Source organism: Rosa chinensis, chromosome 3 (assembly GCF_002994745.2).
Source record: "Rosa chinensis cultivar Old Blush chromosome 3, RchiOBHm-V2, whole genome shotgun sequence".
Classification (NCBI taxonomy): domain Eukaryota; kingdom Viridiplantae; phylum Streptophyta; class Magnoliopsida; order Rosales; family Rosaceae; genus Rosa; species Rosa chinensis.
Genome location: NC_037090.1, coordinates 21508383 through 21645000, shown reverse-complemented (window position 1 = coordinate 21645000; position 136618 = coordinate 21508383). Strand labels below are relative to the sequence as shown.

The window sequence follows — 136618 nt, the reverse complement described above, 5'->3', positions numbered from 1 at the left end:
ATCATGAATCAACCATCATTATACAATAAATCAAATTTTTTTTGCTAATAAGATATTATGATACTAAGATCTTCCAAGTAACACTAATTTTTAGCAGTAAATATGGTTTTGCTCTCCACATTGTTAGCTAGGTAAAAAGGTACCGGACCTAATTCAACATTGTGAAGAGAATGCCAATACAATAACTAGTTGGTTATTTAGAGTAGTAGTTATAGTTACTGAACTTAAATTTATAGATGGTAAAAAGTTGATATGTATATAAAAATGAAATGCATAAACCATAGTTGGGGCTGCAAAACCAGAGAGTAAAAAGTTGCATATGAACTAACAGTAGCAAAGAGCAAGCTATCCTTATCTCAACACATTTAATTCCTTTCAACTAGAAGCAATGATAAAATTGTCAGCACAAATACTTCAATAATGTGTATTGGAGCATGAATTACCCAAATAATTTGGTAGAAAATAACAAAAACTAATGTACCAGTCCACAACATTGCTTCATAAAAATAAAAGCTAATAAACAAGAGTAACTAGAAGCATCAAAACCAATCAACCCTCAATAAAAAAACACAAACCCTTGCTGAAACCCACCCCCACCCCCATAAACGACCACTCCTTATCTCTGAAACCCCCCTCAACTCATATTTGTATAATTTTCCTATGGCAAAATCTTTCGTATTCTATCATAATAGAGTAGAACAAATCATGTCTATAATCATAAGGCTATCATAATTAGGCTGTTGTAAAATTATATAGTTGCTCAATGGATTCAAAAGAACTCGAATGAACACTGAACTCACATTTTTCTCACATGTCTTTATTGCCAATCAAGTGTAAAATTTTCTCCAAAGATGGGTCTAAAGTTGCTTGTTCTACTTTGATTGAACTTCAGAGCATCACATTAGAGAGATAGAATGACTATGCTAGAAAAGTTTAGATGGAAAAAAAAAAAGGGAATTGAAAAGAGTTTTGAAGTCCTCTGTGCCTGTGGAAAAATAAGGGTTTAGGATTTGGAAATGATTGAATTGCCAAATAGAAAAAGAAAAAAGAAAAAAAGAAAAAAACTTAATTGCAAGAGAGGGTAATTAGGGTATTTTGTAAAAAAAATTGACCTAGTAAAAGATCGTTAAATAACTAGTTTTATTGAAAATTGTTAAAACTTGATGGCAGGGATATGAGCATAATTTTTTTTTTTTGAATAACGGGATTTAGAACTCAGTCAAGTTGGGAGACCGATAGCTCATGTTATTATTTAATAAATTTTGTCGCATCCCTCAAGAGAGAGGGGGGGGGGGGGTTGACATAATTCCTATTTTTTATTTTTTTTTATGAAGGGACATCATATTTATACCTCAAGCGATTATAGAAGCATTACAGTTATCCTCGTAAATGACATCTTGTAGAAAGTAGGAGCATTACAACACTTCTTCTCTTAAATATAATATAAATTTATATTACAAAGAAATACTTGTTGTAAAATTTATAATATTGAAAATCGAAATACCAAATTAGATAGAAATGATTAAAAATAAAAAAAATTTGATTGGTAATTAGGGGCTCAATTTTGATATTGAAAATTTTAGTTTTGAAGTCGATAATGCATATAACGGATTTGAATCGACTGAATAAGAGCTCTAATATAGTCCAACGGGTTGAAGAGAAGTCTCTTTCTTCTCGATTCTTGATTGATGGTAGAATCGATAAAAAATTTGTTTGTCTTCTATTATTTATTTTTTGAAAATATTTGTTTGTCTTTGATGAACTGTGATTTGTATTAATGAAAAATGGGTGAAGCAACTGTGATTTAAATTTATAGGTATGAATTCATACTTAGTGGCCTAACTGAGGAAAGCGTATATGATTTGGTGAACTCTTTGTCGAATCGTTATCTTTTGATTGATGAGCAACTACAGCTACGTAGAACAGATCTTTCCATCACATTAAGTCGTTAACAATAGGCTCGTCATTTAACATTAACAGTAGTATCAAAACATTACATGCATGATCCAATTGGCTTTGGACAAGATTCTAAAATTTTATGAGAAATACCGAATAATAGAGAAAAATGTTTGGATGATTTTGCATGGTTTCAAGGCGCTTTGAGAAAATAGAGTATCTCATTCAATTTTCTTTTATCGTCTTTTTGATATATAAATTTGCCCCTTCGATCGGCTTAATTAACTGTTTTTGTTTTCGATTTTCCACGCAGCACCCATAAATGGTCAGAGAATGCGCTGTCCCAGCAATCCGTCCTTCGGGAGAAATCCGTCCTTCGAAAGAAATCCATCTTTTGGGAGGTCAATATGGTGAAGTTTTCAACTATCTACCTTACAAGGGGCTTCTGAAAATTAACTATAGACTAAATTTGGGAATCATTTTTTTTTCTTTCCTTTTTCTGTTTTTTCCTCAACAAGCAGAAGCACCGGAGAAGGAGCCAAGAAGTCTTTATGAGGGTCTAAAACTGTGGTGTTGTAGCTCAGTCTCAGCTAAAGATCAGGTCGATAATCATGTGTCAAATTCAGCAGATGATGTTCCTATTGCTGCTGCTGCTGAACCAACATCGCCTGATCGGAGTCCGAGGAATCAAACAACAATGCGTAAACAAAATGTGAGTGATCCCATTGCAATTATAATAATGGATAAAGTTACAAACAAGCCTACATTTTGGCCCGACTGCTGTATCTATAAAGTCCCCGGGAGATTGTGCAAAGGTTACGAAGACTTCTACACACCTCGGGTGGTATCAGTTGGACCTTATCACTACTGCAATGGAGGAAGCTCGGAAGGAATGCAAGCCTATAAATTCATATACCTGGAGGCATTTTTCAGTCGGAACAACTTGAACTTGGACCACTGTCTTGGAGTTGTAAGAGAGCTAGAAGGAAAAGCCAGGAGTTATTATGTCGAGCCAGTCAAACTAAACAGTGATGAATTTGCTCTAATGTTGCTGGTGGATGGAAGTTTTCTTTTGGAGCTAATGCTTAGGCATTACTTTGTGGAAATTGTTGATGAATGTGATCGGATATATCGCAAGCCGAGAGTGATTCAGGATGTTTATCGCGACCTCTTGTTGATTGAGAACCAAATTCCCTTCTTTATTCTCGTGGCTTTGTATAAGGAATTGGATATGAAGACTTGGAGAGCCCAGCCATCTCTTGTGACGCTTACAAATGAGTTCTTCAGGTATTTGGTGGAAGTTGACAAGTTTCCTGGTCCAGAAAAAGTGAAGCATTTCGTTGATTTTATCCGATGGTACTACTTGCCCGAGTGTGACAGCGAGAGTGAAAAAGGGATTATCTTTGACGTTCCAAGTGTGACAGCAATGGACGAGGCTGGAGTTAAGTTTGAGAAAGTCACGAAATCGATCATATTGCTTGACATGGAATTCACTAATGGCTCTCTGCGAATTCCGCACTTCAAAGTAGATGATTGGAGTGAGACTCTCTTCAGGAATCTCATTGCGTTTGAGCAATGTCATGATCACAAAGTAAAGTACATCTCACAGTTTATGTGCCTTATGGGGTGTATGATCAGGACTCCAAAGGATGCAGATTTACTCATCGATCGCGAAATTATATCTACCACGCTAGGGACTAGTGAAGATATTTCGACCATATTCAACAAGATTAGCAAAGGTGTGACCTTGGATGGTTCATTTTATTACTTCACTCTCCTTAAAAATCTGAATAAATATTGCAGGAACCCATGGCACAGTTGGAAAGCAACTCTGAAGAGGGACTATTTCAACACTCCATGGAAACTGGTTTCTACAATTGCTGCATTTGTATTGCTTGTCCTCACTGTTATACAAACAGTGTGCTCCATCATATCCCTTTCTTAATTATGTCCAAAATTAGCTTTTAAATCTTTGTAAAAATTTTCAGAAATATATATGTCATGTTACTTTTTAAGAACTTATTCCAACATGAACTGGTTTTGCTGTACTGTTTGAGTTGCAACTGAACCATCACGACATTCATGTTTGTAAATGTCTAAACATATTGCATAAATATGCTCATATGATATATGTTGAGAGAAAATCTGCACACAGTGAGCTTAAACGTCACCCAACATAATTTCACTCATATTCATTTAGTGAATAGAGTTTTTATTATTTTGGGTTCGACCCATTCAAGACAGAATGTGTCTCTTAATTACAATCCCTTGTTACAGGGAAACACCCTTTGATTCCCTTGTTACAGGGATGTGTGTTTATTTGTTTTTGCGGCTGCACCCGGATTTGAATGGGTTGCCTACGTACCCTTGGAGAGGGATCAAGCCACTCGTAGTTCAAGAGTTCCAATGAGTGGATGACTCATTGGAGGGCTTTGATTTTGGAATGAGAGTAGTGTTTGGGACGAATTTGGTTGAAGTGAACCAGGGATTCGATTTTGTGTTTAGGACGCGGTTGCATCTAGATGAATTTGGTTCTAGATTGCCTACATACCCTTTGCGGGATCAAACCATATGTAGTTTCGACATTTGAGATTTAAATGGGTAGATGACCCATTTATTTTGGATTTGTGTTTGGGGAAGGGTTTAAAGCCCTTGCACTTGGTTTGGACTTTATTTGTGTGATTTGGAATGGATTTGATTTTTGAGGTGTTCGGAGAACTTGACTGGAGTCAGTGATTCATTTGAGACTAGCTGAATTTGACTGGTGGAGTCAGGGATTTTGTTTGGAGTTGCGGTTGCATCTAGTGGGTCGCTAGACTGCCTACATATCCTGTGAAGGGATCAAACCACTGTAGTTCATTCTATTTGGGATTTTTGGTTTTGTACCAATTTTTATTCAACGAGTGTGAGTTTTGAACTCGTCGAGAAAACATATTTTGGTGGACACCCGATTTTAGTAGAGCGTCCACTGATTTAAATTAGGCACCCGAATGTGCCGAGCTTCATAGCGGGCCTTGACATTTGATCTCTCAAGATAGGCTAATTCGGATACCCATAAGATTTGATTTTATATCTTCACCCATTTTGAACTGACTTCATGTCTTCGACAAAATTGAAACCGAAAGAGGCCAGACCGTGGAGTGATTCCCAGTATACAGACTTGATTTGTATATTTTGAAGGCTTTTGGTTTTTTGTTCAAACTACAGTAGCACCATGTTTCGACAATTATGCATATGATACTTTTTGACCAAGTATGTTGATCAATTTCCCACCGCCAAGCCTCGTGGCTGTCAGTTGGTCTTCCACTGTTTTTTTTAATCTTGCCATCATTTTCACTTTGTCTTTATACTGATCATGCTACGGCCCCAATCATTTGGTTAATCCTTGTCACATTTGTCTTCTAGTTGAGCATACATGGTCAGGTTTGAATGCTTTGTTTAGACAATTAATATGGCCTCCGCTGTGTTTTGTCTCCACCGTTTCAAAGCTGTAGCCCACCACTTTGACACATAATTTCAAAGCACTTGTCCTTCTCTTTATGTGCCTTCAAAGTCTTCTTCTCCAGAAACAATTGAATTCATTCACCCTTACAATGATTAATTGTTCTTATTTTCTGAAACGTACGTAGAACTTGCGAACATGAATTGAGTACTCAATTGGCTTCAGCTCGTTCTCATTTTGGCAAAGTCTCTGTATGTATTGCAGATGCAGGTGAAGGCAGGAACTTTGACAGCGTGGTTTCACCGTTGGGATTTGATGGACAAAGTGAGTCCAGATTTCTCACATAGAAGTGAAAGGCTTCTGCTTCACACCTTGGTCTCAGGTTTCTGATTTCTTTCCTCCTTGCTTGCAGGTTGTTGGAAATACTCCCAGAGAACATCAATGATAAATTCTTTCCTCCAGACACCAATTTTATGTTTTGTGTGGTTGATGTTCTAGCTGCTGTGTTCTTTGCGTGGCTTATTTTGCAACTGGTGCAAGGCCATTTGCTGGGCTGCGGTGGAAAGGAAAGGCAGGAGGCTTTCGGTTGGGACTGTTGCTGACTTTCAGGACAGATGACATGACATTCCACCGATTGGTCATACACTCGTGGATACACATGTATCATATACGAGATTGCGACCGTTCGGGGATCTCCACAACTCCATGGTGACACAGGTACAAGAGACGCTGCATTTATTCGTCAGGAAAGCACCATCATACGCAGGACGCACAGCGACTGTTGTGGGCAGCAGCTTGGCAATTCGATTATTGCTGATGTGGTAATTGCTTGGTGACCAGCAGGAGATTATGAGGACGGAAGCAACATAGATACTCCAGAGAGATTTTTGGCCTTGCTTCATGGATCTTAGCACTTGACAATGTCTGCACCATGAAAGGAAAAGTTCAGTAATTTCAGGTGATAATCATTATATACCTGTGACTTGTGGAGCTTCTTCTACTGAAATGTGGTCCTCCGTCCGTGGCTTCTCTTGGAAAGCTTTAAGGATGGAATGCTGTAGGACTCCGGTCTTGTGTGAACTCTTCTTTTTCGTTCTCCTCTCTCTTGTGTGCTTCCGTGCTGCTGGCTTTTGCTTTTTAATGTTGCAGAGCTTTCACTTCTTTTTTTTTGTTATGTTCTCTAGCCTCTTTCTCCTCCTTTTCTCATTGATGTGGTAGCTCCTTTTATAGGAAAGTAATGGATGAGGTGGAGCTGAGGATGACTCCAGTTTGAAATTGAAATGATTTGATATTCAAAACCAGTTTGACCGAGTTTGTAGGTGTTCGGCCAGCCCCACAAAGATGCTGGAATTTGAATTGATGATAGCTATCTTGGCTTTGGTCTCATCATAATTTGAAAAGTCCTACGAACTGTTGTGGACGTTAATTTGCATGCATGAGCCAAACAACTTTGAAATTTGAAAAACTGCATTATCTCTTCCAACTCTAACTGTGGTTGATCTCATCAGCTTCCTCTTTTTTTGGTTTGAACGTACTTGGCCTCTTCTTTTGTCTACACTTGCTTTTGGTTTGCTTTTGTTACTCTGTCTTGCAACTAATCTTGAAGTCATCATTTCATGCATAATTGATGCAACCTACTGCATTTGAATTCCCCAAGATAACATAATATTATCATAAGAAATAATGCAGCAAAGCCACCTCTCCAAAACTTAAACGTCATTGTCTTTTTTTTTTTTTTTTTTTGGTTTCAACAATATACCACTAAGGTCAGGCATTTGTATGCCCCGTTGAGAATCTTTTGCTCCCATATATAGACCGTTTAGCTTGTGTGGAACTGGGAGGGCTTTGCGGCATCTATGTCATTCTGTGGATGGTCTTTGACTCTGTGGGCTTTATAGTAGAAGGGTCGCAAGATGCGTTGCAGATCCTAGTTTCAAATCTATGACTTTTTTTTTTTTTTTGGATATGATATTCTTTTTTGTCAATGAAATGAGTAATCCATCCCTGACTGAGCTCAATGAGACTTGAACCGCTGAATCAATATGTCACAGTTCACCGACAAGTAAGTGAATTTACTAAGTAATGCTTTCTTCTAATGCATCGCTTGAAGTGACTCATTTTTTTAAAAAAATAGCAGAGGCACCAATCTAGCTAGGTGCCACGTTCATATTATTAATAGGAAAAGAGTACAATGGGGGGGACAAATTGCCTGAATCCCTAGAACCATTACACATATCCTCATAGAGAACGTCCCGAATAATAACAGGCGTCTCTTCTACCCAAAATTCATCAATACTATTCCAACTAGCAAGGTGTGCTAACTTATTGGCCACCCCATTTGCTTCACGAAAGACATGCCGAAATTGAAAGGACTTAAAAGAAGGGGTTGTGCCCGTTTGCCCATAAATTCATGGTATTTTGCCCAATCAATCCATCATCCCTGTATTTTGCCAATTTACACACTTTTTAGGGGAAAAGACTCATAAGGGTAGTCATTTCTAAAGTAGTGCCTAGTGTATCCTATGCTGACTTTTGGGTCCAAAATTCACTTTTTCTTAGAAAACCCTGTTCCAACTTCTGAGAAAAACAAAACTAGCCTTCAACATGCCCAAGTTTTTCACCTAACGGCTTCCTGTCTAACGGTTACTTTAACAGGCGGAATCACTGCTGCTTGTTTCTTTCCTAAGCTGAGGCAAATTTTTCTAAAAACCAGGAAATCTGAACTTAGAGATAGTATAAGATACTTGGCCAAACATGATTATGATAACAGAAACTAACTTGCATATTTAAAACTTGATGAAGTGGGTGAATCATACTGAAATTATTCATATAAACATAATTACAGGCTAAGAATTCAGAGCCTCATTCTCAGGTAAACAGCTAAGAAGCTGTTTAGCTATCCATAAGAATGATTACAGTACTTACTTGAGATAAAAGCACACTTCTTCAAAACTAGACAGGAAGGAAGAGCACACTGCTACTATGACTTTCTTTATTTCTGACTTCTAGAACTGATCTAGAAATTTTCGAATTTAGAACTGATATGGAAATTTTCAAATAATTTTCGACCTCCTCTCTAAGAGAAGCTAAAGCTCCTTATATAGGGAGCGGAACCCAAATTACAATTGAAATCAACAAAATGTACATGACGACTCCGTGATTTCCTGCTTTCCTGAGTGCTCCTGCTGGTGGAGGTCGGACGGGGAAAAGCAGATTCGTTTAGGTGAAATGTTTTTCACCTATCTTTTTGAAAAGCAAAATCATCTTTTGGAAAAGTCCAAAAGCACTTTCGGTGCTTTCTACACCTGCTGCTTCATATGTTCTCGTCTGTTTCTGAATTGTGACCAAGGACAAACGAGTCGTTATCTGCTTGGGCCATACGAGCAGTTGTTGCATTATCTTCGACATCTGTATCAACATACATCTTGTAGTGGTTGTCTTTTTCAAGTCTTTCCACCCACTGTAAGCATGCCAGTGTTGAATCTATCTCTTTTATGGTAAGAGATAGGAACAGGTCACTGCTAACTACGTCAGGATGATCGTAAGCGGTGATAATAGTTTTTTCTCCTGCTGCCAGGAAGGTATTGTTGATATCTTCTGAGATGATCTTCTTGATGTATTCTAGAGCCATGGCTTTCATCCATGGGATGCTTGAGTTCGGCTGGCCGTTGTAACCAACACAGGCAGGTTGCAGATATTTCCTTTGAATTATTCTCACATAATGATATGGAGAAATATACTCAACCTCAGCGTTTGCCTTCTGGATCCATTCTGGAGGAGTGGACCTGAATTTCAGACGAAGCATACAGTCATTTTTTCTAATGTTTTTGACTGTGTTGACAATGATAGGCAGCAAACCTTTAAGATCATCATTTGTTTTAGTCCACATATTATGGACAAAACCATTTTCAACAAGCCAAAGCTTGTGTTCTTGAGGATGTTCACTCTGAACATTGACTAAGTATCTTCCAACATAAGGTCCAGCAATAATGAAGAGGGTTGGAGGAATACAGTCTTCAGAATTATGACTTCCTATCAGACTATGGAATTCATGCCAGTCTGATTCATTGAGTGCCATGATAGGGACCCTAGCACTTTCTGGATCTTCGAGGAAGTGAATTTTTTCTTTTCTAACAGCACTCTGCTGTGTATGAAGTTCTTCAAACTGTGGCCTAGCATTTTCATAGAGTTCTTCAGCTAGTGCAAAGAGAGCTGGGAACATCAGACCATTGCTTCTTTCTTGAAAGGCAAATAAAAGATTATCCAGGATTGCCTTCTGGTGATAAGCTAATCTCCTGCCAGTTCTGAACACAGGAGCATAAAAGGTTCTTAATTCATAATTAAAAACATTTATAACTCCAACTATTTATAACTCCAGTTGGAGTTGGTCTGCTTTTTGGCAAAGCAACAGTCGTCAACGGTCTTGATGAGCCTTTACCGTCTGTCGTTTGAGACGGGCTAGCCAATCCTTTACCCTAGGATTAATCAGTTGCGGCTAAGCCTTTCGGTCTTAGCAGGAATCTTTTGAGGATTTTTTCTTTAGGCTCCTCATTAGTCTCATGTTCTTTCCCAGTTCTTCTGCTTCTGGGATTACGACCTTCGTCGTCATCTCTTTGGCTGAACATTGCTAGTTCTCTGGTTAAGGCGTCTGGAAGATAATTTTTGTTTCCTGTAATTAATTCAACAATATAATCATATTTGTTAAGAAACAATTGCCAGTTAGCTAATCTTCCTCTATCAGCAGCTTTATCAAGTTTAAAATTTTTGAAATTCTTTACTCTAGCACAATCGGTGCGGACAGTAAAGGGTTTTCCAAGAAAAGCTGGAGAATTTAAAATTGTTTTCTTGACAGCCAAAATTTCTTTTTCCCCTGTGGGATAATTCAGTTCTGCAGGGCTGAACTTGCCGCTACAAAATCTACAGATCTTTTCAATGTTAGTTCCAGGCGTTTTTGCCAGAACAACACCGAACCAATAATTATCACTCGCATTGTTTGGAGGATAATTTCATCATTTTCCTCTAGTTGCTGCAGAGGAGGGAGGTTCTTGCAGAGATTTTTTATCTGCTTCACAATTTTTTCATCATCTTATGTGAAGTTCCATTTTCTTTTGGAACTTGTTTTAGGAGATAACATTGCTGTTAACCCTGAGATTTTGGGAATGAAATCTCTCCCATAATTTATGACACCAAGGAATCTCTCTAGACTCTTAGCATCAGGAATTCTATCTGGGAATTTCCAGATCTTCTCAAGAATATGTGGTTGGAGTTTCATCACTCCATTCTTGATAGTTATTCCTAGGAAATCAACTTCATCAAGGATAAAGAAGATTTTCTTTTCTCCTAGGATAATTCAATGCTGAACTATCAGCTTTACAACCTCATGGAGGTGTTTCATGTGTTCTTCTCTGTTTTTGGAGAAGACCAGAATGTCATCTATATAGACGACGCAGAACTCCGCAACATGTTTGAAGATGTTGTCCATTTTTCTTTGGAAGATTGAGGGAGCTTGCTTTAGACCAAAAGGCATTACCAACCATTCGTAATGACCTTGTGGTGTTCCAAATGCAAGATGCATCTTGACTTGCCAAAAACCCGACTTTGCATCGAATTTTGAAAAGACTTTAGCTCCTCTGAGCTGGTTGATTAGTACTCTTACTTGAGCAATTTGATAACCGTCTTTGACAGTCTTCTTGTTGACATCTCTGTAGTCAATCACCATTCTAGCTTTTCCTCTGAGATTTTTTGCATGATTTCTCACGTAGAATGCTGGAGCATGATGAGGGCTAGTGGAAGGTTGAATTAATCTCTTGTTCAGGAGATCTTCAATATCTTTTCTGAATTCTTTTTGATCTTCCTCTTTGTACTGAGGAATGGCTTTGACATGACAGATGGCATTCATATCATGTAATCTCAATTCACAGACCACTGGGTCTTTTTCCCAAAACTTCTGAGGGTCTACATCGATATTCTGTTCGAGTAGTTTCTTGATTTTCTCAAGAGTGGGAATTTTCTGAGACTCAAGCTTATTCTGAAAGTGCTTGAGTTTATGCTCATGGATGAAACTAGTTTCTTCTTCTTCTTCTTCTTCTTCAGAAGATTCTTCAACAAGTAATTCTTCTTGTTGCTTGATTTGGAGTATGGGTTCAAATTTGGGTTTGTAGGGGGTAAGATCACCACTATTCTGGTGCGATCTCTGATACTGAGTAGTAAAACCAGGACCTACTACACTTTTTGCTTGTGTAAGTTGGTCTGCCCAGAATACCCGTTCTCCTTTTCTGAAGCCTATCGCTTCTTCATCTTGAATGAATCTCTATTGGAGAATAAAATCATTTCCCAACAAGAAATCTGATCCTTGGCCTTCAGATTGCCAAACATTATGGATGATAAATGTTCCTCCACCAATGGTGATATGAACATTTTTTGCTACTTTATTCATGGTGAGATGGCTTCCATCAAATGTAACACCAGTAGCCGTTCTTTTCTTTTCTTCTTTCCAGAGTTCTTCTGGAATTGCAAATCTCTTTGCAACAGTAAATCCTGATCCATTATCTACAAAGGCATGTAGATGATTTTTTTGTGATCAGGGAATTTTAGTCCAATCTCTATGTAGTTGCTGTATCTAATAGTAGAGACGACTTTCGATTGGTAAAGCTCATTTTCTTGAGCTTGTTCCTTTGGGATGAATGGTTTACATTCTTCTGGAACAATTTCTGGTGTTTCAACCAGTTCAATGTCTTCATCGATTTTTTCTTCACCGATGATTTCTTCCTTTATTTTTGAGGAAGATGGTTCCATAATTTCTTGGAATAGAGTTTCAACTTCTTTCGCCTTTTGCTCAGCGAAATATTCTTCATATTCTTGTTCAACCAATTGGCTGATAGTGCCATTCTTGGTTTTTCTTCTTGCTTCAGCTATGAAGCATTCTTTGTGATAAGTCTTTTTTGACTCTTCACAAAACATAGGGAGACCATTCTTTTCATGACATAGACAGTAGTCACAAATGAATGTACTAGGGTTCACCTGATAAGAAGACATTAAAGATTCTGTCTTGCTTTCTTCCCAGTTTTTGATTCTTAGAATATTCATCTGTCTTGATTCGAAGTACTCTACTTCAGAATCTGACTCATTTTCAGATGAATCTTCTTCTTCTTCAGACCAGGCAGAGTAAACTGACCTGTTGTCTTCTTCATCATCAGAATAGGCTATTTCGTAGCCTTTCATGTTTGCTATTTCTACTATCTGCTCATATTCTTCAAAGAGAGCTTTAGTAAATCTTTTACCCTTTTCCGGGCATTCATTGGCATAGTGCCCTTTGGATTTACATAACCAACATCTGCAAGCTTTCTTGCTTGGTTGTTTATGCTGATGAGTATTCTTCCTTTTCTTGAAGAATTTCTTTTTAGGATCTTCATCCTGCTGTTTCTTGTAATTGGAACTTTTCTTGAATTTCCAATCCTTTTTCTGATTACTCTTTTTGAATTTTTTAGAGTAATATTTTTCTTTCTTTTTCCTGTGGAATTTGGATTCATGACATCCCCAGTTGGTTGGCATATCCAGTATTCCATTACAGAAATTTTCAACTCCTTTGAGTTGTTTCTTGGCCATCTTAGCTCTAAGATTGGCTTTGCATTGCTCTTTTAGTAATTGCCGGATTCTGTCGGCAATTCCTCCAACTGAAAATCTTTCAATTGGTTTTTAAGCTATGCTTTCTCTCACAACTGTTCTCCATGGTTCAGGGAGTTTTCTGTGCAATAGATTAACTAGATCAGTATTCTCTAGTTCACCAATTGTATAGTAATATTCTTGAAATTCATTCAAGTATTCTTCAAAATATCTCATGTCACAGATTTTGAGAGCATAGATATTTGATTTGGCCGTTTCTTTAGCATTCTCACTCAGATTTGAGAGATCTCCACAGAACTGATCATACAGGGGTACTGCAAAATCATACGGAGATTTTGAAATTTTTATCTCTTCTAGCCAGTCTCTTCCTCTGGCAGTTTCTTTGAAAGACAGGTAATATTTTTTTGCTACTCCAGTAAGAGTAGTTTCATAGTACACCTGCAAATCTGGTGCTTCAAACTTTCCAAGGGTAAGTGCAGAAGCCATCATCAGGCTATCTACCCATTGGTCAATGGTTTTTCTTTTGTCTAGACTCTTGTCTAGAGTTAACCAGATGCCATAGTTCGTGATTGGAACTTTGGGCATATTGTCCTCTGGGACAAATCTTTGGGAATTTCTTTCCCCTTTTTTACCCGTGGGGGCTTTCTGAACTGGGAGTTTTAGTTTCCCTTTTTCTCTGCTAATGAAAGTTCTGGAGCTTTCTCCTTCTTCCATTTCAATATCTTGATACGGAAAGACTTTTCTCGTCTTTCTGATTTTGAAAATTTTCATTTCTTCCATTAGTTTTTCTAATCGATCAGGATTTTCGCAAGATTCTACTTCTTCATAGAGCCTTTCTGCTCTGAACATATTGACTGGTCTGTTTAGATCAGCTTCTAATTCTTCCTCAGATATTGGTTCTTCAACAGTGGGTTTTGTACCACTAACACTAGCTTCTCTAGTGCTATAGCTTCTTCTGAGAAGATTTTTGTTTATCCTGAGGTTTTCAGGACAGACATCACTTTTTCTGTGATTGTCAAAATTGAGACTGATTTCTCCAGTCTTTCTACTTTCATAGATTTTTGCTTTCACTCTTTCCGGTAGCTTTTTTGGACCTGATAATTTCCATTCAAGAGGAAAAGTCACTTCATTCCAAGTAACTTTATGTATATGTTGTGAATGGTTTTTCTGATTGGTGAGGAAACTAGTAGTAAGACCCGGAATATTTGTTATTCTGGTCTTGGGGGCTACCGTAGTGCTCATCAATTTATAGTATATTCTGTATACTATTGCGAGTTCTTGCATATCTTCTTTCATTGATATGCCATCTGTCTTGACTCTCAGTCGTAGACAGTGAGCTGCATCCATCAAGCTGGTTGTGAAATTTGGGAAGCAGTTGAAATATGCTACTTGATCGCATAGAGATGCTTCAAGAGTTTCCAACAGACTAGCTTGAAAATCTGTTAGTCTATTGTCTTGTAAGACACATAGAACTGAACAATTTATGCCTTCTCGAGCAAGCAGATTTATGCCTACTTGGACTGCTCCAATATGCATAAATTGATATTTTTTTGCTTGGGCTCTGGCAACTTCTGAAGGAGTGATCAGTAGAAGATCAGTCTCTCCTCCTGCAGTAGCGGGGGTTGTGATTTCCAGTAGTTTAAAATAATGGCTATCCATTAGATCAAACTTTCCCCTCTTGTAGATTTGTTTAAAATCTAATTTTGGAATTGAGGAGTTTTTTACCTCCTGTTCGATTTCGTTGAATTCAAATTCTTCAGCATTTAGGAGCTGTACTCCTTTCTTTTTTCCAAAGATGTTTATCATCTTGATATTTCTTTTTTCCGGGTTTTCATACCAGATACTAGTCTGACTAGTAGATGGTTCCAGAAAAATCATATTTGGAACATGATTTGTGTCTGTGGTTTAAATCCATTAGCTTTCTTTGTTTTTACTGTAGGCACTTTCTTGTCCTTCAGTATATTTTTCATAGAATCCAGCGTTTTTTGCTGTTCATTGATTTTTCTACTGACGACTGTCAGCTTTTCTTCTTCCGTTTTTGGAAGTTCCTTGATATAATCCAGTTTGTTTTCCAATCTTTCCAATTGGTGGATTATAGCAGGTAATTTTTCTAGATGAGTTTGACATCTAGATAATTCTAGTAACAGTCTCTGATATTTCTCATCAGAGGAATTTAATAGAGAATTTATTTTCTCTAATAGCAATTCTGACATTGTCCCCATTTAGGAGGGATTCCCCTTTGAGCAATTTTACAAGCTTTGATACCAGTGATTTGCTGATCTAACCAATGCTCAGGTAATCAAGAGGTTTTTGTTCCTCTTCAAGTATATATATAAGATTGTCAATATCTTCTTCTAATTTATAGATCCTAGCTTGGAGTCTATAAATAATATCCCAGTAGTTGGGAGTTTCTCTGTTAAGACTTTCTCTATAGTCTTTCAGTTTCTTCAATTTTTCTCTTTCTTTCTTCAATTCTTTGCTAGTGTTTTTACAAATAGCAATTAATTCAAGTCTGTCTACGATCGAAATTATGAATAGTAAAGTTTAACTGTTTACCGTCGAGTAGAGGATGCAATTTGCTGCAATTATATCTAGACAAATAACTTCAATATGGGCCCACCACGTTTCATTAAAAGAAAATAAAAGGAAACAAAATAATAGTAAAAGCAAGAGAGAGGGGTATTAATGGGATAAACATTAAGTGAAAAGAATAGTTAGGAGAAAAAAGAGAAAACTTTTGTGTGAGTGGGGTGAAAAATAAGTTGGTGGAGTGTATGAGGTTGTATTTGGTATTCTATGGATAAGTGGTCATTATCCCTTAAAAGAACTAGCGTATCTTTTACAATCCTCTACAATCCGGCCTATCTCTGACAAGTCCTCCTCCTCCCCATCAAGGGCATTTACAAGCATAGCACAATCTGACTGCCTCAATCTCATCCCAACCTTGAAGTGACTCATTTATGTGTAACAAATATATGAACTCTTTTGCTATAAAAGGAGAAAGAAAAGATAAAAAAAACCTTTGTTAGTAACTTTTCATATAAAACTTCATAAAAAAAAAAACTTTTCATATAAAACGCAATTGTACTTTGTACTTTCTAAGAAAATTACCAAGTTTCTTATACTTTTTTCTAAGAAAATTACCAAGTTTCTTATACTATTTTTTTGTTACAAAAAGTTTGAAGAGAAGAAGGCTATTTTGCACTTCCATGCCAGAACTGACCTACAATCTCAATCCCGAAAGATTGATGTGACGTGAGACATGTACTTGTCTCTACAAGTACGCTCATACCAATTGAATCAATTTAAGTTTCTTATACTTTTGATTATACATATTTTTATTTTTATTTTTATATGATTAGAGTATTAGACCACCAATGTTGTGTGGGACTAAAGTTAGAATGGGATTGGGTTCCACTATTCCTCCACCGTCACCTTCTTTATTTTCGACGAGGGACGAGAATGAATGAGTTGCGGAAGAAATTTGTTCACCACCACCACCACCAGAGATCAATCTCCCCTCTTTGATACAGCATTCCGCATTTTCTCTCAGGTCAAAGAATTTATATAGAAAATCATGGGGGTTCCTCAAGCAATGGAGGCCGTGGCAGCCAGAGCAGAGCTCATACGAGAGTCTCTCCAGAAGAGCCAGACCGTCACCGACAGCATGGTCTCCATTCTCGGCTCCTTCGACCACCGCCTCTCCGCCCTCGAAACCGCCATGCGTCCCACCCAGGTCACCTCTCTTTCTTACTCTGTTCCTTTGCTTTACAACAATGCCCTGTTTCAAGTTTGCGTTCAATCCTCAAATCTACGTGCATTGTTGATTTGAATTCGGGAAAATTTAGGGTTCTGATTCAATTCTGTGCATGGTAGATAAGAACGCATTCGCTTCGGAGGGCGCATGAGAACATTGACAAGACATTGAAGCGAGCAGAGGTTATACTGGAGCAATTTGACCATACACGCAAGGTTAGCTACCTCTGTTTTTCTCTGCATAACATTCAGGGCTCTGTTTTGTTTGGCATGTGAAGAATGTGATTGGTAAATGTGTTATTGGTTTAGGCAGAGGCTAAAATATTGAGAGGGCCACATGAGGACCTGGAAAGTTATTTGGAAGCAATTGATCAGTTGAGAAGCACCATCAACTTTTTCAAGATCAATAAGGCTCTCAAGAGTAGTGAAGGGGTCATTAATCATGCCAATAACTTGCTTAATAAGGCAATCTCAAAGCTTGAAGATGAGTTTAGACAGTTGCTTGCAAATTACAGGTTCGTTTTGTGCCACATTCAACTCCCTCTTGCATTGATACACCTCACTTGCAAGCAGCAGTGTTTCTCAAGTTCCAGTGTTTATTTCGATGGTAGCGAGTTATATTCGTGCTCTTCCCTTTTAGAGAGGAAGGCTGTCTGCGGTGTTTGATCTGTGACTTTGGTTCTTGCACAGAAACATAATTTGACAGTAATCTAATATTAAAAACTTCAATGTTGAACATTTTGTACTAGTAACTTGAATTATTGGGCACTACATCATTATCAAGCCAAAGAAAATAAGTATGGTATGTAACATTCTTTTACCATCTGTTGGTTGACAATTTTTTTTATCGTAATTTTTTTAATCATCTTTTCTTGTTGGTACTAATGATCCTTGAAATTCAGAAAATTTAAAAAATATATACATTTTTTTTTTCCACATTCAGGCTCACAGTCATTTTGCTCCACCTCATTACAAACCTCCATGATTTTTCTTGTTATACCCATGCATATTAGTCTTCATACTATGTAAATCCTAAGATATGGTATCAGGTTCAATAACAGATAACTCTGACATTTTAGCTCCTCAAGTAAATTTATCTCTTTTGTATTTCAGCAAGCCGGTGGAGCCTGATCGTCTGTTTGACTGTCTTCCTGACTCTCTGAGACCATCAGCAGATCCATCTGGGCAGAATGGTAATGGAAAGTCTGAGCAACAGCAGAGAAGGTTACAACCTGTTATTTACACACCACTAACTCTTATTCCCCCAAGGGTTCTGCCATTGCTGCATGATTTAGCCCAACAAATGGCTCTAGCTGGCCATCAACAACAGCTATTTAAGATCTACAGGTAATTTCTGTTCCTTTTGTTTTGTTGGGTTAACTTATGTTGCAGCATAGCAAATTAGATCTTTGTGATCTTTTCTTTCATATATCATTCGTCGTTTTCATACATCTATTAGGGACACTCGTGCTTCAGCTTTGGAGCAAAGTTTGAGGAAACTAGGTGTGGAAAGACTTAGTAAAGATGATGTCCAGAAAATGCAGTGGGAGGTTTTAGAGGCTAAGATTGGGAATTGGATACATTATATGCGGATAGCGGTAAGTACTGTGACTTTTTTAGCTCAATTGGTTGTAATTATGTTTCTTTGGGTTTATTTATGTTGTAGTTTTTAATTAATGCTACTGCTTTGAACAGGTGAAACTGCTGTTTTCTGGGGAAAAGAAAATATGTGATCAAATATTTGAAGGTGCTGAGTCACTCAGGGAACCATGTTTTGCTGAAGTCGCTGCAAACAGTGTTTCTGTGCTTCTTAGTTTCGGGGAGGCTATTGCCAGAAGCAAGAGGTCACCTGAAAAACTATTTGTTCTTTTAGACATGTATGAGATAATGCGAGAACTTCAGTCAGAGGTATGCAACTTTTTCGTTAAGAACTAGACCATGCAGGATTTACAAATTTGTTTGGAACACTCTATTTGTTTAACTAAATTTGTTAGGCCGGGTTGCTTGAAATATATCCTGTGAGATAATTTATAGAGATGTGAATCATGTTGGATATGGAAATACAGGCAATTATGTTTTTGAGTTTCTGAGGACACACGCACACAAGCATGCATGCACGCACACACACATACACACACTCGCAAAGGCAATTATGTTTTTGAGTTTCTGAAGATATGTAACTCCTGTTGCTAGCTTGATCCAGCAGCTCTTTCTGGTGAAAGCACTTTCTGAACTTGGAGAGATGATCTGAAGTTGCTCACATTTATGTATAATTCTGGGCAGAATATTCAATTTTACCAAATGCATGATTATTCTTCTTCCCAACCTTCAAGAATACCTTGAAATCATCAAGGAATGTATATGTATCCATTAAATTTTTGAAAAAAAAAATATGAAAATTAGAAAATAAAAAATAAAATGAAGCAGTTAGAAGGGAGGAGAAGGGGAAGTGATTGTGGAGAAAATAGGGGGAGCAATTATTATACTCTCTGACCATTTCGACTCATTATGTTTTGTTTCTTTCTTTTGGCCTCATTTCAGTGGGTTATTTGTAGTTTCCAAAAGTTTAATGAAAAAAGGGGTTTCGGTTTAGCATACGTAGATAAGATGGTCACTCGGGTAAACCAAGGCCAGAATGTAGAAAACTAAAAACACGGTGTCAAGTGTAATAGTGGCAAGGAGAAATGTAGATATATCTCTCAAGGGAACTAAGAACAAGATATAAGTTTGGCTGTAAGGAGTAATGGTGTCATAGTTTAGGGTTTAGTACTAGTAGAACAGAAAATAATTGATGGTTTAATGTTGGTTTAGTACTAGTAGAACAGAAAATAATTGATGGTTTAATAAAAAAATTCATAGATATAATTTTTCAGATTGAACTTCTTTTTGGAAGTAAACCTTCCATTGAAATGCGGGATGCTGCAGTGAGTTTGACAAAGCGCCTAGCTCAGACAGCGCAGGAAACCTTTGGTGATTTTGAAGAAGCGGTTGAAAAAGATGCCACAAAAACTGCTGTTCTTGATGGAACTGTCCATCCATTAACAAGCTATGTGATAAACTATGTGAAGTTCCTCTTTGAGTAAGTAGTCATTCCTGTGCATTCTTTCTGCCATAGGATTCCCTGTTTCATAAGCTTGAAACTGTGTATAACTTTCAGTTACTTTCGATGAATTACTTGGATTGTATGTCCAATTGTCTTCATGGTGACTGTTTATCTGGTAGCATTTAACTTCCATGTTCATGATTGCATTCATTTATATTAACTAAAACATATGTTGGCTGAATTATTACCTCCTCCAGTTTCAAATGTGTGGGCTTTGTTGACATTTACTGGCGTAATCGTACATCTGACAAATTTTCATTGTTCACAGTTATCAGTCTACACTGAAGCAACTTTTTCAAGAGTTTGATGAGGCTGAAGCTGATGCCCAATTAACAACTGTAACTACAAGGATTATGACGGCTCTTCAAAATAACCTGGATGGAAAATCTAAGCAGTATAAGGATCCTGCTTTGACTCAATTATTTCTCATGAACAACATTCACTACATAGTGAGATCTGTACGGAGGTTTGTTTCTTAATTATCTTGCTTTCCGAAAGATGATGATCCTGTTTGCATGCTAGTATGCCATTTGAAATAATTAAATACAACAGGTCAGAAGCAAAGGACTTGTTGGGGATGACTGGGTGCAGATACACCGAAGGATTGTGCAGCAGCATGCAAATCAGTATAAGAGGGTTTCTTGGGCAAAGGTGTTATTTCTTTAATCAAACTTTTTCTTCTGTCCTATACTTTTATAAGCTCCTGTCAACTGAATTCTCTTCTCCCTACTACTGGTAATAGAGTAAATGTGCTCAGTCCTGGTTTATGATTTCTATCCAAAGTTATTGTACATGGGCAGTTATATTCCCTGCTGGGAATTTTAGTGAAATCATTCATTCACAGATTCTCTGATACATTTTTTTTCTCTTTTTTGTCTCCAATGTGCAGATTCTGCAGTGTCTTACTGTCCAGGGCACAAATTCATCAGGTGGTGCTGCAGCTGAGAGTACACTTTCAAGAGCAACGGTGAAAGAGCGATTCAAGACCTTTAACATCCAATTTGAGGAGCTTCATCAAAGGCAATCACAGTGGACAATTCCTGACAGCGAATTGCGAGAGTCTTTAAGGCTGGCTGTAGCTGAAGTTCTTTTGCCTGCTTACAGATCATTCATCAAACGTTTCGGGCATGTTTCTTATATCTCAATTTTATTCTTTGAGTAAAAAGAAAGAAATAGTTTGTAATTTTTTTTTTCTGGCACTAATCTGGATGTGGTGTGTGTGGCAGACCGATGATTGACAATGGGAAAAACCCGGGGAAGTATATCAAGTTCAGTCCGGAGGCTATTGAGTCCATGCTGAATGAATTTTTTGAGAGTAAGACCTGGGGTGATCAAAACCGTAGATAGTCTGTTTTGAACACTAGGCGCTAACATCCAATTTGTTATTCTTTGTACAATGGTGTTAAATAATAGGTCACTTGTCACATGTAAAGCTTGCGTTATTCGTCAAAGTTCTTGTACTGTATACTCTTTCCAGCTACTGGACCAAAAAAAAGAAAAATAGAAAATTACACAGTAGCACCTGACCAAAAATATAAATACAAAAAACTCACATTCAAATAGTTTTATACAAATAAGGACACAAGCCCAAACCCAAAACCAAATAAAGCAAGCCTGGCTTCCTATTTTGATGAAAAATGACTAAAATGCACAGTTTTTATCACAATTTAGGCGCATGCCATTGACATAATCCCAAAACGCAAAAACTGAAATCCCAAAACCCAATTTGCAGTTCTACAAAGCAGTAGCACGACCAGCTCCATAACGCCTCAAATCATTCCGAACCCGACGCGTCTCCGAGCCCGGCCCGCTCCACGACGAAGGCTCCGATCAATACTCCCTCGCCGACGCCAAGTCGATTCTCAGCCCTATCATCAGCGCCGCCGTATTGGGAGTGGTGAAGATCACTGATCCCGCAGTCGATTGCATCCAAAAGCTAATCGTGCATGGCTACTTGCGCGGCGAAGCAAAGTTGCTAACGAAATTAATCAAGTCCGTTTGTAAATGCCACGATTTGGAGGACGATCAGATGGAGCTGTTGGTGCTGAAGACGTTGCTGTCAGCAGTGCCATCGATTTCGCTACGGCTTCACGGCGATTGCTTGCTTCAGATAGTGAGGACTTGCTATAATATCTATTTGGGGAGTAAGAATATATTGAATTAGACGACGGGCGAGCGGTCAGTCCTCTCTCTCTTTCGATTTCACCTGCATTGCCCCGTCGTTTACTTGCTTAGTGCTTCTTGTCCTGGTTTTTTATTTTGATTATTGCTTTTTGAGAGGTTTGTTAGTGTTTTGTGCTATGGGCTTGGCTATGTCGGATGTTAATTTTGATAAGGAGGTGTATTTGAATGTGCTTGCATTTTGCATCTGGTGACTAAGGAACTGTAGAATTAAGGGAAAGATAGATTCTTTTGGTTGAAATGTTGTTTGTGTATCTTTATAGCTTTGGTGATTTCGATTGGATGATGCTTTGGTGAAGTAGTTGCAGTTATATGATTATTGGGTTGTTAGTGTCTTTGACTGATGCAAATCAATTTCTTTAGAGATAGAATGAAGGAATGTTGTTTTCGTTGCATTGATTTCATGCAAGGAGTATTTTGGTTTATGGGGTTGCATTATTGTCTTTAGTAACAGATTATTGATCTTTTAGTTGATGAGAAGCTATACACATAGAGTGCTTCAGGGAAATCAGCTGTTGAATATTCAAAAACTTGACCCTTCAATGCCAATGTGTCTGTCATTGCATTTCGTGAAAAGTATGATGCATAACCACACCAATATGCTGCATTAATTTCTATCGGTGTATTTTTATTTTTATTTTTATTTTTTATGATTGTCAGTGTATTTATTGAAATTGTTTTAATATGTACATTGTAGATGCAAGACAAAACACGAGTACGAGGGCAGTAGCAGAACATGAGTATGAGAGCAGTAGCAGAACTAGACAAATATGACTGCAGTGAGTGCAGTAGCAGGATTAGGCGATGACGAGTGTAATAGCAAAACATGAGTACAAGTGAAGTAGCAGAACTGGACAAGTATGAGTGCAGTAGCTGGATTGGACAAGTACAGTAGCAGGATTAGGCGATGATGAGTGCAGTAGCAAAACACGAGTACAAGTACAGTAGCAGAACTGAACGAATATGAGTACAACGAGTGCAGTGCAGGATTGGATGATGACGAGTGCAGTAGCAGAACACGAGTAGTAGAACTGGACGAGTATGAGTGCAGCGAGTGCCGTAGCAGGATTAGGCGATGACGAGTACAGTAGCAGGATTAGGCGATGACGAGTGCAGTAGCAAAAAACTAGTACAAGTGCAGTAGCAGAATTGGACCAGTATGAGTGTAGTAGCAGGATTAGGAGATAAGATAAGAGTAGTAGGAGAGTGAGGTTTTGTAAAGTAACATAAAGGGATTATTCTCAAGGAAAAAAAAAAGTAACATAAACGGATTATTCTCAGAAGAAGAAAAAAAGTAACATAAACGGAATATTTTTAGGAAAAAAATAAATAACATAAATGGAATCCACACAAAAAAAGTAACATAAACGGATTATTCTCAAGAAAAAAAAGTAACATAAAAGGGATTATTCTAAAAAATAATAATAATAACATAAATGTTTTAGAGAAACTGAATTTGAGAGGAATTTGCTGTGTATTCTCATTGATAATAGGGGCCTCTTTATATAGAGGATTACAATGCATAGAATCTCAATCATACAAGGAAAGTAATTCTACATTGAATAGGATTCTAGATCCTTCTAATTAGATCCTATTACCACTAGGTCAAGTAAGCTAGAGTTTGGGCTAAACACAAATTAGGTTTTCCTTGAACACTCCCTCTTGTGTTGCCCAAACGCGGTGCTTCTCTCGTTGCCTCATTAAAAACCTTGCCGAGTAACAAAAACCCAGTGGGACAAAAATAACCTCGGTCGAAGGGGAAAACGAGCACAACACACCCTTCACGTTTTGAGGTGAACATGTAGACATCTCCCCCTGATGTCTGCGCCTCCCCCCTGATGACTACGATCATGGGAGTTCAGATAATTTCTGCAAGCCAATTCTTGCCACATGTTTCTCGAACGTGGATTTGGGCAATGACTTAGTAAACAAGTCTGCCTCACTGTCCTCAGATTAAATCTAGTTCACTTTGATCTAGAGGAGTGTCTGTTGTTGCTGATTATGCTTGGTGTTATCGCTTTTGATGTAGCCTTGCCTCATTCGTTCAAAACAAGTAGCATTATCCTAAATACTCGTAGGCTCATCTGTGGTAGACTTCAGACCACAATTGTTCGAACATGCGTAACTATGGATCCAATCCACATTCATTCATGAACCACTTCATGAAGAGCGATGATCTCTGCATTGTTCGAAGATATAGCGACTAGGGTCTATTCTGTCGACCTCCAAGATGTCACGGTCTTTTCCCATGGTGAACACTTAACAGGATTGGGAGTGACCATTGTGTGGGTTAGAGAGATACCCAACATCAGCAAAACCTTCCAAAACACATGTCGTTTTGGGATGGGGATAGAGAACGCAGGCCAGCGTTGGCGGCGTTTCTGGTGTGTGATGGGTCCGAATCCATCATCTCTCTATAGGGATAGAACAAGCCTATATCATTCATACATCTCAAGTATCGAAAGATATCTTTTACACCAATCCAATGGCGTCGCGTTGGCGCAGACCTATATCTAGCTAACAAGTTCACAACATATGAGATGTCCAGTCTTGTGCATTGGGATAAGTACAATAATGCGCCTATTGTACTAAGTAAGGCACTACTGCCTCTAGCACATCTTCGTCATCATCCTTTCGACGAAGAGGATCCTTTTCAGGATCAAGACTACGGACGATCATGGGGGTGCTTGAAGGCTTGACCTTGTCAAAATGCCTAAGCATCTATCGACACGATGCTCAAGTTCCAAACAGAGACATAATCGTGTTCTCCCAAAATCCTTCATCTCAAACTCGGATTTTAAGTGTTCAGCGGTTTCCCTTAACACTTTAAGGGCTTCTAATAAAGATCATGTCCAACATGAACCGCAATAGAATCCGAAACTTGTCATAGAAACGCGTGGGCATATCCCTTTCCAATCAAGTAGTCACTTTAGTGAGCGTTTCAACCTCTTTGTAAACGCGCTCCATAGTCTAGAGCCACTTGACTTGGGTAAATGAAGTTCGCCATGAACCTTCATGTATATTTCGTATCTAGATCCCTATAGAGATACGTAGTGACCATATTTGTAAGGTGCATGTTCAGTTATTCGGAAACTACCAAACTGACAGGGTAGTGGAGTGCAATGACATCCATTACGAGAGAATATGTCTCATCGTAGTCGATTCCAGGGAGTTTTGTGAGAAGCCTTGCGCCATAAGGCGAGATTACCATCTCTTTTTCTCACTACGCTTTCTAACGAAGACCCATTAGTTAACAGGTTTTATATTAGGAGATGTTGGCATCTCTAGCTCGAAAACCTTCATCTTCGTTAGAGAATCCATCTTAACCTGGATCGCATCTTTCCATTTAGGCCAAAAACTCTCTACGTTGGTATTCATTCATCAACGGAGCGTGGTTCGATATCATCGGACTCAACAAACTCATGCGCATGCGCAACTACATCATCATTATGATGGAGTTTCTATCCCACGTCTCATGTACACTAGTGTGAGTTTCATAGAGCTCTTTATTCTCAGGAATAGGTTATGACGTTAAGGCGTCCCCCAACGATAACCATAACCCGGAAGATTCTCATGAGGCGGATTTTGAGTCTTGATGATCAAAGGATTGGAATGTGCCAAAGTATCCTTCAAACCCACGGGCCTCCCACGCATCCTAGCTGGGGCCATGGCCTGTAACGCCAGAGTGCCACTCTCTTTGGCGTTGGCGCCATACCCACCTCCGTGTGCGGTGGCGCTACGTCCTCTGGTAGGGACGTCCTTCCTTGCAGGTTTGTTTGCAGCATATTTGTGTGATCTCGTCACTTTAACAGGGATCGAGATGAGACATAGTGGGGACAGGCCACGACAATTCCTGTCGTTCCTGTTGAACATCTGTGTTCTTATCTCCCCCTAACGATGGGAAGACTGTCTCATCAAAGTGACAACCCGCAAATTTAGCGGTAAAGAGATCGCCTTGCAAGGGCATTAAGTAGCGGACGATTGTTGGAGTCTCAAATCCAACGTAGTTGCCCATTCGTCTGTAAGGACCTATCATAGCGCGCTGTGGCGGCGCAGTGGGCACATAAATAGCTCACTCAAATGTGCGTAAGTACAAAATACGTGTACCCAGTCACTAGCTGTAACGCATAGGTACATTGAGTGGCGGTAGGTCGTGGACGAATTAGCATAGCTGCATGTGATATTGCATCACCCCAAGCGGATATAAGGAGGTTGGTGCGCATTACCAATGTCCGGACTACCATCGTAGTCGTTTCCGTGAGACCATTTGGGTGTGTACATGGGAATGTGATGTCCAACATCAAGCCCATTGCAATATCCATCGAAAGGCTTTCGATGTAAACTCTCTAGCATAGCCAAATCCAATTGACTAAATAGGATGATTCGGGGAGTGAGCCCGTTGTTGTATGATATGTGCTAGGAGTGTAGCATAAGCAGCATTACAAGTGGACAATGGCACAACACGTGACCAGTGTGTTTGCGTGTCAACCAACATCATGAGATATTTAAACGTCCGCAAGTTGGTTGAATCAATCCACAAAATCCCTACGGATTCTTTGTAAGAACAGAATGAGTAATGTCATATCCTTTGCATAGGACGGTCTCAGTCCTAATTTCCCTAAGGAACAGGCTTTAGTAAAACGAGCGAGAGGCTTTAGAAGCAACCAATGAGAATTTTGGTTAGGCATGAGTGTCTGAAACGCTATTTTGAAGCAAGTTGGTGATTGCAGCATCACCTAGGGCGCCATCACCATGATGGACGCCATCCATGGAGTCATGGATAGGGACTACGCCAGCCCTAGGCTGGTGGTGGACGGAGGCGGTGCCCTAGGTAGCAGCGTCGGTCACACTTAGTCTAGAAATCAACTTGTGATTCATGCTTCGTTTCGCTCGAAAGAAATGATGTCCATGTGAAGTCTTTTGTAGACGGATCATCATATCATGACTAGGATGATCTATCCTGTCGTGACAAAGCCAATATGTGTCTAAATCCAAGAGATCTTCTCTCATAACTTTATTGGATTTAATAGCTCGAATAGTGACATAAAGTCCACTAGAGAGACACATAAACTTCTCTAAGATGCGTCTTTGTTCGCAATCATTAGAGGTAATGCAAAGGAACTCATCTCCGTTCTCTACATGCATTTTCGCATGGAATTCGTTGGCTATTCATAGGGTACTATTTGCCCTAAGAGAGTAGAGAGTTTCTGTGACAACTGTAATCAAGGTGCCATTTGGTAAGTGGAACTTGGGCTATTCCATGTCCTTGAATTAATATTAATGGTCTAGCCATCGTAGTCACAAAGTCATATGCTCAGAATCAAAATTGAGTCATAATGAAAAGCACTCGAAATTTTATTCATAAGCCAACGGAGTACATCATTGTTTCCTTGATCAAAGAAAATCTAATCCAATAAAAAGTAATATGGCAATCGCCTACATCTCTTGGAAAATAAAGACTTAAACAGAATTGGCGATCTATTGATCCCAGCCAGATTTGTAGTCTTCAACCCTTCACTCTAGATCATCTTCTTGATCTTCTTGTTCCACATAGTGAGCTTCTCTTGCTTCACAATATGCTTTGTAGGCGGTGACAAGTTCTTCACGAGCTCTACAAATGTGTGCCTAATGATCAGACACTCCACATCGAGAACATACATCTCTTTGCTCGAACTCCATTGATTGAGGCGCTTTGAAAGCGTCATTTAGATGGCTCTTAGTGTTGGTGGCGCCACCAACATGGCCAGAGGCGTTTCCTCCCTCTCTCTTTCCACGTTTACCTTTTCGGTTCCGTGTTCGCCTATTTTGGCGGTTACCTTCCCAAGTAGAGCGATTATATGGATCAGAATGTCCAGAAGTATACCTAAGATTAGGGTTTCGCTCTTGGCGCCCTCTCTTAGAGGTGCGACTATAATTGGATTCCGGAATATGTTCTGTTTCCACGGATCTCGAATTATAGTTCTTCACAAGGATATTGTCATGCTTTTCAGCGACAGTCATAGCTCCAATGAGCTCATGAAACCTTGTGATTCGTCTTGCATTTACATTGATTCGATAGTTCTTAGCAACCATCAATGCAGAGACGGGGAAGGTAGAGAGAGTCTTCTCAATCAACATCGCATCTGTGATCTTTTTACCACAGAATTCCATAAAGGATTTAATGCGAAGTGCTTCCGAGTTATAGTCAAGAACTGACTTGAAATTACAGAAGCGGAGGCTATGCCATCTCACTTCTAGGTCAGGAAGCAAGGAGTCACGGACGTTGTCAAATCTTTCTTCGAGTGAGACCCACAGCCTTCTGGGGTCTTCTTCATTCATATACTCGTACTGGAGCGAATCATCCATATGACGAGTCATTAAGATGATGGCTTTTGCCTTATTTGCCTCTAAGGCTGCTCTATTTGCTTTCAAAGCTTGAGCTTGCTCAACAGTTAGCACGTCCTGGCTAGGCTCTAGAATCATATCCAGGATTCCATCAGCCTTGAGATGTTGGCGGATATCACGAACCCACCTGTGATATCCAGAGCCAATTGTTCTCAATGGAGCAAAGTCCAATTTGTTCAGGTTACTCATCCTGAAAGAGAACAAGAAATTAGGGTTAGTTTCGGAGCGAAATAGGCTACCACGAAAACATATGAAATTTCTGAGCGTAATCGCTTCCAAGAAATTAGGAATTTCCGAGCGTAGTCGCTTCCAAGAAATTCGATTCCAAGAGATATTGGATTAGATCGAAACAATGATGTAAGTGGTTGATCATAAATTCTCTACAAACTCTAAGTTTGGAGATCTCAACAAGCTCTAAACTTGGAGTGAGCACGAACCCCCACAGTTCGGCTTAATTTGGTCTCCCCTATAATGAAGAAAGGGGGGTAGAAGAAGGGAGGTTGCAAGTCCCCGAAAAAGAAGAGAAATTAAATTTAAAAACTCTAAAAAAACGGGAACGTTTAGTAAAAAATACCTCGAAATAGGTCGCCGGAAAATTTGATCGGAAAAAGTTTCCGGAAAATGGCCCGAAAAGTCGCCGGAAATGTGCTGGGAAGTCGCCGGAAAATGGCCGGAAAAGTCGCCGGAAAACTGCAGGAAAAGTCGCCGGAAAATAGTTGACCGGAGTTGACCGTTGACCGCTGATGTGGCAGTGTGGTCCCTATTGCTGTCGTGGCAGTGGGTCCCTGTTTGCTGACGTGGCAGTGGGTCCCCATTTGCTGACATTGCAGTGGGTCAGTGTGCTGACGTGGCAGTGCTGATGTGGCAGTGGAAGTGGGCCTGCGTCAGTGGGCCTCTACCATGGGCTTGGGCTTCTGGGCTTCCTTTCCCTTTTTTTTTTTCTTTTCTTTTCTGCCGGTTTTCTGCAGGATATTTAGTCGGCCGGTTCACGCACTTTTAGGCTGGTTTTCTCACTTTTTCTTCCGGTTCCAGTATCTTTGACTTGAGAGGCTTCTGCTACCAAAATTTGGTGGAAATCGGAGGTCCGGAAGATGGTGAACCGGTGGAATATTTGCCGCTGGTTGTATAGTGCTTCCGGTGGCCGGTTCGGTGGTTTTCCGGCCGGTTCTGGACTCCTGGGATAGAGTTCTTCAAGGTGTGAGGTGGAGGAAAGAAAGGCTTCAAGGTTTTGTATTCGGATTCAAGGTTTTTAGCTTCTTGAATCAGGGTTTGGCTATTTATTTCAGGGTTAGGGCTTCGTGCTGATAACGTGTTTTAGAGAAACTGAATTTGAGAGGAATTTGCTGTGTATTCTCATTGATAATAGGGGCCTCTTTATATAGAGGATTACAATGCATAGAATCTCAATCATACAAGGAAAGTAATTCTACATTGAATAGGATTCTAGATCCTTCTAATTAAATCCTATTACCACTAGGTCAAGTAACCTAGAGTTTGGGCTAAACACAAATTAGGTTTTCCTTGAACAATAAAGCGATTATTCTTAGAAAAAAAAGTAGTATAAAGGGATTTGAAGTCAAAAGAAGTAGCTAAGGGTAAAAAAATAAATTAACTGATGACATATGACAAGTGGATAGTAGATTGTCCTTGTTTGTAAAATTTAATCTTTATAAAGGGATTAGAAGTCATAAGAAATAGTTAAGGGTAAAAAAGTAAATTAACCCATGACATGTGGCAAGTGGAAAGGATATTGTCCTTATTTGTAAGATGTAGTCCTTATATGTTTAATTCAATCTTTAAATGATGCATTTGTTAAGTAATCTTTTGTCAATAACTTATGAGTTTTTCTATTAGAACCTCCAAATTTACTCACTTGACCTCTATGCTTTTTACACCTCTTATCAAATTTTCAAATACTAAATTTATTCACTAAACCTCACTAAACTTGCTCAAATAACCTCACTCATATAATTTACAAACAAATTATTATCTTTAAAATAAAAAATTTAGTCATTTCAATGATTTAATCACTCTATAAATCTTAACTACATATACATTTCTTAATCAAACATGAGTTTCAAAAATTAATGTCTAATCAATAAAAAAATGCCATGAACTATTTTTTTTTTCTTTCTATTTTAGCTGTGCAAAAAAAAAATGAAGAAATCATTTGTTTTTATTCTCAAATTTTTTTTTTAATGCTTATTTTTTTCTGTATTTTTTGTACCACATGATTAATTAATTATTTTTATTTTTTATTTTTTATTTTTGCAAATATAATGGATTGACTTAGATTTAGGTCATAAATCATAAGAGGATTTATTTTGTTTTCCCTCACCAATATCCGTTCAACATATATATCATACAGTTTTATGTCACATGATCTTAATCATATTTTTAATTCTTATTAAATATATATGAATGGTTTAATGAGTATGTAGTGAAATTGGAAAATGAAAATAGATAAAGAAAATAATAAGGAATACAATCTAATATTATTGAATTAGAAAGTCTACATAAAATAAATATAATTTTTTTGGGTATATTTATTGTCCTTAATAGTCATTTTATAGTAGGTTATATATGTAATTTAATAATTCATAATAGAATGAGGTCAATTGAGCAGATTTGAAGGTCCCAATAGAAACTCTCATAACTTATATGTAATTTGTTAAAAGAAAAAATCATTCCGGCTACCAAATGAGGGAAATTATGTGTGAAAAATTGGTTTTCATTTTTGCTGAGTGGCTTGAATAAGAAGCAGCTTAATTACAAAGAATCTTTCAATACAAAAAGAAAAGAAAAGGTTTTGTTTTTATGGAGGATAAAATTGGATATTTGGACATAAAACTAATAAAATTTGGGGTAAGGAGATAATCACAGTTTATTAAGTGGTATCAGTGTTTGAAGGCAATGGATACACTTTATTTACATTTAGTTAGTATCAGGTTGATTTTTAGGCCAGCTATCTAATCTATTTTGATTAGGGCTTCTATTCCTAATTTAATTAGGGCTCCTCTTCCTGGTTGGAGTAGGTTCACGCCCTTTTATATCTGATTATTGATTCTTCTATAAATACATCTGAGGAGATCCATCTAAAAGTTAAATAAAAAAATCTGAGGATATCTCCAGAAGTCAATAGAATCAATTTGTTCTCTCTTAATTCTTAATTAAATTATGCAAGACAGTTTCAGCTTCCGAGTAGGCAAGACCTTCGACTCTCTACCTGGTTCATGGTCCCTTGGAGATGAGAAAATCGATAGAAGGGAATGTAACAGGAACAATGAGAGCCCTGAACCCGAATCCGAGCTCCACCGATACCACACATATTCAACGGATGACTTCTGTAACGAGCTGGAGAATGGCCTCCTAGAATTTTTTGACGACAAGTTCTTAGTACAGGAAGAAGAACGTGGTTGGTTCGGTCAATCTTTCGAGTCTAAAGCCAACCCTAAGACTAAGCCAGATGATTATGAAGAGGAGCAGTGGGAAATTAAAACCTCTATTGGCTTAGACCTCACACTCGACTCCGAGGACGAGGAAGATGGATACGATAAATTGGCTGTTGGAATGGAAGACTCTGTAGATCGTCCTGATATGAATGAGTACGTAAACGACGACGATGAGACAGACAGTGATGAGGTTCCCAATTTGCTCAAGGGTTTCTCTGGAGACCCACTTGAAATTGGCATAAAATCGCTTTTGAAGAGGACGAGTATTGATGATCAATTAGTCTCATCTACAGTAGAAAAACGTGTTCGATTTCGAGACGAAGAGGAGCATGAAGGATCGAAAGATCGTTGGGCTGCAGCAGTTCCAGATTACATACGGAATCCATCAAGATATACACATTATATGTTTGATTCATCTAGTGACATGGATGACAAATCTAACGAGCAAGCCTATTTGAACTTCCGTATGCAATTTTCGAGATTGATGAAGTCAGATACTATGGAAGCCGAGGAAGTTGCTTGTATTGCTGTTTCAAAACCAGTCGCATTGGTACAAAGAAAGATATCAACTGATGCTAGTAAGGAACTTGCGCCTTGCAGAATCAGGCCAATTGCTTTTCCAGACACTGATGATTGTGAGATGGAGGAAGATGAACCGGTGACAGGATCAAGCAGTGGACCGGAAGAGCCGGCGTGCGGAGAACTATCCCCCGCCAATTTCGTACAAACACCAGCTTAGAGTTGGATGAGTAGTAATCTATTGGTACGTAGAATTTCACAATGCTAATTTCAACTTTAATTTAGTGTTTTTCGTGTTGAATAATGTATTCGCAAAACTAGGTGAGGCGTTTATAATCAGTTCGAATCCATGGCTTAAACTTTTAAGATTTGAATTCACGTTGTTTACAAGTTCGCAGATTTGGATAAAGAATTAAGTGAAGTACATCAACTTCGTTCAGGTATGTCAAGCATGCGCGTCAGCGCGTGTTTAGGAGGGAAAGAAATAAGGCGCCAATTTCAACTCTCTCCAGAGTTTTGGCATTACATTCCCTCTAATCTCCGTTCTTCCATCAAGAACAGTTTAAATATGAGTCTCTACTCTCTGTTAGGCAAATGTAAAGCGGTTTTAAGTTTTATTTTTATATTATATTATACTTTATGCCTAGGGAAGTTATTTAGAGATGAGGGTATGAAGCTGTCTAGCTACAAGAGTACAACTACCTACAGGAATACCTTTGCAGTGGAACGAAAACTCTGGGCCGGTTCCGTCCGGGTTTTCAAAAAAAAAAAATTAGAAATTTTTACGGACTCAGGCCGTAAAAATTTGGTGTTGAACCCGTTAGGCCTGAATGAGCGACCCCTTTATTCGGACTCCTTTTTTTGTTTTGTTTTGGGGATGAGTCCTTCTCTTTTCTTTAGGGCTGTAAGTAGGCTCGATACAGCTCGTGTTCGACTCGTATTCGGCTCGATTTTAGCTCGTTCGGCTCGTGTTCGTAAGATAAATGAGCCGAGCTTGAGCTCAATATTAAGCTCGGCCAAAAAACGAGCCGAGCTTGAGCAAGGATATATTCGGCTCGTCTAGCTCGTGAGTAGCTCGTATTTTCCATGAGTAGCTCGAGCTTGTTAAAACTCGGCTCGTTTGTTAAATCTCGACTAATGAAATTTATACTATAAAAATATAATTATTCTAATCTCAATTCTTCAATTCTTTTTATTACATTCATTTTCAATTGAAAGAGAATCTGAGTTGGCCCCATTCTTATTTAATTAGTTTAAGTGCAATTTTGAGTTGGATTCATCATTTTGAGTTTATTCTAGACAATAAAAGGGATTTGTATGATGGTCAGACATCAAATTTGGATTATTAATTTAAATTTTTTTCTATCTTTTTTATTTTTTAAATTTAAAGTCAAATGAGCCAAGCCGAGCCTATTCAAGCTCGAGCTCGTCCAATAAATCAAGCCGAGCCGAGCCTAGCTCGGGCCTAAGAAAAATATTCAAGCCGAGCCGAGCTTGAGCATGGAAAAAAAAAATCAAGCTTTAGCCCGGCTCGAGCTCGATAAAAAATAAATGAGCCGAACATGATCACCTTGGTATTCGCTCCGGCTCGGCTCATTTACACCCCTACTTTTCTTCACTTCTCAGAGACTCAGAAACTGTCTTTCATCCTCCGAAACCTCCATGGTGAGCTGTACCCCCAAGTACATCATCCCGCTCTTCTTGTCGAAGTTGTTCATACTCGCGGTGTTCCGATGCCGCAGTTTAGGGTTGCCTCGATCTGGGTCGAGTTCGGAATCCAAATCCAGATCCAGATTGAGAGACAAAGCAAGGTAACCTTTTTGCCAACTTAATTCAATCAGGTAATCTTTTTGTTATTTGCACTACTGTTTGGGTAGTATATCTAGAATAAAAAAAAATCAACTACTTTGCATGATCACATTGCAATTTCCAAAGTTTTTGATGGTCTTTAGGGATTACTAGAAAGTAAGCCCGCGCTTTGCTGCGGGAATCATTGTTATATGATAGTTAAAGTTGTAATACAATTGATCTTTTAATGTTACGTAGTAGGCGTGGTAGTATGTTTATGTTAAACCCAAAGAGCAAAAGTAGGTTTCACTCCAAAATCAGTGGCAACTGTAACTACAATCACAGATCATTAATTGTGTTGATGTACTCTTTTTCCTGCTTCCAATCTCTGTAGATCTTGTAGGAATTTTATGGTCATTGCAGAAGCTATCGAAAAATGTTGAAGCTGGTAACATATAGAAACATATAGAGAATTATTTGACTTGTTACCAAAAGTTTATATAGTGAGGTGCCAAAGTTGGAAATTAGAGAGACAATTACCTGAGTTGCTGAAGTGCACCATCCACTTATTTATCCACTAAAAAATGCTTTAGACTTGCTAATTCATAAGAAGCAACCAGCCATAGCCCTTGTAATCAAAACTCAAATACATTCACCTACTAAGAAGCAATCCAAAATATATGAAGTATAGAATAAAAAGACACATCTTGCAAAGTTGCAGAATTGCATAATAAATTTGTACCATGCAGAATGGCTTTCTCGACAGCTTTCTCAATCAACTGCAGCACCACAGAATCCAATTAGACTCGAACAGATTGCAGGAATGCAGTAAGTAAGATATCAAGAAAATTGATCCGTTATCTACTAATGTGCATGCGGAAGATAGTTACATCATTCCTACATGAGACTTACTACTCAAATCAAATCTTACTACCTATTAATTTTCATCAAATCATGATTATTTCAATATAAGCTATTAACTGCCTAGTATATACATGAAATCAAACCGAGTAAACAAACCAACTCACATGGTAATGCAACTCACATGTATGCAAACCCTTCTTAGCATATTCTGCAGCTAATCAACCTCCAAGCTCATCATGAATTGCAAAATCTGCACACCTTAACATTCAAATTTCGAAACTTTACGAAACACCTCCCAACAATACTTCATTCACAATACTACATCAGACCTAAACAGTGAGCATAATAAACAAAACCAATTATCATGATGTGCCTTGACCCCTTATCCTCTGCTGCTTCAGCTTCAATTTTAAAACTCATACTTCCTTCACATCTGAATTTGGCTCAAACACCATGAATAGGGTTTACATTATTTTTCTTTCAAACACCATGAAATATCTCTTGCAGTACATGATACATACTTCTCTACTCGATGATCGATTGATTATAAAAAGAAAGGAGAAAGACAATTACTATATGTTACTGTAATAGAACGTCCCTTCAGCTATGAATGAAATTCTATTCAACCCAGAACCCTTCAACTATGAATGAAATTCTATTCTAGACCTCAAAGCCAATGCTTCTTTTGGCTACTGACATATGTGTTATAAAGAATAAGCACCATTGCCAAAGATAGATCAAATCTATGGAGATGAGATTTTGAGATGGGAGTTGTTTAATTTTCTCTTGCCCATTTCCCATGTTAGTCAAAGTCATATATAATGACTCAAACTAATTAGGAGAAACAAAACCTATGAAGCCATCAAAACACGCAAGGCAATATTGGATCTTTATGGTCAACAGATGATCACACATATTCGGAAGTAGGAATCAAAGACAATTTTCAGCTAATCAATTAAACAAAAATTACTACAATCAAATAACACATCTACTCTATTTGTTTTCAAACCAATCTTCCCGTCATAAACTCAAACCACTCAAAACACAAAGCACTGAATACAAAACAAAAGGAAACAACATTGATTATAATAGCTACAAAACTGAAACAACAAAAATAAATAAATAACCAATTCAAGAAACTGATTGTGTTGTTGGTACCTAATTAAAATCCCACCAAGGTTGACGTCGATGGCAAAATTTGATCACACAGAACAGCGAAGATGAAGCTCGATTCGCCTATATACTGAAAGGATATAGCAGCTAGTGCAGGTCTTCTTCTTCCTCACAGCAAAAGACCCAATCAAAAACCCATAAAAATTCAAAACCGCCGACAATAAAAGACCCAATCAAAAGCCAAACCACACAAAAACTAACAAACGCAATAGCAGCAGAAAGGAGAAAACTTACGAACCTGCACCCACTCAAGCTACAAAGTCGATCTTATCAAAACAAAACCAGGCACCTTTCTCTCGCTTTCTGCTTAAACACGACAATCACTTTTTTTCTTTTTCTTCATTTTGTTTTTGGTCTAACCAGAACTCTTCTATCGCGCGGAAAAAAAAAAAAAAAAATCCCTGCAATGGCCAACTAATAAGCCCAAACACCGCCCTTTAGAAAAAGATAGATCTTCAATGGCAAATCGTAAATTACCGGAAAAAAGGGGCAAAACCGCCCTTGCAGTTAAATAGTGCTATGAACAGTGCTAGCTCTAGGGGCTTTAGTATATATATAATTGGATGGAGCCAATAATATTTTGGTAGTTGAGACTTGAGAACATGGTTTCTATCCTTGCGACAATCAAATAAAGTATTTTGCAATGGGCCAAGTTTATGTAAACTAATGCACATTTAACTGGGAGGAAGCTTTGTTCTTCTGATAAATCAAAATTAAGCCTTGCTGCATTCCCCCAGCAACTTTACATTTGTTTCAGTTTTGCTGATTTCCATGTACATGAAGGGCCTAAAACAAAATCTTATGACCATATTGATCCCTTTTGCAAATCACCGATGAGTGTAGAGTTTAGCCTTGGGGTTTTTGCTTGACGAAATTGAAGAAAATGAGGTCGTCTTAGATGACTAAGACGAACGCTTTGGGGCTGTAGGATTCGAGGTCGAGAGCAAAGCAAGCGAAGCTGTTCTGGGCGAGGAAGATCGGGGTGGCCAGCTAATGTTCAATTTTATTTTTATTTTTTAAATTTTTTAAGGCGTGCTTGGGCACGAAAACCGGAAAACTGGCCTACAAAATTTCAGTCCGAATTTTATGGATAACACGATTTGGGTTTGACCCAAAAAATTTGGGTTCGGTCCCAGGCCTAGCAATATACATACGGGCCCGGCCCGTATCTATAGATGGAGCAATTATCAATTTTTTTTAAAAAAAAGTTGTATAAGTATTTTGTTATTTATTGTGATACCCTTCAAATATTAAAAATATTTACACGTCTTTTCCTACTTGCTTTAGCTGTAATAGTGGGTACTCTCAATAATAGTGTTGAATAATTAAATAATTTAAAAATAAGTTAACATAAAAATATTCACATAATGAATAAAATACCAAATTTATCATATGTAAATTAAAAGTATGGGAGAGGTTTTAATGAGGACTTTCAAAAAACATCATATATTCCATTATTCCTAGAGGGTTTCTCCGTTTTTCCATCTCTGCGTCTTGTCCGGCGACTCCCACCCGAGGCAGTGTCGAGGTGAGGTGAGTGCAGCTGGACAGGGCTTTCTCTTGAGGCTATTGCTCGACAGGTTTTGTGGGAGGGTTACTGCTCTACCTTTTGGCATGGTGGTTGAGGCAGAGTTCTGGGCATCGAACCTCTGAAGCGCGGTGGCTGTGGTGTACGGTGGTGGAGCTTCGTCGCCGGTATCCAAGACTCATCGGCGATGGGAATTGGGTCTAGCAGGTCGTGATGACAATGAGCATGACGGTGCAAATCATGCGGCGGGTGAGGCGATGTGGATCGTGCGGCGCAGGCGTGGCGGCGTGGTTGGACCGGCATAGTCGTGGCTGCCTTGATCGATCCGAAGTGATAAGGCGGCTGTGCGTGCAATTGTCGTGTAAAGGAGATGGGTACTGGGCTTGGGTGTGACCATGCTTATTGGGCTAGAGATGGTGACTTTCCTATGGTCTGCCCTCTTAAGCTTTTCTAATGGTTAATTTTTTACTTTTTAATAATTCCTTGATTGTTTAAGGAACTATGCACTTTTGTGTCTGTAGTGTGCCTATTTGCTATAAAGTCTTCGTAGTTATAGGCTCACTTCTTTTTAAGTGAGCGATAAGTTCAAATATAGTTGGTCTATCCTCTGTACCACTGTGGCTCCTCCACGAAGCCTTGTTCTGGTCATTATTATGTGTCAACGGGTGGGTATGTAATGGCCTTCTTGACATGCGCTCTTTATGAATGAAATCATCATTACTTCAAAAAAAAAAAAAAAAAAAGGACTTTTAAAATGAGGACTTCATGAGGACTTTCTAATTAACGATTGTGAAACTCAATTTTCGATTACATTTTGGCAAATCAACCGTTAGATGTTAAGGTATGCATGTGTAGATCATTTCTGAATCCAAATTGCTAATTGTTAAGGTACCGAATTAGATCAAATCAATTGACAAACCAAATCTGTCAAACTTGAATCTTTCATGCTCATAAATGATAAATCACAATTATGAATGCCTTAACAATTTTAATTTGGTTGAAAATTTGGAGAAATGATCTACTGATGAATATTTAAACATTTAACGGTTGATTTGCCAAAATGTTATTGAAATGTGGATCTCACAACCGTTGATTAGAAAGTCCTCATGAAGTCTTAATTTTAATGGTCCTCATTAGAGTTCCACCCTTAAAAGCATAATGTCTCAAAAGACTAATTCTTCCACATTTGTTCCTCCTGAGTTGTACTTACATAGAATTTTCTCAATAAGTCTCTATTTTTCATTTTCTTTTTCCCCCCTTTTTCAATGTTCTTTGTTTATTTTTATGACTGTTTTGCCCTCTCTCCCTTTGTCACTGTACGGCATCAGAGAGAGAGGTCGCCGGAGATCTCTCCCAGCAGTGAGACGAGGTTGCGAATCTCTCCAGACAACAAGACTAAGTTGAAGTCGCAGCCTATGCCTCTGGAGTTTGAAAATGAGAGTGGGGTGAGGGACTTGCATGTTTTGAAAAACGACAGCGTCTTTGCAGCGGAGGGATGCAGCACCACCTGGAGGAGGTGGAGGAGGTGCTCTTTGACGTGTTGTAGATTATGGGATTTTCAGGAAGAGAGAGAGAGAGAGAACCTAACTTTGAAGTTTTTTTTGGATTCTGGACACTGAAACTTTTATCTACCCTCAATTAAACAAAAAATTTATTAAGGGTCAACAAAGTAATTTTATTGACCCTCAACAAAGTAATTTTCTTGTTTCTTTAATAACAAGAAACATTAGGTCGAACCCCGAGCGTGAAGAAAGGCCCCCAAAGAGATTGCCTATATCTTTAGAGACCATCAATAAAAATGGCCCAATTTCCCCACACACACACTCTCTCTCTCCCTCTCTCTCCCCCTCTCTCCCTCCCTCCCTCGCCCTCTCTCTCTATCTCTCTATTGCCTTTATGATTTTTTCTTCAAATTTTTTAAGAAAAAATCATGAAGGAAATTATAACATGCTAACAAAGACATGAACACATCAATTTGCATTGACCTTATATCGATTTGCTAATCTTGCTGTTATTTTCTTGTAGGAAATCATAACATGCAAACAAAGACTCAATTTTGACATATGCCACAAAATTGGATCTCGAGATTGTTCCTTCAAGATCTACAGAATCACCATGAAGATATAACATGAAGAAACTATATATGACTATAATTATATTAAAATGAGAAATTTAAAAATAAATATCACATATTCTTGTCCCAAAAGAATAAAAATAAAAATTACGAATTTAATTCTAATACTGTTCAAGGAAAACCTAATTTATGTTTAGCCCAAACTCTAGGTTACTTGACCTAGTGGTAATAGGATTTAATTAGAAGGATCTAGAATCCTATTCAATGTAGAATTACTTTCCTTGTGTGATTGAGATTCTATGTATTGTAATCCTCTATATAAAGAGGCCCCTATTATCAATGAGAATACACAGCGATTATCTCTCAATTCTCATTTCCCTAAAACACGTTATCAGCATGAGCCCTAACCCTAGCCCTAAAAACAAAAAAACCCGAAAACTCTTCTCACCAAAACTGCCGCAAGCTCCTAGCCCTTGTTAGCTATGCCCTATGCTGCCCCTGCAGCCCTTGCGCACCCGTGTGCCGCCTACTGCCCCTGCAGCATTGCCGCACGCCTGCTGCCCCCTGCAACACAGCAGCACGCTCGTTTCTGTGCAGGTCAGTCTGCTTTCACGCGTTGAAACGTCTTGTTCGGAACCTCTGATGAAAATACTTTTTTCATCAAAGTTGTTCATCTATGTCTCTTCTATTTTACCTCTAAATTTCAGCCCTATTGGAGTCGTTTTGAGACATGTACACCATTCGAGGTGGGAGCTATTCAGCATGCTCGTTCCTGTGCATATCAGTCAGCTTGCAAGCCCCGAAACGCCTAGTTCAGAACCTCAGATCAAAATTCTTACTTCATAAAAGTTGTTCAAGTCTGTCTTTTCTATCTAACCTCCAAATTTAAGACCTATTGGAGTCGTTTTGAGACCTGTACATCAATCGGAGTGGGAGCTGTTCAGAAGCGAATTTGTTCCGAATTTCAACAAGTTTGATTCGCCTAGGACTGAAGCTCGTCTGCAATCCTACAATAAGGATCGAATACGCTCTGCAATCCTAAGAGGTATGGTTTACTAAAAGTTCCCGTTTTTGAAGTTTTTTTTATATTATTTTTCGCTTCTTTTTCTCAGGGACTTGCAACCTCCCTTCTTCTACCCCCTTTTCTTCATTATAGGGGAGACCAAATTAAGCCGAACTGTGGGGGTTCGTGCTCACTCCAAGCTTAGAGCTTGTTGAGATCTCCAAACTTAGAGTTTGTAGAGAATTTATGATCGACCACTTACATCATTGTTTCGATCTAATCCAATATCTCTTGGAATTGAATTTCTTGGAAGCGACTACGCTCGGAAATTCCTAATTTCTTGGAAGCGATTACGCTCAGAAATTTCATATGTTTTCGTGGTAGCCTATTTCGCTCCGAAACTAACCCTAATTTCTTGTTCTCTTTCAGGATGAGTAACCTGAACAAATTGGACTTTGCTCCATTGGGAACAACTGGCTCTGGATATCACAAGTGGGTTCGTGATATCCGCCAGCATCTCAAGGCTGATGGAATCCTGGATATGATTCTCGAGCCTAGCCAGGATGTGATAACTGTTGAGCAAGCTCAAGCTTTGGAAGAAAATAGAGCAGCCTTAGAGGCAAATAAGGCGAAAGCCATCATCATAATGACTCGTCATATGGATGATTCGCTCCAGTACGAGTGTATGAATGATGAAGACCCCAGAAGGCTGTGGGTCTCACTCGAAGAAAGATTTGGCAACGTCCGTGACTCCTTGCTTCCTGACCTAGAAGTGAGATGGCATAGCCTCCGCTTCTGTGATTTCAAGTCAGTTCTTGACTATAACTCAGAAGCACTTCGCATTAAATCCTTAATGGAATTCTGTGCTAAAGAGATCACAGATGCAATGTTGATTGAGAAGATTCTCTCTACCTTCCCCGTTTCTGTATTGATGGTTGCTAAGAACTATCGAATCGATGTTAATGCAAGATGGATCACAAGGTTTCATGAGCTCATTAGAGCTATGAATGTCGCTGAAAAGCATGACAATATCCTTGTGAAGAACTATAATTCGAGATCCGTGGAAACAGAGCATATTCTGGAATTCAATTATAGTCGCACCTCTAAGAGAGGGTGCCAAGAGCGAAACCCTAATATTAGGTAAACTTCTGGACATTCTGATCCATATAATCGCTCTACTTGGGAAGGTAACCGCCAAAATAGGCGAACACGGAACCGAAGAGGTAAACTTGGAAAGAGAGAGGGAGGCAACGCCTCTGGCCATGTTGGTGGCGCCACCAACACTAAGAGCCATCTAAATGACGCTTTCAAAGCTCCTCAATCAATAGAGTTTGAGCAAAGAGATGTATGTTCTCGATGTGGAGTGTCTAATCATTAGACACACATTTGTAGAGCTCGTAAAGAACTTGTCACCGCCTACAAAGCATATTGTGAAGCAAGAGAAGCTCACTATATGGAACAAGAAGATCAAGAAGATGATCTAAAGTGAAGGGTTGGAGACTACAAATCTGGCTGGGATCAATAGATCGCCAATTCTGTTTAAGTCTTTATTTTTCCAAGAGATGTAATAGGCAATTGCCATATACTTTGTAGTAAATGCCAATGGTTTAGTCTTTCTTCAAAGTAGGCTTACCCAAAGTAAGTGTGATGTCTACGAAGGTTTTGAGATTAGTGGTACTTAAGCGAGCCTTGCTCCACCGACATCTCTCTACCCACCTGGTCACATTTATTTTGGAATTACCGAAAGAAGTTAGACGACTACCATTGTTTTGCATTAGCTAGCATTTGGATTAGATTCTCCTAATGGTTAAGAGACAATGATGTACTCTGTTGGCTTATGAATAAAATTTTGAGTTCTTTTCATTATGACTCCATTTTGATTCTGAGCATATGACTTTGTGACTACGATGGCTGGGCTATCAGTATTAATTCAAGGACATGGAATAGCCCAAGTTCCACTTGCCAAATGGCACCTTGATTACAACTGTCACAGAAACTCTCTATGCTCTTAGGGCAAATCATACCCTATGAATAGCCAACGAATTCCATGCGAAAATGCATGTAGAACGGAGATGAGTTCCTTTGCGAATACCTCTAACGATTGCGAACAAAGGCGCATCTTAGAGAAGTTTATGTGTCTCTCTAGTGGACTCTATGTCACTATTCGAGCTATTAAATCCAATAAAGTTATGAGAGAAGATCTCTTCGATTTAGACACATATTGGCTTTGTCACGACAGGATAGGTCATCCTGGTCATGATATGATGATCTGTCTACTAAAGACTTCACTCGGACATCCATCATTTTGAGCAAAACGAAGCAAGAATCTGATGATGCCATAAAAGGCGCCAACCATGAGCATAACACCATGGTTGTTCCTCCTTGTGGCCATGATGCCATACATGCTAATTTCCATGGCTCCAACGCCATGATGGGAGATGTAGTCACACATTTTGCTTCTAATAGCGCTACAGACGCTCAGGCCCAATCAAAATCCTCATTGGTTGCTTCTAAGGCCTGTTGCTCATTTTGCAAAGCCAGTTCATTCGGGAAATGAGGACTGAGATCGTCCTACGCAAAGGATATGAAAATACTCATTACGTTCTTACATCAAATCCATGGGGATTCTATGGACTGATTCAACCAACTTGCGGACGTTTAAATATCTCATGATGTTAGTTGACACGCAAACACGCTGGTCACGTGTCGTGCCATTGTTCACTTGTAATGCTGCTTATGCTACACTCCTAGCACATATCATATGACAACGGGCTCACTCCCCAAATCATCATATTCAGTCAATTGGATTCGATTATGCTAGAGAGTTTACATCGAAGACTTTCGATGGTTATTGCATTGGGATTGATGTTGGACATCATATTCCCATGTACACTCCAATTGGTCTTGCGGAAACGACTACGATGATAGTCTGGACATTGGTAATGCGCACCATTCTCCTTATATCCGCTTGAGGTGATGCAATATCGCATGCAGCTATGCTAATTCGTCTACGACCTACCGCCACTCAATGTACCCTTGCGTTACAGCTAGTGACTGGGTACAACTATTTTGTACTTACGCACATTTGAGTGAGCCATTTATGTGCCCATTGCGCTGCCACAGCGCACTATGATAGGTCCTTACAGACGATTGGGAAACTCAGTTGGATTTGAGACTCCAACAATCGTTCGCCACTTAATGCCCTTGCAAGGCGATCTCCTTACTGCTAGATTTGCGGATGTCACTTTGATGAAATAGTCTTCCCATCGTTCGGGGGAGATAAGAACACAGATGTTCAACAGGAACGACAGGAATTGTCGTGGTCTGTCCCCACTATGTCTCATCTTGATCCCTATTAAAGCGACGAGATCACACAAATATGCTGCAAACATGCCTGCAAGGAAGTACGTCCCTACGAGAGGACATAGCGCCACCCTACACGGAGGTAGGCATGGTGCCAACGCCAAAGAGAGTGGCACTCTGGCGTTACAGGCCATGGCCCCAGGTAGGATGTGTAGGAGGCCCGTGAGTTCGAATGATACTTTGGCACATTTCAATCCTTTGATCATCAAGACTCAAAATCCGTCTTATGAGAATCTTCCGGGTTATGTTTATCGTTGGGGGACGCCTCAACGTTAGAACCTATTCCTGAGAATATAGAGCTCTATGAAACTTACACTAGTGTACATGAGACGTGGGATGGAAACTCCATCATAATTGATGATGTAGTTGCGCATTTCATTGCGCATGAGTTTGTTGAGTCCAATGATATCGAACCACGCTCCGTTGATGAATGAATGTCAACGTAGAGAGTTTTGGCCTAAATAGAAAGATGCGATCCAGGTTAAGATGGATTCTCTAACGAAGAGGAAGGTTTTTGAGCTAGAGATGCCAACACCTCCGAACATAGAACCTATTGACTAATGGGTCTTCGTTAGAAAGCGTAGTGAAAAAAAGAGATGGTAATCTCGCCTTATGGCGTAAGGCTTCTCACAAAATGCCCTGGAATCGACTACGATGAGACATATTCTCTCGTAATGGATGTCATTGCATTCCACTACCTTTTCAGTTTGGTAGTTTCCGAATAACTGAACATGCAGCTTACAAATGTGGTCACTATGTATCTCTATAGGGATCTAGATACGGAATATACATGAAAGTTCATGGCGAACTTCATTTACCCAGGTCAAGAGATTCTAGACCACGGAGCGCGTTTACAATAAGGTGGAAACGCTCACTAAAGTGACTACTTGATTAGGAAGGGATATGCCCACGCGTTTCTATGACAAGTTTCGGATTCTATCGCGGTTTATGTTGGACATGATCTCTATTAGAAGCCTTTAAAGAGTTAAGGGAAACCGCTGAACACTTGAAATCCGTAGTTTGAGATGAAGGATTTTGGGAGAACACGATTATGTCTTGGTTTAGAACTTGAGCATCGTGTCGATAGATGCTTAGGCATTTTGACAAGGTCAAGCCTTCAAGCACCCCCATAATCGTCTGTAGTCTTGATCCTGAAAATGATCCTCTTCGTCGAAAGGATGATGACGAAGATGTGCTAGAGGCAGAAGTGCCTTACTTAGTACAATAGGCGCATTATTATACTTATCCCAAAGCACAAAACCGGACATCTTATATGTTGTGAACTTGTTAGCTAGATATAGCTCTGCGCCAACGCGACGCCATTGGATTGGTGTAAAAGATATCTTTCGATACTTGAGATGTATGAGTGATATGGGCTTGTTCTATCCCTACAAAGAGATGATGGATTCAGACCCATCACACACCAGGTACGCCGCCAACACTGGCCTGCGTCCACTATCCCCATCCCAAAACGACATGTGTTTTGGAAGGTTTTGCTGATATTGGGTATCTCTCCGACCCACATAAAGGTCACTCCTAAACTGGTTATGTGTTCACCATGGGAAAAGAGCATGATATCTTGGAGGTCTACAGAATAGATCGTCGCTATATCTTCGAATAATGCAGAGATCATTGCTCTTCATGAAGTGGTTCGTGAATGGATATGGATTGGATTCATAATTACGCATGTTCGAACAATTGTGGTTTGAAGTCTACCACAGATGAGCCTACGAGCGTTTAGGATAATGCTACTTATTTTGAACAAATGAGGCAAGGCTACATCAAAAGCGATAACACCAAACATAATCAGCAACAACAGAAGTTCCTCAAGATCAAAGTGAACCAGGTTCGATATGAGGATAATGTGGCAGACTTGTCTACTAAGTCATTGCCCAACTCCACATTCGAGAAACATGTGGCAAGAATTGGCTTGCGGAAATTATCTGAACTCCCATGATCGTAGTCATCAGGGGGAGGCGCAGACATCAGGGGGAGATGTCTACATGTTCGTCTCGAATCGTGAAGGGTGTGTTGTGCTCTTTTTCTCCTTCGACCGAGGTTATTTTTGTCCCACTGGGTTTTTGTTACTCGGCAAGGTTTTTAACGAGGCAACGAGAGAAGCACCGCGTTTGGGCAACACAAGGGGGAGTGTTCAAGGAAAACCTAATTTGTGTTTAGCCCAAACTCTAGGTTACTTGACCTAGTGGTAATAGGATTTAATTAGAAGGATCTAGAATCCTATTCAATGTAGAATTACTTTCCTTGTATGATTGAGATTCTATGCATTGTAATCCTCTATATAAAGAGGCCCCTATTATCAATGAGAATACACAGCGATTATCTCTCAATTCTCGTTTCCCTAAAACAAATACATTAAATTTGATATATTCAAATTAATTAGTGATGGGATAGAAGAGCAGTTCCACTTCGAGTTGGACCCTCTAAATATACTCACACGGATAAACAAATTTGTGTGCAAGTACTATTGATAACGCTCGCAATGCACACAAACTATTATTCCGTTGTACGGTGTGAATAGACAAGTTCACACATAATTCTATATGTAATGCTAAGAATTCACACCGATTCTCATATGTGTGTTATAGTTACTTTTTCTAGTAGTGAAACTCATTTGGTACATATGCATTGTGAGAATGTTTGAATCTTGAGGGGTTTGACTCAATAAATTAAGGAGACACGGTGGTCATCACTCAATTGGTGAATCTAGAGTTGATAGCTAATTGAACCATTCAGTTGGTCTCTTAGAAATTTGAGATGTAGTTGATGTTGTTACTATAGTGGAGTCCCGTTCCTCTGGTCAGCTATTGACCAGAGATTATTTGCTCAACTACCGTTCAATTGAAATCGGACGGTTGACAGATCTCATCTCTTAAAAATCTAGATATCTGTCAACAGTCCGATTTCAATCGAACGGTAGTTGAGCAAATAATCCCTGGCCAGCTACTGACCAGGCGAACATTAGCGGTTGTTACTATTAGCCTTGGTGTCTGTAGAAGTGGCGATATGTCAACAAGCAGCAGCTCGACTGGTAGACTACAGCACCACCGACTGGTAAACAGCGGCTCATCGTTCGTCTACCTTTACTTCTACTTCATCAATTCATCTCCCGCCCTTATAGCTATAGGCCTATAGCCAATAAAATCCTTATTATTGGCCTACCCCGGTCAACACCCCATCGTCCTCAACTCTCCAGGTTGAAATTTTCTGTTTCACATCTCTCCTTCTCTTTCCTCAATAATATTGCCTCTTTTTTTTTTTTTTGGACCAAAAATATGAAAGTAAAATAGGATTTTAAATATTACAAAAAAAAAAAGGAAGGTCAACATGCTAATTTGAGATGTCTGAATAGAAGCTTTCTCTTAAAAATCTAATACACATATATAGTAAATGAGATTTGTCTAGTAAATGGTTAATTCAAATGAAACAAAAAGTATAATCACTTCTTGATTAGGAAAATGTAATAAACCTTTAACTTTTATCTCCTACATATCATTCTTCAGTAGGCTACATATTGTTATCAGATATTAGTTGTAGTTTTAGTTATGTCGTTCACTCGTTCTTTCGTTTATTGCTTCCTGCCTACTGTTATATTTCTGGTAGTTATTTTGTTTTAACTATATGCAGTAGTTATTCAGTTTTCATGACATTCTTTCCTTTATATTGGCTTTCTTTCACTCATTTCATCATGTCCATCCCTCTCTCTCTCTCTCTCTCTCTCTCTCTCTCTCTCTCTCTAAGACCTTCTACTTATAAGCTAGCTTTATTTACATATGACAATGGAAATGGATGCAAAAGGTCAGCTATCAATTACCATGCAGCTTCTCCCAGTTTCGAATAACTCTTCAAAGCCTTACATTTCGCGTTCTTTTGGATCACATTACATTCCCGATTTCACCCTTAGCCAGCTCATGATTTTGTTAATCACATTAGGAACCATTTTGTCCTTGCCATGCATATTCATGTCTATGTCCCAATTTCCGCAAACCCCAAACATCCAGCTCCACTCGCTCTTCATTTCCAAACTCAACATCTCCAACACAACGTTAGGGGCTAATTGGGACTTGACCCTTAAAATAGAGAATCCCAACTTAGTCTCGTGGATTCGCTTCAACGACATAAAAGGCTCAATTTTGTACAAGAATAACCATCTCGTAATGTACTCCGTGGAGCCGTTTGTATTGGGATTGAAGGAAAACAGAATTATGCAAATGAAAATGTCAAACCATAAGCTGGAAATGAACAAATGGGTTTTGGAAGAAATTGGTAAGCAATACCAAGATGGCGGAGCTGTCCAGTTTAGCCTGCAAATGTCTTTTTGGGGTATGTATAGAAATGGGTGGAGGGGAAAACAGAATTTTATAATGAATCCTCGATGTTCGGATTTGAAGGTTGGCTTCTTGCCTCAAACAGGGTTCGGAACCTGGTTAAGGAAAGGAGAACATATGATGTGCTCTGTTAATCCAAATGAAGACAAAGTGGATGGCTATGAGCCTGTGATAAGGTGAAGAATATGAGTCAAGGTCAACAGCGTAAACAAGGTGAAGATCTGCTCCAGCCCTCATCAGATGATACGTGTCAACCATCAGAAGGAGACACAGGAGAATGAAGTTTGTTAGTGTTTACAGCTCGTAAATGTACACGTGTCATGAACATGTAGAAGCTGTTTTTTTTTTTTTTGGTAAAGGTACATGTGGAAGTCGTTGAAAATTAGTGATATTGTTAGAAACTAATTAGCTGAGTTGTTAGAAATTACCTGCATGAATTAGTACATCAGTCATTCATCTTTGTAAAATTACCTAGAGCAATATCAGAGCTCTCTCTCTCGTTGTTCTTCATCTCTAATTCATTCTCAGTTTTTAGGGTTTTTTCTTAGCCTTCATAGCTTTTCTTTAGCTTCAGATTTCAACATCCTCACCATGATTTTTAGCAGGCCGTCCATATAAGATTAACTATTTTTATTTTCGTTTGTTTTTTGCACGTGAAATTAGACTTATAGTTTGAGACAATAAGCTGATGGCTGCACATGGAAGATTCTATAATTAAATTATGAACAAAAGTTTTATTAAACGGTACAATACAGTAGAAATTTCTAGTAAACATAACAACCAATCTGTAGAATTACTGAATTACGTGTTGTATACATTGTGTGTTTGATACATGTATATGTACGGATGGAAATCATGGAATCAAAGAAACAAAAAAAAAAAAAAATTAAAAAAAACATTAGAAATTTGTCTTTAAATTTGGATTCAAGAGTGAACAATAATAAGGCAATTAGAAGTTATTTATTTGTCTCTGTTTTAGAGAAACGATATTTGAGAGAGAATTGCTGTGTGTTCTCATTGATAATAATAGGGGTCTTTTTAAATAGAGGATTACAATGCATAGAATCTGAATCGTACAAGGAAAGATAATCATACAATGAATGGATATCTCTAAGATATTCAGCGAGATTCTCCCTAATAAAAACTCTATTACCACTAGGTGAAGTAACCTAGAGTTTGGGCCAGACACATATTCTGGATTTACTTGAACACTCCCCCTTGTGTCGCCCAAACGTGGTGCTCATCTTGTTGCCTCATTAAAAACTTTGCTGAGTAACAAAAACCCTGTGGGACAAAAATAACCTCGGTCAAAGGGGAAAAAGAGCACAACACACCCTTCACGTTTCGAGACCTTGCATGTAGACATCTTCCCTTGATGTCTGCATCTCCCCCTGATGACTACGGTCATGGGTGTTTGGATAACTTCCGCAAACGATGCTACCAACATGTTTCTCGAAAGTGGAATTTAGGCAATGACTTAATGAGCAAGTCTGCCAAACTGTCTTCAGATCAAACCTAGTTCACTCTGATCTTGAGGAGAGTTTGTTGTTGCTGATTATGCCTGGTGTAGTCGCTTTTGATGTAGCTTTTGCTTTATTTGTTCAAAGCAAGCAGCATTATCTTAAATGCTCGTAGGCTCATCTATGGTAGACTTCAAAGCACAATTGTTTCGAACATGAGTAATTATGGATCCAATCCATATACATTCACGAACCACTTCGTGAAGAGCAATATTCTCTGCATTGTTCGAATATATAGCGACTAGGGTCTGTTATGTAGACCTCCAAGATATCACGATCCTTACCCATGGTGAAAACTTAACCATTTTGCGAATGACTTTTGTGTGGGTCAGAGAGATACCCAACATTAGCAAAACCTTCCAAAACACATGTCGTTTTGGGATGGGGATAGTGGATGCAGGCTAGTGTTGATGGCGTTCCTGGTGTGTGATGGGTCCAAATCCATCGTCTCTCTGTAGGGATAAAGCATGCCCATATCAGTCGTACATCTCTAGTATCGAAAGATATCTTTTACACCAATCCAATGGCATCACATTGGCGCAGAGCTATACCTTATTTAACAAGTTCACTACAAATGAGATGTCCGGTCTTGTGCATTAAGCTAAGTACAATAATGAGCCTATTGTACTTAAGTAAGGCACTTCTACCTCTAGCATCTTCGTCATCATCCTTTGGACAAAGAGGATCATTTTTCAGGATCAAGACTACGGACGATCATGGGGGTGCTTGAAGGCTTGACCTTGTCAAAATGCCTAAGCATCTATCAACACGATGCTCAAGTTCCAAACCGAGACATAATCGTGTCCTCCCAACATCCTTCATCTCAAAATCGGATTTCAAGTGTTCAGCGGTTTCCCTTAACTCTTTAAGGGCTTCCAATGAAGATCATGTCCAACATGAACCGCGATAGAATCCAAAACTTGCTATGGAAACGCGTGAGCATATCCATTCCGAATCAAGTAGTCACTTTAGTGAGTGTTTCAACCTTATTGTAAACGCGCTCCGTGGTCTATAGCCACTTGACTTGGGTAAATGAAGTTCACCATGAACCTTCATGTATATTCCGTATCTAGATCCCTATAGAGATACGTAGTGACCACATTCGTAAGTTGCATGTTCAGTTATTCGAAAACTACCAAACTGACAAGGTAGTGGAGTGCAGTGACATCCATTACGAGAGAATATGTCTCATCGTAGTTTATTTCAGGGCATTTTGTGGGAAGCCTTGCGCCATAAGGCGAGATTCCCATCTCTTTTTATCATCACGCTTTCTAACGAAAACCCATTAGTCAATAGGTTTTATGTTAGGAGGTGTTGACATCACTGGCTCGGAAACCTTCCTCTTCGTTAGAGAATCCAACTTAACCTGAATCGCATCTTTCCATTTAGGTTAAATTTCTCTACGTTGGCATTCATTCATCAATGGAGCGTGGTTTGATATCATTGGACTCAACAAACTCATGCGCAACTACATCATCAATTATGATGGAGTTTCTATCCCACGTCTCATGTACACTAGTGTAATTTTCATAGAGCTCTATCTTCTCAGGAATAGGTTCTGACGTTGAGCCATCCCCCAACGATAACCATAACCCGGAAGATACTCATAAGACAGATTTTGAGTATCGATGATCCAAGGATTGGTTTGTGCCAAATTATCCTTCGAACCCACGGGCCTCCCACGCATCCTAGCTGGGGCCACGACCTGTAACGCCAGAGTGCCATTCTCTTTGGCGTTGGGGCCATGCCTACCTCCGTGTAGGGTGGCGCTACATCCTCTTGTAGGGACGTCCTTCCTTGCAGGCATATTTGTAGCAAATGTGTGTGATCTCGTCACTTTAACAGGAATCGAGATGAGACATAGTGGGGACAGTCCACAACAATTCCTGTCGTTCCTACTGAACATCTGTGTTCTTATCTCCCCCTAACGACGGGAAAACTGTCTCATCAAAGTGACACCCGCAAATCTAGCGGTAAGGAGATCGCCTAGCAAGGGCATTAAGTGGCAGACGATTGTTGGAATCTCAAATCCAACATAGTTGCCCATTCATCTGTAAGGACCCATCATAGTGAGCTGTGGAGGCGCAATTGGCACATAAATAGCACACTCAAATATGCGTAAGTACGATATTTGTACCCAGTCACTAGCTGTAATGCAGAGGTAGATTGAGTGGCGATGAGTCGTAGACGAATTAGCATAGCTGCATGTGATATTGCATCACCCCAAGCGGATATAAGGGAATTGGTGAGCATTACCAATGTCCTGACTACCATCATAGTCATTTTCGCGAGACCATTTGGGTGTGTACATGAGAATATGATGTCCAACATCAGTCCCATTGTAATAACCATCGAAAGTTGTCGATGTAAACTCTCTAGCATAGTCAAATCCAATTGACTTAATAGGATGATCTGGGGAGTGAGCCAATTGTCATATGATATGTGATAGGAGTGTAGCATAAGCAGCATTACAAGTGGACAATGGCACAACACGTGACCAGAGTGTTTGCGTGTCACCCAACATCATGAGATATTTAACCGTCCGTAGGTGGGTTGAATCAGTCCACAGAATCCCTATGGATTCTATGTAAGAACATAATGAGTATTTTTATATCCTTTGCATAGGACGGTCTCAGTCCTAATTTCCCTAAGGAACGGGCTTTGTAAAACGAGCGAGAGGCTTTAAAAGCAACCAATGAGAATTTTGGTTGGGCCTGAGCGTCTGAAACGCTATTTGAAGCAAGTTGGTGATTGCAGCATCACCTAAGGTGCCATCACCATGATGGATGCCATCCATGGTATCATGGACAGGGACTGCACTAGCCCTAGGCTGGTGGTGGATGGAGGCGGTGCCCTAGGCAGCAGCGTCGGTCACACTTAGTCCAGAAATCAACTTTTGATTCATGCTTCGTTTCGCTCGAAAGAAATGATGTCCATGTGAAGTTTTTAGTAGACGGATCATCATATCATGACTATGATGACCTATCTTATCATGACAAAGCCAATATGTGTCAAATCTAAGAGATCTTCTCTCATGACTTTATTGGATTTAATATCTCGAATAGAGACATAGAGTCCACTAGAGAGACACATAAACTGCTCTAAGATGCGCCTTTGTTCACAATCATTAGAGGTATTGCAAAAGAACTCATTTTCGTTCTCTACATGCGTTTTCACATGAAATCCGTTAGCTACTCATAGGTGCGATTTGCCCTAGGAGCGTAGAGAGTTTTTGCGACAGTAATCAAGGTGCCTTTTGGCAAGGGGAACTTGGGCTATTCCATGTCCTTGAATTAATACTGATGCCCCAGCCATCGTAGTCACAAAGTCATATGCTCATAATCAAAATGGAATCATAATGAAAAGAACTCGAAATTTTATTCATAAGCTAACGGAGTTACAATATTGTCTCTTTGACCAAAGAAAATCTAATCCAAAATGCTAGCTAATACAAAACAATGGTAGTCGTCAAACTTCTTTCGGTAATTCCAAAATAAATGTGACCAAGTGAGTAGAGAGATGTCGGTAGAGCAAGGCTCGCTTAAGTACCACTAATCTCATAACCTTCCTAGACATCACACTTACTTTGGGTGAGCCTACTTTGAAGAGAGACTAAACCATTTGCATCTACTACAAAAATATATGGCAATTGCTCATTACATCTCTTGGAAATATAAAGACTTAAACAGAATTGGCTATCTATTGATCCCAATCAGATTTGTAGTCTTCAACCCTTCACTCTAGGTCATCTTCATGATCTTCTTATTCTACATAGTGAGCTTCTCTTGCTTCACAATATGCTTTGTAGGCGGTGACAATTTCTTCACGAGCTCTACAAATGTGTGCCCAATGACCGGATAATCCACATCGGGAACATACATCTCTTTGCTCAGACTCCATTGATTGAGGAGCTTTGAAAGCGTCATTTAGATGGCTCTTAGTGTTGGTGGCGCCACCAACATGGCCAGAGGCATTGCCTCCTCTCTCTTTCCACGTTTATCTCTTCGGTTCCGTGTTCGCCTATTTTGGCTGTTACCATCCCAAGTAGAGCGATTATATGGACCAAAATGTCCAGAAGTATCCCTAAGATTAGGGTTTCGCTCTTGGCACCCTCCCATAGGAGCGCGACTATAATTGGATTCCGAAATATGCTCTGTTTCCATGAATATCGAATTAGAGTTCTTCACAAGGATGTTGTCATGCTTTTCAGCAACATTCATAGCTCCAATGAGCTCATGAAACCTTGTGATTCTTTCTACAGTAACATCGATTCGATGGTTCTTAGCAACCATCAATACAGAGATGGGGAAGGTAGAGAGAGTCTTCTCAATCAACATCGCATCTGTGATTTCTTTACCACAGAATTCCATTAAGGATTTAATGCGAAATGCTTTCGAGTTGTAGTAAAAAACTGACTTGAAATCACAGAAGCGGAGGCTATGCCATCTCACTTCTAGGTCAGGAAGCAAGGAGTCACGGACGTTGCCAAATCTTTTTTCGAGTGAGACCCACAGCCTTCTGGGGTCTTCTTCATTCATACACTCGTACTGGAGCGAATCATCCATATAACGAGTCATTAGGATGATGGCTTTCGCCTTATTTGCCTCTAAGGCTGCTCTATTTGCTTCCAAAGCTTGAGCTTGCTCAACAGTTAGCACGTCCTGGCTAGGCTCGAGAATCGTATTCAAGATTCCATTAGCCTTGAGATGCTGGCAAACATCACAAACCCACCTGTGATATCCAGAGCCAATTGTTCCTAATAGACCAAAGTCCAATTTGTTCAGGTTACTTATTCTAAAAGAGAACAAGAAATTAGGGTTAGTTTCGGAGTGTGAAAGGCTACCATGAAAACATATAAAATTTTTTAGCGTAATCGCTTCCAAGAAATTCAATTCCAAGAGGTATTGGATTAGATCAAAACAATGATGTTTGTGGTCGATCGTTTTATATCAACAAACTCTAAGTTTGGAGAACTCTACAAGCCCCAAGCTTGGAGTGAGCACGAACCCCTACAGTTCGGCTTAATTTGGTCTCCCCTATGATGAAGAAAGGGGGGTAGAAGAAGGGAGTTTGCAAGTCCCCGAGAAAAAGAAGAGAAAAGAAATAAAAATTTCAAAAATGGGAACTTTTTGTAAAGAAATACCTTGAAATAGGTTGCCGGGAAATTTGACTGGAACAATACCCAGAAAAGTCCCCGGAAAGTTGACCTGTCAACTAGCGTTGACCATCGTTGACCGGTGCTGACGTGGCAAAGGGTCCGGTTGCTGATGTGGCAGTGGGACTGGGTGCTGACGTGGCAGTGGTCCGGCTGCTGAAGTGGCAGTGGGTCCGCGGCTTGGTCTCGGCTTGGGCCTCTGGCTTGGTCTCGACTTGGGCTTCTAGCAGTGGGCTTCTCCTTCCTCCCTTTTTTTTTTCCTTTTTTTCTTCTGCCGGTTTTTCTGCCGGACTTTGAGGTGGCAGGTTCATCAAGTTTCTGGCGGGTTTTTGTCATATTTCTTCCGGTTCTTGAATCATCAGATCGAGTTGCTTCTATTGACAAAATTTGGTGGAAATTGGAGGGCTGGATGATGGTGAACCGGTAGAATATTTGTTGCGGGTTGTATGGAGCTTCCGGTGGCAGGTTCAGTAGGTTTCCGGCCAGTTCTTGTGGTTCTGCCGCCAGTTCTGGATTGCTGGGGTCGAGGGCTTCAAGTTGTGTGGCGGAGGCAGAAAAGGGTTCAAGGTTTTGTATTCGGATTTAAGGTTTTTGCTTCTTGAATCAGGGTTTGGCTATTTGTTTCAGGGTTAGAGCTTCGTGCTGATAATGTGTTTTAGAGAAACAATATTTGAGAGAGAATTACTGTGTGTTCTCATTATAATAGGGGCCTCTTTATATAAAAGATTACAATGCATAGAATCTGAATTGTACATGGAAAGATAATCATACAATGAATGGATATCTCTAAGATATTCACCGAGATTCTCTCTAATTAAAACTCTATTACCACTAGGTCAAGTAACCTAGAGTTTGGGCCAGACATATATTCTGAATTTACTTGAACAAACTCATTATTCTTTTTTTTCTTTTTTTTTTAAATCGTATGCAAGTTGTGCAAAACTGCGTACAAAACTACAAATTAATTTATACCATAGCCTTCTTTTTTAGGGAAATGATGAAAAAGGTCAGATTAGAGTGTGAAATGATAAAAAGGTCACTTAGTTTCCCACTTGATAAAAAGGTCCGCAATAAATTGTTAATAATATTAATTTAGTCCTTATGAATAATGAAATGATGTTAAAAAAAGGTCAGTTTTTAATTTTTTTTTATTTCCATTCTACCCTTAAAAGTCTAATATAACGTTTATAACTTTATATTGAAGAATCACAAAGCTCAAATCTTCTCTATTTTGATCAAAACGGAGCTCCGAAAGGTAGAAGACGATTATCTGATCAAAACCTAAAAGCTTGATTTGATTTGATCGGAGTTTTTTTTATCCCAATTCTCTCTCTCTCTCTCTCTCTCTCTCTCTCTCTCTCTCTCTCCCCCTCCCTCCCTGCCTCCCGAAAAGTTGAAAATGGAGCTGTCGTTCCCCGAGGAGGTGTTGGAGCACGTGTTCTCGTTCCTGCAGTTGGACGGCGATCGGAACTCGATCGCTCCTGTGCAAGTCGTGGTACGAGATCTAGCGGTGAGATGAAAATTCAGAGCTGCGGTTTTTGCATTATCGGTAATCTATGAGTGCTTCTTATCCTTTCTTCAATCGCATCGGAATTTTTTGTTTTTGTTTTTACTATTCTCGCTATTCATTTGATTTTGGGGCTTGGCTTCGAGAACTAGTGTGGACGCTAGCTAAGTGTGCTTCGTTAATTCAAAGAAAGGAAGACGAGGTGTACGAGCGGCTGCTTTGTATGGTTGAGGAGTTGGGTCTTTGGTTTAGGTCAGTGAATCTGATATTATTCTATTTTCAGAGTATTCTGTGTTTGGTTGTTGGAAAAATAGAGAAATTAGAAATTCTTAACTATTCAATCATTTGGGATACTAAAACTGTTTTACTCTCTCATGGTATTGGATTGCCGTAATTATCTAGAATGTTTGTTTGGTTAACCCAGTTTCAACTTCAAGGAGCAAATTTTTGGTTTGAAATGCAAGTTCATTGCCGAAATGATAAACCATGAACTTGTTCTAGACCATTAAGCATAGATACTTGCTGTGATAATGTTAGTTGTTTCTTTGTTCATTAGGAGTGACCTGCGTCCAAAATCTGCTTGCTTCTTGCATCAAAAATAGCTTGCTTCTTGCATCAAAAATAGCTTGCTTCTTGCATCAAAAATAAATTGAATGCATCGACAAGGTTATGCTATTCGGCTATTATTATTACTTGAACTGTTATATCCTGCTAATGTTGTTAGAACTAGTATATTAGTTTATATGAGTTGGCTCCCAGAGTTCATATTTTTGAATCAATTGCTGGATCCATATGACAAAGATTTCTCTTTTAAGTTAATAGTGTTACTAGGATAGATAGCAGATGCTTGTTGTCACATAATGTTAGATTGATGGGGATTGCGTAGGAAGATGATTATGTTATTCCACTTCATCAATACGGCAATTTGATAATATGTTTTCACTTTGTGATACTTATTCTTTATATCCATCATATTCTTATCAATATGAGTGTTAAGGTTTTGTTTGATATGGTTATTGCATTATTTCTACCCCTCTGCAGCATAATTCCATATGATCCTAATTTAACATTTTTCTGTGATTTCTTTGAGAGTGTCCACTGTGTTTTAAGTAGCTTTTGAGAAGCACTCCTACTGGTGCTACTTAAATTGATTGCTTTACGGGTTGAAGGAAACTTGTGCAATTTTTTATTTTCTCAAAACTGAAAAATGCAGTCTTTTCAGCTACTCTGGAGAAACTTGTTTGTAAAACATAAAAATCTAATTGGCCTTCTGCATTCGATTTCTGTTTTGTAGAAGTATTATGTATGTGCTTAAGATGAGGTTATCTCTTAAACTTAGAATAGTGGAATGTTTTAAACTTGTGGGTTTTCATGGAGATGTTGTTTAAAAAGATTTGGACACATGTCCATTTTATATTGTAGTCCACTTCGAACATGAATCAGATTATCTGCTTAGTTGAAAGTAAGATAAAATCCCAGATGCTATTTATATACTCCCAGTTGCTTTTCATATACCTGTCTTATAACTTTTTGTCATCATAGCTTTCACCACCATTTCTTCTACTGTGCTTATATTGCTTATATTAGTATCACTTAAAATCTTCGATAAGCCTTGTTAACCCACTTTGGACCTTCATTGACTCATTGTGGCAGGTTCTTGGCCCAGAAATGTTGAAATCGGAATTGCAACATGGTGAGTTAAAATGTGGTGGTACTCTGCGAGAGCGTGCTACCAGGCTTTTATGCTTAAATCTACCCCATAGAGAAGATTCCAAAGAAGCTGCTGGCAAATAAATGAGTACGTGATGTGCTTCATTTAACCCTTTATAGAGCAAGTTTCTCCTTCAAGGCTTAATTGTGTAACTATATATTTGAATCTATAAGGTTCCTAGTTGTTGACTATGTACTATTGTGTACCATTATCCTTCGTGGATAATGTTGGTGGTTGTACAACTTTTTTTTGACGTATAATGAATGCAATACAACAAGGATTGACAGTGACATGATCAGTGACTTGGCCAAGAATTGACAGTGACTTGGTCAGAGATTGACAGTGACATGGTCAATGACATGGTAAGTAACATGTAACTTGCCTAGTGACATGGTCAGTGACTTGAGGTTAACAGTAACTTAACCAATTACATAGTCAGTGACATGTAGCCAATAACGTTGCTAGGAATAATTGACAGCGACATAGTCAGTGATTATGTCGATTACTTGAGATTAATAATAACTTTGCCTGTGACATGACTGATAACTTGGCCAGTGACTATGTCAATGACTTGAGGTTAACAATAACTTGGCCAAGGACATACCTTATGACATGAAAAGTTACATGGTCAGTGACATGATCAGTTACATGGTCAGTTACATGATCAGTTACATGGTCAGTTACAAAAGTAGGCTATGTCACTGGTCATGGTCAGTGACATGTGATTGATAGTGACTTGGCTACTGACCTGTGATCAACATTGAATATAACCAGTGACAACAAATCTGGCCTATTAGCACGTCCCACATAACAAGAACATTGATGGTTTGAGCATGTAAGACTGCACAACAAAGACAAGTTAAGAAAAACAATATGCCAAAAAATTAATAACTCAAATACAGTAGAACTTGTTGTGTAACAAATTTGCAAAAAAAGGAAAACACTGCAGTATTACAACACAACTAATCAGGAATTAATACAACGGCAAAACACTTCACACTCACTACAAACGACAAACTAAGGCACCAATCTAGTGTTTGGATTATGAATTGGAAAAGAGATACTCAAAAAAATTGAATCTTAATATTTTTTATTATAAATTTCAACGAACCAATCAATGATAAGAACTCCAAGAAAAAGAAAAAGAAAAAAGAACTCCCCAATTTCCAAAGAAAAATTATACTGAATCACAAAGGATACTAAAATAAGCTCAAGACCATATAGATCCCAATCAAAATTAAATCAACTTGGTTCTTTTCCACCTTCCTCGGAATCCAAACGCAATGCCCAAAAGTGATTTTGCAGGCATGAATGGGAGAGCATGATTCTTTATTATATCCTTGGGGTCTATGTATATCATGCTTTTCTCGTTTGCTACCAACGTTTTTGCCCTCCTTGCTCGATTCATTACGCACACAATTAAAGTCCTCTACCGCTTAAACTGCAACCAAATCATCCCACATTATTCGAAAGAAAGTCACCTAAAGCACAATAAGAAAAGGACTCATTTGAACATAGAAGCCCTATTATCTTTTGTCCAATACTCAAAGAAAAATATATCAAATGCTCTCCGTACTTAAGCCAAGTATATATCACCCCACATTTCCTTTGTTTTCGTAATGTTAGATTTCCAAGGCTTTAAAAATCTGTAGCTTAAAAGTCTGTAGCATTCTACATGAAGCCATGACGGTAAGGAAATTGCCATAATCAGACAATAGCAATTCAAGTACTCAACGATCTCTAATCATTACGTCAACCAAGTAACTTTTACTTCGTAAGACATATTCTAATCTATTTGGCTTCATAATCTGTAGCAGTAAGCATATCTAAACCATTCTTAATTCATTCTAGGCCCCATAAGAATGCAAAGCTCCAATTCTCAATAAAATTGCTTGGTTACATATAAATTGAAGGCTCCCAAAATGAACACAATATTTATCAACCCGGCACCCTGAAAATTTTTCCAACCATTCTTCCCGTCAATCATTGCATTATTCATTACCAAGAAAGCAGGTAATCTAACTCCAATTCAGTTCATGAAACTTGATAAGGCTCTAGGATATATAAACAAGGTAAGGGTACCTTGCTGAAGCTGCTACTCTGGTTCTTCTTCCTAATTATCATGAAGAATAAGCCTCTAACAGCAAGAATTTCAAGTGAATGCCTAATCAGATCCAAGTTTCACAAAGTTGACACATCCTAATCAAGAGTTTCAAATAGTAATGACCAAACACAAAAGTAATATCAAATTGAAAAGCAATAAACACCATAAAAGAAACACACTGAGTATAATTCCTCGTAATTTTCACAGCAACCAAACAGAAATCGATCAGAAGCACAATTTAAAGATCAACCTTTGGAATCAGAAGACGATCCACATTTGGAAGCTACAGTCTTCCTCTTCTTCAAGCAAACACCAACTCTTCTCCCACTCTTTTTCTTCTGCTCCTCACCACACCTTTAGATCTCTTTACTCCCTTCTTCTTCTTCAACCAAATGTGATCCTCGCAGTCGCTTTCCCATTGTAGCACCGGAGTTGGTGATCTTGGCGGCGGCCTTGAAGAGTACCTGATTCCAATCCAAGTTCCAGAACCTTCAATTCACAACAATTACAAATACCAGAGTTGAAAAAAACTAGGGAGAATTGAGAAGAGAGTCAAACTGGTTGGTAAGGAGATCATTTTTGAGTCTCATGTGCGCGTTTGGCTCTGCTCTCTGGTGACATCGACCGTCGAAGGCTAATCGGTGGTGGCGAGCGTCGTTGGGGGACGAGAGATGGAGAGGAAGGATCATCGGACAGCTTTTGATCATCGGCGGTTGAAGCAAACGCGCCAAAATGATGCATTTTCTTTATCAAATTTTGAGGTTTCCAATTCATCGTTATCTGCCGGTTGGGATGCCAAAATGACATTTCGGAACCAAAATAATGGCCTAACAAAAATTGTGTACGACGGAGTGTAGCAAGCTTCGATGTTACCGGCGCTAACGCAGAGCTTGGGAATCTGGTGAGGCGAGTCGGACCATTTCTTGGCCTTGAAAGCAAAAGCTCCCAGAATGGCTTTGGCCTTTGGATATAGTACCTGAGTTGCAATAATATATATGAATGACATGAGTTGTAATTTTTGTTATTTTTAAGGGCATATTGTTAATAGACAACCTTAATTATCATGGAGACATTTGTGGTGTCTAAATTATCATAAGACACTTTAAAATGACATCTTTTATCATTGTCATTTTTTTCTTTTTTAAGAAAAATTTATACCAAAGTCTGGAGTACGAAATTTAGAAACCAAATAATATACCATATACAATTAAAAAAAATAAAAAATTGAAGCACAATTAAGGAACTCGAAACATCGCTGCGGTTGGCCCCAATCAACGTCTCTAACCGCCTTGCATATATATCTTCCCAAACAATTGATTGTACTGCGTTTCGTACAAATACTTGCTTTTAACCGCTTCCTCTTCCTCACTTGTTTCTTCTCTCTTGCCATCTCAATCTTTCTGCAAGACAAGAACAAATTTAATACCATCGATCGGTAGCAATTTCTGGACTCACCAACTACGTACTTTTAAACATCCCCACCAGGATAGATCAATCGCTAACCAAGAAAATTTCCCTTCAGAAGGTATATGATCACTCTCTCTTTTGAATTGGGTTTTGAAGTTCTCTGGAGTGAAAGAAATCTAGTACGTGATATATAATTGTGAATTCCAAGTCTTTGTTGACGTGTTTAATACAAGAACTATATATGCCATGACGGGCGGAATTACGTTCAGGTCCGGACCCCCACCATTTCCTAAAAATCTCAATTAGCTTATAATTTTCATTAATTATACCCTATTTATCCTCAATTTTATTAATGATACCCTATTTATCCTCAATTTTATTAATGCCCCCCGGGGTAATATAAGCAATGACTTCGTTCAAATTTTGTTGTTTGATAATTTTTAGGGTTTTTAATTGTTTCCTTTTGCGTTATCTTATCAAAAATCATATTTGAAATGGTCTTTTTTTCCCTCTTTCTCCGTTTAGCATTCCTTAATGAGCTTCATAGTATTTACTTTTTCTTTTACGGCTAGTTTCTTATGCCACATTTTTATGTTTGCTCTTGAGAGAAAAAAAAAATTGTTATTGAACAAAAGTTTTAATTCCGACACACCACCCACCCACACCCCCCCCCCCCCCCCCCCCCGGGCCATAAAATTCTGGTTCCGCCCCTCTAATCTCCATTTCTTTTGCGTTTCTTGCAAAAAATTAGTCTATGAGAAGTGCATAAAGAGAAAGAACTCAATTGTAATAACTAAAATTTCTATTTGTCTTTCAGAATTCTTGCGTTCTGTTCCTTCAGCGAGATTTATTTATGGCTACTTCGTGGTGCAAAGATTCCCCAATACTCAACAAAGTTCGTGGATGCATCTTGCTTGTTGTGATAGTAGTGACTCTTGCGACTGCCATTGGATTTACTCTTTGGTTCATAGGCAGTTATGTGGATTCAAAGTCCGGTCCTCAGACACAACCCCTTGTGCTTCGTTTGGATGCATTTTGTTTATCAAATTTTGAGGTTTCCAATTCATCGTTATCTGCCGGTTGGGATGCCAAAATGACATTTGGGAACCAAAATAATGGCCTAACTGTTACCCTCTACCCTTTTGAGAGTTTTGTGTATTACAAAGAAGGTGAAGACGCTCTGTCATGTGCTTTAGTGGATGCAATGCATATTCCTCCGAGAAAACAGAAGACAGTGCAGATCAAATTTGATTCCACAGGCTGTGGAGGGGACCAGCCATTTATCGAGGATCGTGTGCTGAAGGAGTTAAGTGAAGATCGAAAGAGTGGTTACTTGAATTTCAGTATGAAGATGCATATAGATGCTTCGTATAGCATGAGGGAGCTATTGGGAATGGGAACACAAGTGAGTTTAAATCCAAATTGTACAAATTTGAAGGTTGAGTTTGTCGCTGCCAAAGGTGAGGGAAAGATATTTGGGGGAAGGAAGTGCTCTGTTCCATTGCCTAATTGATCCAGGATTGTTGTTGTACATGTTTATAATTTGAACCTTGATATACTATCAAATATTATGTTGGAAGTTTCGGAAGGCATCGATCCTGACCTGAATGGAGTATTTATATTTTTCTTCTGAGTAGATCAGCTATATATGCCGGTGAAATTTGAACTTGTGGCTCCATGATGCTGCTGCAACTCAACCGCATATTTTCTCAACTTTTGTCTTAACTCCGTAGTATATGAAAAATAAAGTAATTTGGAAACAACCAAGGGTCATTTCTCTTCCTTAACCATCATTTGATATAACCAAAAAAATACAAAAACACTTGGGTATGACACATCTCCAAGGGATGTTTTTCACAAGTTGGGGTTCGAACCAGATACCTCCTATTTACCGGGAGAAGCCCTGTAACGTCCACCCCACTTATAGCCTCGCATGCTTTCACCAGAAAACCTTACTAGGTCATATCTCTTCCTAAATTATGGATTCAATTTATAATTTTTCATGGTCTTTTTAAGTAAAGAAATTCAAGAAACAATAAACAAAAGTGGAAACTGTTGTTCTCAACTTTATGTTGTTCGATACAGACTGATATATTTAAAAGAGAAAAATTCAGTCATCGTCCCCAAACTATGCTGCCAAGGCAAATTTGATACCTGAACTGTCAAAAGTATCAATGTGATACCCTGGCATCAATGTGATACTTCCGTCAAAAATCTCTAACGGCTCCGTTTGTCTGCTGATGTGGCAAGTACGTGGGTCCCATGTGATATTTTTATCAAGGGTAGGATGGTCTTTCACTACTAACTAATTAAAAAAAAAATTGAAAAAAAAAAAAACTGGATCTGCACTACACGCTCAGACGATCCTCGACTCCCATTTTCCCCAAATCACCTGAGAGAGAGAGGGAGGCAATTCAATGTCAGACTTCATCCTCCGACGAGATGACCTCTAAATTCGCTCAATCCCACTTCGAATCGGCCCATATGAACCAAACCGTAACCCGCACACTCCTCTTTTCAATCTCCATTGAAACCGATCTAGGTGGGGTTCCTTCAATTCGATCTAGGAAGGGTGTTGTTTGGCAGATGTAACACTTACCCATGGTGCGGCGATGGTGGTTCGACGGCGGTCTAGAGATACCGGCGGGGCAGAACACTTCGCGGTCCTGCGGAGATGGCAGTGGTGGGGACGGGCCAGGCTTGGATGGCAGCTTATGGTCTTCCTTCGAAGACCGTACTTCGCCGTAAAGCTCGCCTCCCCTTTAACCCGACTGGACTGCGACGTCGTGCTATTGGGCTCCAACTTCCAGTGAACGATGTTTCTCCCAAAAAGAAGACCAGCGAAAGAACGTGTTCAAGTTCGAGCATAGATTTGCAGCCACAATTATGTATTGCTCGATGTGAAAGGTAATTAAGCAAGGGGAGAAACAAAATGCTAGGTCGCTGGAAAGAAGTGAATCCAGATAAAGTCCGAGCATCCCCGTCGACAATGATGTTGACGAACGCTGGGCAAGAGGTGTTGTTCTGCGCTGATGCTACGCTGGGGGATTTGAGGAGTTGGTGTTGTCGTTGTTGTTATTTTTTTCTTTTTGCAATCTGAGATTGGTGCTCGCCGGATTGGAGTGTGTTGACGTCCGGATTGGGTGATTGAGGTGTCAAGGCGTTATTGTAAACGAGAAGTTGCATTGGGTAATTGAAGACTACAATCTCAAGTTTGATGATGTTAATGCTTGGATCCGTGGGGATCTAATTAACGATAAGTAAAGAGAGAGAGAGAGAGAGAACGACACAAGCGAAGTATAGTGGTTCGCCTCCGCATGAGCGGGAGACTACGTCCACTTGAATGTTTAACTATGTGTGTTGAGCCTTGCGGCCTAACATGATCACAAAGTGTGTTGTAATGAATGTCTTGAGTTGTGGGAGGAGGCATTCCTTTTATAGATGAAGGAATGCTTCTCATTTACTTGTTCTTCGATGTGGGACAAGCAAAGTTACTATTCTAGTCTATTTAACATGTAGAAAGCTATGTTATGGGGGCATCTTGGCAAGGGCGGAAAGGTGGCTTCCCGGTGGCGGATTTGCGACTTCCGGATACCGCCGCGTAGCCTGAACATAGGGCTACACGATGCATGTCTCGGTTGGGCCTTGCCATGCCTTGTGGATGTCCCAAAGTAGGTGTTACTTATGCTTGGTGATGTAGTAAATACTCCATATTATTGGAGGTATGTACAAGTCCCCGAAGTCCCCGAGTAAGAGTAGCTTCTTGGTTGGGGAGTTCAAATCATGAAGTCATTAAGCATAAGTAACCGGGCGGTACGGAGCCCCTACAAGTCCCCGAGCTCCGTAAGCAAGAAGGGACTCGTTTAATCCTGCACAATGAGACAAAAAACACGCATATGTAGAATGCTTGTTGTATTGGTTACCGTCCGTATTAATGGAATGCGAAAAAGAATTCGATTTGAAGGGAACAACAAATGGTAGAAGAATTCAATATTCCATTAATGTGTATGAACATGTAAAATATTGGTAGTTGTATATGTGGATCTTATGGCCATATAACACGCACAATAGATAGTGGCAAGTGCAATGGGTGTCCATATAAAATTGTGGGAGTAGTCCCGGTGACATCGTATGAAGCGTTTGTGAACTTGGGGCTTAAGTAAAGCATGTTGGACATGATCGAGCAAGTTGGGTTGTTCGAGCAAGTTGGGTGTAGTTGAGTGTGTAGGCGTTGTGCGAGCATGCGAGGCGTGGCCCAAGCGCAAGTCGTGGCCATACTCGATACCCAAGCGAGTCGAAACCCGAACAAGTCGTTTATCCGAGCATGTTTAATTAAGTCATAAGTGTCACAAGCTTCTAGATGCATGTCACAAGTAATTGAATTTAAGCATGTATGTGTGTAGCATGTACTTGTAGTAAAGTTGCTAATAACATGTTGTAGGCATGCTTAATGTTTATAGAGACATGTATAGTCATGGCATCGGCGGTAGCTCAAATTGCAAGAGCGTAAAGATAAGAGGAAGGCACTTATCTTATGCCGATTTGAGGTTCATTGCTTGTGGCGGATAAAGTACTCCGATAATGTATGTCAACTCGTAGTTGAGGTTGAATGCTCAATAGAAATAGTTGAATTTCCTTGCCACAAAATAGATGATTAGTATGTAGATTTGTAAAATCAACATCAATAATTTGCATATGTACTTTGATAAAACAGTAATCAAAGTGTAAAAGCAAATGTAGTGGTTGAAAATAACTTGCATATATACATATCTATCTTGAATGTTGAATTTGCTGGAAATATACAAACTCTCACTATGTCCGATGACCGTTGAAGTATGGTGGTGAGGGTGAAAATGGATCATTTATATGCAAATGTAGTAATCATATGGCACAAGTGTGACGACCATTTGACATGCATAATATGCAGCGGTGTACTCGTATCCACACCCAAAATGTATAGTAATAAGCATGAGATTTCAATGACACCTCACAAACGTATTTAAAGCTGCATAATAATTTTGATGGTATAAGTTCAGATTTGCATGCTTGTTCGTTGACAAATTGATGTGTCCCATACTTGGGCGGTGGGGGTACAGACATATATTATGGACTATGTACTTGAGATTGTAGAATTCATGAAGTTATATGTATGAGAAGTAGATGTGGCTATAGACACCATAAGGCAGCAAGAAATTACACGTGTAAGCCATGTGCAAGTAATTAAACATATATGTGGCTGCATGTACTTAAACAAATAACGTGGCTAGCGGACATGCACCAAACATATGTGTAAGCTATGTACGTATGCATGTCTAGGTGAGCTGCATGCTTGTGGGGGTGCACGCATGTTTAAGTACTCAAGGTATATGATAATAGTCAACATATGGCCACGTGCAGCTTGCAATGATTTACGTTTATAAATGCATAAGAAATCAGTCCATGTCAAAGAGACTTATCTTTGGGCGGGAGATGCAACTGAGAGGACCACAAGCTCCATTTTGATCAAATGGAAGTGCAGTGATCGCCGAAGAGTGGGCGGTGAGTGAGGTGAGAGCTCCGGGCAATGGAGTTCTCGTCAGCGGCTCTCCAAGCAGCAGAGGTTTCGTCGGCGGTGGCCGGCAGTGTTTTGGAACTCAGCGGTAATAATGGAGTTCAGCGGAGGATCTCAGGCGGTTTATTTTCCGTTGGGCGGTGGTGGCTCCGAGGAGGATGTTGGGCGGTGGTGGCCGGAGGTGGGCGGAGAGCTCCTAGCCAGCGGTGTACAGTTCAGCGGTTAAGTTCGGCGGAGCGAAGCTTTTGCTTAGCGGTTGTGCTCGGCGGAGCGGAGCCTTGGTGACTGGCGGAGCTGGCTAGCAGGTTGTCCTCGGAGCAGTCTGGCGGTGTTTGGTCCCCACATGAAGCTCGGCGGAGGTTTAGCCGCTGGAGGGGGCTGGCGGAGAAAACTTTGCCGCTGATGATTGGGTCGTGCAATGGAGGTTGCCTAGCGGTGACTGCCGGTTGGCGGAGCGGAGGTTGCTGGTTGCTGACCGCTGGGCATGGCTAGCGGTGGTGTTCCGCTTATGAAGATTGGTGGAGGTGGAACTGCAAGCTCAAGGTTCGGCGGCGCTGCTGGATGTAGAAGGGTGAAGGTGATGCTACCATGACCGGAGTCGCCGCGGAGCGTCGCCGGACTTGAGGTGTTGCCAGCGGAGGTAGCGCAGGTGGGCGGAACGTCGAGGTGGGCGGAACCCGGAGCTCAGCGGGTATTCGCAGCAGGCCTGAGTGCAGCGGGGAATGGGCTCTGTCGCTGACGGAGTTCGGCGGAACTCGGAGCTGGCGAAGGATCCGATCTCGGCGGAGGATCCGAGCGCGGCGGAGCCTGGAGCTGGCGGAGGTGGTTTGGCCAGGAAGTAGCTGCCAGGGAGAAGGGCCGCTGAAGAAGTGTGGCGGTGGAGCCTTGCCGGTGGTGAATTGGGCGGAAGAAGCCATGTCCGGCGGTGATATGCAGATATGCAGAGCTGCAGAGGGAGACTAGCAGGGGTAAGCTAGCGGAGCTGCAGGGGCTGGGTGCTTGACTGGCGGAGCAGAGGATGCAGCGAAGAAGGAGAGCTGGCGGAGCAATTGTCTGGCGGGAAATTTAAGAACTGGATGGGTGCCCAGAAAAGCTTTCTGGGTGTCCAGAGCAAATTTGCCGCCACTCTTTTTTTTTTTTTTTTTTTTTTTTTTTTTTTTTTTGAGTTGAGTTGGGCGTTGACCAATATGGTCAGCGTTGACCAAGCCTTGATGTGCGTTGACCTGCTCCGCTGGGCGTTGACCGACTCCGCCGGGTGTTGACCGACTCCGCCGGGCGTTGACCAAGCTCTAACTTGATGTTTACCGAAGTTCATGGTACGTGACGAAGCCATTGTGTTGGCTTCCCACAGACGGCGCCAATGTTAATGCTTGGATCCGTGGGGATCTAATTAACGATAAGTAAAGAGAGAGAGAGAGAGAGAACGACACAAGCGAAGTATAGTGGTTCGCCTCCGCATGAGCGGGAGACTACGTCCACTTGAATGTTTAACTATGTGTGTTGAGCCTTGCGGCCTAACATGATCACAAAGTGTGTTGTAATGAATGTCTTGAGTTGTGGGAGGAGGCATTCCTTTTATAGATGAAGGAATGCTTCTCATTTACTTGTTCTTCGATGTGGGACAAGCAAAGTTACTATTCTAGTCTATTTAACATGTAGAAAGCTATGTTATGGGGGCATCTTGGCAAGGGCGGAAAGGTGGCTTCCCGGTGGCGGATTTGCGACTTCCGGATACCGCCGCGTAGCCTGAACATAGGGCTACACGATGCATGTCTCGGTTGGGCCTTGCCATGCCTTGTGGATGTCCCAAAGTAGGTGTTACTTATGCTTGGTGATGTAGTAAATACTCCATATTATTGGAGGTATGTACAGATGACGAGGAGGATCCTATTGTTGTCTTTGATTTGGAGATGGAGGAGTTTCGGAGACTGCGGCTTCCGTTTCCTAAGGTTGAAGGAGATGACAGTGTGAATTTCAGTGTTGCGGTTTTTTGTAGTGAAGGGTGTCTGTGTCTATAGCGTTATGGAAGTCTTGTTGCTTCTGGTTCTGTTGATTTTTGGGTCATGGAAAGGTATGGAGACAATGACTCGTGGAACATGCTTTATAGCTTTAGGATTTCCAACGAGTCTCCGATTAAGTTTCTGAAGCCACTTGTAGTTGCAGGGAGTAGTCAAGTTGTTGTGAGATGTTCTACTGCAGAGCTGGAGTTGGTAAGGATTCATGAACAAGAAGAGGAGAAGCGTGGTACCTATATGAATGAGGCTGAGCAAATGTTATTGAAAGTCTGGAAAATAGAAAACTGGAATGATCGGGGTCGCCGGCTTTGGCAGTAATAATGAAAAAAAAAATTAATTAACAAAAGAAAAGAGTAAATTTGTCATTTAACCTTTTTTTGGGACCCACGTGCTTGCCACGTCAGCAGACAAACGGAGCCGTTAGAGATTTTTGACGGAAGTATCACGTTGATGCCAAAATACGTGTTTGGGTATCACATTGATACTTTGAGAGTTCAGGTATTAAATTGGCCTTGGCAGCATAGTTTGGGGACAGTGACTGAATTTTTCTCTATTTAAAACTAGACTTGTTTCAGTCCCAATAGAAGATTGTGGTATGACTTACGTTGAAACTCTTGATATCAAAATCTTTGGAAAAGTTATATATCATTCGCTTAATTTGTCATATTATTTGCCGTACCTAAATCATCATATATCATTTGCGATATGTTAACGAAGTAAATTTCTCAAAATGGGTAAATAAACCAAAACCACTAAAAAAAATTTTAAAAAAACACATAAATCTCAACTCATCTACTAGCTAGTTATAATCTAGTGGGCAGGGTATCTCCTTACCTTTGTTGCTATCAGATCAGGGACTTGTACACAAACTACCAACAAACAGGCTAAGAAAGTTTGGGCATTAGATAATTCTTCAAAAAATAAATAAAAATAGGTGATGAAGAATCGCACATGAATTTTAGCTCAATAATTTCTCAATAAGAGAAAACTAGAAAGAACTCAAGGAAGCAGTGATGATGTCATGATGTATTCACGCCACAATGACAACCTTAAGACAATTATTTATGAGTGATGGACTAGAGTTTCTGATGGGTATGGACTTAAAACTCATTTTAATCACTGATTGAATTTAGAGAAAAATTCAGTCACCGTCCCCAAACTATGCTGCCAAGGCCAATTTGATACCCAAACTCTAAAAAGTATCAATGTGATACCCAAACACGTATTTTGGCATCAACGTGATACTTCCGTCAAAAATCTCTAACGGCTCCGTTTGTCTGCTGACGTGGCAAACACGTGGGTCCCATTTGATATTTTTATCAAGGGTAGAATGGTCTTTCACTACTAACTAATTAAAAAAAAATAAAAAAAAACTGGATCTGCACTACACGCTCGGACGATCCTCGACTCCCATTTTCCCCAAATCACCTGAGAGAGAGAGGGAGGCAATTCAATGTCAGACTTCATCCTCCGACGAGATGACCTCTAAATTCGCTCAATCTCACTTCAAATCGGCCCATATGAACCAAACCGTAACCCGCACACTCCTCCTTTCAATCTCCATCGAAACCGATCTAGGTGGGGTTCCTTGCATTCGATCTGGGAAGGGTGTTGTTTGGCAGATGTAACGCTTACCCATGGCGCTGCGATGGCGGTTCGACGGTGGTCTGGAGATAACAGCGGGGCATAACACTTGGCGGTCCGGCAGCGATGGCAGTGGTGGGGACGGGCCAGGCTTGGATGGCAGCTTATGGTCTTCCTTCGGAGACCGTACTTCGCCGTAAAGTTCGCCTCCCCTTTAACCCGACCGGACTGCGACGTCTTGCTATTGGACTCCTGCAATGGGCTCCAACTTCCGGTGAACGATGTAATTTCTCCCAAAAAGAAGACCGGCGAAAGAACGTGTTCAAGTTCGAGCATAGATTTGCAGCCACAATTATGTATTGCTCGATGTGAAAGGTAATTAAGCAAGGGGAGAAACAAAATGCTAGGTCGCTGGAAAGAAGTGAATCCAGATAAAGTCCGAGCATCCCCGTCGACAATGATGTTGACGAACGCTGGGCAAGAGGTGTTGTTCTGCGCTGATGCTACGCTGGGGGATTTGAGGAGTTGGTGTTGTCGTTGTTGTTATTTTTTTCTTTTTGCAATCTGAGATTGGTGCTCGCCGGATTGGAGTGTGTTGACGTCCGGATTGGGTGATTGAGGTGTCAAGGCGTTATTGTAAACGAGAAGTTGCATTGGGTAATTGAAGACTACAATCTCAAGTTTGATGACGAGGAGGATCCTATTGTTGTCTTTGATTTGGAGATGGAGGAGTTTCGGAGACTGCGGCTTCCGTTTCCTAAGGTTGAAGGAGATGACAGTGTGAATTTCAGTGTTGCGGTTTTTTGTAGTGAAGGGTGTCTGTGTCTATAGCGTTATGGAAGTCTTGTTGCTTCTGGTTCTGTTGATTTTTGGGTCATGGAAAGGTATGGAGACAATGACTCGTGGAACATGCTTTATAGCTTTAGGATTTCCAACGAGTCTCCGATTAAGTTTCTGAAGCCACTTGTAGTTGCAGAGAGTAGTCAAGTTCTTGTGAGATGTTCTACTGCTGCAGAGCTGGAGTTGGTAAGGATTCGTGGACAAGAAGAGGAGAAGTGTGGTACCTATATGAATGAGGCCGAGCAAATGTTATTGAAAGTCTGGAAAATAGAAAACTGGATCGATCGGGGTCGCCGGCTTCGGCAGTAATAATGAAAAAAAAATTAATTAACAAAAGAAAAGGGTAAATTGGTCATTTAACCTTTTTTTGGGACCCACGTGCTTGCTACGTCAGCAGACAAACGGAGCGGTTAGAGATTTTTTACGGAAGTATCACGTTGATGCCAAAATACGTGTTTGGGTATCACATTGATACTTTTGAGAGTTCGGGTATCAAATTGGCCTTGGCAGCATAGTTTGGGGACGGTGACTGAATTTTTCTCTTGAATTTACTATTGTTGTTTTTCTTTTTTGCCATATACAGCAAACAGCTAACATTGAAATGAAGAAAAGTTAGAGAACCCAATAATTGGGTTGGAACAGCAAACATACAGAAACAAAATAGAACAAAGCAACAGAAGAGGATGGTTAATTAATGGACCAAACCCAGGCACTGCAACAATATAAACAAGGAAATAACAACAACGACAATAATTACTCAAACCAGGCGAGGCCAATGCAACAAAACCCCAATCTAGCCAAGCAACGGACGCTGCCACAAGGATAGCACCAGCACGGACAAAATTTGCACCACTTTGCATGAACAATATATATCTAACCAGATTTGGAGAGCTTGGGAGGAGACGACGATAATCCCAATAGAGAGCGCCCAAAGATCCCAAGTCCAGACACACAAGAGGGAGTAGTAAACCTCAATCATCTCCGCATCGGAGAAATCTTCCACAGCCAAAGGAAGAACCATAAAATCCATAGCAAGAAGACAAAGAAACAAATCCACAAATGGATCAAAAGGACAGCCGCCCAAAGGGTAAGCAATCCAATGTTGCACCAACAAATTCTGACCCAAGTACGCTAGCGGGCAAACCCAGCTTACTATACAAAAAGTGGCTGAAGGCAACAGAGGAGAAACATTGAAAGTAGCAAAACTCCAACAAAGAATAGAATCTGAAAGAAGAAAGGAAACTAGATGCGGAAGGGGGAATTTTGGAGCGCATAAACTTTTTCAGACAAAAATTGTCTTGTGGTTTTAAACCACTTAAAAACGATGCAGCTTAGCACTTTAGGAGTGGAAAGAAGTTTTAGTCCCATTATAGGATTTGAAGGAAAGTTCTGTCTCAAAAACTTAACAAACCTGGCAAGCTTAAGCATGCATTACGCCTGATTCGATGGGAGTTGTAATTGAAAAAGTTAATGTATATATCTCTTAAGGATGGCAATGGGGCGGGTTGAGGATGGGGATCACAATACGATCCCCATCCCCGGGGTCATTCTCTACCCCCATCCCCGCCCCAATCCCCAATAAAAATATATTGAGGATTTCCCGTCCCCATCCCCACTGGGGACTAAGCCTCCAAACCCACCCCAAATCCCCAACAAGAATTTAATAAATAAAATATTTTTTTCTCATATTGCCTTTTTTTTAAATCAAAATCTACAACAAATAAATTTAAAACATGATTAAATTCATAAATCATAATTTAGTGAGTACAAAAGTCAAAACACCATTAAAGTAAAGTAGTAAATGTATATATTTATTATTTATATTATAAAAATAAAATATAATATAATATATTGGGGCGGGTTTGGGGATAGGGATCACAATACCATCCCCACCCCATCCCCAATCTTAGATAGCGCGGATTGGGGATCCCCATCCCCATTCCCCATTTGTCCCCGAATTCTCCCCCTATTAGGGGCGGGTATCCAATGGAGCTCCGTCCCGCTGGGGATTTTTGTCATCCCTAATATCTCTCTTAATATCTAGTATCTTACCCAACTTCACATGTATCTATCTTCAGATATCTTTCATAACAGATTTTTCCAGAGCGGAGCTCCGCTTTGAGATTAACGTGTGAAATTCGAGTTTTCGGTCACTTTTTGGTCGCATATCCACATCTCAACCGTTCAGTTTTTAGGTACTACTGTATAGATAATCTTTGCAAATTTTCAGCCAAATTGATGATCATTAAGGTATCTAACTCGCTTAAACCAATGGACGGACTGAATCTGTCAACTTAAACCGTACAAGCTTTAAAGTAGTTATCAATGCCTTAACGATCATCGTTTTGGCTGATAATTTGCAGAGACAATCTATACACTAGTACCTAAAAAATGAATGGTCGAGATGTGGATATGCGACCGAAAAGTGACCTAAAACTCGAACTTCACACGTTAATTTTCAAAGCGGAGCTCTGCTCTGGATAGAATCTGTCTTTCATAATATTATATCAAATGTCCGTAATAAAAATCCCAACTTCCTATTTTGTATGTGATCTAGATGAATGCGCAACAGATACTTTTAATAATTCAAACTACTAAATATACATGATCATTCAGAAAAATTAATATGCTACAGAACTCTGATAGTTTTATTACTACATATGAACATAACTTGAGAATGAGTAAACCTTGTACTATTTCAGAGAGAATTAACAAAATTACAATGAAAGACCCACAAACTTGTAGCTAGTTAGCTGTACTATCTCACTTTCGATCAGCTGGTGAATGGTGAAACTAAAGTCTCCATGTACAAGATGGGCAAATCACTGTTAGATCTGATTGTCTTCTTCTCCGGATCATATACTAGCAAGCCCCCGCATATAGTCATCAAAAAGTTACCATCCTCAAAAAATTTCAGCGGCCAATAACACTCGGGATGACTGTTGAATGAAATATGCCCAACATTGGTCCAGGAATCCTCAATCCCATATTCCTTCATCTCCCATATTGTCAATTTTGTCTCTGTACGGACTGTACCATTCCAAAAGCATACAAAGATAGAATCTCTAGAAGTCCAAACTTTTGCGCTCGTATCTTGAGTTACAAGAGAGGGTAACGACACCAGCTTCTGAAATTTCTCCTCTGCCAAATCAAAAGAGATGATACTCAATCTTGATGGGCCACTATGGTCATCCTCGATGGCATCCCATTGGGCACTCTCTATCCAATGTAGAGCTCCGTTTAGTAAGCATCCACGACCATATATTTCGTTATGAATTTGAACGTCATCAAAATTCCTCCATGATGTTGTAAAAATTGCCGTATGGGCTAATGTTTTAGGCATCGAGGGCATGTCCCCCAGAATGATCTTGTACCTTTCAGTGCAGGAATCGTAGCCGAAACCGTAAAACGTTTGATGTGTCTTAACATGAGTTTGCTTTGGTAATTTGTTGACTTTTCTAGTACAAGGGTTCCATAAGACAACGTAGCCCCATTTTAATAGAAGACATATCAAGCCATTGCAAGAACCCACAACAATATTCGCAACCTCACGTTTTAAACTGCCAGTCGTTCGCCGGTGCTGTTTGTAACGGTTGGGTAGTTTAAGCTTTCTGCCTTGAACAGGACCATCTTTCTTCAATAAAGCTTCGCAGTCTACGGAGAGGGGAGGCATCAATGAATAAAGGACCCGGAAGCTGCTGCTATCGGTGACTGCGTGACTTAGATGCTTCCTACTAAAATGAGAAGAATTAGAGATGAAAGCACACCATGACTTGCATACAGCACGAAATCGCAATAAAGACTTGGCTGGTAGCCTTTTCAGTATCTCAATGATAATATCGTTTTTGAGGGAACCAGTATCTAGCGACTGGTAGTAGTACTCGTCGTCAAAAGGAGGACGTTTAAGCACACAGCCACCGCAAGCCGAGGGAACCAGTTGGTTCCGCTGCCGCCGCTTCTCGAGTTCATCTTTCCTTGCCATAGAGTTCGCTGGGTAAGCCCTAGTTTTTTTTTTTTTTTTGGCCAATGTCCTGCTACTGCCAGCGTCTCTATGTGATCAGCAGCCCTAGCCTTCACTGTATACAAAGTGGTCGGGCAGGGTCGGGCTTGGGCCGACACATGTACATAATATTAGAATTAGAATCGAAATCTTTATTTCTAGGTGAGTATATAAAGTATTACAATAGAAATTCTTATTTCATTAGGATTTTAATGAAAAAGATTTGAGGCACATTGAGTAACAGGGACAAAGGATCCTCATTCCATTTGTCAAATCGTGGATGATACAGAGATGATATTGTGATCTTCACTCTCATTCTCATCCCCACCCAATACTAGTTAATATTTTTAAATACAGTTATATATTGTATTTACTTATAGTTTTTAATATTTAAATAAACTCATAGAATTTATTTTAGAAGAAAAATATTCTATTCAATAATCCAAAAATTTAAGGTGAAAATCAGAAATAGTACTTAAAATATACCCCTATCTTAACGATGTATAGTACCTGAACTTTTTTTTTTTGTCACAACAAGTACATGAACTCTTTGAGTTCCTTTCAAGTGGTACCTAAGGTCACATTCGGCACAAATCTAGTCAAAAATGATAAGTGAGGAGTACGTTGACAGGACTCGCCCCGGATTTCACCTTGAAATCCAAAGTGGCCCTGCGGGGCCCACTTTAGAAGAAATTCTATCAAAAATTTGGCGGAACTCTTTCTAAAAGTGGACTACCCAAAACCTGTAGAAAGACATTTACACTTCTAAAATAATCCACCCTTAATCTTCTGGAGCCACCATGTTCCCTAAATCACAACATCTACCACTTCACAAAACAATTCTGAACTTAAGAATATTAATCTCATGGGTTATCAGAGCAATCTAATGCACAGGCGTACAAGAAGATAGAATACAAGATAAAGGACCGATACTTTTATAATGCGGAAGCTATGACAGCTATGCCTCAACCCCATGTACGCTCGACCTCAAGCTAAATTGGCCTGCAAACTAGGCATTTGAAACCGAAAGGCCCAGGGGAAAAAAATTTGAAAATCGTTAGAGTGAGTGGACGAAAAATAAGTAATTTCGAATGAACAAGTGAAACTTAATGATTTCCCAAGTTTTTCGCTAAAACCTCGCATGCAGTAAAAAAATCTTAGAAACACTCTTAATCATCATCTTTATTGAAATCTCAATTATGTAATGTCGAACATCTTGAAATCTCTTTAAAATCTCAAATCATATCTCCAAAAAAGACGATGACTAAAGGGGACTGCCGATTAGTCATCTCATGCCACCTGGAGGGGACTGTCGACCAGTGACGCATCGAAGGGGACTGCCGACTTAACGAGGAGGTGATGGTTAGAGGGGACTGCCGACTAACCATAGGTAGTTAGCTAGAGGGGACTGCCGACTAACTACCTCATGTCATCTGGAGGAGACTGCCGACTAGATGAAGCATCGGAGGGAATTGCCAACCGAAATATTTTGGAGGGGACTGCCGACCAGACCTACCTGGAGCGGACTGCCGACCAGGTAATGCATGCATGTGCTAACTTATTTACCTCCTCAATAAACTGGAATCAACCTCTTTCAAATAATTGCTTCCGGAAAGAAACTCGATATTACTTCAATAAATCATCAATAATTCACCGAAAGCATAACTTAAGAATATCCCGATAACTCAAGGCACAATATCTCAATAAATCCTCGAAAGCATAAATCCTCGATAAATCAATAAATGCTTTCGGAAAGAAATCTCAATCTAACTTCAAAGCTGATAAGTGCGGAGCTCAAAACTCAAAAAATCTCGATAATTCGATCATGCTCAAATATTTGCTAAATCATTCGTACTCGTATATCACCATATATATAAATTGATATTAGAAATCAATAATTCTCACAATATTTTCTTAATCAATCACTTCCCGAAAATCATTTCCCAACTCAATAACTCATAAATAAATAGCTTGAAAATCTATTGAAAGCCCTTGAGAAGGAAATCCACTAATAATCCCGTAACTCATACAACATAATAAATCTCAAGAAATCAAGCTCATAAAGTCATAAAACTCAATAATTCAAATAATAAATTAAACCTCAATCGGAAAATAATAATATACTGCATGCACAATTAATTTAAAATAAATGTCCACTCACAGTACTATTTAGGCGACCACGCTACCGATTTCCTATGTCGAGCAGTAGCTCAGCACGTCGCCCTGTATACAATTATAATTCGTGAATAACAATCCGGAAATTAGGTACGATTCCCACATCAAATCCTCATAAATCAACATTTCTATTTCTTCTCTGATTTAACCAAAACTTCATCATTTACACCACTTCTTTCATTCAAAGTTTTTAGGGCAGAATTGAGAGAAATCTGATTGTGGAATTCTCGTAAATCAATACCCAAACTATTGAACTTCTGAAATCCCGATCGATACCAAATCTCTTCCGATTCCCACCAAACTCATATCTATAAATTCGTAACAACAAGTACTATCCAACAGATTAAAACAACTCACCAGGAATGGTCGAACGCGCCTTCACGAGTCGCCGGTCAACCACCATATCTGGCTACCAAATTTTACCAGCATCATCAACTCAACATTCTAAGCATCTTTCATAACTGTGGCCAAGCTCAATTTCAAGTCTAGAGGGTTGAAATCAAGGACTAAAAAATCGAATCGAAACGGAGCCGAAAATAAAAATAACTCTCGTTCACTGTCCGAAAGACTAGTAAACTGGTAAATTTGGGTTCTGGACGTCACACACGTGCCTTATTTATAAAGGTTAGAGATGATAATCTGTACTAGTTGTAACTGTATTATGACCCAAGCCACTATCTTATTCTTCTCAATCTTTGATCTATGAAGCAAAAACTCAAAAATTTTATCTCAAATCAGACAATTAATAAACCCAAATACCAAATGTGTGCCTAATAAATGAGACTTGTGTGCCTCACGTGCCATTTTTGGCTGGAGTAGTGAACTAATATGGTTTTAGGTACCACTTCAAGTCTGTAAAAGAACTCGAAGAGTTAGTAGTGGTTGTAACAAAAAATAAAGTTCAGGTACTATCGATAAGATAAATGTATAGTTCAGAAACTATTTATGATTTTGTTTTTCCAAAAATTTATAATCAACGGAATGACAATGTAACTTCAAAACTACTCCAAATGGAGAAGAGAAACTACCCATATCCCAAATAGATAATTGATAGTTACAAATATCATGAGTCAATAAAGAGGCCAAAATTCTAACCACAATGATCTTCATTTTATCCCGGCTACTAAATGGTCAAACAACCTCGAATTTTACGATCCAGCCACAAAACCAACATTACGACAAACCATATTACCATCTTCAACACCGTGTCCCAAAACTAGAAGACCATGTGTAAGGGTAATTCGATTCACGTTGATAACAAGACAGCACTAAAATTATAGCATATAGTTTGTCACTCCATAAAAATGGCTCAGCAACAAAGCTAAGACTCTCAAACCCTATCTCAAACGAGAAGGACTTATTTGACCTAAATAAATTCTGAATAAGAAGACAAAAAATAATTGTCACGACTAACCGCTCTCTTCCAACTCGCCGGCCACCTCTAACTTCCCGATACCTTTTGAACATAACCCTATTAATAAATTTGAACATCAAATCATGAATAAATATCTTATGATGCTTTTATTGTAATTTGATGTGTTTGAAGGAAAATTGATTAAGAGAGTTGTTATTGGAACCCCTCCAAATTTTCTCACATAACCTCTCATACTTTTTACAGTTTACACCTCCTTTTTACTTCTAATAAATAAATAAAATTTCTCACTAGACCTCTGTTTTAATTTCTAAAACAACCTTAGTTATATTATTCACACACAAAACAATAAATTACTTATTATACCTCTAAGTCACTCACTACACCTCCATTCCTCTCTATTTTTTTCTTTTTTCTTTTGGCATGTAGAGCCAAAAACTTAACAAAAAAAATTTCTAAAACTTTTTTTCATGAATCAAACGGTCATAAATCTCTCATTTAATTGAAGCGAAACATTTACAACACAATCATAATGGAGATTGATGTGGAACACCATACGGGGACGGGAAATCTCCATTACATTAGAATGGAGATTGATGTGGAGACGGGGTAGAGATCAATTTAGGGGATGATACATTAATACCCATTAGGTACCCTGTTCATGGTCATCCTAATTGTTTTAATTTGCATAATCTCATTTTTATCAATGAAGTTATTCTTTCTCATTGAGAAACAACAAAAACTAAACAAATCATTAGTTTAGTTGGAAAATGGAGCTGTTACATGATTTGTTTTTCCTCTCCATTTTGTGGAAAAGATTGCTTGCATTCCATTGAGTGATAGAAGACTTCAAGACCGTATCATTTGGAAGCTTGAAAAGAAGGGCTGATTTACTGTGAAGAGTGGGCATAGTGTTGCTTGTGATCTGGTTATGGAGTTCCCTTTCTTCCACCTCACGAGGGGATCCTTTTGCAGATTTATGGAGCGCTTTATGGAATGCCAAAGTCCCAGGTAAGGTTTCAATTTTTTCTTCGAGAGCTGGTCAAGTTATTCTTCCAACTAGAGCAAAAGTAACCACTAAGGATTCTACGTACGGGTGAGTTGCATTTCTAGTTTTGATCCCATCCGACCATCCCTATAAAACCATTAGGCACGTTATTTTGTGTGAATGTCAGCATGCGAGAGACATTCTGGCTGCCCTTCCTTTCTTTGTTCATGTACCTGTTTCTCCTTCTTTCATCTCTAAGGAGTGGTTACTTTTTTAGACTCGACCACTTACTGCTAGTTGTTTTGATAGACTACTGATGATTTCGTGGATTTTGTGGAAAAATATAAATGAAAAACTGTGGAACAATGTGCACTACTAGAAAAGAGGCCTAAGGGGACACAACTTATGTATGCCTATTGCTACCTATAGGGACACATATGTATATGTGTCCCTAATGATCAAAGGGGACAAATAATACATTTGTGCCTTAGGTGTTCCTATTGCTAAGTGGCACACATAACTTATAACTTACGTGTCCCTATTCTTGAGTCCGGGGCCCACCATTGTGTAACCACCATACTCCCCTTCAAATATGTTATTGTTCATTTATACTCCACAAGCTTGGGGACAGTTCCCAATCTGTGCCAATAGGCATGTAATTATTTCTTTATTTACTTTTAATTATTCCTTTGTTTTTTTTTTTTCTTTTACATTCATAGATTAGAAGGAGCCGCTTAGGAATGGAAACAATACTCACGGAATGGCAAAATTCTGCATACCAAATGCATTATTGAATAATTACATTGAGACATAATTGCAGCAAAATAAATCCACATTTACATATATTTTCTCCTTTAAACAACGAGGAGTTTAAATGTTTGGCATGCCTAAGCCCCATTCACCTTGGACTAATTAAAGCTTCATGCTTACAATTTCAGTCCTGTAGTATCCTCTACGAGCTAGGCTGCTGGGAAAAATTACCTCCTTCCATTAATTAATATCTGTAGCTTTACTTTTGAGGAATTACTTCTACGAAAGTTGATCATCATGTCATTTGGAGACTTGGTATTATTGGAGAAGTCAGCTGATCATCATATGTCATTTGGCCAAATCTACCAACTTGTGATCTTTAAGTATGCTGACAAATCAATAATCAAAGACATCCAAATCAAAGATCGATCAAAAACAAGTCTCATGTTATCTAAAACTAGCACTACTTTAAGTTTCTCTGTTTCTTCAACTATATACAAATATGCATCATATCTTACACACTACAAAGTCGAAGCTTTCTTATAGAGAAGGAGGGAAAACCTGATAGTGTAATAACTGTGTATTCCAAGAAGAAAATTCCCCAGCTCTCAAGCAAGCCCCTGAATAAGTAAGACAGAGAAACCACAAGCACACGTTAGCCGTATTAAACAACATATCTCAAAAATAAAAAGTATTCATTCAATTTGATTGGCAAGATTAAGAAAAAGAATGACACTGCTCATGTAGTTTCTTATGTTCCTTGCTGCAACCAGATACAGAGAATACTATGAAGTTAAAAAGCCAGTGGAACATAAACATAAAACAGTATAAACTGAGAAAAGTGATTCAATCAACATTTGCAAGTACGGTTTTGTTAGTTCACCAATATTGGTGGGTAAAATACAGAAACTAAAGCATAAATGTCACTCAAATCGCAAAGAAAACCAAAGTTTTGTCACTTACTGTGGACTTTGGGGGAAAAATGAAGAACAGTGACGACGGAGAAAGGGAGATCTCAGATCTGAGGCTGCAAAACCCAGAATTGAAAAATTAGAATGAAACTAGATAGCAAACCCCATAGCTAGATGAACAATTGGGAGGTCGGAATGATCTAGATCGGGAATTCGGAGAAGGGGGAGGGGAGGAATTGATTTGAGATCTACTTTCTCTCTGTAGAGAGCCGAGAGAGAAAATCAAGCTACAGTAGCGATGGGAAAGGATTTCCCCTGGTTGTTGATGATGGGAGAGAGATAGTGAGATGGAAAATACGTATTTGCAAGTATAAAGATTTTTTTCTATTACCTTCTTACTTAAAAATTAATTATTTATAATAAAATATTGTACTTTAATGGGTTCCTTCTTACATTTTCTTTATGGGGACACATGATCTGTGCCTTGCTCTTGCAATGGGCACACATATGGATATATGTCCCTTTTCATCATGCAATGGGCACACATACAACAAGTGTCCCCATATATGTGTCCCCTTAGGCCTCTTTTCTAGTCGTGGTGGAAAAATCAAGCTCAGTTTTGATATCTGTTGCTATGGCCTGGTAAAGGAATTCTTGCAAGTGAATTCTCCAACTAATGACTGGGTAAAGAACTAAAGATTGCAGCGTGGGTGAAAAATTGGACTCCTCTGGAAGGGGACTTTGTTAAACTGAATGTGGCTCATTTGTCAGTTCTCTTAATGATGGTGGTGTAGGAGGGGTTCTCCGTAATCACAGAGGTGAATTTCTAGAAGCCTTTCACTACTAGCAAAATAACAATACACACGGATTTACTGTAGTTAAAAGCCACAGAAATCCATGTGAAATAGAAATACTAACAGAAATCCGTGTGAAATGAGCATAATCGGGCCCACAATAATTTATACAATAACAATATCAACCGAAATCCATGTGCATAAACAACAGTCACAGATATCTGTGTAAAAACAAAAACATTTTCACACGGATATCTGTGTGAAAATCAATTCACACTGATTTCTGTATGTATTATAAATTAGTTTATTTCGAAATAATTAATTTTTTATGTTATGTGAATTATGGAGGGACGGATTTCTGTTACAATAAGTATTTGATACAGATATCTGTGTGAAAAGAACATAATTGAGCCCTGCAGTGATTTATACAATAACAATATCGACGGAAATCCGTGTGAATAAACAATAGTAACAAATGTCTGTGTAAATGATAAAATACTTTTACACGGATATCTGTGTGCAGATCAATTCACACTGATTTCTGTGTGAAAATCCGAAATTAGTTTATTTCGGGATCATTAAGTTTGTTTGTTATGTGAATTACGGACGGACAGATTTCCGTTATAATAAGTATTTGATACAGATTTCTGTGTGCAATGACTAATACACACGGATATCCGTGTGAAAATGTTGACACAGATATCCGTGTGAAAAGAACAATGAGCTACAAAATTCCGTGTGAAAAAGGAGACTACACACAGAAATCCGTGTGAATAAAAAATAGTAACTGATGTCTGTGTAAAAACTAAAACCTTTTCACACGAATATCCCTGTCCAAAGAACAATTAGCTACAAAATTCCGTGTGAAAAAGTATATGTGTATATAAGGTTAACCACTTATTTGATATTGAAAGAACGGCGGATTGAGTTAATTTTTTTACACCATACATATTAATATGCTATAAATAGATGGGTAATGTCACATTTATCAATTTTCAATTTTTATCACATGTATGGCACAAAATTCATATATGTCTGCTAATGTGGTATAACTAGTTTATTAGTTATAATGAAAAGTATACATTCCATAAGCAACAATGCGTAGGAAATAGACTTTATCAAAATCGACAGTAGGATATTATCATGATAAGAATAAATGGTTGTGTTCAAAATTTCAGCTATTTTCGTCGTCTTTTGGGTTTCGATCTAGTAGGTCAACCCTAAACTTTAAATACCACATAAAATTAATATGCTCATAACCGCTCACTCGTAACTTATTTTTTTGATCTGTAAACTCTTATGCTCTCATGGGTAAAAGCTATATCAACGAATGTAAAAATTTCTGAAATTTTATCTCTTCAAGGGTCGGCTCCCCTTAGGGAAGTAGAAGCGTTTAAAGGGTTAACCGGTTTTTGGTACAGACATCTGTGTGAAATGAGTAATACACACGGATATCTGTGTGAAATGTTAACACAGAAATCCGTGTGAAAAGAACAATGAGCTACAGAATTCCATGTGAAAAAGGAGACTACACACAGAAATCCGTGTGAATAAACAAGAGTAACTAATATCTGTGTAAAAACTAAAACCTTTTCACACGGATATCCGTGTGTAAAGAACAATTAGCTATAAAATTCCGTGTGAAAAAGTATATGTGTATATAAGGTTAACTACTTATTTGATATTGAAAGAACGACGGATTGAGTTAATTTTTTTACACCGTACCTATTAATAGGCTATAAATAGATGAGTAATGTCAAATTTATCAATTTTCAATTTTTATCACATGTATGGCACAAAATTCATATATGTCTACTAATGTGGTATAACTAGTTTATTAGTTATAATGAAAAGTATACATTCCATAAGCAACAATGCGTAGGAAATAGACTTTATCAAAATCGACCGTAGGATGTTATCATGATAAGAATAAATGGTTGTGTTCAAAATTTCAGTTATTTTCGTCGTCGTTTGGGTTTCGATCTAGTAGGTCAACCCTAAACCTTAAATACTACATAAAACTAATATGCTCATCACCACTCACTCGTATCTTATTTTTTTGATCTGTAAACTCTCATGCTCTCATGGGTAGAAGATATATCAACTAATGTAAAAATTTCTGAAATTTTATCTCCTCAAGGGTCGGCTCCCCTTAGGGAAGTAGAAGTGTTTAAAGGGTTAACCGGTTATTGATACAGACATCTGTGTGAAATGAGTAATACACACGGATATCTGTGTGAAATGTTAACACGGAAATCCGTGTGAAAAGAACCATTAGCTACAGAATTCCGTGTGAAAAACTCTATTAGCTACAGAATTCCGTTACAATAAGTGTTTAATACAGAATTATCTGTGAAATGAGCAACACACGAATATCTGTGTGAAATGTAGACACGGATATCTGTGTGAAAAGAAAAATTAGCTACTAAATTCCGTGTGAAAAAAATAGAATAGAGACAGAATTCCGTGTAAACAATAATTAACATGACAATTATATATTACCGAGATAAATACACACGAAAATCAGTGGTAAATATATATGTATCTCACACGGATTTTCGTGGTAAATTTTTTCCCGCTCACTTTTTTGGAACAAATTCAATTTCCCTCCCCTAGTAGTATTACACACGGATTTCCGTGGATTTATTCCCGCTCAATATTTGGATATTCCCACGGATTACTGTGGGTGCTGTTGTAAATATTTAAATAACAATAGATGATAGCTATTGGGTTACCGAGGTAAATTCACACAGATATCTGTAGTAAATGCAAATGTATTTCACACGGATTTCCGTGTGAAATACTATAAACACACAGATTTCCGTGCATAATGCTGCTTAAAACCAGAAAACACTTGACCAAAATATAAAGCCTCCTCCGAATTCTCTCATGTCTCCATCTCTCTCTCATCTCCTCCACCCACTGCTCTCCCTCTCTCTCATATCCCAGCTCCTCTTCTCTGCCTCCCTCTCTCTCATCTCCAAATTTTTTTGGTTTAATGGAGGACAGAGGAACTACATATGTTTTCTCTCTCCTTCGACACCCACTTCCGGTTACCACCGTGACTCACCTCCACCATCACCGACCTCCGACGAGTTTAACGCAGCCTCCTTGAGTCCCTGCAGCAACCCACGCACCGACTCTGCTCACTTCCACTGTCAAGCACCGACTCCCTCCTTGAGCTCCATGAATCCACACCGATTCCAGAAGACTATGGTGCTGTAATTGAGTCGAGTGAAAATGTCTCTGATGAAGGTGTTGCCATTTTGTTGCTTCTACGTATTGATTGCCCACCTTTGTTTTGATAAGTAGCACACAGTTAACCTGTAGGGTTCTTGGTTTGCTTCTAGTTAACCGGTTGTATAATATATTGAAACATATGATCATATTTTCCCCAGGTGGTTCATGGGATGAAGAGAACTGGCGATCTCAGTATGGTCAGGTCATTCAAGATGCAGAAGTGTCAATCCCGGAGTGTTCCCTGATAAGTTTATGGGACTGGGAAATGGTCACAAAGCCAAGAAATGATGGCAAATGTGAGGTACCAAGGCCAAGGCTTGTTGGGAGGTTAGCGAAGCCAATCCCAGCAGAAATTTTTTTTTTAACATGCTGTCACTATTAGACACTGAAATCAGTGTGAGTTAAGAGTAAAGGAATTTCACACGGAAATCCGTGTCAATAGTTATAAGTTTTGACACAGAAATCAGTGTGAATTATATCCCGCACAGAAATCCGTGTGAAATACAGTTTACACATTTGACACAGAAATCCGTGTGAAATAGAGTTGTTCACACGGATTGCGTTCCATTCCAGTAATTTATATTTATGGAATTATAGTGGGGCCCACGTTAGTATTTCACACAGACAACATAATCCGTGTGAGATGAGTACATATTTGACATAGAAATCCGTGTGAGATAGGTACATATTTAACACAGAAATCCATGTGAAATAGAGTTGTTCACACGGATTGCGTTTCATTCCGGTAATTTATATTTATGGAAAGATAGTGGGGCCCACGTTAGTATTTCACACGGACAACATAATCCGTGTGAGATGAGCATTACCCCCCCTCCAAACCGCACGGTAACACCAATCTGTGCGTGTACTGTGTGTAAAGGCTATCACACACTGATATCCATGTGTAAAAGTCTTATTACCCACAGATTAAAATCCGTGGGTAATTGTTGTTTTGCTAGTAGTGTTTTCTACTAGAAAGTAGTATATTACATCTCCCTTACATATTGAGCTTCTATCAATTAAGGCTGGGATTGAATTTTTTCAAGCTTTTAACGTCTCTACAGGAATCATCCAGAGTGATTGTCTATTGGCAGTACAAGCTATAAACTCAGTGGAGGAAGACTTATCCCCTCTGGGTAACATTATTGAAGACATCAAATTGCTTCTATTGAGCTATCCACAATTCTCCTTGCTTCATGCTCCTAGAATCTCTAATAGAGTAGCTCATATATTGGCTAGCCATAGTTTTGATTTTGATGTATACTTTGAGTGGTTTACTCATGCTAGCTCCAGACTTCATTCTGGATGTCTTTTTGTACGATTCAAATTTTTAAATAAAATTTATTTTTAATTTCAAAAAAGAAAAAAGAAAATAAACTAAACAAATACTTAGTCACTAACTTGTTGAAAGTATGTACGTAATTATGTACGTTCTTGTATAACACATAAGTTATAGCTATTGCTCTCCACAATAAAATATTTATCAGCCATTATGCAGAACTCAATTCATCCAAGAATTTATCCTATATATCCGTCCTAGGCCTTGTGCGATTAAGGGTCAAGAACAATGATCAATGCTCAGTAAAATGAATTAGCTAGATATTCCATATTGGGAATTGATTAACATGATCATCTTCACAGCGAATGTCTGCTACAAATCCATTTGTCCTCGATCATTTACTTAACATAGAACTGCTAATTATGATTACATTGATCCCACGCTCTTTACGCGTACTTCGTATCCCGCCCACCTATTTTTACACTCCCTCCTCTGTTCTTCTCCCTTCAATTCACATTTCAATCTTCTACCCCAAAAAAACTCCCGTCTCTTCTCTCTCCGAAGAGTTACTTCTTGAGAGAGAGAGAGAGAGAGAGAGAGAAACCACATATACCCGGCCGGCCATATATATATGGCTTCTGGACCCCAAAATAATCAGCCCAGAAACCAAGAACAACATTCCGGTCAACACTCCCAAAGCGAACTACCTTCTGCCGTATCCAACTACCCCCCATCAGGGGGTAACAACTACCCTCCATCCGCAATGAACTACCCTCAGCAACCCTACCCGGGGGTCCCACCGCAGGGCTACCCGGGCTACGGCTATAACCCTTACCCCCCCGCAGCATACGCCCAAGACCCAGCCGCCGCCTATTACGCCACGCAGACATATTCACCGGCAGAGGAAGGAGCCAACCACTGCTTCCGCTGCATCTGCGTAATCATGCTGGTATCACTCATGTTTACCCTTATTGCAAGCATCATCCTCCTCTTCGTCGCCAAACCCGAGCATGCCTCCTTCAAGGTAGATTCCCTCAGCGTCTCCAACTTCAACACAAACCCGGCAAACAAAGTCCTCACGGGAAAATGGGAGGCCAAAGTGAATGTGGAAAACGGTAGGACGAGACTCAATATCGAGAACGTGGAGCCCAGTCTGTACCAAAAGGACACCTGGTTGGCGCGCGGGTCGTCCGTGGGCATATCATCCTCCGGGTATTGGGACGAGTACAATTGGGGGAGTTCTCCTAGCACGATGGAGTTCAAATTCGAGGCCAACAATGTCTCGGCGCCGGCGGCGGATATTGAAAAGGAGATCAAAGAAACGGGAGGCGTGACGTTCAATTTGAGCATAGATATGAAATATGTGTCGAGGTCTTCTGGGTTTTGGTGGCATGTGAAGAGTGGGAGCATGAAAGTTACGTGCAAAGATTTAAAGATTGGTTTATCGGTCGGTGCTAATAGTGGATCGCTTACTGGTGAAAAAAAAAATTGTGAAGTTTCCGGTGGCTGAGAGATCGAGATAGGAGACAAAATGGGTTGGAGTTTTTCCCATTTTTCTTGATTTTCTTATTCAATTCATGACCCAAGTATGGAGGGACGGGAAATTGTCATTTGGTACTTATAGATGAACTTATAAGTGGTGTTTTTTTTTTTTTTTTTTTTTTTTTTAAATTTTGGAAATCTTGAAATCTGTTAATTTGTTGTACAATTTTTTTCCTAGCTTCTTTATATTTTTATTTTTTTTGTTCTTGAAATATTTTGTTCATTGTTTTTAGGGAAAAAAAAAACTTATTAGGTCTATACCGCCACCAATTTGTGTGTCCAATTCCCTCTTATTTGAACATATTCAGTAGCTTTTTATAATTTAATCATTAAAAAGTTAAATTCATTCAAAGATCGTCCATAAAATCAAAGCAACAAAAATCATTTAAGCCTCCAACAAATGGACTGTTCTGGTGAAAGTTAGCATTTCATGACCACTGTTCATTTGTTTGATGCAAATGAATGTATAAACGAATTCTATTTACATATATGTTTTGTAAAGAAGATTTTTAGTTGCCGATTTAACTTTTAAACGGTTAAATCATGAATTTAGATTACCAAATGTATGCAATTAAAAGAGAATTTAGATGTATGGACTTACAGTTTTTACTTGTTTTTATATGGTAATGTTAGCCGAAAGTGAGTTGTGGAATAAATAAGTGAACAGATGGTATATAGTCATTCGTGTAGACAAAACCAAACTACAAAACCAAGTTACCTCTATAGGATTTTGAAGGCTGCAGCCGCTGAACAAGAGGAGAAAAATCCCCGAGCAACAAGCCAAGGATTGCCTTATGGCCCAGATCAATTGGATAAGTCCTTCCAATTGAGCTTTATAGTCGAGCCCAAAAAGCCTGCTTCATGCACAATCTAGAACCAACAGCCCATTCCCTCATCGTCAGCAACCATGAGGTCCATGATCATGCCTCCAAGCTCAAGCTAATCGGAAGCCAATAGAGGTTGCTTGGAAATCCTATGCTTAGAAGATTGGGATAATGACCATTTACACAATTTGAGCCTAAAATTGCCCACTTACTCCATTAAGAGTTTTTTACTCCCATTTACCCAATTTAACATCTATTAACAGTATTGCCCTCATTTTAATTAACAACTACTCCCCTCAGACTCTGGTTGCTATTTTAGTGCAGAAAAAATGTTTTAATTCCAATTATGTACTAAAATAGCATCTGTTTGGTAGATTTTGTAGATTGGTGACTGCCTGTACTAATGTTTAACTGTTGTAATCGTCTTGTTGGCATTTTATTGGAGGGCAATAATAAGATTATTAGGGGGCAATAAAATGTTTATTGGGGCAATAATAATATTATTTATTTGGATAAACCTCCTAAAACTTTCAAAATTAAAAACATTTTCATTTTTTAGTAATTATTGATCCCAATAAACTTGTTATTGGGGGGCAATAACTTTTTTATTGGGGGGCAATAATATCCTCTGGTGACCTATAAGATCTCTGACAATCTCTTTTGAAAAATCCGGCGACCTCCCTGTGAAATTTCCTGCCTGTGACCAGAATCCGGTGAATGATGAACGGATTCCGGCTACCGGCGAAGGGACTCCAGCAGCCATTGACCAGAATCCGGCGACCGGTGACTGGAGTCCCACGCCTGTTGACCGGAGTCGGTGAAGTTTCTGTTGACTTAGAGAGTGACAAAGAGAGGGAGGGAAAATTTGTCTCAAAAATATACAAAATATAATTAAAAAAATACTTAATTGGGTATTAGGGAAAAAACTATGCAATTTATTGGGTAAGTGAGAAATCTTAAAAGATGTTTGGGTAAGTGGGGTTAATGTAGCTCAAAATTGGGTAAATGGAAATCTCTGAGTTTTTAAAGGCTTTGTAAACTAGCTAGTAAAACAAGACCCTGCAGTCTTGCACTGTGATTTAAAAAAATATATATAAATAAAAAAGGCTGCAAGTGAGTTTAGAGTTTAGACGCGCCTAAAATTTAGTTCTTAGTGAAGAATTGAAACACTTTCCAAATGGAATACACTATATCGATCCAAACTTTTCAGAGATTGGTGTCCGCATCCTAGTAGAATTCCTTATCTCCTTTAAAATTGAATTCCACTGGTAAAAGGATTCACTCTCTCCGGACCTCATATGTGTTATATATAGGGCTTAGCCCATGGTAAATGAATCGGATTAGTTATTTAGTTTGCAGCATAGCATCTGATCTAGCAAACCTTGTTGTTCTCTTTCAATAATGGCTACTCCGGCCGGCTACCCATCCGCCCCACCCTATCCCTATCCATCCCCTCCACCAGAGGACCTCCCCCAGGGCACAAATCCAGCCAACAACCCCCAGACCACTGGGCCAACTAGGAGTACCTCCCTCGGGGAGAACATCTGCAACTTCGTGGCCGCACTCTTCGTCTTAATTATACTCACAGCCTTGATCAGCATCACCGTTTGGATGTTCTATTCGTTAACCATGGAGAGTCCAGAACTTCCCGAGTTCAAGATCGAATCAGCCACCGTCTCGGCGTCTCCCAACTCGATACGGAAGGCTCCTTGACCGCCACGTGGGACATCACTTTCCTCGCCAGTAACCCTAACCGCAAATACAAAATGTACTACGACATCGTCCTTGCATTGGTCCTCTACCAGTACGGTAACACCGTTATCAGGGTAGGGCCAATGCCGCGTTTGCATCCCTTGATTCCCTTCTCCTTGAAAGAGAGGAACCACACACGTGTCCATTTCAAGCTAGGAGTGGTGAGGGAGTGGTTCGGCGATGGAGTGGCACAACAAATCTCCTACGACAGGTCTCGCGGATTGGTGAGATTTGGGGTTAGAATGGCCGCTGCGGTGAGGTTCAAGGCTAGGCTACGGCCTTCGAAACACTATGTACTGCTGGTCTCCTACGATCGGGTCTATTTCGGGTTTTCTAGGAATAATGAGACCAGCGTATTGATGGGTCAATCTAGAGCGTGCTCTGTTGAATTTAGGTAGTATCGGTTGGAACCAAATTTTGTTGTTTTTTTTTTTGGACATGTGGTTTGAACTGATTTTTTTTTTATTTTCTTTGGAGATGATGTTTGAACCAGTTTCTTTTTTGTTTTTGGACATGTGGTTTGAACCAATTAGATATAGTCCTTGTTTATGACTTTTGGCTATTAATTTCAGTTAATTTTTTGAATCATTGGTAAATTTGGGATTAGTCAGCTAATTGAAATGCATATTGGTTGTTCGGTCAAGCTCATGTGGTCAGTTGATTTAGTACTTAATCGTGCTCAACTGTCATTGAATTTAGATTAAATAAAAAAATAAGGAAGTTGGAATACTCATTATTCTCTATCATTGGATTTAAAAAAAAAATTATTAAAAGTTGGAATACATATAGCTTGTGGGAGTGTCAGAAAGTTAGGAAGGTTTGGAAGAATACTTGGTTGGGAGGGGTTGTGAAAAGCTGGAAAGAGCAATCTTTTATTGATCTGTTTTACAGAGTAGCTGAAGAGGGAACAAATAAAGAGCTGGAGCTGTTTGGGCTAGTGGGTTGGTGGATTTGGAAGAGTAGGAACGATGTTCTTCATGGAAAGTTGGAGGTAGACCCACTAATTCTTGTTCAAAGTTGTCAGGAATGGCAGGAGGAGTTATCCAAGATGATGTGCAGCAACAATCATGCTGCTGCAGGTGCGACACGAGCTAGTGAAATGGCTTTACAGGTTAGTAATATTTCTAGTCTGCTTGTGTATTTTGATGGGGCTGTAAGTACGGAAAATGAAAGTGTTGGTTTGGGGTTGTGGTGTTGAGTCCAGACGGGTGTCTTATGGGGGCTCTAGTAGTGCCCTTGCCATTTCCTCTCATGCCAATAGCAACTGAAGCTCTGGCGTTATGGCATGGACTTAATTATTGCAAGACTCTGGGGTCAGGAGTGTTATGATAAAAGATGATGCCCTTAATATGCTTAATGGGCTGAAGGTTGATGGTTAGGACCTTAGCGAGATTGGAGAAGTACTGGATGCAATGAGATTAGCAATGAATGAGTTCGAGTTGAATTCGTGGAAGCATGTCAAGAAACGATTCAATGAAATTGCTCATCGTTTGGTTCGATTGGCGCTAACGCTGCCACAAGCTTGACATTGTAAGGAGAAGGGGCCTTTATGACTTCATGATTTGATTGCTGGAAACTAGTTGTTTTGCTTGAGATGCTCTGTTTGCGCATAAACTCTCTGACTGGATGTAATCCTTTTTAGTTCAGAAGAAGTTAGAATACTCATAATTCTCCATCATTAGATTCAACCAAACAGTAGTTGTACTCAACTAAGTTTAATTTAATTGACTATTAAAGCATGACTTACTACTTATCTCTAAGAAACTGGTATATTTCTTGTAAGAGAAAAATTCAGTCACCGTCCCCAAACTATGCTGCCAAGGCCAATTTGATACCCGAACTCTCAAAAGTATCAATGTGATACCCAAAGACATATTTTGATATCAACGTGATACTTCCGTCAAAAATTTCTAACGGGGCCGTCTGTTTGCTGACGTGGCAAGCACGTGGGTCCTATGTAATATTTTTATCAGGGGTAAAATTGTCTTTCTCTACTAATTAATTAATTTAAAAAAAATTAAAAAAAATAAAAAATAAAAAAAAGATCTCTCTCTCTTCCCCCCCCCCCCCCCCCCCGGCAATCTGATCCTCTCTTCTTTCTCTCTCTCCACCATGGCCGCTTCCTCCTACCCAAAAACGCCAAATCTGGTCCTCACACATCATATCTCATCCTCATCTCATGATCACCATCTTCACCGCCCACGGCCTTTACGGCAACGTCGACGTCACCATCAAAACCCCCCGACAAATTCGCCCTCAACGCCGGAGTCGAGCCCACCGCGCAGCTCACCTCAGACTTCAAGCTCTGGCGCCGGTACGACGTCGGATTTGCAGACGATTACAAAGGTAGGCGACTTGGTGAATGTGTATGTGGGGAGGATTGATGAGATAAGGATGAAGCTCTCGTCTGGTTTGATTGGGGAGGATTCTAATTTGGCGATAACCGAGAGGGCGACGACGAGCCAATTGACTGTGAGCGTGGTTCTGTGGTGGAGGTGAAGTCTGAGGTAGGTGGTGGAGGCCAAATCGTTAATGGGTCCGACCCAATTGATTGTGGGCTTGGTAGTGTGGTGAACGTGAAGTCTGAAGTTTCAGAAAATTTGAGGAGTTCTATTGAAGAAGAGTTGGGGAAGGTTAGTTTGGTTGGAGGGAATGAAGAAAGTTTGGTTCTTGATAGTGGGAATGAAGTGAGTGAGGATTTGGAGACCAAAATCGAAGGTGTGGAGGGTGTGAAGAGCAAAATGGAGAGTGGGATTGAGAGCAAAAGTTCGGATTTGGAGAGTGAGAGTTCATCAGTAGCAGCATCTTCTTCGAGTAGTAGCTCTAGTGATGAGGAGGAGGAGGATGAGAGAGAGAGAGTGTGATGAGGAGGATGAGGAGAAGGATGGAGAAGGGAATGTGAAGGCGGAGGCGGAGAAGGAGGGCAATGAGGAGGCTTGTGAACTTGAAGAAGGTGAGATAAGTGGTGCAGAGCAGATAGGTAATGGAAGTGGTGATGAGGAGATTGACCGTGAAAGTTTTCAGGTGGGATTCCAATTTTGGGAGTGGAGATGGGAGATTGAAATTTTGGATTAGAAGTTGAGTTGTTTGTTCTTGTTTTCAGACATTGTTTGTTCTTGTTTTCTCAATTTGAATTGGATTAGAAGTTGTCAAATTGCTGCATTTGCATGTAATGTGAGATTCTTGATGTTGGGGGCAGTAACTGTGGTCGGGGCTGAGCTCACATTCGAGGCAGAAATCGGAATTTATTTTGGGGTGAGTGGTTGGTGGCTGAGCTTGCTTCGGAGGTTGCGGCTGAGTTAGAACAAAAGAAGAAGAAGAAGTAGAAGAAGAAATGAAAAGAAAAATAAAAAGAAAAATAAAAATGAATTAACAAAAACAAAAGGGTAAGTTGGTCATTTAACTTCTTTTTTTGTCCTCATGTGCTTGCCACGTCATCAAATAACGGAGCCGTTAGGAATTTTTGACGGAAGTATCACGTTGATATCAAAATATGTCTTTGGGTATCACATTGATACTTTTGAGAGTTCGGGTATCAAATTGGCCTTGGCAGCATAGTTTGGGGACGGTGACTGAATTTTTCTCTTCTTGTAATGACTATATATAGTACTTTTATCTCATAAAGAAAAAAAAAAAACTGCAGTATTTATTTTATCCCATAAAAATTATAACAAATTACATATAAGTGTCATTTTGAGACTTTAATTAGTCACAAGGCCACCTAAATTTTTTTTTTTTTTTACACGTAAGGCCACTTTAGGCCATGTCCAGTAAGAGATGGCTATATTGGGGTCAGGGCTATAATATAGCCCCCAGAAATATTATTCTTTATTCATGAACAAGTGAACCATCTCCACTAAGGGAGGGCTAAACTTTAGCCCTATCAAGTATTTTATGATTTTACATTATGTTTTTTAATTTTTATGATTTTATTTTATTTTAATAATATTTTAATTTAGACTAAAATTAATTTATGAGGAAAAAATTAATTTTTAAGGTGTATATTTGGATGAGGTATTTATGTGGTATTGTTGATAACATTTTCTGATAAGTTTTTTAAGTGCCACGTGCCACTTCGGAAGCAAATATGTAGATTCCCGATTATATATATGTATAAATATACTCCTTAATTATGAGTCATTGGATTCAATTATTTGCATGATTATGAGTCATTGGATTAATGTATTGCATTACAAAGAGCAAGATTAGGCTGATTTGCCGTGGGTCCCACCAAGGGCTAAAGGGCTAGCCATAGGACTAAATTTAGCTCTCTCCACCCACCTCTCCACCTCTAGCCCTTTGGACCTTCCCTTGTTGGAGTCCATTTTTTAGCAAAAAGGGCTTAAGGTCACATATAGCCCTTCTTATTGGAGATGGTCTTAGAGCCCAAAACCATCAGCTTCCTTTTGTACGCACTATTCCTATCTTGCCCTCAACCCCCTTCCTCTCTCTTCTTCGATAGAACTTATATGTATTTGAAACAGATCGCATTCTCATCTCTCTCTCTCTTTCCCCTTCACAAACTGATACGACAACGATGCATACCTCACGATCTCACCGGAAAAGTACCTAATCGTCGAACGGCGAGTAGATATCTAGCCTGACCCAAAGCATCTGGTTCTCCACAAGCGAGTTAACCTTTGGACCTTGGATAGTGGTACCGCAATTTGAGCTCGGGAGATCCGTCGGCACATCATTCGTGACGCTTCTCCTTCAGATTGTTCTCCATCGGTGACCTTCAGCTCATGTTATCCTCATCTTCTCTATAATGTCGTCCAGAATATACCGGCTCGTGGTTGACTTCTCCGGTGGGGTCAGACTCTAGGAGGCGAAGGCCGGCAACCGCGACCGGAGGAGGATGTCTTCAATGAGTGTGGAGTCATCGTCCAAATTAAGCGTGTAGCTAATGCCGCCATCCTCCGATTCTGAAATTGAGATTCCGGCACCGGTCCCTAATTTCCAGAATCCCCACCGCTTTTCGACTTTCCGAACCTTCAACACTAAATTCCGGCAATTACTGCTACTTTAACTGGCTTCGTTTTGTCATCGATCTTAGCCCCTCGAAAGTTTTCTTCAATGGTCTGGTGAGAGCCCTGTTTTTCAATTTTTCAATCATTTTGAAACCTATTTTTCTAATACAAGTTTTTTTGTTTCAATTTGAAGCGTTGGATCATCTTGAAGGGTTGGAGATTTGGAATTTGATTGTTTTATGTTTTTGTTTTGTTGAGTTTTTTATTTTTGTATGGATTTGAGGCTTGAATTATGTATTGTTGCTGTTTTTGGAAAAGGTAAACTCATTTGTTGAAATTTGTCATTCAATTTGATAGCCATGGTTTGATTTCGGTAATTCCTATGGATTTTACGACTTACTCTAGCGAATGATACTCATGGATACAACAATATGTTGATGGATTATGACATGTGCAATACATACAAGTTTGAGCAGGTCAAAGGCATGATATTGTAAATTTATAGTTGTTTTAAAATTTCATAGTGGCTTTTGTGTTGTTTGGTAATAGCTTTCTCAGTCGGTGAGAGTAGCTTTGTTAGTCTCTAGTAATAGCTTTATCAATTTATACGAACAACTTTTGTTTTGCTTGGTAGTAGCTTTTAGTGTTGGTGAGGGTAGTATTTGGTGATGGTTAGAGTAGCTTTTAGAGTTGGTGAGAGTAGATTTTTGGTATTTTTTTTTTTTTTTAGTGAGAGTAGTTTTTAGTGTTAGTGAAAGTAGCTTTTGTTACTGGTGACAGTAGTTTTTATCGTTGGTAGAGTAGCTTTCTAATGTTAGTGACAATAGCTTTTGTTGTTGGTGAGAGTAGCTTTTAGTGTTGGTGAGAGTAGTTTTTGTTGTGGGTGACAGTAGCTTTAATTTTGTTGCATTATTGGTGACAGTAAGTTTTGTTGCTGGTGACAGTAGCTTTTGTGACCTCGTCGCAGGTCGCCGGAAATCTCAGCAGAGTAACTTTTGTTGCTAGTGAAAGTAGCTTTTGGTATTAGTGACAGTAGCTTTTGTGGTCGCCGAAGACCTCGTCGGAGTTCGGGGAAAAGCTCCAGAGACCCTACTAGAGTTGGCCGGAGACTTCACCGGAGATGAGAAAAAGAATGATTGTTAACTTTTTACTCTACTGGCATTTACGTAAATATGTTAGTTTTTATATCCAAAATATAACATAATTTTTAATCTACTGACCTTAGGTGAGATAAAAATAGTTAGTGGCCCTATGGCTATAGAAACATTCGAAAATGGCCTTCTATGTAATTAGCCCTAAAAAATACTATAGTATTTTTATTTTTATTTTATCATCTTGTTGATTACTACTTAAGCACTGAACACGTATGAGGACTGAGGAGAATAAATTATCATGCAAACTATTGCTAACTTTGTACTTAATATCAGCGGGTTTAGGGTTTATCTGAGATTTTTTTTTTAAATCATTTTTTAAATTTATCCAAAATACTTTGGTACAATGGATTACTTGTATGTATATCTCAAAACCACTTTTAAGTACTTACATTCAAGACAATTTCGCTTTTTGTAACTTTTTTATTTATTCAAAAACATTTTTGTGTCTCTGAAAAGAAAACTCAAAAATACCTTTATTTTTTTGTTTTTCAAACATGCCTTTATTCTTAATTAGAAGTTGAGCACTCTTGGCTCATGACTATTTTCATTATTAAAAGTATTTTTCCTCTAAAAAGAAAAATAAATCTTAGAGAAATGGAAATTTTCTAACCGTTTATAAATATAATAATTTAAAATATTGTAGTAGTTGTAAGAATTTCAAAGATTAACATTATCTATATGTATTATATTTAAGCGAAGAGGTTTTTTTTTTTTTTGATGAAATATGACAACTCTTTTATTGATCAGCGAAATCAGACATACGATTTACCCATGTGGGGCTGACAAAAAAAACTATTACCTAAACGATTCAAGCTTTTTAAGAAACAATGAAGCTCAACCAAAAAAAGTTATAATTCATTCATGAGAAATCAAAGAGGCACAAATGAATCGAACGCCCTAGGCGTCATAGCTCAATCATTAGGTGAGAAAGGTGCATTTTCCAAGACATAATGTCATTTTCATCATCCACTTCCTCCATTGCTTGAACCCAAACTCACCTAAAACTAGCCCAAGAGCCAAAACCCTAAAATCTCTCAAGTCCCAACCTAGCCACCTTGTCAGGGCTTGAGACCCAGGCCTTTTTGCTAGGGGCACCTAAATGATTGGGCCTACCAAAACCAGAACAACTACAGCCACCTACCACGGAACTATCGCTGCTGCCACCTGCGTCGCAGCCCTAGCCAAAGTCAGCAACAACGAGCCTGGCTTCAAGGATGACTTCCGTAACCCATTTTGCCATCAACCACCTCGACGCTTTTGGCACAATGCCGCCCACTATTCTCAAGGCGCCATTAAGAGGTTGACCTGGTCCCCAAATCTGGGCAGCCGTCGTGTTCCCACAAAGTTCACTGTGAGCCCCCCTCATAGCCCTACCGTCGAAGCTGAAATGGATCTCGACACCCGGAGACTCAAGCACCTGCCCCCGTCGCCATGATCCTAGATAGACCTCAGCGCCACCAGTGGAACCCCATATTGGTCCCAACTACGTAAATCCACCTTGAAAAGTTTTTCCCCTTTCCCCTTGTTGGACAAACCTCATTCCCTCCACCAATAAAGACGAAGAGGAGCCCCAGAGCAAAACGCAAAATCTCGATCCATTGGAATGGAGCAGATACAAGAGACGCCATAGTTAGGCCTTTAGAGCATCTGCAGTGGACCCAAGTTTTGGGTCCAAAACCAAGATTTGAGTCCATAAGTAAAGGAATTAGGCTGCAGTGGGTCGGAAAAATTTAGACCCATTTCTACCGGAGACCCAAATCCTGGCTCAAATCTGATCCAAATGAGGACCCAAAAAAATTAGACTCAAATTTGATGGGACCCACCACGTGGGCTTTCTGGTGCATGGAAGTATGCATGCAAGTGGGCATGAAATAAAAAATGGCGAGGGACCCAACACAGGGGCTTTCTGGATGCATTGTTTTTTTTGTAAATGTAAAATTTTGAATTTTGTTTATAATATTGCCGTTTTTCAAAGGCTTTCTCATGATTTTTTTTCATTTGCCTCTTTCATTCCCTACTCTCACTCTATTGTTCTTCAAATATATTTTTTTTCAATATGAATAATTTTTAATGAATTTTATGTTTAATGTTTGATAATTAAATTTTATTTACACTAATTTGTTACGCATTTTCTTTAACTTCATGTAAGTTATATATATATAAATTAAAACAAACATAAAATAAAGGTTAAATACTGCTTACTCCCTATACTTATAGGGTTTCATCGTTTCAGTCCCTAACCTTCGAATTTCACCTAAAAAGTTCTTGAACTCCCAATTTCCTCCCAATTGGTCCCTGCCATCAAACATCCGTCAAAAACTCTGTTATCTTCCCCTAAAAAGTCTATTATACCCTCAATTACTTTAGAAAAAAAAAAATTCTTTTCCTCCCTTTTTTTTTTTTTTCGTTTTACCTCTTCTTCTTCCGGCTCTCTCGCCTCCTTCTTTTCATCTCCTCATCAAGATGGTCCCAATCCACAGACCTTCAAGAGGTGAAATGAAAAAAAGAAATAAATTAAAAAAAAAAAGTAAGTGAGGGCATAATAGACATTTTCAGCAATTTTAACAGAAAATTTTGACGGCAGGGACCAATTGGGAGGAAATTGGGAGTTCATGAATTTTTCAGGTGAAATTCGAAGGTTAGGGACTGAAACGATGAAACCCTATAAGTATAGGGAGTAAACAGTATATAATCGATAAAAGTCTCAAATATGAGTCTGTTCCATAGTGGAAAGATTTGTGTTTTAGACCCAAATATGAATCTAAAAAAATGAGTCCAAAATATGGGTGCAAAAATAAGTCCTGCACCACTGCAGCACCTAATAAAAGTAAGGCTCAATTTGGCATTGATTCCTGACCTGCTTTTAGAACTACTTCTGCTTTTGGGTCTACTCTAGAGTGTTTGGTAAAATTTTCAAACGCAGCTTTAGGTCCAAATAGCTTCTCCCCACAACTGATTTTGAGAAGCTACCAATTGGTTGCTTTTGGAGCTGCTTTGGGGAAGAACGCGAAGCAACAGTAGAAACTTAATGAAATTTGTTAAACTACCAATTTTGTCCTCCTCTTTTCCAGAAAATTAGATTGAAACAAATTGGGTTCAGCTTTGATCTTCATCCCCTGTTTGCCTTTAAAACTACATTGCAACATCTGTTGCTCATCGAACTTCTCCTCCTTCTCTCTTTGGTAATTGTTGTGCTTGAAATTCTGGGGCAAGACAAGCCTTGCAAACTCCATAGGGTCCCAAACCACGAAGCTTCTTCCAGTACAACCCCACGATATGATCAAATCCAGCGACGAGTCATCCACCAAATCAAATGTCTTTGCACAAAAAAGGCGGCACCGGAGTCTCCTGCAGACATTGAAGCGACTGCGGCACTCCCAGATAATCGTTACTCCCACCACTGAAAGGTTCAATCTTGCTCTCCTCACCATACTCTCGGGTTCGATTTTTTTTTCGATTTCATATTCGTGCTCATGTAATTGGTATTGTTTTGTGAGTTGGGTTTGTGCTTTTAAGCATTATTGAAGTTTCTTCCTTGCTTAATTTGGGATATGAAGTATAAAGGTTTAAACCTCTTTAGTTATGCAGTCACTCCAATTATATGTAGAGTTTGGCAAAGAGTGAACACTGCAAACTCTTGAAAGGTCGCCCATTTCAGTTTCAGGTAAGATTCTTCCTTTTCATCACTTCGACTTCCAAACTGGTTTTCTCTCTCCAATTCTATTTCATTTGTATAGAGCTTTCCTTTGTATAGATATTGTTCTATTGAAACTGTTTGTATGTGCTGTTGCAGGTTGAACTCGCCTAGCACATTTATAATGGATTTGGAAGTTTTGGGGCATGAGAAGGTAGGGAGAAGATTCCAAAGTTGGGAGTTGGCTTTCCTTTCCAGGAAGGTCTATTTAGTCGGGTTCAAGGTGTTCTGGAGACTCTTAACTGGTTTTTGTTTAAATTCCCAAAAGGGTGGTGAGGAAATTGGAGATGATAATCAGAAACTTTCTTTGTAAAGTATTAAGGAAGGCAGCTAAGACCACATAATTAAGTGGCAATGGTTGTCACAGAGTAATGAGAGAGGAGGCCAGAGAATTGGTGACCTATTGAAGAAATGTCTGGCTTTGTTTGCCAAGTGGTTATGGAGGTTCCGTTTGGAAAGTGACTCTCTAGTACATTCTGATGAGAGACAAATATGGGATTAAGGAGAATGGGGGATGCAGATGTATTAGTGAGAGGCTCTATTTGGGTCCTTCAAAGAATATTTCTCATGGACGAGATACCTTCTCTATGTGCTGTCAGGTTGCAGTGGGAAAGATTGATAGGGTAAGGTTGTGGGAGGACTTGTAGCTAGGGACAATTTGTTGAAGTCATTGTTTCCTAGGCTTCTTTACTTTTTAGACTAACCAGGTACCACACTCAACCATAGCTACAACTGTTGATCACTCTATCTACCTTTTGAGTTGGAGTTTTGGTTTTAAGAGGGATTTAAATAATGCAGATATGAAAGAGCTATCTTCCATGCTACTGCTGATGGAAGGTGCTCGTTTTTTTCCTTCTAGAAATGACTCAAGATGGAGATTAGAAACTCGTGAAGTTCTTTCGTAGTAGGAGTGCTCCTGTGTTAGCAGGACACATTCCTATTGGGTCGTGCATGGCAGCTGGTATAGAGTTCCAAAAGAGGTGGTAAGAGCGGTTATCAAAAGGCCACGCATGGAAGTGGCTGCAATTGCTATTTCATTCCCCAAAATCCTTAGCAAGTTCTTGGATGATTTTTCTGATTCTTCAACTTTTGATCCTACTTTTCATATTTGTAAAGCAAAAGTTTCTTCCTAGATTAAGATTCTTAGTTGTGGCACATAGTAAGCTAAATATTTGCGACATGATTCAAAGGTGAAGACTGGGTTTTTTGTTGATCTCCTAACTATTGCATAATGTGTAAAAAGGGGGAGAAATCTGTGGATATCTTCCTTCACTAAGTTCTTAATATAAAATATAAAATATAATAAAAGGTAACTATAGTAGTTATAAACTATACCTTTGTAACTTTCCTGATGGGTAATCACAATGTGGTTACTGCTTTTGCATTAATTTGCTCCGAGTGGTTTCATATTACTCTATGGATCTAAATACTTTGTTCTGCAAAGTTCATTTAAAGGATGCTTGTTTTCAAGTGTTTTGCTATGTTTAGTACAATATTGGTATTGTGTAGCTCTAAATGAGTATTCAAAAGTGTAAATTTAATTGTCAAATAATTAGAATATTTTTTGTTAAACTGCAGCTTTGAAATACTCCATGCGTGTTGGGTCATGCTAGCTGCCTTTGGTGCTTTGGTTCCAAAAATTTTAGACCTGTTAGGAGCCTTTCACTTTGTTGAGCCTGTATGGTGGCGAGTTGGCTATTCAAAGCTTAAGGTTAGTACTTTCTGTGTTGGAATTAACTTTTGTTTAGTGATCAATTTTTCTCTCTGGGAATTTGGTTTGCCATGTCGTTCCTTTTCCTGTGAAATCAATAGCATAGATCTTCTCAATAAAGTGAAGACCATTCAACTACCTTGATTGTTCTAGGAATGATGAATTTGTCTCCTTCAGCTTGCAAGAATCTTTCTAGTGGAACACCTTTCACAATTGTTGGATATAAATAATACTGTTTTGTGAGTATATGTTTATAATTTTGTCTTTTTGTCTTGTTGTGATGAAGGCTGCTGGAAACTTTTGTGATATTGATTCTGATGAAAATGGAAATTACTTTAGTGAAGACACTAGTGAAGAGATGGAGGATAATGAAGATGATGGAGATGGTCCGGGAAGACAAGAAATGGAGGTGTTAAGAAATGCAATTGCACAAAGTCTAATGAATGCATCTACTTAGCATTTAGTTGCAAATTTCAAGTGACTTTAATATATTTTGTGTAATGGTTCCCGTTGAAATATAGTCGGGAAATTAATCCAAATATTCTAGATTTATTGTGTCATAGTAAAACAATAATATGCATATTGAAGGGTTTAAAGTATTTCTCTTATTCAATTCGGTCCAACCAAGGATACAAGAATAATACATGAGAAATTTTTTTATTTGGTATGGTTACGTAATCAAAAAATAAAATTATGTATTTTAGTAGCATGTATGACCATTTTGGTAATTATACCCAGCTAAAGCACTTTTGCCTTGCAATTTACCAAACACTTAGAAATTGCTTTTCAGTCTCACAGCACTTTTAAAAACAGTTTACCAAACACCTCAATTGCTTCCTCTCACAGCAAGTTCGGAAGTGCTTCCTCTCACAGCAAGTTCAGAAGTGTTTTCCCTCACAGCACAGCAATCCCAAACTAAGCCTAAGTCCTTTTGTACACTATTCAGATTGACCCAAATCACTATTCCAGTTTATTTGGACCCAAATTTGAGTCTATAAAATGAGTCCCCACTGCTGATGCTCTTACGCTGTGAATTATCTACATAAACTGACCGAATCTGTCGAACCGAAACCGTTCGTGTTTATAATGGTAAATTGCAGTTTTGGATGCTTTACGATCATCAAATTGGCTGAAAATTTGCAGAAGTGATATATACATTATGACCTAAAAACTGAACGGTTAAGATGTGAATGTGTGATCGAAAAGTGGGTAAAAACAGGAAATCCGTACCTAAGCAAAAAGTACGGATATCCGCACCTGAGAAGCCCTATATATATATATATATAGGAATCCCTACCGTAAGCTAAGTTAAGGATCTCCTTAGCAAAGAAGGACTGTATACACACACACACAGTCACATTGAATCACATATTCACATCTGAATCGTTCAGTTTTTAGATCCTAATGTATAGATCATCTTTGCAAATTTTCAGCCAAATTGAATCCAAAACTGCAATTTACACGAATGAGTCGAATATGTTCAACCTGAAATATTTGTGTAAATTGCAATTTTGGATGCCTTAACGATCATCAATTTGGCTAAAAATTAGTAGAAATGATCTACTCATATATACCTAAAAACTAAACGGTTAAGATGTAAATATGTGATCGAAAAGTGACCAAAAACTGAAAATCCGTATCTAAGCTTAGGTAAGGACGTCCTTAGCCAAGAAGGACTGTGTGTGTAGGGCCCTTTCACTAAGGGATCATTTTTTTAGCCATTTTAAGGGATCCCTTGTGGGACCTACTTTCAGCATCTTGACCATTCAATTTTTTTTTATAATGTATATATGCAAATTTTCAGACAAATTGATGATCATTATGGTATCAAATTAGTTTTAATCAACGGACGAACCAAATCTGTCCAACTTAAACAGGTCATGTTCATAATTACGAATGCCTTAATGCTTATCAGGTTGGCTGGAAATTTGCAAAGATGATCTACTCATATATATCTAAAAATTGAACGGTTAAGATGTGAATATGTGATCGAAAAGTAAGTCTAATAAGCGATCCCTTCAAATGGCCAAAAAAAGAATCCGTTGCTAGAAGGGCTGTGTTTTTCCGAATGACAGCAAAGTGAGCATAACGTGGCCACGTAGGTACGTAAGAAACTCTTCCAAAACAGAAACCCTAATCCTCAGTTCTAGTTTAGACTTTCACGATAGGATAGTGGTAACGGCGTCCTAGAAAAAAGTCATTTATCGCCTCTTAAAACGAATTCCACTAGTAAAAAATTCTGCTCATCCTTATCTCCATCGTTTCATATTAGCAGCTAGGATAGCATCTGATCTAGCGCATCGTCTTTTTCTCCTTCAATGGCTACTATCCAAGACGACAAGACAGTCACTGGCTATCCGGTTCAGCCGGGTCAAGTCCCTACCGGCTACAGATCCGCTCCGCCCTATCCCTTCCCTCCACCACCACCGGAGTTCCACTACAACCCCCAGCCCGCTGGGCCCAATAAGCCCACCTCCTTCGCCCGCGTCCTGATGGGATTCTTCGCCGTATCTGCAGTCATTATCTTAATAACCTTCTTGAATTGGCTGGTGATGCACCCTAAACTCCCGGAGTTCAAGGTCGAATCGGCCACCGTGTCCCTACTCAACGTGACTCGCTCCGAGTTAACGGCCACGTGGGACATCAGCCTCCTCTCCACCAACCCCAACAAGAAACTCAGAATCAACTACGACCACGTCGAGGCCTCGATTGTCTACGGTGACCACAACCACATCAGGCTCGGGAGAACGCCGTTGCGTCCCTTCGTTGTGAACCATAGGAACCAGACACGTATAGACATGAAACTCGGAGCGGTGAGTGAATGGGTCGGCGATGACGTGGCGAATGAAATCTCCGACGACAGGTCTCGGGGATTGGTGACTTTTGGAGTCAGGCTGATGACTTCTGTGAGGTTTAAGTGTGGACTATGGCTGTCGAAATCCCGTTTGTTGCTGGTCACCTGCGATCGGGTCGATTTAGGGCTTTCTCCGAATAATGGGACCGGCACGTTGACGGGTCTGTCGAGGGAGTGCGGGGTTCACTTCTATTCATTGTTTTGAGCTGTGAGTAAGAGTTAGTATTCAGATGGTTTTCTGGTAAGCTCAAACTTTTTGAAGCAATTAGGGTCCTTGTTTGTGATTTTGAGCTATAGATTATATGGGAGATTTTCTCGATTCTTTGTTCTGTTTTGCATTGTTAATACAGTGCCTTTGTTCTTTCAAACTAGATATTATTACTAGATGCTGAAGTTTATATTCTGAATAATTTGCATTGAGTTATGATGTAAATACTAGCTAGTTGTCTCCGAGCATTGACTTTGAATATAATATCTTTCTTTTAGTGGCGTATTTCCCTGCCCAGGCCTATGTAGTGACCTCAATCAAGCTATTATCTTCGTTGCTTTTGTTCAAAGTAGTGAAGCTTCAAAAGAACTATAAAGCTAGTTGTTTTTAGTATTGGAGTTGTGGTTTCCAAGCTTTCATGCTAGATCATTTATTTTATGTGCTTAATGCTGGTTTTAGTGCTCAAGTTGTCATTCTACATGTGCTGGTCAAGTCGATGATATTGGAAACTGTATATCGTTCTTCCTAGGAACGCTGATCTACTAGCGACTCCCAGGTGGTGGGATTTTGGGAATATATTGATAAATTGCTGATGTCTTTGCTTTTAGGCTTTAGTCATGTAGTGGTCTTCCATATCAGCTCTAGTTATAGGAATAGTTTTTATGCTTCTATGCTCATGATGCAACTGTTCTGCTGACTTGTCCTTGTAATGGTTAAATTGTACTTTAGACACTAATATTTGATAAATGATCCGGTTTTAATCGGTCTTGATCCGTTCTTTCAAAAGTCTCTACGTTAATGTTTGTTTTTGCTTTCAATAATCTCGATTGCCTTTGTAATAATTCTTAATCAATAAATTTATTCATTCCTCACGATTCTTAACAAGTTTATTCACTACATACAAATAAAACTCCCTCTCAACCCTAGCCGCCGCTGGCAAGCATTTTCATGGCTATTTTTATTTCAAATCAACTCTTCTAACGGCGCCATCTCTTCCTTTGTTGAAAGAAGGATTGTGCACCGCGCGGTCGACATCAATTTTTGGAATCCAAGAACAAGCATTGGTCGTTGCCCCACAAATGGATCGAGTCTTCGATCTGCTTCCTCTCCTCCTGTGACCTCTCGGGGTGGAGGTGGATGGCCAGTTTCTTGGCTCACCACCGATCTAGCCTGCAACAGGGGACATCTTTTTGGACCGTGGGAGGCTCAGACCACCTAGGGGACGCCTCAAGATCACGAGACCTGACTGTGATCGAGGTTTCTGCAATGATCGTGCCAGTGAAGAATGGCGCGACTGAGTAGGTTCGATGACGCTGGCTGGACGCTGCAAACAACTAAGCGATATGAGGGCTTTGGGCAGTGGCTCGCTTTCTGTGCCCAAGCCGGAGTGTCGATTTTAATTCGGTGTGCAGAAGGGGAAGAGAACAGCCTTGGGACTGGCGCGACCTGGTCTGCAAATTTGGTGGCGAGATCGCATCTGTGTGAAGGTCTGATATGTCGCTCTGTCTTGGCATTCAGATGCACTGGAACGTAGGTGGGGATCGGCGTGGAGAATGACGGGTAGCAAGCAACGACAACAGATGAAAGAGATTGGGTGCCCAGATCAGTTGGGAGGCCCAAGTCCAATTGGGTTCCCAAACCAATGTTGAGGCCCAATTGTGCGCCCAAACCAAGTTGGAGGTCCAAATAAATTTTGTAGCCCAACTGGGTGTTCAAAGTGTTTCAGCATGTTACTTGGATTTGGGCTCATCTGTGGACCTAAATCATGGGCTCTAGTTCTCTAGGGTTTAGAATTTGAGATCCCGGCGGCTTGATTCAACAAACTACGTCTATGTTTGACTTTGGTGGTACTGGTGAATCTTTTGGTGTAGTACTGATGGATGATTCACGCTATTCTGTAACGACGGAGCATGAAATGTCAAATAACTGCCACATCTTCTAGTGTTGTCTGTAGATGGCGGTGGAAGGGTATGTAATGACCACTCTGGCCTTAGCCTAACACAAATTTCTAAACATTCCACGAATATTATCTGGAAGTGTTATGATATGATTGTAACCAACTCTATTTGAGTTTCTATCTATGAAATTATTTCCTTGGTTCAAAAAGGAAATTAAAAAGTTTATTCATTCTCTTCAAAAAATAAGCTGCTTGTCTTTATTTAAAGCTATGAGATTCAAAATAATGCTGATTTTATTTTTTGTTCTAAAAGTATTGGAGTTGTGGTTACTAAAGCTTCTTCGGTTTCCTTGACGCTAGAGTTGGCATTGGAGCGATGTATTGTGAATTGTGGTCTTAGAGATCAGTTCTTCTCATAGGAGTTTAAGGTATATCTGGCAATGCTGATGGTGTATCATGTATGTAACTGTTAGTTTGGTGCTAATAATGATTGTGATGTACTGATAAAATTGATACATTAAGGGTAAGGAACGAAGGATAAAGGGAGCGTTTTCAGTAGAGAATGCAGTTGCAACTGGTTCGTGAAGAACTGATATTAGAGCTGAAACCAGCTATATATAGTAGAGCTGGAGAGCACAGATTACAGACACATGGCCCAGAATAATTGGCGATTATGAAACATGAACTAGTTAGATTAATAATCTGTAGTACTCCTGCTTCGTGCCTTGGTTTTCCCGTAGTTTCGCTATAGTATTGAAGTTTATGCTTAGTTCTTTAACCTTATACTTTGGTTAGTTTAACTTGAGGTACCTGGAGTCTGAATATTGTCTGAGATGATGTTTTAGTGTAGGTAGATGACGAGGTATATTTGATGGATTAAACTTGTGATTAACCTTGGTACCTGGGAACAGTAGAGCAATTTTTATTAGGTTGCTTTCTTTCTTCGCATGCTTTCGCGCATTAAAAAAAAGTCTTCTGGGGCGAATGTCTCGACTAGTCCTTTTTTATTGCCGTAGCAGTCCCGCTAACGGTAGTCCTTGCCCCTCATGTTGTTGTGCCAGTTTCCCTGCCAGGGAGAAAGCTACGCTTCGTCTAGCCGTGAAAAATTCTGTATTGATCGACCTGTGTGACACTAGCCAATCAATTCATTCGAGGTACAATTGCCAAGTAACAAGTTTATTTGAAAATATTGAGCTATAGCTTGAACTTGTATTTTATTAAACACTAACTTGATCAAACTTTATTGGATGTTCGGCTATTACTTATATACATCGTCCGGTATATATAAATACTGGAATTAAATGTACTGGTTCTTGATGATGCTCCGGTTTTATTTAACAGAAGAACCTATTAAGATGATGAAAGTGATATCCACTCCTGATATGTTAGATGGGAAAATGCATGTGGCTGCTGGGCAACTTATCTTAGTTCTTGTCTTTGAAATAAAAGCCCAGCATTCACCATCCTTAATATTCCTCACTCGGTCATTTTCAGTTAATCACTTAATTGTAAGGCCAATCTTCTTCGTCTGCTTTGTTTAAAATAAAATAAATATTGTAAATGGAGACTGCCATTCCACATAACCACTTCTCTAATTCAATTAACGAATTTGAATCTCTATTCACTTGTGATACGTGACTATGATGACTTGCATTCGAAATTAAAGCATCCTTTCAGTATACGCATTGTGCTTCCTGCCGACGGCCTCTGGCCTAGCCAATGCACGGTAAGTGCGGCCGGACGGGTAATTGAGACCGTGTTTCAGGCTTGGAGGAGGAGATCCTGGGTACATCTCTCTCTCGGTGTTTGGAGTAGCTGAGCCGTGGCTATGGATTGGGATCGGAGTGGACTCGGGTCTCTACCGGGGCGTTGCGGTGTGGAATGACTGTTGGAATTCGGCAGGTCGTGTTCGATGGAAGGGATAGAATGTTGCTCAATGGTTTGACGGTAGTGATCGGATTGCTGGTTTGGTCTTGGCGCAGAGTTCAGGGTGCGGTCTGGTGTGGGATATGGATGGTGTTCGGTGGGGATTCTTGTTGGGAGGTCAGGCGGCAATGACATCATCTTTCTGTCCGACAGCAGTGGTGGAGAAGGGAATGGAGGAGCGGCGAGGTTGGTCTAGGGCAAGAGGGCAGGGTACAGCCACCTTCGGGGCTTTGGCACTGGTTGTGAGTCTTTTTGGGCTGAAGATTGGGTTGGGGTTTCTGGGCCCACCCATTATTTAGTTTCGTTAGTTTGTTTTTCTCAATAATGCCCTATTATCAGGGATACTCTAGGCACTTTTGTGCATCTAGCTTCTGCATTTGGTTTTGGTCCTGTTGACTTAATTCTTAGTGTCTCTAGTTGTACACCAATTGAGGTCTCTAGCTAGACGACTAGATTTACTGGATGATAGTTAGGTTAGGAGGGCCGGATCTTTCTAGCGCCTCCGACATAGTACCAAAGGGGGATCCCGCTATGTCTAGGTATCTAATTGTACAATTAGTAGGTCTATGTTTCTATGTACCTTTGTGGGTACTACCACTATCTTCTTATCTGTTTAGATGGCAGCGGATGGGTATGTAATAACCTATTCTGGCTTTCGATGAATATATGTTCGCCAACTAGCTTTATTCAAAAAAAAAAAAAAAAAAACTAATTGGTTTATCAACTTGCTCACATCAAATTACGTGATTTTTTTTTTAGAATTAAATTTGTTTAATCTCTGTACTAAGACCCTTTTTTCGTTTCAGTCCCTGATATTTTCAATTAATCTGAAAAGTCTCTACCGTTAAAATTTCCGTCTGATTGGTCCCTCCCGCGTCAAATTAGGAGTTGGCCTTAGGTGAAATGTCCAATATACCCCTCTGTTATTTCTTTTTCTTTTTTAATTTCTTTTTCTCCTTTTTTTTTCTTCTTCCTTTTTATTTTTTTTTCCTTTTTTCCTTTTTCTTTTTAATACCTTTTTTGCTTTTTCTTCTTTTTTCTTGTTCCTTTTTAATTTTTTTTCCTTTTTTCCTTTTTAATTTCTTTTTTGCTTTTTCTTCTTTTTTTCTTGTTCCTTTTTAATTTCTTTTTTTTCCTTTTTTTTCTTTTCGTTTTGCCTACTTTCTCCTTCCTCAACCCACCAATCCCATTCCGATCAAACTCCACAACCCATCTGTTTCTCTCCCCAAATTGAAACCAAACCCAGCAAAGACCTAGCTTGGCGGTGCAGAGATGGACATCGACCAAAAGCAAGAGGCTAGGAGCTTATCGATCACTTTTTCACCTTCTTTGAAGCCATCTCCCTCTGTTGGGATCCGCCCTCGCCTCCATCATTGCCAACGCCATCTCCCAAATACAAGCAGATCCCAATCATCTCTGAAATTCGCCGCTAAACTACTCCCCTTTTGTTTTCACAGCACATTTCTCTCTCTCCCACTCAAATCTCACTTTCTCTCTCCACATCAAGCCTCAATTTGGAAACTTTTCACTGAAAACTACCATTTTTTCAAACCCTGAAGTTTTTGGGTCTTGCTCAAAATGGTGATTTGGATTTTGGGTCAGGTTGAAATGATGGTTTTTGATGGCCAAGTTGACCAAAACCAGAAGTGAAGAAGAAGAATAGTGAGGGAAAGAAAAATGGCCGCCGGCGTGGAGAACAATAATTGGGGTTTCGGGTCGTTCTGGATTGGTTCGCCGATGTGGCACTACCGATGCAGCAGGATACGATAGTCACTAAAAAAGAAAAAGGAAAAAAGAAATTAAAAAGGAAAAAAGAAAAATAAAAAAGGAAAATGACAAAAGAAATTAAAAAGAAAAAAGAAAAAAAAAAAAGGGCCGCCGGCGTGGAAAACAAGAATTGGGGTTTCGGGTCGATCTAGATTGGTTCGCCGACGTGGCGCTACCAATGCAGCAGGAAACGATGATCATTAAAAAAGAAAAAGAAAAATTTTAAAAGGAAAAAGGAAAAAAGAAATTAAAAAGGAAAAAGAAAAAATAAAAAAAGGAAAAAAAGAAATTAAAAAGGAAAAAAGAAAAAGAAATAACAAAGGAGTATATTGGACATTTCACCTAAGGCCAACTCCTAATTTGACGCGGGAGGGACCAATCAGAAGGAAATTGTGACGTTAGGAAGTTTTCAGATTAATTGAGAATGTCAGGGACTGAAACGAAAAAATGGTCATAGTACAGGGACTAAACATAATTTAATCTTTTTTTTTTTTTATATAAGAAAAAGACTACTAAATTTTGAAACCACTAGAGCATCCCGAATTTCTAATATCAAATAATACGACTTTACAAGCCTCCAAAGGTACTGAGTTTAGGGCTGGGCAGGTCAAACCGAATTACCGAACCCGTACCGAAAATAGGCGGGACGGGCCGGTATCAAAAATATATAAACTACTATTCAGCCCGCCCGGTACCGAATCAAACAAAACGGGACGGGCTACGGTATTGAAGTTTTGAATCCCAATTGGGCCCGGCCCGGCCCGATTTGTGTATACATATATTTTTTTATTCATATGTATGAGATATATATACTATTATATAGAAGTCTTGGTCTTTCTTAGCTTCTAATGGGACCCCTGCGACTACTGATCAACCTTTTGTTTATACCCTTGTATTTTTTTAATGCAGATTATTTTTTTCCTTCATAAAGAATCTAAAAAATGGGACCCCTCACTTTGCACCACCCACTTTCGCAACTCTCTCTCTCTCTCTCTCTCTCTCTCTCTCTCTCTCTCTCTCTCTCTCTCTCTCTCTCTCTCTCTCTCTCTCTCTCTCTCTCTCTCTCAGTTCAAAGATGGCCATCCATCGACTGTCTCTTTCACAGTTCAAAGAAGGCCATTCACCGATCACCTGAGAACATATGCCAAGTTTAATCTATTCGAAATCTTGGGAGGCAGAGGGCTCTTAAATGGTGAGCGAGGTGTTGAGAAAGAGCTGACAATAAACGTCGAAGAACAAGCACCAGCAGCTGTTGGTGATGAAGTAGAGAAAACAGAAGGAGAAGAAGAATCAGAAGGTTCGGATCGACGTTCTGCAGCTCGGAGGCTATCGAGGTCTGGCTTTGGAGATTGCTGATCGACTTGGGTTGAATCTCTTACTGTCGGAGAGAGCAGATTCAAAGTAGGGTTGGATCTCTTGATCCGGCCTCCAACGTTGGGTGGATCCATTTTGATCGGTACAGTAGGGGCTTGCGGTGGTCTTGGGTTGCAGAAAAGTGTTGTTTGCTCGCTAATCGCTTCTTTTAACAAGGAAATGGTTCCTCGTAGAACACAGACTTTTAGAGAGGAAACCATAGTTTTGTCACCATTGAATTTGGTAGGTCTTACACAATTTTCAGTCAAAAAAATAGCGACGAAAAAGTTAAATCCTAGCTAAATATAGTTTTAGAGATGAAAAATTTCGTCACCCAAGTCTCATATTTCCTCGCTAATAACATGACGCTTCTGGAGACCAACTTATGATTACATTTAGTGATGAACTGAAATATTCATTGTAGAAAGTGATATACAATGAGGAAAATATATTCATCGTTGAAAACCTAGAAACCTAGTAGTATTTAGTGAGGAACCCAAATATTCCTCGTAAAAAGTAACATACATTGAGGAGAATAAATTCCTCACAAAAAACTTAATCACTAAAAAGACTTTCTGTTGTAGTGATCGGCAATTTTTTTTTTTCGATTCAGTCCCCTAATGGTCCCGAGTCCGGCCCAAAACTGATCGGGTTCGGTATCGTCGGTATCAAATCTCAAAAAGTCTATTACCGACCCAGCCCGTACTGAAACATATTTCCTGGCCCAGGATCGGAATAACTCAAAAACTGGCCCGTGTAGGCCCGTGTCCAGCCCTAACTGAGTTAGAACAAACATGACCATTTATAAAACTATGACTAAGCTAGCAACAACATCTGCCACAAAATTTGTTTCTCTCAGAATATGTCTAAAAGAATTGGTTTCAAACTCCAATGCAAGTTTCTTGATGTCTTGAATAATCTTCTGAATTCTCCATGGTGTAGAAGAGGCTCCATTGACACAGTCAATAATCAACTTGAGCATCGATTTCAATGATGATCTCATTTACACAGAAGAAACAACGATGATCTCATTTACACAGAAGCAACAACGAACATTAAATTGAGCATCGAAACTAATTGACCAAGATCATACCTTGCTAGTATGTAATATTCTAGATGGTGTGAATTTGATTTCAACAGCATTAACTTGCTTGCATGAGTTGTAATGATGGGATCCCCACTGAAACCAAAACCAGGCTGCAGATGTCTATTTCTTCTTTTTCTTCAAGAAAATTGGTATATGCCTGCGGCACCACATATAAGCAAGAGATTTAGACATAGCAAGATTGGAATGTGTGGTACAAATAAATCAATTAATTTACAACTCATGGACAAAAATATTATTGATTGTACACTTTCTCCAAGGCCAATATTGGGTCTAAATCATTTCTGGATTTAAAATTCACACTCTCACAGGTTATTCTAACACCAATATTTTTTTTTGGACTAAATACTTGTTACTCCTCAAACTTTTCCCTGAAAAACAGTTTAGTCCCTCGCCTTTTAAATTAAACTGGATAGTCCTTATTATCTTTAATTCTCACACAATAGATCCACAATAGGTCCAAAATGACTATTATACCCTCACTTCCTTTTTTTAATTTTTTTTTTTTGGACTAAATACCTGTTACTCCTCAAACTTTGTCCGGAAAAACAGTTTAGTCCCTTGCCTTTTAAATTAAACTAGATAGTCCTTATTCTTTGCAAATCTCACACAACAGGTCTAAAAGGACATTTATACCCCTCACTTCCTTTTTCTATATTATTTTTCTCTTTCTCTTTTTTTTTTTTTTTTTTTAACTCTCTCTCTCTCTCTCTCTCTCTCTCTCTCTCTCTCTCGCTCACCAACGGTGACCTGCCTCTTCTTCCTCTTCTATTCCACAACGATGGCCCCGCCCCATTCTCTGATGGGCCACTCCATCCAAAACGACGTCGCGCTCCTCTCCAACCTCTGCATCAGACCCCACTCCACCCAAAACGAGATCGAGACTCCGCGCCGGCGACATCGACGTTCTTCTGCAACCCGACTGTCTCCAAACATCACCTCCCTCTCTCTCTCTCTCTGTCTCATCCTTCTCAACCCGACTCCTCCAATTCTGATTGATAAGGCCCAGCCTCGATTCCGGACCCGAAGACGATTTTGGTGACAAGCAACAGAGGAAGAGGATCCACATCGCCGGAAGATGATTTTGGTGACTGGACGCCAATGCTCGAGAACTTTGTCCCCAATTCGTCGTTAGGGTCAACGTCGTCATTTGGGATTGGAGAGCCCAGACTTCATTTGGGACGGTTGGTCTATTCCCTCTGGTGCTCGACCCAGGACCTCCGGCGCTCGACCTCCTGTGCTCGACCCAGCTCTTCGGCGCTCGACTCAGGCCAGTGGCAGAGGAGAATGATAAACCGGGTGCCCAGAGCTTTTCTCTGGGTGCCCAAAGCAATTATTTTCTTCTTCTTTTTTCTTTTTTGGTAAAATGGGATCGGAGCTGCGTGGAGATGGTGGAATTGGTCTCTGAGGTTTGGTTGAGTTGGGCAGAGTGGTGTGACAAGGCTGTGCTGCGTGCAGGCATGCCTGCTGTGCGCGGGGTTGCTATGCTTACCTGGCTACTATGTTAGGTTCACATGGTTGTCGCGCTCCTACGCTGGGCAAACGACGTCGTTCAAGACGCCAGTGTGGAGAAACTCAACCAGACAGCTGAAGTGGGCGGAGGAGATGTTGAGGTCGAGGGAGAGATCTATTCTGGTTCAACGATGCTAGGAAGTTGGTCTTGGCCTTGTTGCCGCAGAGAGACCTAGCAGCGCCGTCGTAGACGAGAGCTGCCTCCTCCGGAGGGGGAGAGAGAGAGAGACAGAGAGAGAAAGAGAGAGAGAGAGAGAGAGAGAGAGAGAGAGAGAGAGAGAGAGTTACGCAGAAAACATAAAATAAAATAAAAAAGAGACAGAAAAATATATATATATATATATAATTATAAAAAGGAAGTGAGGTGTGTAAATGTCATTGGACCTGTTGTGTGAGATTTGCAAAGAATAAGGACTATCCAGTTTAATTTAAAAGGCGAGGGACTAAACTGTTTTTCAGAGCAAAGTTTGAGGAGTAACAAGTATTTAGTCTTTTTTTTTTTGTAATTTTTCTCTCTTTTTATCTTTTTTTTTACTCTCTCTCTCTCTCTCTCTCTCTCTCTCTCTCTCTCTCTCTCTCTCTCTCTCTCTCTCCTACCTTAGCTTTGCTCCTCCAGCAAAGTCTCTAGTTTTCGATGACCACTTTTCTAGTAAGGTTCTTTGGTTGTGCCCCAAAATGTTAGATACATTCGGCGCGCTTCTTTTTCAATCCGAGACCTGGTTCCGCAGGAGATTTGGTGAATTTTGATTAAAATTTGATAGGTTTTGCATCCGTGGATGAATCGGAGACGAAGCAGGATCGAGAAAGTCTGGGCTGGACAAGGGTTGAGATCGGAGACGGAGCGACAAAGGGTAGGCTGTTGCGGCAGCAGGGAGGAGTTGAAATGGGTCGGGGACAGCGAGGAAATCTTGGGTGGGTTGGGATCAGGAGAAATGGGTTGGTTTGCGATCTCACCGGAAGGAAATATGGGTCAAAAATGTAGTGGCAGATAAGGGGGTGGTGGTGGTGGAGATTGGGGTGGGTTCAGTTTGATTCGGTTCAGTTTTAGGCCAAAACTGAGAACCGAACCAAACTAAACTTCGATCTGGATCGGTTCGGTTTTACATTTTTCAAACTTCAACATCGAAAACTGAACCGCACTATTCGGTTCTGTTCGGTTAGGTCCAGTTCGGTTTTTTTTTCAAATAAAAATTATTAATCATTTTTTTTAAAGGCCTGTTTGATGTTCCCTTCCCTTTCCATTTTAGCTAGCTTTTTAGGCTCCTTGCTCACCAATATATTAATAAAAATTACATTGGAAACTAGGAAATTAAAAATCAAGGTCATTGGAGGCTGGAGCCTTCTCAATATGGCCATTGGAGCCTTTTCAATATGGAAAAAATCAAGGCCATGGAGCCATTTCGATATGGAAAGAAAAAAGAAAAAAAAGCTAAAAACATTATCTAGAAATATATCCTCTAAACAGCTAGAAAGGTTTGATAATTGGTTCTTGTTGCCTGCAAAGTGAGACGAAAATGCTTCAGCCCAAATACATTAGACGAAAAAGAAGATACTGACATGCTTTAAGAACTATAAGAGTTTCGTAAAAATTGCTTCTTGAAAGCCCGGAACACACATAATTAGAGGGAAACATTACCTCAGAAATTTTATGATTAGGAATTTAGGATAGTCCAAATCTACATCATCAGAGCTGGATAATCATGCTTCTGCAATAGCACTCCACTTCTGTTCATTCAATATATATATATATATAGGATTCTATTAGTTGATCTAAAAAGAAAAATTTGAATACGAGAAATAATGCCATTTCCACTACTCAAACAAATCAAAGGTTGACTGAGACTTTCTATTCATCTTTCATAGGGTATAACATCAGGTATTCACATAGCCCACAAATGTCATTCAAAGCTAGTAAAACAAAACCCATTATCAATCTAATTGAAAAGATAGTAACAAATATACAATAGCAAATACAACCAGCAAAGAAAGCAATAAAAAAACACAAACATATTGATATTTGGAGATAAAAAAATAAAAGAAAAAGGTTGATTCATAAAGCATTTGCAAAAGATCAAGTACCAAGTCTATCGTCCACCAGTTCTTGTTCGTTACTTTTTTTTCATCTTTTGAATTGTTAATGCTGCCTCACTTTCTTTTCTCTTTCAGATTCAGTGCAGAAAACACCTGTTGATGATATTGAACTTGGGGCCAAATAAATAGACAACTGGCCAACTACATTAATAGCTGACCACTTTACCTGAATATGTGGATGTTCAAAGGAGTTCAAAACCATTGCTAGTTTCCCACCACTTGCTCCAAATCTTTTATCATTACTGCAGCGAATAGAAAAATGAAAAGACAAACAATAATCAAAAGATCTGGGGAGAGAGGAGAGGAACTGAAAATGACAAGGAGAGGCTCTGGAAGTTTGGAGGCTCTGAAGAAAGGAACTGAAGAATGCGGCTATGGCCTGTGAGAAACTATTTATATCAGGACCTTAGGGTTTATTTTCTGACTTAATGGTAAAACGACGTCGTTTTGGCATATGCTGTTATGTTCTGTTTTGGTCTGGTTTTGACCCACTAAAACATAAAACCGAACCGAACCGGTTTGGTTCAGTTCAATTTTTTCATTTCGGTTTTGTTTTCTTTCGGTTCTGCTATTTTCGGATTCGGTTCGACTTTCGGCTCGATTTTTTTCGGTTTTCTGTTTCACGAACCCACCCCTAGTGAAGAGGGAGGGAGATCTTGGAGTAGCCAAATGGGTTTTTCAATTTCTTTCTCTGATTTCTTGGTTGTTGCAGACCGAGAGTTGGGTTAGTTGGAAATGGGATCAGAGATTAACTGAGCTGGTCATAGCTAGAATTGGGGTTGGGGAACTGGAGTAGGGAGCTGCAGGAGTCACCGGAGCATTTGTGGGTCTTGTCATGGAGGCCATGGAGGAGAATCTCGAATAGAGAGAGAGCTGAGAGAAAGAAAGAAGCAGGAAAAAAAATTAAAAAGAGAGAAAAAAATAAAAAATAAAATAAATAAAGTGGACATGAGGGGTATAATAGTCATTTTGGATCTGTTGTGTGAGAATTAGAGAGAATAAAAACTATCCAGTTTAATTTAAAAAGCGAGGGACTAAACTGTTTTTCAGAGAAAAGTTTGAGGAGTAACAAGTATTTAGTCCCTTTTTTTTTTATTCTTATTGTTATGTATAATCACGAAAACATAAATCAAAAACAGAAAATCATACCAAATTCTTACCGGATACAAAGAGACCAAGACTCGGACCGCACGAAAAAATCTCAGCTTCTAACCAAACCTGTGACAATCACAACAACGATAAAACACAAAATCCAATAGCTCAACATAACTAAAATCAAGTGGCAGAGAATAAAAAACAAAGCTGATCTTCTTTCTTTTAGACTGAGAATTTCATCATAGCTTCAAATAGAAAGATATTGTTACAAAAGAGCACCACAATCCTATAAAGTTATTGTCCAGTTCTGCAAGTATTATTCTTCAAATATTAAGATATTGTTACAAAAGGGCACCGCAATCCTATGAAGTTGCTGCTGTTGCATTAGTGATGCTTCAGTTCAATAAAGATACTACTACATACTACCACAGACTAGATTAGTAGCAGGGCTTTAGCTTTATTTGATTTCCAAAAATGAGAGATGATTAAACCCAAATATAGCGTACATAAATCTTAATCTACCTGGCTGGGGGCTGAGATTAATATAGTTAATTGAAGATAAGCATGATCAATATTTTAATAGCACTAAACTAATGGTGATGAAAGCCATCACTGCACACGCGACTGGTTTTTAATGGAATTGGAGGGCTCCAGTTCTTTGCTCTCATTGTTATTCATGATTCACGCTTTGTGAAATTCTTTAGTGTAAACTAGTTAATACCAAGAATCAAGTCAAATACAAATTCTCAAAACTTAGATCACGCTATAAAATCGAGCCCCTCTAAACCATAAGCATTTCATACAAATCAAATGTCACCCAAAAGAGCTCAACAATCATTGAAGCCAAGCTTAAACTCAGAAACGAAGTACTGACAAACCTATGTAGCTTCTCTAGAGGTAACCCAAATGATATGTGTACCACCGATTAAAAGCAACCCAGCTCTGTACCTCCAAAATCAGACAGAGGAATGAGAAATACGATGGCCAAAAAGAGGAATGAGAAACACGATGGCTATTGACTATCATGCACCAAATACCTAGTTCTAAAATGCATACCTCAATCAATTTGTTTTAATACTGTGTTCGTCCTCCTTCAATTCTGAAAAGCTCCAGAATTATCTACCCTTTCTGCACAAATCAAGCAAACAACCGAAACCAACACATCTCTCTATCTCTCTCTCTCTCTGCGAAGCAAATAATCTGATAGAGATCTCTAGCTATTTCTGTGCAACAAATAAATGAAGACGCGAGAAGTCCATAATTAGGTGGCAACTCAGCAGATCAACAGGTGGACTATGTAATTATGTTAAACATGGAAGGACAAAATCGCCAATCTACTATTCATAAGGAAAACACTCATTTAGTATATAGTATAATTTGGTTATTTGTGGTTGCATGTGATTTCTTCGTACTGTGCTCATCAGAGAATCAGAGTTTAGATAGGATATTTTTGTTTTTCTCTGTAAATTTTCTATATGAGTATGATTTTTGAATTCTGATACAAGCTTTGTGCTTTCATAGCCATTAAAGTAATACAGGAGCTTAGTTGAGTAAGGGAAATTGCAACATGATCCGAACCAAGAAGCCCCACTTAATTGAAAAACTTGGTCAAGAGGTCAGAGCAATATGAGAAAGATATGGAGGAATATCATGCACGAGTTTTTCAATTTTAAGCTTAATTTTTAAGTTTGAGGATTGAAAGATTGAATCTTTCAAGTTTTGCAAGCAAGCCTTGTGAATTGGGAGAATAAGAGTGTGGCAAAGGATTTTAAGCTGAGAATAAGCAGAAGGATGACATGTGGACATCAATGAACAACCAAAGGAACAAGCTTTTCCAGACCTAGATGTTCAAGGCTCCTACAAGATTGTGGAATAAAATTTAGTTTTAATTAGTGAAACTATATAAAATATATAAAAAGTGTTCAAACCATTATGCTATTAGCAATGTAAAAAATTTCCATATAGCTCTAACAGCTTTTTCTCTCTAGCTGAAACCTAGTCAGTAACTAGGGTTTCTAGTTCGGCGGCGGCGACGTCATCTTTCAGGCTAGACCCCGTCGAGGGTAGCGGCAGCTGACATCTGGTCCTCTTCATGATTCGAGGCTTTCTTCAGATCGTTTCGTGCATAGTTTTCGTCGGAGCTTGTTATTAGGTTCGTCAACGATCTAGTGCAAGCAATGTTGTGACTCAAATCTTGAAGATTGCTTAGCTTGATTCTTGCATTGAGTGGATCGGCGGTGTTCCAAGGAGGTAGAAGAGGTTTTGGACCAGCTTGGGCTCCCTGGTTTTTTGCCTTGGTCGAGCGTCATGGTGTGGACGAGTAGCTTGCATGTTAGAAAGCAGCGCAGTCAGTCAAGCCAGGGAGGTAAGGCGGCATGCTTCTTGTTCTGGTGAATTGGTGCACTCGATCTGATGTTGTGGTCGAACGGTTTGCCGCAGAAAAACATGACGGCAGTAGAGGCAGTAGTGTAAGGAGGCCCATCCTCCGTTTTCTTAGGTTTGGGTCTGGGTCTTTGGGCTTCTTGTTCTGGTGAATTGGTGCACTCGATCTGATGTTATGGTCAAAAGGTTTGCCGTAGGAAAACATGACGACAGTAGAGGCAGTAGTGTAGGGAGGCCCCTCCTCCGTTTTCTTAGGCTTGGGTCTGGGTCTTTAGGCTTGGGCTCAATTTTGGGCTGATGGGCCAGGGGAGCTTTCCTGCTAAAGAAGACTTGATTTGGGCTTGGGCCTACAGGCTTGAGCTTAGGTCAAGGTAATCTGGGCTGTAATGTATTAGGGTATTGAGTCTGTGTGAGGTTGGATAAACTTCTATAAGTCTTCTGTCACGTTTCTACTGTTTTGCTTATACAATAATTGCGTGACTGACAAGTGAGGGCTAGTTGAATGATTTCTTTTCTATAGGAGGCGAGGTTTTTTCATTCTTATATAGGCTCGCTTAAATGTGAGCATCCGAGTGATCTTAATGGTTTGCTCTAGCTTAGGTAGGTAATTCAGATTTTCTTGCCGGATTTTTTCTGTAAGTTTTTGTAGACTCTAGCTTTTGACTGTCGATCTAATGAATTCAACTTCTAATTCAAAAAAAAAAAAAAAGTTATGCTATTACGTTCTTGTACTAGGTATTCATCAAATTCTATCCTTAACCCTCTGCATAGCTCTCTTTAGGTGAATGACAAAATGGAAACATAATTGGTTTAAATTCTCAAGAAAAAGAGATTGGATGTTAAAGTTTCTAGCAATGTTATAATATATATTTTGCACTCTTCGAGATTACGAGCATAAATCTGGCAGGCCAAAAGACATTACTGTTGGAAGGTGAGAGGAAAAGAAAGTTGCAACCCATTTTTATATGGTCTTCAATATTTCATTCTGTATAAACCTTTTGGGTACTTATGAAGGCTTTTTTTTTTTTTTTGAACAAGGTGGATACTTATGAAGTTAGGAGGTAGTCTATGTAATTTATATCTCATTAGGTGTTTTTGTTTTAGGGTAAAATCCTCAAATGGTACTCGAACCATTACGAAATGCACTTTTTAGTACCTACAAATTTTCAGGGAGTCTAGTAGTACCTTTAGTATCTCTCCGTTAACCCTTTTAGTACTTCTGTCAATTATTCCGTTAAAATAGGGATCAAATCGTAAAAATCTTATTTTTTATATTTTTTTTTACAAATTTTTTATAAAACTAAATTAAACTTGGTTTAAAAAAAAATAATAATAATAAAAAGAGCTAGAATTGAATTTAATTAATGAATATCTACATTTACCATTTACTTACTACTTCCATTGGTTAATTCTATTAATTGTTTGAGAAAAAATTATCTCATTAGTTGACCAAATGAATATATCTTAATTTTTATAAAAAATAACTAAACACAAACAAAATACTTAAATTAATTACCCCAAGTAACCCGAGAATAGGGAAGAACGGATTGGGTACTATTTTTATTTTTTATGTGTCAAATTACTTTTAATTATAGACCTTCAATATATTATAATACTATAAATTAGATATGAATGAAAATACTATTTTACCCTTGTTATTTTACTCACATGAGTCTCACATGGCCGCCACATAGGCCTTTTTAACGGAATAATGGACGGAGGTACCATATGGGCTAACGGAGGAATAGTGCAGGTACCACTAGACTCTCTAAAAATTTATAGGTACTAAAAAGTGCATTTCGTGATAATTCGGGTACCATTTGAGGATTTTACCCTTTGTTTTATATACTGCCTCTCTACTAGGGTGGCACCTATTTGCATTTTTCTAATGAAGATTTCACATATTGGAAAGGGTTATGTACATACATGTGCATTTGCAAGCATAATTAGCTATAATGAGCCACGCTCATTGTACCGCCAGGGGTACCAACGCCCACCATATTAGTGACTGGCGTAAAGACAGCTAGCCGGGTTACCGCCTGAGCCCCGGATCAACCCCAAAGCACCGCCGACGCGCCGCCACGCGCCGTGTCAAGTGAGCATCAGAAGCTACTGAAACTGGGAACTGAAGCACATCAGTCCCACATCGAAAACAAGGAGAAGATCATCCTCTCCCTCACCTATAAAAGGTCCTCTCCTCTCTCCTCATTTATTACGCATTCAATACTTACCTACTGTTACTTTGTCAACATAAATACATTGACTAACTTAGGCATCGGAGAGTTGAAGACCGCCCAGCGCGGTCTCCCTCTGACGCCCATTGTATTTTACTTGACAGGTAACGGGAACCACTAACAACAGAAGTATCGATCCGCCCGCCGGATCAGCGTTAACTAAAGTCCAGCTACCGCTAGACTTTTAGACATTAACAGGTTATTATTACAAATGGTATCTGAACTTATCATCTATCTTATCGATGGTACCTAAACTTCAATTTTAATTACAACCAATACCTGAACTTTTTGATTTCATTTCAAATGGTACCTATCACTAACTTTCGTTAATGTTCCGTTAAAAACTAACATGTTCAAAACACATGACCTATACTCAAGAGTAGTTTGATGAAAATACACATTTAAATAATTTTGTTTACTAGATAACTGATCAATTAATATGTTAATAAAAATAGAAGTTCAATTAAAAATAGAATTAAAAATGTATCCCTACCCTTTTATGAAAATAAAATTTAAAAACAAGATTTCAACAAAAATCAATTTGTTTTATAGATACAGACAAAACATTTCAAATAAAACTATAAAACTTTTTTTTTTTTGGGACAAACTACAAAACATTTAAAACCAAAAGCTTATCAAAACTTTCATAATTTTTTTTTCCCTTTCATTCATATTTTTAATTGAAGTTGAAAGTTTTTCCTTTTGATAGTCTCATTTTTTATAGCCACAATATAAGTGAAAATAAGTGATATTACAAACTAGCCGCTAACGTGAGAGAGAGAGGGAAAAAACCCTAATTTCGAAATTCTCTGAGTTTGACGGCATGGAGGAGGTGGATGAGATGGCTATTCGACTGGCAGCTTTTCTTGGACTAGCAAACATTCGCAGGCTGGTGGATCTTTGTCTTGCTCGTGGAGAGGGTTTATGTCATGTTCAGACGTATCTGGTAGGGAAGTTGTTGACGGCTAGGGCTTTCAATAAAAGATCGTTCATGGGCATGTTCCGGCATGCATGGAGGCTGAATGGACAGTACACTGCTCAGAAACATGGAGACCGCTTTCTATTCACCCTAACGGATCCAACAGACCGTAACCGGATCCTTCGAGGTGGTCCTTAGGGCTTTGATAGAGCTCCGGTCATCCTAGCACCGTATGATGGGGTGGGGTGATCAAGGATGTTCCGCTCTCTACTTTAGCCTTCTGGATCAAGGTATGTGGCCTGCCACCAGATTTTCATACTGATCGTTGCTTGAGAAGGATTGGTAGCGCTTTGGGGCGGTATGTGCAGAAGGACACAACAGAATTTGAAGAAGGAAGGATTCGGATCCGAGTTGAGATTGATCTTCTGCAGCCTGTGATTTTTCGAAGGAATTTCATGGTGGATGATGGGGTTAATGTGGATCTGGATTTTTTCTTCGAAAACCTCTATGGCAGATGTCAAGAATGTGGTTTGATTACTCATATGGGATTACCATGCGTTGGGACGCCGTTGTCAGTTGAGGCCAGGACTGACCAATCGCCGGCACGATGAAATCTTGAAAGGGTTTTGAAACGTGTGGAGTTGTCTCATCAGGTTGGACCGTCGATGGTTTTTGGAGCACAGTCGAGTCCACAAGTAGGGCTAGAGAGATTTCTGCCAGCAGCTAAACCAAAGGGGAGAAAGGAAATTAGGAGTCGACTTGTCACCGGTAGTGGTGAAGGAAGTTCAGGGGTGCACAATGCATCTTTGAACGAGCAGGTGGAGACTGGTAGTGAGCCATCTTCTGGAGGTTTAGGGCAGGAGCTGCTTGGGAATGGTAATTCAAGTGAGAAGGCGTTGATGGAGGCAGCTCCTAGTTGTGGTATGCGTCGAAAACGTGTGGAGGAAGATGGTATCTCTGTAAAGAAGCTGCGGTTGAGCTTAGCAGTGAGCAGGACAAATTTGGATGTTATGACAATGGGATTGAGTTCTGTGAAAGATGTGAAGGAAGTTTACAAGAAGAGGCCGGGACGGCCAAAGGGGACAAAGAATAAGGTAAAGGAGCTTAAGGTTATGCATGCTTCACCTATGAATAAGTCACTAGCAAAGAAGCTCAAGACTCCTAGGAAGGAGGAGAAATTGGTGAATGGCCTATCGGAATTCACCGTGGTGGAGGCAGTTCATGGTTCCAATCCATCAAGGGGTAAGGAGCCAATAGTTGTTTGATAGGTTTAGCCTAGTTACGATTGTCAATGCTAGTAGAGATACCTCTATGAGTCTTGTGGAAATACTTAGTTTTTAGAGTACCACATTGCGTACTCGGCGTGTGAGACTAGGTAGAATAGATTGTCTGCAAGGCAAGGTGTTTGTATGTGGCATAGGCTACTCAGAGCCTAATTGTGTTATGGGAGTAGTCTTTGTACTATTTCTTTATTCTATGAACGGAGCATACTATTGGTATGTCTCATTTTGATTTTAAAAAAAAAAAAAAAAAAGGTAATTTTACAAATTTTTCCTTGAAAAATGAGTCACATGTTTGGCACATGTCAGTTTTTAACGAAACATTAACGGAAGTTAGTGATAGGTATCATTTAAAATAAAATTGAAAAGTTCAGGTATTGGTTGTGATCAAAATTAAAGTTCAGGTACCATCCATAAGATAGATGATAAGTTCAGGTAACATTTGTGATAATTATCCTATTGGAAATGTTAAACCTCTTTGCACTACCCTTTTTGTGTTTGCTTTTGGCTGGTCAAGCAAATGTTAATTGCAGTTCTTTGTAAATGTAAAATGAAACTAGCTGATGACACCATCGAGTTAATTCTTGATAATAAGGTTAGTTGTCATTATGTATACTTCTTTACTTCTTTGGTTCTGTTTTTCATTTGAGAGGAAATGAAAGCAAATGTTATTGATGGTAATGAAACAGAAACGGGTCATATATATAATTGTCACAGGTTTCTTTTGCACCATCAATTTGCAAAGACATATTAATTCAAGTTGGGAGGTGTCTATTTATTAGTTTGTTTATCATGATGTTGATGAATAATATTTTCTTAACAAACCCGCAGCATCGCGCGCGGGAATATTACCTAATCTCAAGTTACGAGTGTTAAGGCCTTCTATGCAATTATTAGTAATAGAATAGTCATCTTAGTTGGTTCGATGTTTTAGTAAGGAGAAAATGGGAAAAGAACTTGTCCGACAAATCCACTTTGGCATGACCTAAATGAACTCTTGGAGACTTATGCTATGCAAATGACAATGGAGTTGGTTACAGAGTAATAATATACTTTGATATATACACATGATTAGATTCCCAGACACGATAAGAGTGTCCACATTTGTATATCTCCAGTTGGGCATGATTAGGACGCCGGTGGATTTTGTGTATGAAAGAGATAGATATGAGAAATTTCTCGATCTTTATTGATCTTTTTAGGCCTGTAAAAGTGACTTTGTTATATTGCCGCATGAATTGTGAAAGGAACAACTGACCAAGAATGAATTCAATATAATCTCCTTCCATGTTTTTAACGAGTGACAAATGACCGCGCCCTTTTGTCATTTCCTTAATTCCATTTTGATTGCACTCCTGATGGGACACAGTGGATAAACGACATTTTAAGCACTATAGTTCTGATATTGTGAATGATATTCAGAATTGAACCGATTTAGCCGACACTTATAATAATTACAAAAAAATAAAAATGTTTGGGATGAGATTATAAGAAATTATATAAACTCCACAACATCAAAATTAGTCCGTATTAAGGGACATAATTTTCACTAAGAGGCAGTGGTGGAGGCATAAATTAATCTTAAGTGGGGCACCCGAAAATTTTAGAAAAACATTTAAAACTTAAATATATTAAACTTTAATAAAAATTAATAAATTAGAATAAAAATGCGGAAATATCAGTTATCTTTCAAAAAAATTATATATTTTTTAATCAAATTTATAGTTTTCTTTATGATGGTAACATATTTTATCTTTTATTTTTAATTATAAGAAATAATAATGTTAGTGTTAAAAAAGTAAGAAATTAAAAACAAAACTTAATCTAATAGGCTGCAAGAGGCCTCAAACCTGAGACCTGTAGCTACATAAGTAGTTGATAAAAAAGAGCTGCCACTACACCAACTTGGAATCTTGTCAATGTGAGAAACTCTATTCTACTTATCTGGTAAAATCCCAGTGGGGCACGGGACCCACCAGGTCCCAACGTGGCTCCGCCCCCTGCTAAGAGGGTATATATATTTAGCTCCACCCATAGTGATTTTGGTGGTCTCCGATCAGATTCATTAAACAGTAGGATTCCTTGTATGCAGTTCTGAGTCGAATGTTGGACTCCCGGGGAAAAAAAAAAAAGTAAAGAGCGCGAGAGAAAAAGAAGGGGAAAAAAAACTCCATTGAAAGAAATCATGCATGTGTGTTGATGCGTGTTGGAGACTTTAATTGGCACATTGATAGGTTACTTAGGTGGACAAAAATGCACAAAAATGCATATAACTTAACCCTACAAGAGTGTAGAAAGTAGTATGGGCAAGTAGGGATCGTTCCCACAAGAGATTGTGGTCTAATAACTAATCTAAGATTCAAAATAATATAAAACATAAACTGTCAAGTTAGAAATATCTGACTGGAAGACGACTCTAAACTACTCTAAATATCACAAAAATTTACATACAAATTATAGATAGCACAAGCTAACTACTAACAAAGTTTGGCGATATTCAAAGAAGTTTTGGTCGGTGAAATAATTATATAAAAGCGAAACACTAAATGACTCCAAAAATAATAAAAAGGGGTTTTGATTTACGGTTTTGAAAATCAAAGAAATACAAGTTCGGGGTTTTGCATCCACCATCAATCAATCATACAAACTAATCATGTTCAACCCAATTACATTTATCTATAGATGAAGATGCTCAAGTTAATTCAATGCCTGAATTAATCTATTGTTTTTCCTTACTTGTATGCTAGGTGAGAGACGTTCTACATTTAACCTATTTTCTAAAATGCAACCTAGGTTGATAAAACTCTAGATTTAACACAAATAAATCATTATGCAATAGAAAATGAGAGATCACAAGACATCTTGAGTACAACGCGTCTTAGTTAACCTAGAAACCTAATCTCTTGCCTTGGAGACAATTTACTACTCTAGAACTTTCAACAGAACCCTCCTAACAAGGCACAGGCAATGATTATTTTTAGCAATTAAACTTTAGATATGCATACTAAGCGTGCACTCAAAGTAAACATAAAAAGAATTCATTGATGTAAAAACAGAAATTAGGTTCTCATCCAATAGATAAACAAAACTAATTGTAACAATTTACTTAACTACTAAAGAGTTAATTATTCATGGAAAGAAAAATAAAACAAAATAAAGGAGAAAGAGGTTGTAGCAACGGCTACGGGGGAAGAGATGAGAGCTTTTTTAGATGTTGCACAACCCTTTTATATTGCTCCTTGAGTCCTCTTTGATTCTCAAAATGATTCCTTGAATTGTAGAAAAAGTGATCTTCTTAATTTTCTGGTTGAATTAGGATTTCTTCACGGATTGGGTCTAGACTCCAAGGTTTTCCTTATTTCTGCATCTTTCCTCCAAATTATCTCCTTCTTGTATATTTTCTCTGAAAAATCTAATAAACATAATAATAAATAAATAAATAAATAAAATCCACAAAATATTACATAAACAAGAGAGAGGAAAACCCTAGAAAAAAAACTCTCTCTCTAGGACGTCGTTGGCAATGCTGGTGCCTATCCGGCTATGCCCAAGCATTGGAGATGGCCTCTGGCCTAGCCGACGCCGGCAAAGTATGGTCTGACAGGTTGCTTGTTTGACTGGCGTGCCTAAAGCTCGAAGGATGGGATCGGGAGGTGTTATGCATCTTCTCTCTCGGTGGATGGGATTGGTTGAGTCGTGGCTGCATGTTGGGTAATTTGGAGGGAGATTGGGACCTTGTCTGGTCGGAGCAGTGTTTGATGGGTGTCGGCGGTCGGTAGGCTGGCTTCGATGGATGAGAACGGAAGTTGGTTGGTTGGCTGGTGATGGTGATCGGACGATTGTTTCGGATCTTAAGGTAAAGTTTCCAGGTACTGGTTGGTGTGGGGTAGGAACGGCGATGGTCGGCATCAATCGCCGATGGTTGGACGACGTTGAACCCTGACGCTAGTGCAAGGGAGGCAGACTTGGAGGCCGCGCGTTGCAACTATTGCCTTGGGTCGAGAGGGATGGGTACGTCCCAATTCTTGGTTTGATCCTTTGGGCTTGGGTACTGCTTGTGGACCTATTGTGGGCTGAAGATTGGGTTGGAGCCTTTTTGGGCCCAGCCTTAGGTTATATGTTATTTAATGTTTTTATTTATTTACATTGTCTAGTTATGTTGCGGTTTATGCGAGCAATAATTCCCTACATTAGTTGTGTAAGGTTAGTCGGGCTATGTGTGCACTCAAAGTGCCTTGTCTGCTCTATGTAGGTGGGTAGTTCCTTACTTCATCAAATGGTTGCTACCGTCTAGTGGTAGAGTGAAGCTAAGTGTCGTCGGATCTATCCTCCAGTGGCAACATAGTAGGAAAGCTGTGCATCTGGTAATTATGCTACGTTGTAATCGTGTTACATATCGAGTTATCTTTCTGTTATGTCACTGCTATGTCAAAGTAAATATAGTAACCAGTAGAGCACTAGTGCTTGTTAGAATACATGAATTTTGTAGAGATTCCTGATATTATTTCGGGACATACTCTAGATGCTTATTATAATCATAGATTTAGGCTTAATGTTCTCCCCTTATATTCGACAGTTTCATTAATTAAGGCTTGAGGGCAGCCGCACCAGCCTTTTATTCAAAAATAAATAAATAAAGAGAAAATATAAGAAACAAAGATTAATATAAAGATTAACCATATAAATGTCGCATAAAATGCTCCTATCACACATCCTTACCTCAATAAAATTTCTGGAAAGAGCAACGATCCAACTTCAAGTGCATTAGAGTAAAGCCTCAAAATCTAAAAGCTAGGAGATTGTGGAGTTTTCACACTATGATCTTAGGAATATTTAGCAGCCGTCTACAACTTCATGATTATGCACCATGGTTTACAATAATGGAAGTGATTGCACAGGAGCTACTTTAAGTGTTCCACTCAGTGGAGCGACTCTAAGTCTAATTTTTAACGTACTTAGAGAGCATGTGCCAAATAAGCAAAATAAAGTGTATAAACAGAACTTGTGGTTATAATGCCAAAAAATCAAGTCGGCTCATTCGTCTCTATATTGATCGTTATAGGCCTCTTGAATCACACATCCTTACCTCAATCAAAGTTCTGGGAAGAGCAACGATCCAACTTCAAGTGCATTAGAGTAAAACCTCAAAATCTAAAAGCCAGGAGATTGTGGAGTTTTCACACTAGGAATATTTAGCAGACAACTTCATGATTCTGCATCATGATTTACAATAATAAAATGGCTCTATTTTATATGGTTAGTATGGATCGCTCTTTTCCTCTGAAGACAAAATAGTTTAATAGGGTTTGATAGTTTATAGGATGAGAAGCTTCCTACGACGTGAGGTCGTGTGGAAAATTACATATCTAACGGCTCTAATTGGTGGTGCTTAAACCAGATTCCACATTCGCATGCACTAAAATACAACATGTATAATACTAATCAATCACATTTTTTTTATCTGATACTCATCAGTCACATTAATTAATCCGTGCATGATATTAGCTTATGTGGCGGTTTGGTAGACTTGAGGTCGCAAATGAGGGAGTAGGAATTAAGTAAAGAAGGACAAACATGTTTGTTAGCTTGGCATGTCAGTTTGATCTTAGTACACGCTTTCCATAATTCATTCATCATGTGAATGAACATAATTCATTCATCATGTGAATGAAGTTGTAGCTTGCATCAGTGCCTTTTATGAGTTTGATCTCTAATTGAAGGAAACACTTTTACCCAACTAAAATCGGAAAATTGAAATCATAGGATATGATGTTGCGTCTATGTTTAATTATCCTTTTTAATCAAAATGAGAAACATTATTACGCAAACTTATACTTTACTCTATTTTTAAATAGATGTCATCTTAGACATTTGTATGAATAAGTAGGGTTGTAAGTATGATCGATACAGCTCGTGTTCAACTCGTATTCGTAAGATAAATGAGTCGAATTTGAGCTCAATATTAAGCTCGACAAAAAAACAAGTTCGTATTTTTCAAGAGTAGCTCGAGCTTGTTAAAAATAGGCTCGTTTGTTAAAACTCGACTTATGAAAATTTATGATATAAATAAAAATATAATTTTTCTAATTTTAAATCTTTAATTCTTTTTATTACTTTCCTATTCAATTGGAAGATAATATGAAAATTTAAGTAAAATTATTACAATAAAGAACAATAAATTTTCTTTCTTCCTTTTTTATTTTTTAAATTTAAAGTCAAATGAACCAAGTTAAGCCTATTCAAGCTTGAGCTCGTCCCATAAATCGAGCCGAGTAGAGACCAGCTCAGACTTAAGAAAAATATTCAAGTCGAGCCGAGCTTGAGCATGAAAAAAAAATTCAAGCTTTAGCCTGGCTCGAGCTCGATAAAAAGCAAATGAGCCGAACATGATCACTTTGGTATTCACTTTGATTCGGCTCATTTACACCCCGTAGAGTAGTGTTATCATGGTTAGTATTCGAGCAGGAATCATTCATTTGAGATCCAAAAAAATTACTTTTAAGCTTGAGTTAGTATGTTTTGTACTTCTAAAATTCAAGGCGGCCGGTTTACCATATTTTTTTCTCATTAGTTATAGACTAGGTGAAAGTGTTATAGAAATATATATCATCAGTATAAAATAAATAATTATTTTTAAAAACACGAGTACCATTCTACAATATCATGAATCATAGTTTCTAAAAGAAAAATAAAATTACAAAAGCGTTTTCCTTCCTTATGGATAATCCTTCCTCTAGGAGTAACATGGCAATAAATGTTCATTTCCTCTGTACCATTGCTTGCAACCCTTTTTTTCTTGTCAAAACTTAAAATGATTTCAAGTCTATTCAATTTCCGTCATTGTCTTGCACCGTGTCGCAAAAATACTTCATCCATAAAAAAGTAGTAGATGCATCCAAACGACTTTAAGCCATTGGTTCAACACCCCCTCTCAATTAATTAATCGGCTCAGAAACATTAGAAGGAATGACCCTAATTAGCTCACCCTAATTTACCTAAAGTGAACATTTTGTAGTTGTATATCGTCAAGGAGATCCCTTTCTTTCACTTCCATAGCTTCTCTTTTTTCTCCATTAGAGTATGACCCACCAATCAAGGATTCAAGGGTTCTCTCATCACTTCCCTTTTCTTTATTCCACTACTTTCTGTTTTTGTCTCTTTCATTAAACTTTTCTTTGAGAAGAAAAGTGAAGCAGGGCCATTCCTTGTTTTCAGATTTTAGCAGCAAATTGCATGGAGACAACAAACCCGTCCCTTCATTCCCTTGTATGCAAGTTGCGACTTGATGCTGCTATCCACTCGCTTAACAGCAACATATATTATTTGTTTTAGGAGGATCGAGTACTAGGCTTTACATATATTTTTACCACATTAATCGACTCAAATTGCACTACCTTATGTGCTAATAGAAGGTAGAGCTTCTCATTAGAGAAGTGAAACCAATCACGTAAGTCTCCAAAGTAATCCTATTTGTAATCTCATTGTGTTCTCCTCGATCTGCTTTCCAAGTATTTCTTCTTACCCGATTTCACAAGTAAATTTGGAGAGATCTCTCAATTAGTAACTACCATTCCTTAATCTCAAGATTTTACATGTCAATTATTTTGGTAAACCAAAATAATTATTTTTTCTACGCATGCAAAACATTTGTATCTTTCGTACGTCATCATCCAGATCATAATAGATATGAATTTATAATATTTTATTCATCAAAGTTGGTAAAGTAATTTTGTTTGGTGAAAAAGGCAAAAACAATAAAAACAAAAATTAGATGGTTTGATTAAAAGTTACACATAGTATATATTAAGAGATATAATATTAAATTGAGATTTGGTGGTTCGAAAAAGATTGTTGTAGGGACAAATAGTAAGTGCGAAACTAGGGATAAGAATCAGCATAGAAACCAGTGCAAGTGCTAAATGAAAGAATACCCTTTGCAAAGAATCTACCAGTGGACATAGGCCACAAACTAACCCACCCGAGACCCCCACAAATGTAGGTACATTCATTTGGGATATCCTTGGCTTCTTTTTGCTGCTTTCAGTTTTTTGCAAAACCCCTTATCCAATCAAGACATTTTCTTGATTCCAATCAATAATACTCTCCTTTTTGTTTTGGGAGAGAAATTCAGAATCAGCTAAGGAATTTGGCAGTGTAGTACTTTTTCCAGATGTGAATTGCATCTTCTGCTGCGCAGCGTACTTGGTTTTCTAGTATATTCTAAGTGAAGCTACAAAACTGTCAAACCCAAACGGTGCAGTACCCTGACATTACCCAACCAATCAACTCCAGGCTGAAATATTCGTAATATTATTATTTGCTTAAAATGAATATTTGAAACTTGGAGATTTCAATAACATGCTATTTGTGTTTTTGATGTTGACTATCATACTCATATCATAAAACGTAAAAATCTATTTGAAGTGGATAACATATCACTATTTTTTCTTTCCCGATTAATTAGTAAACATCACCTATCATACTCAAGCCTTTTGAAGTAGGGGTAATTTCTATAAATTTTTCTAAGATGTTTCTAATTAATATTTGTACCACAATTGCGTGATTGGCAGATTAGACTAGATGAATATTTGTTCCTTAGAGAGCGAGATTAGTCTTGCATAGTTTAGGCTTGCTGTTCAGCGAGCGTCCCAGAGATTTTAATGGGTCTAGTTGTGGTTTGGATAGGTTATCCGGTTTGTCCCGGAATTCTGTCTGAAAGTTCTGTTAGATTTTGACCTGTTTTCATGGCTTGATTACTAATGCAATCAATTCCTATTAAAAAAAGTAGACATCACCTATCATGACTATTGAAACCATTATTTCATGATCCTAGGTACTCTCTTAGGTGTACCAACTGATATCTTCACTCCCATGGTTTCATGATGATATTCATCCTACGTCTCTTCTTTTTGTGGATTTATTATCACAACTCTTTATACATTATTAGTTTGAAATATGCAATGACGTATGGAACACAATTTGATACATGAGCCCTACGATTGCAACGTTTTTATTAATATTAGACACTCAAAGAAGACCCAAGTAAAGAAACTATATACAAGGTCTCCCCTTACCACTATCTAATTCTATAAATATGAAAGATAATTGGGTGGATGGTTTATATCTTTTCATGAGATTACTGTTTTTAGTTGTGTATCTTTTTCCCAGTGTACTCATTTGATTCTTCTGCAAGCGGCCTTGTACAATTAGTTAGATGCATCTCATTAAACCTACCGGCCACTATATGACTTACAACAACCAATATCTAATCCATGTGTCCATGAAGCTGAAACCAAGAAATAAAACAAAGTAGGCCCTTCTAGAGAGTTGATGTTTGACGCTGTATAGTTGATTTCTGATTCTTTACTCCCTTTCTTCAGCAATTTATGTTCTTGAACTAAGGCTTAGTTTGAGATTGTTGTGCTGTGAGATGAAGCACTTCCGCACTTGCTGTGAGAGGAAGCACTTTCGAACCTACTGTGAGAGGAAGCAGCTGAGGTGTTTGGTAAACTGTTTTTAAAAGTGCTGTGAGAACGAAAAACAATTTGTAGGTGTTTGGTAAGTTGCAAGGCAAAAGTACTTTGGCTGGGTATAATTACCAAAATGGGCATACATGCTAAGATATGCTACTAAAATACATAATTTTGTTCTTTGATTATGTAACTATACCAAATAAAAAAAAAATCATGTATTATTCTTGTACCCTTGGTTGGACCGAATAAAAGATTTACTTTAAACTCTTCAATATGCATATTATGTTTTACTATTACACAAAATAAAATATTATAAGTTATTATTTGTGTAATTCTAGGAAAAAAAAAATTAGGGGGGGTGTATTCAGTCTAGATTTTAAATGATTCTGTCTGAATTCTTATAATCCGTGGATTCTCGTGAATTCTACAGAATCCACGGATTATTTTAACTCCATATGGATTTATACAGATTCTAATCTATTGTATTAGTAAGATTTGTTTGGATTTTGATAAGTTCATACACTGAAATCAACTTTCGCACCACATTGGTGATTGGATATATCGTGCCTCTCTTAGAATTTGCTTTCCTAGCTAGCCTTGAAGATCCAATTATTTTTTTTTACATTCCTGATTTCCCTTTCATAAAGCAAAGGACTTTACTTTCAGTTCAATTGATAAATTAAGCAGTCAATTTCTTCACCCACTTACCATGTGAGCAACTATTGTAGGTTCCACAAGTAACTATATGACATTTTACTACAACAACATACATACATTGATAAATTACTTTGATATAAGAAGTCAAATCCTTGTACTAATATTGGCAGCACACAAAAGTAAAGTTCCATATGAAGAAAAAGAAAAACACAGCCGAAGCATACATCAGTTGGAACGCAATGATCATAATGCTTAAAGGGAGCTTAGAAACAAGAAATCAAATGATACTCGACGATAATAGGTTAATTTGAATGATACTGATAACCATGGTAATTGTCACAATGCTAGTTTACAGGTCCTATTCAATTTCATTGTCTAGTATACAATAAAATCTAACAGCTAAGACAACTTCATCAGCACCATATATTACTAGTTCAATAATACATCCAGCTTCCTCATTAATCAAAAGGTCTGTTTCACTTAAATGCTTCTCGAACTTGCAATCTTTGGGAATCCTCAGCTGTCATAAACTATTAGTGGACTTCTGAAACCACGACTGTTAGTCAGGTCACCTAAAGAGTTTTTAAATGGTTTTGAATGCTGATGCAAAACTTTATCTTGATGGTGAAAAATAACTCGAACCTTGATGATCGTACATTAACATAAGCACTTCAGCATCATATCCATCAGAGAGCAGGCAGAGAATCCAGTCCTGGATATCTTTGCTTATTTCAAAAGGGAAAAAAATAATAAAAATACAAACCAAGTAGAATATGATGATGAAAAGTCAGAAAATGCTGTAAATCTTCAAGGTAGAATT

The 136618-nt window shown here is 39.0% G+C and overlaps 8 protein-coding genes and 4 long non-coding RNA genes across 18 annotated transcripts in view; 8 read left to right on the top strand and 4 right to left on the bottom strand.

Annotated features, from left to right (window-relative positions):
• LOC112191261 (UPF0481 protein At3g47200) overlaps nt 1-3841 on the top strand; it is a 7764-nt gene extending 3923 nt beyond the window's left edge. The window contains exons 2-3 of the mRNA XM_040516997.1: nt 2210-2297; nt 2418-3841. Coding sequence (XP_040372931.1) covers nt 2219-2297; nt 2418-3841 — 1503 coding nt within the window. The 5' untranslated portion in view covers nt 2210-2218. The remainder of the gene's footprint in view (nt 1-2209; nt 2298-2417) is intronic.
• A 12505-nt stretch (nt 3842-16346) lies between these two features.
• On the top strand, nt 16347-21330 carry LOC112195427 (exocyst complex component EXO70A1). 2 transcript variants are annotated; one of them, XM_024335865.2, is made up of 11 exons: nt 16347-16697; nt 16838-16933; nt 17027-17232; nt 17831-18064; nt 18177-18315; nt 18413-18625; nt 19591-19796; nt 20089-20286; nt 20378-20471; nt 20710-20945; nt 21047-21330. In XM_024335865.2, the coding sequence occupies exons 1-11, from the start codon at nt 16539-16541 to the stop codon at nt 21165-21167; spliced, it is 1902 nt and encodes a 633-aa protein (XP_024191633.1). In that variant the 5' UTR covers nt 16347-16538; the 3' UTR covers nt 21168-21330. The 2 variants fall into 2 exon arrangements, with proteins under 2 accessions (XP_024191633.1, XP_040373074.1); XM_040517140.1 differs by lacking the exon at nt 21047-21330 and having other exon boundaries at nt 20373-20471; nt 20710-20927.
• Nucleotides 21331-31562: 10232 nt separating this feature from the next.
• LOC112194289 lies at nt 31563-32576 on the top strand. Its single transcript, XM_024334537.1, has one exon. The coding sequence runs from the start codon at nt 31563-31565 to the stop codon at nt 32574-32576; it is 1014 nt and encodes a 337-aa protein (XP_024190305.1).
• Nucleotides 32577-34315: 1739 nt separating this feature from the next.
• LOC121052216 lies at nt 34316-36568 on the bottom strand. Of its 6 annotated transcripts, none has more exons than XR_005808475.1 (5): nt 36167-36568; nt 35173-35441; nt 34887-34923; nt 34685-34800; nt 34316-34589 (listed from the first exon to the last, which is right to left on the bottom strand). It is a non-coding gene; the product is annotated as an uncharacterized LOC121052216 (long non-coding RNA). The 6 variants fall into 6 exon arrangements; XR_005808476.1 differs by having other exon boundaries at nt 35190-35441; XR_005808480.1 differs by having other exon boundaries at nt 35173-35337.
• A 19810-nt stretch (nt 36569-56378) lies between these two features.
• Nucleotides 56379-58680, top strand: LOC112191674. The gene is made up of 2 exons (XR_002933060.2): nt 56379-56929; nt 58331-58680. It is a non-coding gene; the product is annotated as an uncharacterized LOC112191674 (long non-coding RNA).
• Nucleotides 58681-61843: 3163 nt separating this feature from the next.
• Nucleotides 61844-63538, top strand: LOC112194288. The gene is made up of 2 exons (XM_024334536.2): nt 61844-62017; nt 62717-63538. The coding sequence occupies exon 2, from the start codon at nt 62753-62755 to the stop codon at nt 63410-63412; it is 660 nt and encodes a 219-aa protein (XP_024190304.1). The 5' UTR covers nt 61844-62017; nt 62717-62752; the 3' UTR covers nt 63413-63538.
• Nucleotides 63539-71102: 7564 nt separating this feature from the next.
• On the top strand, nt 71103-72198 carry LOC112194286. Its single transcript, XM_024334535.1, has 3 exons — nt 71103-71235; nt 71717-71829; nt 71881-72198. Exons 1-3 carry the CDS (start codon nt 71103-71105, stop codon nt 72196-72198), a joined length of 564 nt encoding a protein of 187 aa, XP_024190303.1.
• A 2464-nt stretch (nt 72199-74662) lies between these two features.
• On the bottom strand, nt 74663-75871 carry LOC112194285 (F-box/kelch-repeat protein At3g23880). The gene has a single exon (XM_024334534.1). The coding sequence runs from the start codon at nt 75869-75871 to the stop codon at nt 74663-74665; it is 1209 nt and encodes a 402-aa protein (XP_024190302.1).
• A 5298-nt stretch (nt 75872-81169) lies between these two features.
• Nucleotides 81170-82444, bottom strand: LOC112191966. The gene is made up of 3 exons (XR_002933254.2): nt 82138-82444; nt 81736-81794; nt 81170-81562 (listed from the first exon to the last, which is right to left on the bottom strand). It is a non-coding gene; the product is annotated as an uncharacterized LOC112191966 (long non-coding RNA).
• Nucleotides 82445-88161: 5717 nt separating this feature from the next.
• LOC112194284 lies at nt 88162-88908 on the top strand. Its single transcript, XM_024334533.1, has one exon. It carries the CDS (start codon nt 88162-88164, stop codon nt 88906-88908), a length of 747 nt encoding a protein of 248 aa, XP_024190301.1.
• Nucleotides 88909-105311: 16403 nt separating this feature from the next.
• Nucleotides 105312-107981, top strand: LOC112194283 (NDR1/HIN1-like protein 26). Its single transcript, XM_024334532.2, has 2 exons — nt 105312-106140; nt 107119-107981. Exon 1 carries the CDS (start codon nt 105364-105366, stop codon nt 106102-106104), a length of 741 nt encoding a protein of 246 aa, XP_024190300.1. The 5' UTR covers nt 105312-105363; the 3' UTR covers nt 106105-106140; nt 107119-107981.
• A 9026-nt stretch (nt 107982-117007) lies between these two features.
• On the bottom strand, nt 117008-120035 carry LOC112191330. Its single transcript, XR_002932925.2, has 6 exons — nt 119910-120035; nt 119732-119795; nt 118919-118976; nt 117747-118631; nt 117304-117392; nt 117008-117163 (listed from the first exon to the last, which is right to left on the bottom strand). It is a non-coding gene; the product is annotated as an uncharacterized LOC112191330 (long non-coding RNA).
• Between the last annotated feature and the right edge of the window lie 16583 nt (nt 120036-136618).

Coding starts and splice junctions, on each gene's coding strand:
- LOC112194284 (XM_024334533.1), top strand. CDS start 88,162: ATGAACTACCCTCAGCAACCCTACCCGGGGGTCCCACCGCAGGGCTAC.
- LOC112194285 (XM_024334534.1), bottom strand. CDS start 75,871: ATGGCAAGGAAAGATGAACTCGAGAAGCGGCGGCAGCGGAACCAACTG.
- LOC112194289 (XM_024334537.1), top strand. CDS start 31,563: ATGCAAGACAGTTTCAGCTTCCGAGTAGGCAAGACCTTCGACTCTCTA.
- LOC112194288 (XM_024334536.2), top strand. CDS start 62,753: ATGGCTACTTCGTGGTGCAAAGATTCCCCAATACTCAACAAAGTTCGT.
- LOC112194283 (XM_024334532.2), top strand. CDS start 105,364: ATGGCTACTATCCAAGACGACAAGACAGTCACTGGCTATCCGGTTCAG.
- LOC112194286 (XM_024334535.1), top strand. CDS start 71,103: ATGGCGCTGCGATGGCGGTTCGACGGTGGTCTGGAGATAACAGCGGGG. Junction 71,236..71,716: donor ATGGTCTTCCTTCGGAGACC/GTACTTCGCCGT, acceptor GGGTAATTGAAG/ACTACAATCTCAAGTTTGAT. Junction 71,830..71,880: donor AGGTTGAAGGAGATGACAGT/GTGAATTTCAGT, acceptor CTGTGTCTATAG/CGTTATGGAAGTCTTGTTGC.
- LOC112195427 (XM_024335865.2), top strand. CDS start 16,539: ATGGGGGTTCCTCAAGCAATGGAGGCCGTGGCAGCCAGAGCAGAGCTC. Junction 16,698..16,837: donor CCGCCATGCGTCCCACCCAG/GTCACCTCTCTT, acceptor TGTGCATGGTAG/ATAAGAACGCATTCGCTTCG. Junction 17,233..17,830: donor CAGTTGCTTGCAAATTACAG/GTTCGTTTTGTG, acceptor TTTGTATTTCAG/CAAGCCGGTGGAGCCTGATC.